General features: G+C 40.8%; 3 protein-coding genes across 4 annotated transcripts in view; 2 read left to right on the top strand and 1 right to left on the bottom strand.

Annotated features, from left to right (window-relative positions):
* Positions 1-3,770, top strand: part of E2F6 (E2F transcription factor 6) — a 10,661-nt gene extending 6,891 nt beyond the window's left edge. The window contains exon 7 of the mRNA XM_063125167.1: positions 2,891-3,770. The gene's annotated coding sequence lies outside the window, so the exon portion shown is untranslated. The remainder of the gene's footprint in view (positions 1-2,890) is intronic.
* Positions 3,771-29,569: 25,799 nt separating this feature from the next.
* ROCK2 (Rho associated coiled-coil containing protein kinase 2) lies at positions 29,570-123,641 on the top strand. Of its 2 annotated transcripts, XM_063125165.1 has the most exons (34): positions 29,570-30,036; positions 63,932-64,013; positions 64,942-65,042; positions 71,378-71,515; positions 73,239-73,499; positions 80,275-80,419; positions 82,009-82,147; positions 84,998-85,089; positions 87,295-87,454; positions 87,929-88,016; positions 89,942-90,030; positions 91,146-91,194; positions 92,000-92,135; positions 92,287-92,378; positions 92,562-92,808; positions 93,076-93,182; positions 94,507-94,666; positions 97,450-97,610; positions 98,605-98,789; positions 100,569-100,638; positions 101,149-101,252; positions 103,699-103,885; positions 105,061-105,154; positions 105,248-105,342; positions 106,036-106,215; positions 106,745-106,913; positions 107,249-107,425; positions 110,022-110,092; positions 111,089-111,177; positions 113,322-113,400; positions 114,973-115,234; positions 116,132-116,360; positions 121,213-121,353; positions 123,493-123,641. In XM_063125165.1, exons 1-34 carry the CDS (start codon positions 29,893-29,895, stop codon positions 123,494-123,496), a joined length of 4,527 nt encoding a protein of 1,508 aa, XP_062981235.1. In that variant the 5' UTR covers positions 29,570-29,892; the 3' UTR covers positions 123,497-123,641. The 2 variants fall into 2 exon arrangements, with proteins under 2 accessions (XP_062981235.1, XP_062981236.1); XM_063125166.1 differs by lacking the exon at positions 121,213-121,353 and having other exon boundaries at positions 29,571-30,036.
* Positions 123,642-130,840: 7,199 nt separating this feature from the next.
* The window catches only part of SLC66A3 (solute carrier family 66 member 3), a 16,106-nt gene continuing 2,767 nt past the window's right edge, over positions 130,841-144,179 (bottom strand). The window contains exons 2-7 of the mRNA XM_063125836.1: positions 142,040-142,122; positions 141,877-141,946; positions 140,014-140,071; positions 138,771-138,891; positions 134,457-134,498; positions 130,841-132,155 (exon numbers count right to left, since the gene is read on the bottom strand). Of these exons, the coding sequence (XP_062981906.1) occupies positions 132,064-132,155; positions 134,457-134,498; positions 138,771-138,891; positions 140,014-140,071; positions 141,877-141,946; positions 142,040-142,122 (466 nt within the window). The 3' untranslated portion in view covers positions 130,841-132,063. The remainder of the gene's footprint in view (positions 132,156-134,456; positions 134,499-138,770; positions 138,892-140,013; positions 140,072-141,876; positions 141,947-142,039; positions 142,123-144,179) is intronic.

Below are 144,179 nucleotides of genomic sequence, written 5' to 3'. Positions count from 1 at the left end.
GTTTGCAAATAGTCTACACCTGGGCTATTGGGTGACTTCATGGGATGTGACATTGAACTTTAATGATTAAAGTGTTCAGGATGGATCTGTCATCAGATGATTCAGCATTTGCTAATAAAAGTTGAAGTCTATATTGGCTGGAAAAATCTCTGCATTGGGCAAGAAGAAAGGCTGGGCTAAAGTTAAGTGGAAAGAAGGCACACACTAAGGAGAAGTAGAAGGTGGTATAAGTGGGGCAGTAGAGGGAGAGACAGGGTGACTGAGCGTTGAACTGAGGAGAAAGGGCTAAAAAGAGCATTTGAAGGGAAATAGGCCAGACTCAAGTGGGCCCTGAGCAGAACCGTCCAGAGAGTTTAGGGCAGAGGTTGGTCAACTTGCGGCCCTCCAGGTGTTTGAACCAACCACTCCCATCAACCCTAGCCTGCATAGTCAATGGTAAGGCTTCATGGGTATTGAAGGCCAAAGCATCTGGAGGCCACAAGTTGTCCAGAAAGGGGCTCTGTGCTGTTCAAAGTGAGTCATTGTGCCAGGGAGCTTTGTTGGTTGGAGGACAAGGGCAGGTAATCCAGAAGAGGGGTCTGGAGATTTAATTTTATGTTGGCTGATTTGTTCAAATCACTGTTTGACTGAACATCATGACATCTTATGAACGTTTACATATAGTCTATTCTTTTACTGTGGTGCTCTAAAGTTTGTACTACAACTTGCGCCAATCTTCTGTGCATAAAATGACACTAACAACACTGATCAGAAATACAAATGTAGCTTATGAGTTAAATCCAGCTTCACACTATCAAAAGTCCATTAGCGCGATGGGAGTTTTCTCCTTCTCTCCTCCGCTACAGTCTTCCATGCTACCCAAAAATCCACTCTGAGGGGGTTCTGAGCCCCCTGGAGCATATTTTAATGGCATGCAATGGTTGCGGGGGTGGGGGTGTTGCCCCTTCCAGTTGCGCTGATGGAACTACTTCCATCCTCAAAAGAGCATTGGATCCAACCCTAAGTATGTTTTTACTGTTCAAGTACTCTCCATGAATTTCATTAGAACACAAAGCAAGAGTTAGTCTGTGGGATGTACCCCATACTTAAACTTATACAGCCTACAGCAGTAAGAAAAAGTTTGTGTCCCTTAAGATTGCCACATATTTCCAGCCTGAAGTGTTAATAGATCTTAATTCAACCCCATAATCCTAAATAAAGAGCAATAGATAACCAAATGAAACAAATGACACATAAACATGATGCTTTTTCAAGATTAATTTACCCACAACTGATTCAACATTCAATATCCATGTGTGATCAAATATGTGAATGTTTCAATTTAGTATCTGGTGGCAATCCCTTGAGCAGCAATGACTTCAAGTAAGCGTTTCCTGTAACTGTTGGTCACTCACATCGGTTTTGAGGAATTTTAGCCCATTTCTCCTTCTGGAACTGCTTCAGCTCCATGACATTTGATAGCCTCCTTGCACGAACTGCTCACTTCAGGTCCTGCCACAACATTTTAATGGGGTTTAGGTCCAGACTTTGACTAGGCCATTCTAAAACACAGATTTTCTTCCGTAGCCATTCTTGTGTAGATCTGCTTGTATGTTTATGATCATTGTCTTGTTGCATGGCCCACTTTCTGTTCAGCTTCAGCTTGTGGATGGATTGCCTGACATTCTCTAGAAACTTCTGATACACACGCAGAATTTATGGTTGTGTCAATGATGGCAAACCTTTCAGGTCCTGAGGCAGCAAAGCAGGCCCTAAACATGCTTGATGGTTGGGATGAGGTTCTTCTATTTGAACTCAGTGTTTGCTTTTCACCAAACATAATGTTCTCAGAGTTCTCATAATGTTCCAGAGGTCTTGGGGATCATCTATGTGACCTTTAGTGAACTTCAGACGGGCAGAAATGTTCTCCCTAGAGAGCAGTGGTTTCCTCCTCGCTATCCTCCCATGAACACCATTCTTGTTCAGTCTTTTTCTGATAGTTGAGTCATGAACAGTTACATTAGCCAAGGTGAGAGTGGTCTGCAGATCTTTGGATGTTACTCTGGGGTTCTTTTTGACTTTCTGAATCATGTACCAGTTTGTTCTTGGAGAGATTTTGATAGGATGACCAAAAGTGAATGTGGACTTGAACCTTCTCCATTTGTAGACTATCTGTCTGACAGTGAATTGGTAGAGCCCCAAATCCTTAGAAGGTGGTTTGATCCCTTTTTAGATTGTTGAGCACCAACCTTTGTTTTTCTGAGATCCTCAGATGCCTTTTGATCATGGCATGACATGATTCCACACAAAGTTTCTGATCCTTTTATAGGGTCGGGCCTCCCAAACTCACCCCTGAAGACCTACCTAATTATTTAAGCACTTGATTCTAATTATTCCTTTTAATTGAGCTGATGCAACCAGGGTTTCATTTACTTTTGCACATACCCTGACTCATAAGTACTCATTGGCTTTGTTCACACAACACACTAAGCCATGATGGTTAAGCTTTTTGAGCTGACCATAACAGCTTTAACGTGTCTTGTGAACAGCGTTTTTCCTAACCATGGTGGCCACATAATCAAGGTTTAACCGTGCTCACGAACCAGTTGCTGCAAAAGGGCTAGCGGTCCTACCATGGCTTAGTGTATTGTCTGAACAGCCCTGTTGTTTCCCTAATTTGTATATCATTTTATTTCACAAGACATGGAATTAGTTAATATAAACTATTGGCTATTTAGTAAAGGACTTGGTTTTGATTCACAAAGGCTATTGTGGTAAAACAATAGAATTTCTGTAATTATCATTAGGGCTCACAAACTTTTCCTCACCACTGTATTGCTTTAACATGGTTTGCTTCTTCAGTATATGATGTTCCTCTAAAATGTCCTTTCTTCTCTTTCCCCTTTTACAGTGAGCAACATGAGGATTGTTGGATTACTAAAGCATTTGATTTCTGAACTTCAGCTTCATGGACTTGCTAGGGTTTTACTTCACTATGGGCCAGTGCAAATGTAAAAAGTTTTTCTCTTTACTGCATTTAAAAGATGAAGAGCAGACTGGAATTGTGGTATCTCTCTCCCCAGATCTAATATCCGGCTTCCAACTTTTCCATTGGTATAAAAGTTAAGGATAAACAATCATCTTTCCCTCACTGTCACCCCTTAAAGTAGCATTTGTGCTCTGGAATAATGTGTTCTGAATTAAATTACAAAATAAAAGTGCTATCATGTAAGACAGCCTTAAGTTAGATTTTGAAAATGTGGCTTAGGTTTCTCTCTTTATAAAGAGCATGTATGTATATAAGTAGCTGCCCTAATCTGTTTCATGTGTCTATAGATGGCCTCTCTTGCAGCTTAATGAATGGAAGTGGTAATGAACACGAAGTATTTATAATTAGCGCTTTAAAAAAAATGCAGCTCTTTAAAATTGAATCTGGAGCCAAATATATTCAGTAAGGGACAATTTTTGAAGAAATGCACTTTAGTTGCGAAGCTGCACTGTTGCCAAGGGGACCTATTGAGGCTATATTAAAATGTAAAAATCTGGAATGGGAGATACTTTGCGCAAGACGAAGAGTACAACAGGTTATAAAAAACACTCTGCACTATATTATGTGGATGTCCTGTAAAGTCCATATGGAACAATGGCTATAGGCTTTGAAGAAACGGAAAACCCTTGGATCGTGTGTATTGTGTATCATGTTTAAATGGTCACTAATGCAAATTAATGGCAGGCTGAGCAGCTCTTCTGCCTCTGTACAGCAAAACAAAAATAAACATGTAAATATTAAATACTGAGACTTACGGCCTTTCCGTTGGACTTTAAGAGCTCTGTTAACTTAAGTGAATTGTGTGAAACTAATGTACAATGGTTATACTTTCTGAACTACAACATGCAAAACAACAGGAAAATATGTCATGTTCAGCAGTATCTTATGTCTGTTTACTTGGAAGGTAGGCTCAGTAGAGGTAAAGTGAGTAACTCACTTCAAGAACCCATGTTAGAGCAGTACCTCTCTTAGGCCAACTCAGGGTCACAAAATAGTGTGCAAGCCTTTGAATTCCCCAGAACTCTTCATCAGACAACATAGTAAACAAAGCAAAAAGGGCAAGGTGGGGAGTAGCTAATGTTCAAACCATAGAGTCTGCATTTGGTTACAATCTAAAAATGGAATGTGGAAGGGAGGGTACAGATGTTAAAATAAGGCTCTATTAGCCGCCATGATAGCTTCAAGTAGGACTCCTGGAGTTAAAAAAAAATGGTTGCTGCCATTTTTGAAACTATAAAATCCAGCTCTTAGTCTAACATTGTTTATCCTACAAGTTCTAGGTGCAACCTGAAACTATCTCATCAGCTGACAGAGCCTAATTTGACTGTCCTGTATCCTCTAGCATTCCATGTTAAGACACTAAACATGCAGACTTCATGATTTCAACATCAAATCAGCCTCCCCCTCTGCTTTTCAGTAACATCTTGCTTAATAAAGAGATTTTGAGATTTCAAATTCTTATACACTAGTTTGTGACATTTGAATTGGCCTCATAATGTGGATTTTGAGAAGGTATTCACAGTTTTCAGACACAATTTTTTGAGACACATGGTACACCCCAGGGAACAACTTTTTTGCTGCTGCATATATGTGGTGAAGAAGCCTTTGTGACCAGTGGAATGGTGGTGCCTCTCATTTCTGTGTAGCATCTGACAATTATATTAACCTTAAAAAAGCTGTTCTTGTATTTATGTAATCATTGTTCTTATCTGGCTCATGATTTTCTGGTGGCTCAAGGTAATTGCAAAAGTTCCCAATAAATTTGGTGGGGCTGATCATGTCAACTTAGTTTTTGTTAACTGGCTACTTCTACAGCTGTCAGTGTTATTTTCAGTACTTCCTTTTGGGACACAGAGAAGGCAGTTTACTGATCGTACAATGGTCAGATGAAACAAACATGAAATTAAGAGAATCTGCTGTACTCCCCTTCATGTGCAATGCATAATTAAAAAGTATATGAAACAGGCTATCCTAAGGTATACTTAATAAAACATGCAGAGATAGATGATTTCTCTGGAACTCCATAAGTTGTATTACATGATTCAGTACATACACGCTAGTAGCTAAATGTGTGGGTTTTTTAGCCTATTTGCTCTTGATTGCAGTCAAGTTGAGTACCACCTTTTAATTTGGCTTAACAGAATCTGTGTCCTACTCTTAATGCAGGAGTAGCAAGTATAGATGAGTTACAGGCAAACATGGTTACAAGGGATTGTAACAACCCCTGTAATCACAATAATGTTTTCTAGTATAAATAAACTGAGAATAAACTGGAGATGTGCACATATACTTATTTTATCTATTTACAACATTTATATAACGTTCCACATCTAAACAGATCCTGGAGCAGCAAACAAATGATAAAGGAATAAAACACCATATTTAAAATTTTTGAAAATAGAATACCAATAAAAACTGGCTGGTCAATTGAGGAAATCATCTTGAAATAAAGATGTCTTCAGCAGGCACCCAAAACAACACAATAGCTGGGTTCGCACAATACACTTAACTTGCCCAGTGGGAGTGGTTGTTGAACTGTGGGTTAACATGTTGTCGGAACACAGTTTGTGTTATGTCTGAATGCAGCACATTGTCCACAGGGTTGTTTGTTAACCATGCAGTGTGACTTGTTAACCAACCTGAACAATGCAACAAGCCATGGGTTCTCAAGGTGGCTTGTTTGGGAAAAATAAACGTTCCCAGGGTGGTTAACAGGCCACCCTGCAGAAAGTGTGCTATGTTCAGACAACAAAATAACCCAGTCTGCAGAAAACATACTCTGTTCAGACAACACATTAATTCATGGTAGGTTAGTGTGTTCTGTGAACCCAGCCATTGTTGGTGCCTGCCTGACCTCTAGAGGCAGAGAGTTCCACAGAAAGGGCGCCACTCCACTAAATGCTCTACTCTGGGTGTACTCCAGTTGGGCCATAAGTCCATGAGGAACCCAACAGGAGCATCCCATCAGATGACCTCAGTGACTGGGAAGATTGATAAAGAAGAAGTCTCTCTCAAATATGCTTTGTTCACTAGTAGTTGTAAAAAGTTGTTTAGGGCTTTATACACTTGTGGCAAAACCTTAAATCTGGCCTGGTAGTAAATGTAAGCTCTGTGGGGCAGATGCCTGTCACTTTTTGACTTAGGTTACTTTGAAAACCATGATGTCCATTGATTGTATTATATGAATTATTATACAAAGTCACAGTTGTGTCTTATAACAAGCTTTACTTTCTCCTCCAGATGGCAGCCTTGTGCTTTTGAGGGAAATAACACTATATATATATATATATATATATATGCAATGATTCAAGTGCTGCTTCTATGATACAGTTTTTGTTGAGATATCCAAATATTTTTGTTTTGAGCACAAGTGAATAATTTGTGTTATCTAATGTGTAGACAAAACATTGATCAATGTAGAACTTTGTTAAAAATGGTAATTACCCCTGGTTTTAAAAACCTGCTTTGGCAACCATTTTCACAGGAGTAGGTGGGTTATTTAGTGATCATCAGTAGTTAAGCATGTCTAACTTTTATTTTCCAGACATGCTATTTGCACTAGTTATTAAATACAGAATATGCTGTATTTTGCTGTGAGCTCATATGCTAACAAAGTCCTCATGGGATTGATAGGCTGTATTTTACTTTCTTCTATAAAAGCAAATAGTTACAACTACTAGGGAAAACAGTAAAAAGGTTGTGCTTAAGCACACACTTGTTCTTCATCGTGGTCACTATGCATCACACATATGGGCTTTGCGCCTGCGCACAGACCTGGATCAGAACCTTCTATAGCTAAGTGAAAGGTTTTTGGCGGGAACCCCTCCCCCGCGCTACTGCGCATGTCTCCGGGGTTCCCGCCCTTACCTCAGTTCTTCGTCGTCCGCCATTGTGTCTAGACCTGCAGAACGAACCTCTTAGCGTTTTTCAAGATTTTTTTCTTCAAAATCCTTCTTCTTCAAACTTTTTCTTCAGATTCTTAATCTTTCTATTTCTCCTTCTATTAAAAAAAAAATTATTGTTGTTAGTCAAATTCTCCTCAGCGACTCTTCGTCGCACTTGCCCGAGCCGTATGGCAGTGAAGGCCCCATTTCGCAAATGTGTTAAATGCGGAGCTAAGCTCCCTCCCATGGACGGGCATTCGTTGTGTGTTCTTTGTTTGGGCGAGTGTCACAACGTTCAAGCCTGTCACCACTGCATGGCATTTACCAAGCAGACTAGGAAAAACAGAGCTGACCGCTTACGCGCCATTTTGTGGGAGAAAGCCCTCAAGGCCACAGACGCAGCAAAAATGGACAAAACGGCATCAAATAAGACCGTTGGAGACCGCAGCACCGAAGTGTGCGATGAAACCAGGGCGAACAGTAGGGCACTGATACCCCTCACGCCTGAGCGGTCATTGGCAAGTTCCGCAGCCAAGAAAATTACTAAAAAGGCTTGGACGCCAAAGTCTTCCTCTGATCTGGAAAAGAGGAAGAAGAAGAAAAGGAGGGACACGGAAAAGTCCTCCTCGACATCTGCCAAACCGGCTCATAGCCACTCAACTGCTGTGGCTGTATCGACGGTTTCCACAACTGCCTCGGTACCGAGAACTCACTCGTTACCGACAATAGAAGTAACAGCGACGGTACCGACTCGACCTCCAAGTTTATCCGAGGGGGAAATTCAAGACTCGGTCTCTGCAGCCTCGATAAGGGACCAAACAGCGCCCTTAGAAACTGAGGAAGTTACCGCTGTACCTCAACCATCGCCGAGGCCAACAATCATGGACAGACGTACGCCAAGGCATGACTGGGACAGGGCATCCCAGTATTCCGAATCCCAGTCCAGGCATGAGTACTATGACTGGGACTACTATCGGCCACAACGATATTACCCACAGGACCGAACCTACCAGTACCCGCCCGAGGCTTACTTCGCCCAGCTCCTCCCACATCGAGGGTTCTTCAAATTCCCTTAGCTCCACCTCCGTCTCATCAAGCCTCTCCAATACCGAGCCATCGACGGCATAGCCACACCTCTTCGGTACTGACGACCGCTATCGCCACGGTACAGGCTCATCAGGAGCAGTCAGAGCCAGCACAGCAACAACTCCAGCTTCTCAGATCATCTTCACCTGAAGACGATTATCCATCTGACTCGGGATCAGTAGTATCAGTCACACCGTCGGTACCATCACCGGAAGATGCGGTTCACTCACAAGACCTTTCTTCACCATCTGAAGACATGGGCAGGTTTTCAGAACACATGCTGAGAATGGCCCAAGCACTCGGGTTGGATATCCAACAACCCGATGACCCAGTAGATGATCCAATCTATGATGTGTTTCACACTGCAACTAATGCAGCAGTTGCCATTCCCCTACCTCCTGCCTTAAAACAGACCGCACAGCTTTCTTGGAAGACTCCAACTTCCACACAAGCTACTTCGAGGAGACTGGAAACCCTCTACCGCACACAGGAGAAGGATGCAGGGTTTCTATCACAACACCCTAAACCCAACTTTATTGTGGTGGAATCAGCCCAAGGCCACTCACAGAGGAACCACTCTGCCCCCGTAGATAAAGAAGGCAGAAAATTAGACCTCACAGGCAGAAGGATTTACTCCTCTGCCTCTCTTGGTATCAGAGCCTCCACGTACCAAGCAACCATGGCTCGATACCAACTCTTCCTCTGGGAGAAAATAGGATCGTTATGTGACTATCTCCCAGAGGACGAGAGAGTTGGCTAGAGTTTTTCAGGCGGAAGCCTCAGCGATAGCTAAACAGCAACTGTCAACCGCGAGGCATCAAGTCGACTGTCACTCCAAAAGCATGATGGGTGCCGTCTCTTTAAGGAGGCATTCCTGGTTAAGATCTGCCAACTTAACTCAAGAAACTAAAACTAGGATCAAGAATATGCCCTTCGATGGAAAAGGCTTGTTCAACACCAAAACCGATGACATGTTGGACTTGATTTATAAAGCCCATACTACGGCAAAGAAAATGGGCTTTACTGCCCCTCCTCCACAGTATAGACCCAGACGTTGGACGAGACCACCTATACAACAACAACAACAACAGCGCCCTCAATATCAGGGACAGCCGAGGCAACAACATCAGCTTCAAAGGAAACGACCTTACCAAGGCCATTACCACCAAGACAAGCGCCAACCCGACTTTAACAAAAAACAGCAGGTTTGACTCCTTCATCCCAGATCCACCATTCTTCGCGAACCGTCTAGCACCCTTTTACCATCAATGGGAGTTAATAACATCCGACTCCTGGGTGCTCACCATCATCAACACGGGATATGCCATCGAGTTCGATGCCTTCCCTCCTTCTTTGGGAGTGAAAGTAACAGCGCCATCCCCTCCTCTGCTGCTCGAAGTGCAAGCCCTACTAGCGAAGGGAGCCATTTCTCCCGTACCAGCAGACCAAGCCAACCAGGGCTTCTTTTCTCGTTACTTCACGGTCCCGAAGAAGGATGGGGGTCTTCGACCGATTATGGACTTAAGACAATTAAACAAATACATCACCCCCAAAAAGTTCCATATGACAACGGTAACTTCCATTCTCCAGCTGTTACACAAGGGGGTTTGGTTCGCAGTGGTGGATCTGAAGGATGCGTATTTCCATATTTCCATCAGGAAGTCGCACCAAGCTTACCTACGATTTGCTATCGGCATGCAGCAATTCCAGTTTACGGTTCTTCCCTTCGGACTTGCCATGGCACCGAGGGTCTTCAAAAAGGTGATGGCGGTAGTGTGTGCCCACCTGCGACAAAAGGGAATTTACATATACCCGAATATAGACGATTGGCTCCTGGTGGCGGAAAACTACACGCTCCAGGAGGACGTCCTAACGACTCTCAACCTGTTGCACTCCTTAGGACTCTGGGTCAACGAGGAAAAGTCCATCTTGACCCCACAGAGGAGGATACACTTTATAGGGGTTACTCTTTCTCCCCTAGACGGAAGAGCATATCTTCCCGTATCGAGAGCAAAGACTCTTCGCGACCTGATACTTGATACCGAAAGCCAAACAAGGCTTTCAGCATGGACAATCCAAAGACTCTTAGGTTTGATGGCAGCAACCACCGCAGTGATCAAATTCGCCAGACTGCGAATGAGAATTTTACAGAGTTGGTTTTTGAGGACATTCGACCTTCGACGCAACACCCGTCGAACTTACCTGTCGATCCCGGGACAAGTACGAGCATCCCTGAAGTGGTGGCTGTCGATGGGGAATCTCCTAGAAGGAGTTCCTTTCCAACAAGAAACACCCTCGGTAACGATCACGACAGATGCCTCTATGATCGGATGGGGAGCCCACTGCAACTCCCTTACCGCCCAGGGCCGGTGGCCTCCTCACCAAAAGGAAGAGCACATAAATCACCTGGAGCTACTGGCCGTGGAGAACGCAATAAAAACTTTCGTTCAGCTTATCGAGGGCTGAAATGTTCTCATCGCAACGGACAACACCACCGTGGTTGCCTACGTCAACAGGCAGGGTGGAACAAGATCACACCCTCTGACCCAATCGGCACTCAGAATTTGGAACTGGTGCATAAAGAGAAATACTTACCTGACTGCGATCCACGTAGCGGGAAAGGACAACATCATCGCGGACTCCCTCAGCAGGTCCTTCCACGTCGACCACGAGTGGGAGCTCGATACCGAGATAAGGGAAGACCTCTTTCGGTACTGGGGACAACCTGCTGTCGATGTCTTCGCTACCGAAGGAAACGCAGCCTGTTCCGGATTCTGCAGCAGAGCAGGAAGAGGAAAGAACTCTCTAGGAGACGCGTTCACCAGAACGTGGAAGGGGGAGCTCCTCTACATTTTCCCCCCGTTTCCGCTTTTGACGAAAGTCATAGCCAAGATCCAAGCAGACAGAACGGATTGGATTCTGATCACACCTTGGTGGCCTCGATAGCCTTGGTTTCCCCACGTCCTTCGTCTATCGAAAGAGAACTACATCAGGCTCCCGTCGGTACCGACCTTGTTGTCTCGACACCAGGGCAAGGTTCGACACGCAAACCTGTCAACACTCAAAATGACGGCGTGGAGGATAACACCCAGGCCTCTTTCCGTACCGGAGATTTAACTATAGACCACATTCTGTTGGCATCGCTAAAGCCCTCAACAAGGAAATCTTATGAAGCGAAGTGGCAAAGATTCCTAAAGTTTGCCTCAGAGAATAATCAAGTAGCAGACTCTTGCTCTATTCAAATAATTCTCAAGTACCTATTGACACTTTACCAGCAAGGACTCAAACTCACATCAATTAGAGTCCACCTAGCCGCGATCACAGCTTCTCATAAAGGTGTGGATGGGTTCTCACCCTTCACGCACCCGACATCGAAGAAATTTCTGAAAGGGCTCAAGAACACGATACTGACAGTCAAGGACATCATTCCATTGTGGAGCCTGTCAGTTGTGCTACAATCACTGACAAGGAAACCTTTTGAGCCCATGGCCACGGCAGATCTCAGACTTTTGACATTTAAGACTGTCTTCCTAGTGGCCATAACATCTGCAAGGCATGCGAGTGAGCTTAGAGCTCTCAGAATAGACGCACCCTATACAATTTTTCATAAAGACAAGGTTGTACTGCTCCCAGACCCAACTTTCCTACCTAAAGTAGTGTCAACCTTTCATCTGTCTCAGCACATCATCCTACCAGCTTTCTTCCCGAATCCAGCAACACCGCTGGATGTGTCATTACACATGCTTGACGTAAGAAGGGCTCTCGCTTTTTACAAGGCGAGGACTGAGATTTTTAGAAAAACAAAGCAATTATTTCTTGTTATGGAGAGCCATCCAAGGGTCTACCTGTGTCATGCCAGCGGCTGTCACGCTGGATTGTAGAAACAATTGAACTCGCTTATGCTCTCTCAAAGCTAAAGCTGCAACAACCTGTGACAGCTCATTCTACCTGTAGCAACATCTGTTGCCTTCAACAGGGGTGTCCCGTTGACAGACATTTGTAAAGCTGCAACCTGGTCCACACCATCCACGTTTGTCAAACACTACAGTTTGGACACTCGTGCTCGACAGGACTGCTCCTTCGGGAGGACAGTGCTCTCTGAGGTCCTAGCGTGATGCACCAACCCACCTCCAAGGTATGTCAGCTTGCTACTCGCCCATATGTGTGATGCATAGAGACCACGATGAAAAAATGCAGGTTGCTTACCTGTAACTGTAGTTCTTCGAGTGGTCATCTATGCATTCACACAACCCACCCACCATCCCCTCTTGGTGGTATACAAGGTGTATATATGATATTTTTATTATCTGTAGTATAATATACAGTTGAGATATTTATGTTTACACTCATGTTTATGGGGGCACAATGTCGGACTCCTGTAAACTGAGGTAAGGGCGGGAACCCCGGAGACATGTGCAGTAGCGCGGGGGAGGGGTTCCCACCAAAAACGTTTCACTTAGCTATAGAAGGTTCTGATCCAGGTCTCTGCGCAGGCGCAAAGCCCATATGTGTGAATGCATAGATGACTACTCGAAGAACTACAGTTACAGGTAAGCAACCTGCATTTTCTCAGGCTAGATGTTGATCCCAACCATCTTCCCCATTGCAGCCCTCTATTTGTTATAGACATTAATAGGTTGTGTATGTATGTGTGTGAGAGAGGGAGGGAGGGAGGGAGGGAAGGCAGGCAGAAGACCCAACCTGCATTAGTGAGGCGAGGGAGGGAGACCAGGCCTGCATGTGAGGGGTAGGGAGGGAGACCAGGCCTGCATGTGAGGGAGAGGGAGGGAGACCAGGCCTGCATGTGCTGGTAATGGGTGGTATCCAATGATGTCATTCCACTAACGTGAATTACATAGCCTGCCAGTCCAGGTCTGGGCCCGATTCAAAGTGCTGGTATTGACATTTAAAGCCCTAAATGGTTTGGGGCCAGGTTATTTGAACGAACGCCTCCTCCCATATGTACCTACCCGGACCTTAAGATCATCTACAGGGGCCCTTCTCCGTGAGCCCCTGCCAAAGGAAGTGAGGCAGGTGATTACTAGGAGGAGGGCTTTCTCTGCTGTGGCACCCCGGTTGTGGAATGAGCTCCCCAGAGAGGTCTGCCTGGCGCCTACACTGTACTCCTTTCGTCGCCAGCTGAAGACCTTTTCATTCACTCAGTATTTTAACACTTAATTTTTAACTTAAATTATACTGTTTTAACTCTGTATTTTAACCTTATATCAATTTTGCTGCGTGGTTTTATCCTGGTTGTGCTTTTTATATTGTATTTTGTATTTGTGTTTTTTTAACTTGTTGGTTGTTTTATGATGGTTTTAATTTTTGTGAACCGCCCAGAGAGCTTCGGCTATTGGACGGTATAAAAATGTAATAAATAAATAAATAAATAAATAAATAAATAAATAGCACTAGCAAGTGTAACGTCAATAACGTAAGCTTGCACGATGGGACTTCCAGGAAAACCAGTTGTCCCTTTCGGCAGCACAATATAATTTGCTTTAGCAGAATGACATTGTTGGCTACTGCCCATAGTGTCTCTCTGAACTGGGTGCACACAGAATTATTGCCTCTGCCTGCATTGGATCCTTGTTACGTTGGATAACCAGTGTATATGCACTGCCTACAAGAGTGTTGCCATGCCCCACAAGCAGTCCAGGGTGGCTAAGGGACAGTGAACTTGCATTTGAATATATAATACTGGGGTGAACTCACGTTGTCTAGCATATGTAGTGTCATCGTGTCTTCAAGATTGGGAATGTTTACCAGTGTATGTGTACAATATAGGAGCAAGGGCACTATTTCAAGTTTCAGTTTAAGGTGGGTATGGAGGTGGGTTAGGTGGGGGGAAGAGATGGCTTCTCATTAATAGCAAATAACAAGCAGGACCCGCAACTCAATGTTGCTGTGATCCCAGGGCTTAAGAGAAGTGCTCCAGCCAGTCTAGATTAAAAGCCTTGTAGTGTATAGGGCTGTACAGGCCCTGCAGGGAGAGGAAGGGGATTCCTAAAGCCTCTACATATAGCATGGGGAGGGGACTTCTAGACCTCATGGTGCACACCCCACCCAACCTTACCCTTCCTGAGTGCACTTCATAGACCCTGTTTGGACTTAAGGGCGGCTTTTGACAGCAATTTGTGAATTCACTCCAAAATTGCAGGGATGTGAACTGTGTGAGCCACTTCTAGTTTCCAGCAACAGCCTACGAATGTGGCCTTTGTAGGTTTTTCCATGATGTACGGACCCGGGGTTATTCATGGATTAAACAACCCCAAGTTAACCCATGCCCCCCCCCCAAAAGGGAGGGACCCTATTGCCACTACCTAGTAAGGGGGGGGAGGGTTGAGGGTGGCAGCAGGACAACCAAAAGAGGGCTGGACATGACCTGGGTGAAAAATAGCTTAAATTGACACACCGTTTTTAAAACTTAACCATATATTTAATAGAATGTTTAGTCTCACAACAGATTGTATTGTATTTAGATGGACACACCTTTGTTTAACAGGTGAAGAAAAGAAAATAGTTAAACCAATAACTGCAGCAGGAAAAAGAAGGGAGGGCAATTGAGAGTTTGCTACTTGTATTTTATTTATTTATTTGCAGCATTTATATACTGCAGATCCTAACCCCTTTTAGCGTTTTTTTTTTGGGGGGGGGGGGAACATTGAACTGCTACAAAACAAATCCTTTGCAATAAATTTCCCCATTTTCTTAACTGTCCTTTAGAATGCAGCCTAGACATCAGGAATTTGATATACTGAACCTCTCTTCAAATTAAGACTCCTGTCCTGCTTCACTGTCCTGGAAAACCCATTGGGCACAAGCCAGCAAATTTAGTTGCAGTTAAGTTACACTGAAATGTGTGGGTCTTGTTAGTCATGAGCGCAGTATAGTCTAGACAAACAACTCATTGTGTGATACGTTGCTGGACGCAGTACCAGATTGCAGGTGAAAGGATCACATGAATGGCTGCCCCACCCATATAAAAACTTGCTGCACATAGAAAACTAGGTGCCAGAGAGCCAGAACGGCAATAGTCTGGCCTTTTTCTCGACGTGCTAGTTTTCTGGGGAGGGGGGGAGGTTCCCCTGCTCCCCACCACAGTGTTCCTCATCTGTAGCCTAAATAGGTACATTCACAGAATGACAGAGTCAGAATGGACTCTGGAGGTCATCTACTCCAACCCTATGCTCAATGCAGGATTAGCCTCTGCTTAAATGCCCCCAGTGATGGAGAACCCATGGCTTCCCAGGGATGTCTGTTCCACTGTTCAACAGATTTTACTGTTAGGAAGTTTCTCCTAATATTTAGCCAAGATCTGCTTCTTTGCACATTTCCACTCATTGGAACACTGAGAACAAGTGCACTTCACCTTCTGCATAACGGCCTGTTGGATATTTAAACACAGCTATCATGTCTCCCCTTAATCGTCCCTTCTCCGGGCTAAACAAGTCCAGCTCTTTCAACTGTTCCTCATAGGACTTGGTTTCCAGGAACAGTTTTACTATGCAACAAGCTTTTGCTTGGACTGGGGCCATGTCCAGTTGCAAGTAATGTTTGCTGGATTGCGTCCTGCAAACATGGCACTGATTTCAGTGAACTGCTCAGGATTATAGCTATGCCACTTTGTAAGACATGAAGCTAACTATATAAATCCATTATCTGTAATACAAGTAGGATACTGTGTTGTAGTTCTGAGTTTTCTGCACTTTGTACTATCATTTTTAGTTTGCACAGTCTTTATGCTCAAGGTTTCTATTGCAAAGTATAATATATGTCAATTCCCTGTCTAAGTAAAATGATAATATTTTTAGTTCGGGCAAAGCACAGTGAATTTAGATTTTTGGCTGCAATCCTGTACACAGTTGGCAGGCAGATTATGTGTGGGACGCAGATCAAGTCCTATTCAAGAAAATGAGAAGCAACAACTATTTAGCTGCTGTTTCCTCTATTTTTAATAGCATAAAAAACAAAAACAAAAATCTGAAGCCTCCAAAATGGTCATTTGCTGGGAATGGACATTTTAAATGCATAACATGGGTGTTATAATGTGATACATTTTTCTATGGAGAGTTGGTTTTAGATTTCAGCTATGGAATCTCAAATGTGTAAGAATGCAGCTGGAAGGAGGCATGGTGATGTCCAAATGTTCTCTGAATTCTAAATATATCTAGATTTCTGGATATTTTGTTGCTTGGAAATGAAAACAGAATAACAAAAACGGTTTGCAGATCTGGATTAAAGTTTCCCCCTGCTCTTCTTCTTTTTTTTTTGTTCATTCTACTGTTTCTGCGGCAGCAATGAATAGATTATATAAATCAGGCCAAAGTGATATGAACTAAAATGAGTTTTGCTTGTCTTTCGTTGATGTGTGTAGGGGTGAGAGGCAGGGAAGACTAGCACCTGAGATTTCACATGCGACACAATTTTGCCACAATGCAGCCAGGTACAAAACCAATGGTATGGAATTTCCAGCCATTCACACACAGGATCACAGTACAAAGTAATCCTAGTTCTCTTACTGAAATCTTTCTTTTGGGAACATGAGTCAGTTTAGAGTGCAGAGTGGTAGTAGTAACATTTTAAGGCCCCAGGTGTCCTGGGATTTGGCTGTCTGAGAAGCTGGTCTTTTTTTTTTTTTTAACCTCCCCTTTCCAAAAGTTCAAAATTGTTTACTATTCACTTCTTACACAGCATGTTTGATAGGATAAAATGCTTCAAGTCTGAGCTCCAAGGGAGATATCCTGTTGCACTCATATGAGCACATGCAAGCCATATGTGCCCTGAATTGAACTCATTACAATGCCTCATCTATCTACATGGCAGATAAGGATAAAATGAGGGCTGGTACAGCTATTTAACTGACCAACGTGTATGGCGGGGTTGTATAAGCTCTGCACTAAGACTCCCAAAAAAACATACACCTAAGGGTGTTTGCAGACAAGGCTTTTGCGGCACCATCACCCTGCTTAATTCATAGAATTTTACAGAGGATCCAGATGACATCTTCTACTCGTAGCCCTTGTGTTTTCCCATCACTTCTTCCATCTCTTTCTAAACCACACAGCCCAGTGTTTGAAGTTGTTAAGCTTCAGCCGGAGTTACCATGAAGAGCCTTGCTGCTGTTTTAAATATACTACTAATATGCCATGATGCTAGAAACTTTGGACTGGTTCACATGACATGGCTAGCTCATCATGGGTTATTTAACTCACAATGATCTGCAGAATATGCAGCTGCCATTTTGAATATGCAACCCCTGATCAGGGTTGCACTGTGTTGTACAAACCTGGCCATTATACATTATTCAAGGGTTAAACAAACCTCGCATAACATTACTACTAACTGAGGGTTGTGGGAGGATTGTTTAATCCTCAAGTAACCCACAGCGGCTGGGTTCACATGATATAGAGCAAGCCACAATGAGCAGGCCATGTCATGCCAACCAGCTCAATGCCTGAGGAAGATATGTAAAGTAATAAGGGTATACAGAGCAATCAAGAAGATGCATATAGTCAGTCCTCTTCTGGTGTGCACAACAGGTAGGGTGGTCATTTATGAATCGCCAAAAAAAGAAAAGGGCAGTGATTTGCATAATTTTTCATATGCTAATTTATATGCATATGTAGTCAGAGATGCCAGTCTAGCTTGTTCCTGAACCCTCTGTTCTTCAGGCGCTCTCTCTTCAACAAGGAGTCTGGCCTCTTGGGATGCATCTGGGCCCCAAGAAAAACTCCTTTAATTTGAGTTAAAGCTAAGTGGCTGGTGGCTCCCTGCAGACTGAAGAGGTAGTTCAGGAGCTGTGTTTGGACACAGGGCTCCTTCGCATGAAGCTTATGTATTGCAATCAAGATTGGTTACTCACTTAAGTTTGTGGGTTCTTTTCCTGACCTCTTTTGCACCTCCCCCCCTTTTTGGGGTGTGCGTGTGATTTTTGTTTGGCCTAATAAAAGAATTACACTAATATGGTTGGGGTGTTTTTTTTATTATTACTGTTTTATATCTTTGGGTCTAGTTTTCTTTTTGATATGGTTCAAACCAATATTCAAACCCGGGAGAAAAATACATTTATTTGCTGACGTAACATAAAACAAACAAAGGAACAGTTCCCTTCAGGGGGTAGCAGGAGAGCATGCTTAACAGAGACTGTGGTCTGGGGATATTTTTGTCCCTGCAAGTGTGATGCACGTAGCTTAATGCTGGCAGCTTTCAAGGCACAATTATTTGGCTTGGGTACTAGTTTGATTGCTTTTTCTAACTTTACTGCCAAGGCTTGTTTTTTAAATGTTTATCTGGAATGGAATTATAGGCTGGCTGTTCTGGGTGACCTTGAGCAAATCAGGTGGTAACTGATTCCCTGCACGGAACATGTAAATTAGGGACAATTGCATGACTCTTTTCATTAGAGCCATTGTGAGGCCTACTAATTAAATTTCAAACTATTTTCCCCCAGTTCTGTAGTTTTACTCATTAGAAGGGTGGCAAATTAATTAATCTCTAATTGTGGTAGAACAGTCCATTCACAAACCAAACACATGGATAATGTGTATGCCAGGCTCCCAAACTGATACAGATTGGAGCAAACAATGGTGAACTACTGCATTTGTGTCCCAGTCTTCTATTCTCTGGGGCTTAAGTAGGGTGACCATATGAAAAGGAGGATAGGGCTCTTGTATTTTTAACTGTTGTATTGAAAGGGGAATTTCAGCAGGTGTCATTTGTATGCATGCAGCACCTGGTGAAATTCCCTCTTCAACACAACAGTTAAAGCTGTAGGAGTCCAGCTCCTGGAGCTTTAACTGTTGTGATGAGGGAATTTCACCAGGTGCTGCATGCATACAAATGACACCTGCTGAAATTCCCTTTTCTGTGCAACTGTTAAAGATACAGGAGCCCAGTCCTCCTTTTCGTATGGTCACCCTAGTGGCTTAGGGAAGCAACACAAGGATTGTTCTATTTTATTCTTGCAACGGCCCTGTCTGGCAGAATGTTTTCTTGGGATTGCCCAGTGAGTGCCCTAGCTAAGAATGGGTTTGAACTCAGGGCTTCCCAGTCCACATAAGCTACATCAGGTGGGCATGTGGGATATACTTTGTCTACTAGAACCCCATTTCCCCCCAACCAGAGCCACACACTTAGAATTATAGGATTCTGAGACCAAGAATGTATTTTGAGTCAAAGAACAGAACACAACTCACAGTCCTTCTACACAAAAATCCACATCTGGTTTCTTCACTGGAGCAGTATAATTTAGGGTGGAATTAAACAATTGGGAGCTAGAAATCTTGACCAATCTGTTGCAAAGCATCCAGAGATCTGCCCGTACATTCAGATCTACCTTCTGCCCACACCTATGCTACATCACTCTATTCACTGGCTTTCAACTGATATTAACACGTCAATTAGTAATTAGTTATTCCGTACATCCAGAAATAGTAACTATTGGTTGCAAAATCTCCATTACACAATTATTATCTCTGTTAGAGGAAACCGCTACATTCCAGTTTGAAATTTTTGTGCATTGCAACAGAGGAATAACACCGATTGTTACTAAACATAACTAAAGTACATGACCATTTGAATAGAAGATCTATGTGAAGCCAGGTGCTGAAATAGTGGTTTGGGGATCCTGGGAGAAAGGGGAATAATGGTTCCTCCTAGAATATAGTCAGTAGCTGGCTGGCTGGCTGGCTGGGTGGAATTCTCTCTCCAACACCTCTGTGGCAAGAAGAAAGTGCTCAGTTTCTGTCCTTCATAATTATCAATACCTTTAGGGCTCAATCTTATGCACGTTTAGACTGCAGCCAGCTGGAAGTTGTAGGACTTTTGTTCCTGTCTGAACACGCACAAGATTGTGCCCTTGATTTTCTAATTACCAGATTCTTGTGTAAGCAGTAGGGTGTACTGAATCTCCATGAACTGGCATGTGACCTGAGTGTACACACTCAGATGTCCACATGTTTGAACAATTTCCACCATTTTTCTCCTCCCTAAAATGGGTGGATTGAAAGCAACAAATGAGTAAAACTAATATTTGTGCATGCTTATACCAAGGTCAAGAGTGGCTTTATCTGTGCAGGGCTGGGGAGAATTGGGCTGCTTGAGTCCTCACAGTATACATCAGGGATATCCAGTCTTTTTGGTTCAGTGGGCACATTTCAAATATTGAGAAAGTGTAACGGGCGCCAACTAAAAAAGTGAAAGTTGCCATGTCTTAAACGCTATATAAATACTAGCAGTGAGAAGGAAGAAGTATCTGAGGTCCCATGAGTTCAATGTTGATTTCCTTAATCCAAACTAGGATTGTTATGTTGCTCTTAAATTATCAACTGATATACAGTGGCGAGCAAAAGTTTGTGAACCTATTTCCAACCGAAAATGTTATTAGATCTTAATCTAACCTCATAATTCTAGATAAAGAATAATAGATGACCCAATTAAACAAATGACACACAGACATGATGCTTTTCCAACAATGATTTATCCACAACATTTATTTATCCACAACTGTTGTGGCAGGGCTAGTTTTAATTCAGTAAGGCTGTCATGGTAAAACTATGGAATTTCTGCTATTATCGTAGGGTTCACAAAGTTTTTCTCACTACTGTAATGTCAGGTATGCTTTAATGTGGATTCCTGCATTGAACAAAGGTTTCGACCGGATAGCCTTTACAGAGATAAACCTCTTACTTCTTGTGACCAGATACCCCCATCTTCTTCCTTTCCTAGGAATTCCTCTTGGCATATAGGCATTCTGTGGAGAGGAAAGGAATAGGGCAGAACAGTTATTCAAAGAGTCTTTCTACATGGAATATTTATTGTGCAGCCATGATTTCTCACTCATGGTAGTTTACCGGTGCTTTACACAATGTTGTCATCCTCCATGGATTCTTCTGTGCTTTGCAACCGTTATAGTGGGGTGTTCATTTTTCCTAAAGAGGAAAGTCTGGTATTTCTGTGAATGGCAGTATGAAACCCTGGTGTATTTGCACATTTCCCCTATTCCACAGCACCATCTAGTGGTTGTGTAATAGAGCATACGGAAAGGCAGAGAAAGAAAAACTCTGGTGGGGGAGGAGTGTGTAAAAGAGCCAATTTTAATCCCACAAAGAATCTGGAAAGAGAAGCCTCTGTAAAGTAGTGGGTTAAAAGCCTCATGCAGAAAAGCCCTCCTGGTTAGAGGGGGGGGAACCCCACCAACTACCATGAGTGAGGAACTGCAAGCGCACAGTAAACGTTTCATGTAGAAAAGCCCGTACGCAACCAAACGTTTCATTAAAGAAAAGCCCGTACGCAACCAAACCATCTCTTCCAATCTGAGATTCTTGTGATATAGGGCAGGATATAAATGTTTTAATAAATAGAAAAATAAATAAATTTTATCTCATTTTTTAGGTGTAAAAAATATCTACATTTAGAACAGAGCAACAGTGCCCCCCAAGAGCACCTACATCTCAGGATTCTTTGTGGAGTTATTCAATAGGCAGAATCTCTGGCACCTTAAGGACTGAGAATAATATTGTAGCACAACCTTTCATGTTCTGGAGCAATTTGTCAGATTCATGGTCTGGTAAAGTAAGCTTCGGTCCATGAAAGCAGAGTTCTGCTTATTCATTTGCTCGCTTATTGCATTTATATCCCACCTTTCCTCTAAGGAACTCAAGGCAGTATTATGTGGTTCATCCCCTCCCATTTACCCTCTCAACAACCTCATGAGGTAAGTTAGGCTGAGAATGAATGATTGCCCCAAGGTTACTCAGTGAGCTTTTTGACTGACTGGGAATCTGAACCCAGAACTCCCTGGGCTTAGTGAGACACTCTAACCACTACACCACACTGCCTATTTTTTCTGTTCATTTCCACCCTCTCTGCCACACAACCAAACCAGCTCTTCCATACCATTCGTTTGTAAGCAAATTTGTTTTGCCCAGCAATTTGATCTGCTTTAGAGGGTAGGGCTCAGACTTCAGCCTGGGAAGATCTGACTAGATCTACTTCCTGGGGTGGCAGGCAGGGCTCCTGTACCTTTAATTATTGCATGGAGACAGACATTCAACAATTGTAACTTCTGACATTACCTGATGCTGGACAAAAGCATTCCTATTGCATGTCTGCCATATAAATGCTACACACTAGGCACAGGAACCTAGAAAAAATTAAAGGTGACAGCCCCCTGGCCACCACAGTACAGTTCAGTGATTGTAACATGAAACCTTTATTAGGGCCAATCCAAATTCTCAGTGTGGTATGCAACCTTTCCAGTTGCAGAGAACTCTTCCCAGGGTGTCATCTTTCGAATTGGTGGCCATGTAGCTTTGCCTTTAGCAGCCGTTTGATTGGCAGGAATTATCATATTTAATACATGCCAAGAACAAGTTTCACTGGCAGATTTGTGCAGAAAGGCATAAAAACAGGTCCGGGTGGAATTTACCATGTTTGTTGGCACCCCAACACTCATTCAGGCTAAAATTTCTGCTGACACCTCCAAGAAGCAGATGTTGAGATATATGCTCATAGTGTGTACAAAGCCCCTGTGAGCAGCAGCATCTACTCAGCCAATCACCTTTCCTTTCTGTTTCTCCTCTGTGAGGTCACGCTTGCTCAACAATGCAGGCAGGTAAATGAGTTGCTGCTTCAGTGTACTCATTTCTAACTATGAGTGCAGTTGGAAACTGATTTGACAGCATGAAGAATTTGCCTATTTACTTTCCTTTGTTCCATCTCTCTCTCTCTGCCTCTCTCTCTCTCTCTCTATATATATATATACATATATGATAGATTTTTTTTGTTTCATTTTAATTAAATACTATTATGTTAAGTTAGCATGATAATTTTATGAATTATAGTGTTTATGTAGGCAAAGCCTTCTCTGAGGTAACAGACCAAATGTTATTAGATTTTAAAGTATATTTTCTCTGTATTAATCTCTACATATAAAGCGGAAAGTATGTGCGTGTCATCTATGTCCAGAAATGTTTACCCACTTCCAGATGAGTCAGAAACTTGAAATTTGACACAGCTGTACAATGTACCAGAAAAATCTAAAAACATGAATTTTGGGGGTTTAAGTATTTTTAAAGAATTTAATAAAAACCAAGGCATATGCCTACAACTCCCAGCATGCCTTGGGCGGAACACCCAGCATGCCTTGTGTGGGAGGCCAGACTCACCAGCCTTTGGTGGCCATTGTGAGTGAATGGGCGGGTTGCCACTGTGTGTCTTTCACAACCCCGATTCCTAAGGTTGGTCTTGAGCAGTCAATCCGATTTCACAGAAAATGAAACAACCCACATAAATAGGCTGCATCCATTTGCACTGTCTTCTCCCACCCTCTGCATGGTTTTAAAATTGTAACTAGATACAACAGCGTGACGTTGAGGGGCCAAACATGCTCAAAGGCACTCTGTCCTGATATCGCTGTTTTCTCAGAATATGGGGGACGCAAGAGCACAACCTTCACCCTTAGGAGGGAGAGAGGAAGGGGAGGCACTCTGTGCATGCCCAGAAACAGACCCAACAAAGAGGGGGGAAGCGCCTCGCCCAGCCCCGGCCATTCAGTACAGGCTCCTGATGGAGCACTTGGTGCATGAGAAGCGCAGGCTGAGGCGGCCGCAGCAAGATTGGCTGGAGCTGGGCACAACCACTGACCTCGCGTACCTCCCCTCCTTGGCAATGCTACTCCTCAACGCTCTATCAAGGAGCAGCATCGGCAATGGGAGGTTGTCTCAGAGGACGTGGACACCTGTGGGCTGTCAAAGGCATGCTGGGAGGTGTAGTACTGGCATGTAGAGTGGCTGATTTTAAATGTATAGGTGAGCAAACCAGGTCACTATCTCTCAATCCTAACTCAGCTCCCACTTGCCTGACCTCTCACTATCTGTCTTAGTTCTCCTACAACCTGACTTTCTCCAACTGCCACTAACCCCACCCACCATTTCATTCTAGCCTCAGCTATCAGTCATTCCTCCATTCACTCTTCTGTTTCAATGATAGAGTCAGGCTTTAACATAAAAATCATAAACTTTATTCAGTAATTCCTGTATCTGCCTTGGAATGTTGTGGTTTAGTTATAATGGGGGAAAGCAGCATAAAAATTTAATCAAGTTAAATTGCCTTGGGACACCCCCCCCCCAAAAAAAACCCCACCAATTACTTGGCACTGGGAAGCCATTACTACAGTCACTAGGCAAGCCTGCCTGGGAAAAAGAAATCCATAAGCAGGTGCTACAACTATGATGGCCGCTCTCCAGTTGTCTCCCACCACACCTCAGACGGTGTTCAAAGATTAATACGTTATTCAGGGAGCTAGGCTTGCGCCTACAACTCCCAGTATAACTTGGGTGGGAGGGAAGATTTATCGGACTTTGGTGGCCATCATCAGGAAGTGGCTTGCCATCCTGGACCTGCAGGGAGAGTGCCTTGGTCGCTAGACACTATCAGGAGCAGGGGGGGGAGGTGCAGCTCTGGCCCCATCACTGTCTGCAGTGACTGAGCTAACAGTCAGTCAGTCAGCTGGCTGGCTCCTTCATGGCCTACCAACGAGCACCAATTGCGCAGTGCAGCATGGACCTGCTTGGTCAGACTTCCTGGCCCCGACACTTTAGTACAGTCTCCTTCTGGAGCACTTGGTGTGCGAGAGGCGCATGCTGAGGCAATCACAGGGCTTCAACCCAATTGCCCTCAGAGGCTTCCCGAGCAGAAGATGGTCAAGCGGGCCATGGAGAGCTGCGGCTTTAAGGCAGCCCTGGCCTGCATCAGGGGTGTGTGAGAGAGAAAGAAACTAATTTAATCTGTTTTAAATTTACCTCACAGGCTTAGGACCGGCATACCTTGTGGGGTTGTTGTGAGGGTGAGAGAGGGAAAAAGAAATGAATGTTATTTGTTTAAAGGTTAACTCACCGGCCTACTACTTTAAGATGATTACCTAGCAAACATATATCTTAGGGGGCCCGAGCAACAGCAGGTATATCAGCTAGTAGTATATAAATGCTAGTGTGGGGTAGGGAGGTGCACACTTAAAAATGTTTGGCAGCTTGACAAACTTGTAGAGAGCCACCCGCCTGGTTTTAATAAGTTAAATACATCAGAAGCAGGAAGCTGGCTATAAAGGCGGTTGGACTGTTGGATGACAAGGGAGGTCAAGGAGTACTAAAGGAGGATAAGGAGATTGCAGAAAAGCTGAAAGAATTATTTGCATCTGTCTTCACTGAAGATGTAGGGCAGATACCCATGCCTGAACTCATATTTTCAGGAAGGGGTTCTGAGGAACTGAGGCAATAGCGGTGATAAGAGATGGTTTTAGACCATATTGACAAATTGAAAACAAATCATCAGGTTCAGATGGTATCCATCCAAGAGTTCTTAAAGAACTCAGATATGAAATTGCTGATCTTCTAATGTCCCTAAGATCAGCCTCTGTGCCAGAGGACCGGAAACTAGCCAATGTAACACCAATTTTTAAAAATGGGGGGAGGGGAATCCAGGATGGAACCAGGAAATTACAAGCCAGTTAGCATCTATTCTAGAAAAATTGGTGTGTAGCGTTATTGAAGATAAAATTATCAAGCATATAGAATGACAAGTCTTACTGAAGAAACAGCAACATGGTTTCTGCAAAGTTAACTCCTGTTTCACTAACCTTTTGGAGTTCTTTGAGAGTGTCAACAAGCATGTGGACACAAGTGACCCAATAAATATAGTTTATTTGGATTTCAAAAAAACTTTTGACAAAGTCCCTCACCAAAGTTTCCTGAGAAAGTATAATGGTAATGGGATAAGAGGAGAGGTTCTCTGGTTAAAGGGCAGAAAGCAAAGGCCAGGAATAAATGGTCAGTTCTTGTAATAGAGGGATATGAACAGTGTGGTCTCTCTGGGATCTGTATTGGGACTGGTGTTGGTTTGTGTTTTTAACTTGTTCATAAATGATCTGCAGGAGTTTCAAAGGTATATTTCAAAACTTTTGGGCTCTGGGAATAAAAATTGCAAATACAGGTTCTTTATAAGCAAGTGTAAAATAAGCACACACACCCCTAATTTCACATATATACTGATGGGATCTAGCAGTGACTGACCAAGCAAGGGATCTTGAGGTCATGATGGATAGTTTGATAAAAAATGTTGATCTACTATGTGGCTGCTGTAAAAGGGATAAAATTTTTTTTGCCTACATCATAATGCTTTAATACCAACCTATGTTGCACTGCTCAACCATGCTTGGAATACTATGTACAGCTGTAGTCTCTCAACCTCAAAAACTATATTGTAGAGCTGGAAAAGGTGCAGAAAAGGGCATCCAAAATGACAACTCCCCTATGAAGAAAGGTTATAATGTCTGGGGTTCTTTAGCTTAGACAAAAGGGAAGTGGCAGGGGCGGAGGCACACATGACAGAGGTGTATAAAATTACACAAGGTGTGGAGAAAGTGGATAGGGAGAATCTCTAGATTTTAGAACCTGGGGTCATCAAATGAAGCTGAATGGTGGAAGATTCAGGGGAGCAAAAAGGAAGTACTTCTTCACACAGCACATAGTTAAACTATGGAATGCATTACCTCAGGATATAGTGATGGCCACCAACTTGAATAGCTTTGTAAAAGGGGATTAGACAAATTTATAGAGGATAAGGCTATCAATGCCTACTAGTTATTATGGTTATATATTACATCAAGTTTCAGACTCAATATCCCACTGAATATCAATTACAGGGGTACACAAGTGGAAGAGTGCCTGTGGGTTTCCTAGAAGGATCTGGTTGGCCACTGTGGAAACAGAATGGCTGTTCTTACATTATGATCTAGAATTGCCATTAATGTAAATAAGCACAGATTTCTGAAGTTTTAAAGCCGTGTTCACATATGTCTTGGCTCCTGGCAGTCAGACATTTCCCTTTCCCAGATAAACAGACAGATGGTGCAATTGGAATTCAAGGGGGTGATGCTATTGGCAATTCACTGACCAAAGGGTAAGGGTTTTTCCAGTGATGGGCTAAAAACAATGTTATGAGCAGTTCTGAGGGCCTTTAAATGGATGCATGCTGCTAAAGTGGATTTTGTTAGTATTTATTTAGGATACGGTTAGTTGACCTGAGAATCCTTGTGATCTATCAATCTACTATAGACTTTCACCTGACATAGGAAAAGATGCTTCCATGTAGACTCGTTTCAGCGTTAGCCCGTTCTTCAAAATTAAGCATTGCCTGTATAAATCAGAGATCAGTTATGCTAGTCTTTGTGTTGCATCATCTCCAATACAGAACGAGAAAAAAATAATCCACAAGTCCCTATCGATAATAGATATTCTTAATTCCAGGCCTTGATCATTTTTAAAGCAGTAATAGGTTTTGTAAGATATGATTTGACAAATGTAGAGCTGTAACCTGCTGTAGCTAATCACTGTAAATTGAATGGTAGAGTACAGTCCTCAAGCTACTTAAGAGCGCTCCTATGCATATTTAGATAGAAAAAAGTTCCATGGCTGGCTGGGGGCATGCTGGGAGTTGTAGGATTTTTTTCTGTCTAAATATGCATAGGGTCACGCCTTAAATCGGCCAGGCCAAGAGATGCATAGGACTGCGCCTTAAATTAGGGCCAGGGAAAAGAGCAAATGGTTCTCCTATCCCTCCAAGTCAAGGTGCATAGTACCAACAGCTGCCTCCGGACAAGGCTTGGATGGCACCATCATCCTGCCTTGTTCACAGAATTTTACAGGGGAGTCCGTATGTCATCTTTCACTTGTTACCCTCTTGTGTTTCCCCACTTCTGCCTTTTTTCATACCACACAAAGGGCACAATCTGTTGCATGTTTAGACAGAAAAAGCCCTACAACCACCAGCATTTCCAAGGCAGAATGGATGAGTGAGGAATGCTGGGAGTTGTATGACTTTTCTGTCTAAATGTGCATAGGATTGTGCCCTAAATGCATTGAGGGGGAAAATGGAATAGTTGAGAATGCCTTGTAATCAGTAGTGCTGGGAGCTCTCCATATGGCAACACCCCAAAGCCGATCAAATTATTTTAACACCTGAGGCAGGAAATTTCACGAGCGCTTCTTGCTAGGAATAAATTCATCCTTATCTTTGTTATGTTTGTTTATTTATTTATTTATTTATTGCATTTATATACCGCTCCCATAGCCAGGGCTCTCTGAGAGATTTACAGAAATTCTAAAATTGAGATAAAAACAAGTATACAAAATTTTAAATTCTAAAACACAGAACACACACACATAGAGCATTAAAAACTGTTAAAAAACTAAACATGTGGGTGATTAAGATGTTGTTTTAACATCTTAACAACTTTCTACCTTTTCATGACTCCCAAAACCAGCCGCCTGAAGTGCTGCCTCACTTTACCTAACCGTAGGGCTGGCCCTGAGAAGTTTACATGTAGTTTGTGAGGCTGCTCCCCAGAGTAGGTGGCTTGTGCTTGCTGATGCACCAAAATCAAACGTGAGTATGCGTTTCCGTGGTCGAGAAAAAGTGGTGCAACTGACTCAAGCGAAGCAAAAGGGAGTTTTTACAAAGTCTCGCCCTCAACGCTTTATATGGTCTGCGTGCCATCATGCAAGCATCACCGGAGGGGCCGCCTCTGAGAGGCTAATCGCCCTACGTCGCTCGCTATCGCGTTGTTTTTGCCTCCCTTGTCTTCACACCATTCAGGCGGAGGGTGGTTGACTGAGAGGCAGGCAGGGAGTCAGCCTGTTATTTCGGATGGCCTGAGGGCACCTTAAAAATATACGTACGCACGCTCATGTATATAGGGTAACTTTTGCCTTGCTATTCGTGCAGCTCCGTCAGCAACCCGCTTTGGGGGTTTGACTGGAGCAAGACGCGCGCCTGTGTCAGCAGCAACCTTGTGGCACAAATATCAGCCCTTCCTGAGCTAAGGGGTATAGTTAGTCCCGGTGACTGGCTGCATAACTATGCGAGGGAGAGAAATCCTCTCCTGTCCGTTTCCTCATCTCTCTCTCTCTCGCTGCCCGCCTGCCTGTTAGCAGGGCTCGGACAAGAAGCGAAGGCTTGTGGGTAACGAGGAGGCCATAGCAGCAGCAGCAGCAATCATAGCAATAGTTCGCTAAGGCGGGAGGAAGGGGTATGGGGTCGGGGGGGAGATGGGGAGGCAGCTTCAGTCACCGGCATCATTGAAAGGACAGCAGCGTGCAGCGGCCGGTGTGGGGCAGCCCTCTTGAAACGCCCCAGAGCAGGAGCCCAGTGAGGCGGGCCTAGCCCTCCCCCTCCTCCCTGCAAGCGAGAGGAAGAGGAGGAGGAGGAGGAGAAGGGAGGAAAGCCAGCCGGGCTCCTCCGCCGCTGGCTTCCCTCCCTCTTGTATTCTCCCCGTCGGGTATTGACCTAGCGTTGCAAGATGGCCGAGGTAGCGTGGGGGCCCCGGCCGTGACTTGTTTTCCCGCCTAGTCGCTGGAGAGGAGTGAGGAAGGCGGCGGGAGCTTCCCGCGGGAATCTGCCCTTCCTCCCCTCCCCACAGCCGCCCACGTTCCCCCTCTCTGGGCTTTTCATGCCTGGGAAGGGGGGGCTCCAAGCGGGCGGAGCAGCGGCGGCGGCAGTGCCCGCCCCAAGCGGGAGAGGAGGAGGCGGCGGCGGCGGAGGGCGGCCGCTTGCGCCCCTCTTTCTGTTCCTCCTGAGGCAGGCCTGGCCGGGCCAGGCCGGGACTGAGTGAGCCCCCTTTCCCCGGCCGGCGGGCTGCTCTGCTTTCCTCCAGCCAAAACTCAATAGGCCCCGAAGCGGATACCGACCGACTGCGCTGGCGGCGGAAAGCTGCCCTCGCTTGCTGCTGCTGCCGCCCTCTCCTCCTACCAGACGGCTATCGCAGGGCTTGCCTCGGCGTCCGAGAAGGGAGGAGGAAAAGGAGCAGAAGGTGGGAGACCCGCCGGGAGCGGGAGAATGAACCATCAGCAGCAGCAGGCGGGGAAAATGTCTGCGTGTCCGCCGCCGGAATCCGGGGAAGGGTTCAGCACGGGGCGCCAAAGGAAGCTGGAGTCGATGATCCGGGACCCCCGGTCTCCGGTCAATGTGGAAAGTTTGTTGGTGAGTTCAGCTGATGATGGTGGTGGAGGTGGTTGTGGGGGTGGGTGGGGGAGAAAGAGAGGGAGTGGGGTGCGGTGGGGTGGGGAGACATGCGGGAAAGGGAGGACTGAGATTTGATGGGGAGGAAAGAGTTGCCTGATTTAGGGGGTGGTGTGAAGAGTTCAGCTCCCGCGTTTTAAGTCCTTGGGAAAAGAGGAGGGAACCGCTGGACGCTTTGGATGGGGGCTGGGGAGATGGGCATCCTGCTCCGACTTTTGCTTCGGAAGAGTTGGGCGGGGAGAGGATGTAGCCAGTACAGTTTCTCAATATGGATGGGGTTGGAGAATTTTCTGTCTGGATCGCTGAGAAAGGGCGTGCGCGCGTTTAAAATATAATTCCCACTCTGTTCTCCCCTCTCCACCCCAACCAGAAAAGTCTCGACCAAGGGATTTGCGACTGAAATATTTGATTGGATGGGCGATGCAGTAATAATGAACGCTCCTTTTCCCCCTTTAGGAAGTGTGTTTAGAGAAGTAAAGAGGGAAGGGTGCTGGCAGTTGGGTTCAGCTGAACCTGCTGAAACGCCCCCCTCCTCCCACCACAAAATTACTAAGGGGATAGGTGGGAAGTAAAGTGTGTCACAGAAGGTGCAAATACGGGTTCTGGGGTGGTAAGAAGAGAATAATGTATATGCTGCACAACTGATGCTGTTTATAGTGAAAATATGGTCTTACCTAAAAATATTTATTTTGGGGTGAAGTCCTGGCAAAACATGCTTCTGAGTTTTCCTAGGATTGCAGCTTTTAGTTTGATCCTAAACACATTCATCTTGGAAGTGTCACTGAATTATTTAGAAATAGCTCCATGTAAATCTGTTTATATTGAGATGTCAGTCCATGTCAGTAACTTTTCAGTGTCATCTTTGATCCTTTGTCTTTGGTTCCCCAGTGAACTTGGTTTCTGTTAATGGGAAACTAGTGTTGACTTTCTGCTTGCAAGCATTCAGTAGAGATGTTTAAAAATGACAGACATGCTTAGGGAAGAACTGTATCTTGGGGGGAGGTAGTGGTTTAGTAGGAATGATTAACTTTATTAGCTACAGAACCTTTTCTTTTTAAGTATATGTGTATACAAAGGATCCTTCATTTCCATTAGAAAGCTTGTTAAGGAAAGTTAAGACTAAGATTTTTTTCCAGTTCTAAATATGAGACCATGAAGAGTACAACCAGCATACTGCTTGTATAGGAAAATAGCTTTTGGGATAGCAGAGACCTCATGCCTACTCTTGGAGAAAGAGGAATGGGATTTTTGTTTCTGTTCCAAGAGTTTCTCCCTGCAGGCATTTGGAAGTGGGGGGAGAGAAGCAGCTGGAGTCATTTGCAAAAATGACTCAGTCCTGCTTGGCCAAAGTACAGGAACTGACTAAACAGTGTGCCTGTCTGTGTGTATGCTGGAGGCTAGGGATCTATGCTTGTTACAGACACTCCAGGGTGTAATGATGACATTCATGACACTTGATAGAAGTATTGCAGAACATCTCAGTGGGTTTTGCTTGTATTCAGCAAAATACTGTCCATTCCCAGTATTATGAAGTTTCTCTTCATCTAGTGAACCCTATGGCTATACAGCTATACAGTAAATATGAGGTGGAATGTGTGTCCCTCCAGATGTTGGACTCTCAATTTCCATCATCACTGACCATTGGCCATGCTGGCTTGGGCTGATGGGAGTTGAAGTCCAATAACGCCTGGAGGTCCGCATGCTCCTCACCTCTGCACATACAATAAATACTTAATTCGGATAAATACTTAATTCAGATAAATACTTAATTCGGATAAATACTTAATTTTGGCCTAAGTCCCGGCACCCCCGGCCAACAATTCCATCTGTTATAATTGCAATGCGGTTGGGTTATTATATTAACAGGACCTATACATCAGTTTGAAGTAAAATCACTTCAGTAAGAGAAAAGTTAACTGTTATTTATGTTTAACTTGAGACAACTTGTTTGTATGTATAATTGCTTTCAGCAAGTTCATTAAGTAAAACATAGGGAAGTAGTGGTTATGCGGCCTTCCATGGTATGGTGAATCTTCTTTACTCAGTAAAATGTTTCTTTCTTTGTTATAACTTAGATCTTCGGATAGGCATAAGGCTGATTTCCTGAATTTAAACATCCATTACTTGAGGTTGAATCCAACACTGTCTTTCAGCTGATGGAAGCAGATCTGTCAGCAGAACTGGGTGGGCACCCTCCTACACATCATCAAAATCTGCTCTGGAGGGCTGGGAAAACCCCTTGAGCAGATATATGGGTGTTGTAGAGGGCTGCAAAGTGGAGAAGAGAGGGAGAAATCCCTGTCATACTAGCAAAATGTTGGATCTGACTCCTGGATATCTGACTCCATTGATATCATGGATCTGACTCCATTGATATCATGGAAATTTCAGAGAGGTTCATTAGGATTGCAGTCTTGTACACAAATTGTGCACTTCAAGGGAACCTCTTGGTGTTCAGTATTTATTTATTATTACATTTCTATACCACTCAATAGCCGGACCTCTCTGGGCGGTTCAGAAAAATTAAAAACATTCAAAGTATAAAACAACAGTATAAAACCATACTATAAAATACAATATAAAAGCTCAACCAGATAAAAACAGCAGCAGTGCAAAATTACAAATTTAAAACACCCAAGTTAAAATTTATTTATAGACTGTTAAAATACTGGGAGAATAAAAAGGTCTTCACCTGGCGTCTAAAAGCATATAATGTAGGTGCCAAGTGAACTTCCTTAGGGAGCTCATTCCACAGCCGGGGTGCCACAGCAGAGAAGGCCCTCCTACTGGTAGCCACCTGCCTCACTTCCTTTGGCAAGGGCTTGCGAAGAAGGACCCCTGAGGATGACCTTAGGGTACATACGGGAGGAGGCGTTCCTTCAGATAGCCTGGCCCCAAGCCGACGTTTATACCTGGCCCCAAGCCGTTTATACCTACTAAAGTATGGAACAGATTAGCTATACTATTTTAAAAGGTTGCAACTGCATCAGTAGAGAGAGAAAGCCTGTTTCTGTTAAAATAAAATAGGAACTGTTTGTCAAGTTATATTTGGAGTAGGAGTTATAGCAGTTTTAACAAATCTTGCATCTGCATTTTGTATTTGTGTGTATTAGTAGGATGCAGAGAAGGAAGAGGAATAGTTAAGCTGTATGATACTTGAAGACAGGTGCAAAAGATTGCATTGCTTAATAAAGGCCATTATTACTATTCAGTGAACTCTTTTTATGCAGATGAGCTGCTGCTTTGCTGTAAAATCTGGATAGATTTCACTTAAGTAACTGGGGTTGTATAATTAATTTCAGACTTGGATTCTAAATTTTATCTTGGTTGGTCACTTCTGAAATCTTATAGTAGATTACAGGTATTTAATTTCCATTGAACTCAATGGAACTTCTCTGTGCATAGTTTGATGAGGAATGCAAACATGCTGTTAGATTTATTAATTGGTATTCTGAGTAGTGTTTAAAATATCAGTATAGAGAGAATCAGGGTTGTTTGTCTGATAAAGGAAAGAAAAATGTCAGTTGTCTGGTCCAATAGAATTCAATTATGTAAAGCATAAATGTATGAGAATTGTCATAATAGTTTATTAATTGCAGAAAAGTTTACAACTGTTGTAATGAAACAATGAAATGTCTACAGTTGTATTTACTTGTGCCTAATAAAGTCCGAATACATATATGGACAAGCCCATAGGGTTATTACTTAAATGTCTACAGTTGTATTTACTTGTGCCTAATAAAGTCCGAATACATATATGGACAAGCCCATGGGGTTATTACTTAAATTCTGTCATACTTTTCAACTGTTGTACTTGAAGTAGTTCTTGGCTTTTATTCGAAATAGCCCAGAGAATGACAGAACTTGTTTCAAGTGACATTGAACAATGCACCCAAAGAAGTGGTTGCCAGTTAAAAGTGGTTATGACTACAGTAGTGCAGCCTTCCCCAGCCTGCAGCCTTCCAGGTGCTTTGGACTGCAACTCCTATCAGCCCCAGCCAACATGGCCAATGGTCAGGAATGCTGGGAGTTGTAGTCTAAAACATCTGGAAGAGCCCAGGTTGGAGAAGGTTGGTACTGTGTATGTTGACTCTGACTCCTGAAAGAGTGTAAGCAGCCTTCACTCCTGTCTTTGCTATAATTCTGTGATTTTTAAGAAGATAGACTATTACTTAACCAGTGATATTCTTGGCTTGAGGTCTATTTGACTGCAGTAAGTTTGCAGTTTAACAGTTTACAGTTTGACAGTTTACAGTGTCTGTGTAAATGCTGAAGTGGACAAGCTAAAGTTCACATTTCACTTTGGGTTACAAGTTTGCACAACTACGAATGTGCGTGATGGCAGCAGTAATAGTAGCAGTGTGAGCCACAAACGGCTTGGCAGATTAATGACACATCTTTCGTTTGCAATTAAATATAACCCAGTTTAGTTCTTATTAATATGAAACAGCACTGAGTCAATAAGAAGTTGTTTTGGGGGACGCATTGGCCTTTGGCTTAACCTACACATAATTGAAGATGTGCTATATATTGGGAATTATGAGGAATGAGCTCTGTCTATAGCAATATCCTTAACAGAAGGAGTGTTATCAGCTTTCTCCAGATGTTCTATCAGGTTCCAGTTCACAAAAGCTGGGTGTTTTTTTCTATTAAGCAGTATTAATAGTGCTATGAAATAAAGGATTGTTATGTCAGCACATTAACTTGATTGCACTTTTAAGAAAAGTTGAAGTTAAGTCATTGATGTGACTTTAGTAGGATTATTAAATGACTGCATTTCTACAGCTCTACACTTGATCTTAACCAAAATGCTGAGGAGTGATAAAACCTTTCCTACTACAAATATAATAGAATATTTGAGCTGTGACCCTTCAAAATATCTTTGTATTTTTAAAAGATAAAATACTTTGAACAGTTTTTTGCAGTCTGTACTGTAATGTCTTCACTGAACCTATCATAATGCTTGCCCTTACCTAAGATTAAGAGATCAGGAGAGCACTGTGGGACTGTTCCCCTCCTCCTCTCTTGTATATAACCTGCCCTTTTCTTTACTGTGGTATGTCTGAACATCATTAACTATGGTTAAACAGAAGCTTGGGGAAGGGGGTATGCTCAAATTCTAGCATTTTAAACTGCCACGGTCTACCCTTAATTAATGCTTGTCAGATGACAGGGAAAGAGTAATTGTGCCAAAGACAGGTAGGGCTGGAGGAAGTGAATGATCCTACAGCCCATTTCCAATCCCTTAATTCTAGATAAGAACGCTCAAGCTCTTCTGTCCCACCCCTTTCTTAACTGATTTTTGTGTACCTGTGCTAAGAATAAGAAGCTCAACTCTTAAGGTCTTGTGATAGATGCCAGGGACAGTCTTACACACTTTCCCAACCCTATCTTTCCCTTCTTCTAAAGAATATTGTTTTACAAGCTCTTGAGCACTGGTGCTAGAGATTGATGCTGCCCTATGCAGTGGGACAAATCCTCTACTCTGTGCTCTTTGTTCATGAGATTGGTTTTAATGTTGATTTGTTTTGATAATGCTTGTAAAGAGTAAACTTTTTCGTTCATTTATTTAGCTCAAATCTATCAATGCGATGCTTTAGTTCAACCTTCTCCAATCTCATGCCCTCCATAGGTTTTGGACTAAAAATCCAGTCAGCTACAGCCAGCGTGCCTAATCGGAATGACAGGAGCTGTAGTCCCAAAACTGTGGAGAGCACCAGGCTCAGGAGGATTGCGTTAGTTATATATGTTGGTGACTTAATCTCTACAGGAGGATCATTCAGAATTTCCCATCATGGTTAAGATGTTCATCTTCCTTATTGCTGGAAGTTCAGTTTTCAACCATACAGCTAACAGGACCACAGTCATGTGATAGCAGTAAAAATGCAAGGTCTGACTTCACTCAATGGGCAGAATCCAATGCGGTGTTTACACCCCCGCCGATTCACTTGTGCCCTGCCAATTTCCATCCGCAAGTGGTGCTCACGGTTTATGGTACAAAGATTTAGTGCTTCCGGGGGCAACTGGAAATGAGCAGAAAACATTTGTTTCTTGAATGGGCGGGTTGACAAAGCTCGCATAAAGAAACTTTGTCAACCTCTCCTGATGAAGGAATGAGCATTTTCACTTGTCTTGGGGCTCCGTCTGGGAAGTGCTAAATTTTTGTTGCACAAGTGGTGAGTCCTGTGGGATGCAAGAGAATCGGGGGCATAAGCAGTCCTTTGAAATCCGCCCAATCCTTCTATTAAAGTTTAATTTAAAGGAGTTATTTATTGTGCTATTTGGGGAAAATCCACTCCCAAGTTGAAGGTGGATATGCTAGTCTGGATCTGACTTTTAAAACAGCTTTGTATCAAAGCCCTCCTCTGGTAGCCATAGGTGGCAAGGAATTCCATTGGTGGCAAGTAAGCAGGTTGGTGGAGGGTGGAGGGTGAATCTGCTATTGCACTTGGTTTCTGTGCTGGCTGCAGAGGAAGTGAAATCTGTCCCTCAGCTCTGCTACCTGGTTTTGTGGAAGGGAATTTTTTAAACTAGCCTGCTAAGCATCTAGTTCCCATCTGCCATGGTTAGTATGGAAATGCAGGATATTAGTCCCTTAGCGGGCTAGTAAAAAACCACACACTTAAAACAGCAGCAGCAACAAAAAACAGTCTTAGGCTGAAATCCTGTATTCACTTAACAGTGGTAAGTCCCGTTAAATTCAATGGGAGGTTTGTTTCTGAATAGGCTTATGGAGGATTGTGTTGTTAGTAACTTTTGTGGGTTCATTTACAATGTTGTTTTAAAATATACTTTGATATTTGTAAAAGATAATGGGAATTGAAATGGAAAAAATGAATTATCTCTAGAAAACTAGAATAGAATGTGGAGAGTCATCAGATTTCCATTCAAAACTCTCCGGAGATTTTAATCGTTAAAGGAAATGGAAATACGCACAAGATGTATATTAAAACTTGGTTGTAAACTTGTTGACATCACGTTATGAAATCATACTGTAAATTGACCAAAAGCGACTGTTTGTGAGATAGAAGTTCAAAATGCATGTATTCATCTGCTGTGCCAAATATTACTATGGCTAGTGTGTTTTTTTTAAACTCACAAAGTACTTTATGGTTTTCATTGCATTTTGACTTCACAACAGAATTGTAAAGTATGTCACTTCCTGTCTTGAAGACAAACCTGAGAGTGTGAAATTTGTGTCCATGATTTCCCTCTGCAAATTTTCATACAAGTTCTACGTACTTCCTGTTGAGAATTGTGGAGGACCTGGTATGCAAAATGGTGAGCACTTTAGGAAATTGTGATTGGTGACTTGCTAACATACTCTTCTTTTTAAATTACTTTGGAATCTACAAATATTTACATTTAATATCACTGGTATGCAAGGCCTTAGTTGGGGTTCAGGAACCCTCCTGATGCTTGTGAGAATGAAATGCAGCTGCTTTAACAGGTAGGAATTCTACTTCTCTCTTTGCCATGGCTTGGGCCCCTTCATGATTGCAGCAGAACCAAACTTACTAACCCTTGATCTTAGAACAAATATTAAAGAAGGAGAAAATAGCAATATATATAAGAAATTTCTAGTAAAAGTTTCAGTGTGATAAATCTAGGTTGCAAATGGTTAAAAACCAACAGGACATTATTGACTCAGAAATTAGGTCAGGCTTAGTAATACAAAGTATTTGCATATTTAAATGGGGATTAATAAGTGCATTTTGCTATTTGTTTGTCCTTGCTTCATTGTAGCGCTGATAACCGTATCACTGCTCATGGTTCCATGGTATCCAAGCTGCAGCCAGGAGAGGCAGCAGCAGTAGGCGAAACAGTTGCTGACTTGGTTCCCTCAATGCTTCTGCCACCTTTTGAAGCAAGATATACTGCCAGCATTAAAGAGCTAGCAGGTATTTAATGTTACTGGGGTGGGGGCAGGGAAAGGGAGAAAGCGAAAGGGCTGTATGTACAACCCTCATGGGTCTGTCCTAAGTGGCAAATTGTGATATGGTGTCTGCATGTGTTGCAATTTGTCGTGTGGAGTCTACATGTGTTGCAATTTGTCATGTGGAAAAAAGTTGCCAAGTAGTAGGGTGACCATACAAAAGGAGGACAGGACTCCTGTATCTTTAACAGTTGTATTGAAAAGGGAGTTTCAGCAGGTGTCATTTGTATATATGGAGAACCTGGTGAAATTCCCTCTTCATCACAACAGTTAAAGCTGCAGGTGTCCTGCCCTCTTTTAAATCTGGTCACTCCAGTATAGCTCCTGCAGCTTTAACTGTTGTGATGAAGAGGGAATTTCACCAGGTTCTCCATATACACAAATGACACCTGCTGAAATCCCCTTTTCAATGCAACTGTTAAAGATACAGGAGCCCTGTCCACCTTTTCATATGGTCACCGTACCAAGTAGTTAATTGGCTGTAGCAAGACTGGGTTAGACAGTTCTGTAGTTCCAACGTTGTGTTGCCCAGAAGTCTCTACCTCCTAGTATCAGGCTTGACACTGACAGAATGGAAGGTGTTTCTCTCACTTGGTTATTTCAGTCATCTTAGTTTCATTCATGTATTTCATGCACACACGAATTTGTGTCTTCTGCAGTTACGTTCATTTTGGCAATTTAATAATGGTGCAGCAGTGGTAGCTTTGTGCAAACTCACGTGTCAAAAAGTAACAGCAACATTTAAACATAATAAATAACACACTTGGAAGAAGGCTAGGCTGGATGCTTCTCTCTGATATGTATTTTCTACATGTGGGGAGTTTTCAAAATGTTGTTTTCTTTCTTGTGGGGAAGTATTTAATGATTACTTCCCCCACCTGCAGTCTGAAGTGGTACAATTAGGGAAAGCTTTACCACTTGATTCTCATGAAGGTATAAGTTGGGATTACATTACTTTCCATCCTGCCAAAGGATAATTATCTTGCCTTGATCCAGGAATACAGCATGATAATGACCTCTGCTAATTCATCTATCTCCTTCAGTCAAGTAGTCTGTAACCAAAGAAGTATATTCTCCAGTGATTCAGTAATGTACAAATAAATGCTTCCCACCAATAGCTTTGCATGGTGCAACCCCTGCCTCCAAAGAAAACATTTGTGAAGCAATCAAGGAGATATATGCAGATAAAATGCTGTAATTATCTGGTTGCAGGTAGTCTGTTTTAATTTGATTTCCTAGTGATGTGCTTTTTTTGAGCTCTGAGTGAAAGACTATTTGGTCATGATTTAATTGATTAAGGAAAAGCATTGTTGGGCACTGATTTCAAAGCAACACTTGTAACTTGATAATGATGGCCTTTTGGGATTTGTTAACTGGCCATTTAATACCTCAGTAAACCAAGACTGTTTTTGCATGGCTGTTTACTTGCACATCAACGGGACTTGTAGATTATTGACTCTTCTCTGCTTATCCTACTGTTTGTGCAATGGCTGAGTGAAAATGACTCCATGACTTCTCTGTGAAAGCAGAAAGGTGCTGACAGTTTGTTCTCATATAATTTTGATGTGGGTATTTAAATAACTCACCCTATTCCTTTCTCCTGGGAACTATGGTGGATTATTATGAAACATAATTTTTGAGCTACATCCTCACCAGTGTCCTGTATGCGAAAACAAACTGTACTAGTAAGGAGGTCATAAGGAACAGTGTTACATACATTCTATAATGCTTGCACTAGGACAACTTGTACATTAGAAGTGTGTGTAGTCAAGTGTCACAAAAGTCACCTTGTAGTATGAACTCCTTCTCATGGGTTCAGTAGGAAGTGCTAGTGTGAATGGCCTGAATTTTGAGTTGACTTGTCACTAATTTTCACTATTAATTGATATTACTAGTTTCATTTTAGATACAGCTTTTATTGTGTTTGACTGCTTTTATTATGAAAGCTCTGCCACAGAAACTGTAGGAGGTCTTGCTATAACATTTTTGAATTAGCTTCTTCTGAGAGCAGCCAAGGATTAATGGGTGTTCCTTATGTGAAGGGAATATTCCTTATTCTAATGGAAGGCGTTGCCTTACATCGTAACAAATCTCTCTCTTCTCAGAATACAACAGAGTTGATCACTCACCTCAGAAGCTCCCCCTATTTTTGTTTGGCCGTCTTAGTTTTGCCAGTTCTCAGCCAAGCTATTTATTGCATTTTTGTCTTATGAGTTTTACTGTCAAGCAGGATTGGTTAACCCAATTCTCAATGTTTTCTTCCACACACAAGTGATCTTGACCTCGACTGTCCCAGGGACTCATTTTGTGGTCAGTGTAACCAACCAATCATGTATATGGACAGCAACCATTTCCATAATGTTGGTGACTTTAAAAAGTGCTGCTGTGATTGCAGAAATCGCAGCCAGCTGTTATCTGCGATTGGCCGATTCACATGTTTGCACATGCCAAATGGTTTTCACGTTCAGCAAAACTTCTTGTGTGAAGCAGCTTTTAGGCAAATCAGTGATCTTCCTTTTAAGTTAAATACATCGATTCTTTGCCAATAACTAATATATATGTTTAATCCATCCAACTTTGTTTTTGGATGGGAAGTATATTGACTTTTAAGATTATGTGTAAACTATGGGACTATTTCCAGGGGATGTGAGGAAGTCTGAGAAGACCAGAAAGCCTTATTTGTTCATTCTACTTCAGGATGTGACACTCTCTCTCTCTCTCTCTCTCTCTCTCTCTCTCTCTCTCTCTTATGCTTGTTCCTGATTCTTATGGCAGGAAAATACAAAAATAAACTTCTTGTAGTCTGTTTTCCGCTGGAAAATAATTGTCCCTTGAATTTAAATAAACCTAAATATCGATCTGTAATGCTGCCTTTTTGCAGGACATAAAAAAGCAACTGAGCAGATGATACCACTTTTTATAAGCAATAAAAAATAGCAATGCTGATAGTATTTAATTGTTGTAAGAAGTATGTGGCAATTCCAGTGAAGATAGTTTTCAGTTTGGGGCTTTTAAAAATATACATTTCATTTAAAAGGAATATAAAGTTTAAAAAATCTATTTGGTTTTTTTTAGTTGAAAGACTTAGAGCGCAGTTCTATGCATGTTTATACAGAAAAGACACAACTCCTAGCATTCCCCAACCAGCCATGCTGGCTAGGGAATGCTGGGAGTTGTAGGACTTCCTTTTGTTTAAACAAGCATAGAATTGCGCCCTTGTGCTATGAGTTTCCAAGCTAGGTGTACTTTCTCACCTAAAGGTCAGATCTCACAGTCATTTTTATTTTTTTCTATGTTTTTTTGTGGCTTTTTTCTTTTCCACGCTGACTTCCCCATCTGTATGCAATTACGCAGAGAGGGGTATTGTGTGATCTGGCAGAATGTGGATAAGTCGGCTGTCATGACCACACTGCTGCGTTATCTCTCTGTGCTATGCTGCATTCTTTTGTGTGCCTCAAGGATGGTCATTTGGAGAAAGAGCTGCCCACACAACTGTATATGAACTGGCTTTAAACCTAGTTAGTATGTCAGTTTCTACTATGGGTTAGAAATAAGTGTTCAGACGGATAGGAATCAGGCGTGTTCATACATTAATTTCCTCTTAATTGTAGTTACTCTGGTCCCATTATCACTGTAGGCCAGTGGTTCTCAACCTGGGGCGCTCCAGATGTGTTGGACTGCATCTCCCAGAATGCCCCAGCCAGCAGAGCTGGCTGGGGCATTCTGGGAGTTGTAGTCCAACACATCTGGAGCGCCCCAGGTTGAGAACCACTGCTGTAGGCTATGATCGATTGTAGATTGGACTATGTGAAACTGAGGTATGTTTTAGCTAGTGATCACTCTTACTACACTTGCAGGGTCTCTCCCTCTCAAGTGACTATAGTTGCCTAAAAGTCAGATCTCACAGTCATTTGGGGGGCTTTTTTTCTTTTCTGGCTCCATTCACCTGCACACAGACCCTTTGCTCCTCCATTTAAGTGTGAGTGATGAAATAAATCAGGAAGTCGCAGTTAACCATAGTTTTCTGTAAGGTGTGAACTGGGAATTGTGGCTGCTAAATTTAAAGTTAGCTTCTGAATTCTGGCTTGTTTGGAAACTATTAACCATAGATCCCAGTTTACACATAATAGAAAGCTGTTAACTGTGGTTTCCTGGCTTCTTCATTCACACAGAGAGAAGAGCAAAGCAGCAGGTGCATGAAACATACTCTGGCTTATTGAATACTAGCTGATATACTCAGGCCCCTAAGATATATATCTGCGAGGTAATCATCTTAAAGAAATAGTCCAGTGCTAGGCCTGTGAGTTAACTTTTAAACGATTTTTTAAAAAAAATCCTCTCACCCTCACGACAACCCCACAATGTAGGCTGGTGCTAGGCCTGTGAGGTAACTTTAAAACGAATTAAATTATTTTCTTTTTCTCTCTCTCTCATCCCCAATGCAGGCCAAGGCTGCCTTAAAGCTGTAGCTCTCCATGGCCTGCTCGACCATCATCTGCTTGGGGCTCTTAGCAGGTGCCGGGAAGCCTCTGAGGGTGGCTGGGTTGAAGGCCTGCACCTCGTTTGGCCTGCGCCTACCTTAGCGTGTGCTTCTCACCCACCAAGTACTCCAGCAGGAGGCTGTACTGAAGTGCCAGAGCCGGCAAGTCTGGCCGAGCTGGTCCATGCTGCACTGTGCTATTGGTGTCCGTAGGTAGGCCATGAGGGAGCCAGCAGGCTGACTGACGGTTAGCTCAGTGGTTGCTATCAATGACGGGGCCAGAACTGCACCCTCCTGCTCCTGATAGTGCCTAGCGACCGAGGTAGCTGGCCCCAGGCACTGTCCCATTAGGCTCAGGATGGCAAGCCACTTCCAGATGATGGTGGCCAAAGCCCAGTAAATCTTTCCTCCCACCCAAAGCATGCTGGGAGTTGTAGGCGCAAGCCTAACTCCCTGAATAACATGTTAATAACATGTGCATTGAAATTCATCATGCCAAATTTCAAGTTTCCAACTCATCTGGAGGGGGGTAAACATTTCCGGACATACATTGCACACATATACTTTCTGCTTTATGGGTAGAGATAATGTCGGGAATATCATGCCTGGCTTAGTGAATGTGAATAATATTACCCGATGGACTTTTGTATTTGGTACAGGTTTTGTCCAGTGATGAAGAAGGATGTTTTTGTGGAGCATAAAGTATAGGTGATTGGAGTCAGTTTTCTAGATTTGATGTCGTTTAACTTCTGCTTTCATGATAATATTGAAGGTCCGGATAGTAAAAGGGCTGACTTAACTTATCAGAGCAGTTTTGAACTCTTGCAGTTCTATGTTCAGTCCATATTTCTGGCTTCCCATGTCTGAAGATAGTTCCCTGACCAGCTTTCTTGAAACTGTTCAATGTTTTTAACACAGTCTTGTTGGCTGATTACCCTGTTTAATTACTCTATTTAATCTAGAAATGATACAAAAGCCTGCTTAAATACTTGCATTTAATAACAGAATCATAATTAAGTTAACAACGGCCACACAACACAACATCAGTTAATATTCTTTGGCTTGGAAATATGAGCTAGTAAGAGTATTGATATTGTCAGCATCCCTCAGTGAAACTACTAGCATTTAGTTGGCATACACAGGCTACAAGACTGGAATAAAAACGCTTGTGTTGTAGAATTTCAAGAGTGCTTTGGATGTTCTGTTAATTGGTAGCAAAAGAGGTTCCTGGGCTTCATGTAGGTTTTTGCTGAGTGGATGACACAGACGGCAAGTCAGTTGAAAAATAAGACAGTGTTTATGTAACCCTTTTCAGTTTAAGCCTTGTCAGGAAATGCAATATCATGCTGTGAAGGACTTTTCTGCAAATCAATTACACTGTTCAGCACTGTACAATATTAGAGCAATGGCTTCTGTACATAATCTGTCATAAGGAATTTTATTTCAGGTTGGTGTGGGAAAAATCACTTTGGAGCTGCCGTTGACCCTGTTCAGATGACACACTAAGGTGGTTAAGCACTTTGAGTGCAATATTATGGCTTCTTGTGTTGTGTGAACCATTCCTAACCATGGTGGCTTCATAACCATGGTTCAAACATGCTCGCTAAATATTTGCTGCAAATAGGTTAGTGGCCTAACCATGGCTTAGCATGTTGTCTAAACAGGCCCTTTAAAATTTTAAAAACACACACACACACAGAAAACCTAAGCTTTTAAGTTGCACAAAGAGTTGATTCATATGTTATGAGCCCGTCCTGATCTGTGCAAATAATTGCTCAGGTGAGTGGCCCACTTGCATGAGCTGTGTGAGATGAGAAGATGCATTGATCAGGGATGTCCTCATCCTGAGAGGTCTTTGCTTACAGCAGTGGAAGCTGCCACTTCTGTGGATACTTGTACTCTACCTTGCATTGTTCACATTGGGAAAACTACTACTATGAGCAATTACTAAAAAGAATTGGGGCTAATTTAAAGGCTTTCCAGTTTCATGTTGTCATATAATGTAGAGGAATCCACTTTTTGCCAGTGTTTTTTTTAAATTCCTTTGACCTAAACAAGAGACTTCTAAATGACTAACTAGATGAAATATGCTACATGTGGACAAATTGTTCAGCATGGTGGGTACCAGTACTGTCTGTCTGTCTGTCTGTCTGTCTGTCTGTCTCTCTCTCTCTCTCTCTCTCTCTCTCTCTCTCTCTCTCTCACACACACACACACACACACACACACACACACACACGCTCAGGAAGAGTACTGTATTTTTGGTTGAACAATTTAACACATCAGTTCACTTCGTTGCATCAGTTCTGTGCATGTAGCAGATGATTTTTTTAATCCAATTGTTCTTCTGTTTTCTTTATCTTTGTTGTCCTCATTATTTGATCCTTGAAAAAATTACAGGCATGGATCAGAAAAACTGCAAGTTTTCTTTTATTTATTTATTTATTTATTTCTGATCATGAATGGAACTTGCCTGCTGCCACTTTCACATTGAAGTCCACATCCTGAAAAGCTGCTCCTGAGTGTTGAGGGATCTTTCAAAATGTCCCCAGTGCAACATGTGGACTGTTGTGGAAATCTGAGCATGTGTCTTCTGGTTGAGCTAGAGCTTCACAGGATCCAAGCCTGGATCCAAACCATAACTAAAGTTTGAATCCACAAATTTGGAAAGATTTTTTTTCATTCCTTCTGAGAGCTTCTTTCCTTGTGTTACATGTGTTTGCATTTCCATCTATCATACATGAAAGCTAAAACCTTCTAAAAACTCTTAGAGTGGTCCTCACCATAGCGCTAACAGGATGGCACGTATAGGCACTATCCACACCTAGCACAGAGGTTAGGACAAGAGAGTCAGCCACTGTTCTCTTCTCCCTTCTTCTTACTTGAGGGTCTCCACTGATTCACTGCAATCTCAGGTCTTGAGTGTTGGAGAAATTGAAACTTATTTATTTTATTTTTATTTTATTTATTACATTTTTATACCGCCCAATAGCCGAAGCTCTCTGGGCGGTTCACAAAAATTAAAACCATAATAAAACAACCAACAGGTTAAAAGCACAAATACAAAATACAGTATAAAAAGCACAACCAGGATAAAAGACTTAGTCCTCCAAAGCCATGTTTTCCAGATTGGTTGCCTTCTGCTGATAACTTGATTCAAAAATTGTAACTGTGATCCAGAAAACCACACTTGGATCTCGAGAATTGCCAAAAGAGCCAGACTTAGACCTGGTTTGCACAATTAAAACAAGCCACCATGGCTTAAATAAACAGGGGTAGATTGTTTCATTTCCTGCTGTGTGCCAAGCACCATTTCCTTAATTATCTGCCTGAGTGTGGCTTGTCATATCATCTAAAACCGGGTGGCTTGGCTTGTTTGAGTGGGAAACAACTGTCAAATAACCCACAGGCTGTTGTACATTTATTTGAAAGTTGTTTCCTCAAACGGCTGCCTACAGGAGGCAAAGAACTGCAATCACGCGGCTTCACAGTTGATTGCAGTGTTCATGGTATAAAGTCTTAGAATTATAGCCATTATGGGTAAGGAATTGTGCTTGGATATACTTCTTATCAAGGCACTTCAGGTTGCACACTGTTACCCTGGAGAAAGAAGAAGGTAGGGTTTTAGCTCCACTGAAATAACTGAGGCTTAATTTTAAGAATACTGGTTAGGATTTGAGTGTAGGTTTTTGAAGACTTAGCATGAAAACTAAATAGTTTATCTTTACAACCACAAATGTTTCTGTAAAAATATGATGGCAGAGGATTAGATTGAACTTTCTTCCTTTTTAAAAAAAAACAAAATGTATTAGCTTGTGTTAAAAGTGTTGGTATGACAAACTTCCTTTGTGGAATTCGGAGCATGAGTTAATTTTGTTCAGTGTCTAATTCAAAAAATATTTTCCATTACATCTATTATTGAAAGGCTGAGAACTTCAAACTTCTTTCCCACTATGTTGAAGCTTTGCGGGAGAAATCTTGCATGATTCTCAGAGTTTGAAAACTGTTGGCAGTTTAGCAGGACTTTAGCTCTTTTAAAGTATTCAGGATATCAAATTCCATTCCTGAAATGTTGGATATCTAAAGATTTATTAAGGAGAATATTTATTCAGAAGATTATAAAAATGTTCCATCTGGTGTCAAATTACTGATGGAAGCTATATTTTATCCCAAGAATCTGCTGTAAGGCTCCAGAGTGAGTTCTAATTTTTGTTTCCTTGCTAATAAATTTGGAGCAAAGGGCCTTTCTTAAGAGATGGACAAACAGCCTTACTGAATAAAGTTTCCTACCCTTCTGACATCACCACCAATCAGCCTTTACATTTCTGCAGCTTTCCAGACTCAATGACATTTAATTCAAAGGATCTCTCTCTCTCTCTCTCTGTAACACCATATTTCTGTTATTCTCAAGCCTCTCAGCATTTCTGGGACTTTATTTCAAGTGCTCTCTCTAGCTAGAGGTGATTGTCTAGACTTCAAAATGGTCTAGTAAGCGTCTCCTTAAAAAGCTCACTCCAGGGGTTACATTTTTGCCCAAGGCAAACAGAAGTATGTTAAGTCTGGCTGCAGCCATTTAAATGAGGGTTCAGCATTTAATTCACTCAGCCGCAGCTCAGCCAATATCAGCACATGCTAAGCTAGCCACACCCTCTTCTATTATGTGGAAGGTGGTGTGTTTTTATTGTTTCTGTTCATTGCTGATTGTCCTTGGACTTTATTTTTGTTGTATCATTTAGTTTTATTTTATTAATTTTGCATGCTGTCTTAAATTTACAGAAAGGTGGGACATAAATGAGAAATAAATAAGGGCACAAACCTATTGATTGTGTCCTCAATGATCAGAAGCTCCCCAGCTTGGCCGCTTACTATCATCCTATCCATGGCAGGATGACCAGCAGATGTGATCTTCACCTCCCCATCCTCCTGCCTTGCATTTTTTGTTAGGCAGGCTTTTTTGCCTGTCAAGCTGGGGCACTTTGAAGGGGGAGGGAAGGAGGCCGGAGAGGCCTCAGGATAACTCTAGAGTTAGCCAGAGAGTTGGTGCTTATATCCCCTCCCCTTAAGAAGAAATTTAGAGTGACCTGATTTGCACATAATACTAACCCATGGTTTATTTAACTTACGGATTGTTGAATTCTGGGTTGCCATGAATTGTGAATGTGGCTGTGCTAACAAGCAATGGTTTGTTAACCACAATCAACCCAGAAAGAGAACTTATGGTTTGTGAACTCTGGGCTCGTTGGTTCATGGATTGTTTTGCAAGGCTACAGAGGAGGCGGGCAAGTGTGTTTTAAAAAACAAACAAAAAACCAGCCGCTCTACATGCCTATACAACAGCACCAAAAGGCATTTGGGATATAGGGCAGTAGCAGGTGAAGGAGGAGGATAATATACAACCCAAAGGTTGAGAAAGCGAACCTGGTTTCTTCCATCGTCTGTCAGACAAATCCTGGATAGGGCATTAAGCCATGAAAAAACATGGGTTAGCATGTGCAAACTAGGTCAGTGCTTGTGCATGCCTTGAAGGGTGTGTTAAGTTCTGTCTTGCTCAGTCCTTCTCTCTTTACCCTTTTGTAAAGTCTCCCATCCCATCATGCAGCTTTTCTGTGGTGCTTTAATGTGCAAGTTGTTTGAGCCCATGGCATCATGTAACTTGTTAATAATTCAAAACAGTCTTCCAGGCATAATGTCTGAGGGGCATGCAGTTGAGTTATGTTTTTAATAATAATAATAATAATAATAATAATAATAATAATAATAATAATATAATTTCTTTCTTTCATACCCGCCTCTTCACTTGGATCGAGGTGGGGAACAACATCAGGGCGGGGAATGATTTACTCTTTCTTTATGCGCACAAAGACAAATTTGGTCTTTTCCTAAGATGGGTTCTGATTCTTACCTAGGATGTCCTTCCTGGCCCCAAATCCCCAGGAAGATTGGGTGCATGATGACCTCCATACTTTTGATGTGTGAGGGGGCAACAGCCTTCTATCTACAAAGGACAGTAGTATTCAGAAAGAATAACATCATCTTTGTGTGCTATGGTACATCCAGGAGAAGTTGTGTATCTTCCTTCAAAATGTTCCTGTCGGCTAATTTTTGTGAAGCGCTGGTGTAGAATGACATTGCGTAAGAAACATTGTTACTTCCTCTGGATTCTTTAGAGGCATTTTTGTTGTAGACTTGTGTGAAGCTGCCACATGGTTGATGCTTTTCATCATAGTGAAGCATTACCCTTGATATCTGTGCAAGAGCAGCTGCAGGTTTTGACAGAGCATTCCTAATGTGGTCATCAGCACCTTCTTCAAGGCGCACTGGTTGACCAAATATGGGAATGTCCATATAACACGAAGAAGAAAACCAGGTTGTTTACCTGTAACTAATGCTCTTCAAATTGACCTGTGCAATCATACAACTCTTATTTCCTTCCTTGCTCCAGGTAACTTTTTGTACCTTCCACATGGGTGCAGGGGAACTGAACCAGAAGGAACTTTTGATCTCTTTTAAGAAGAGTGGGTATAAGTACCCCTTATCTGGCTACAGTTGTAGAATGTTCCAAGAACTGGCTTTGCACAAGCCTGTGTGAGGGACTGTAGAAGTGAGCACTTTATGTGAGAGTAAAAACAGATTGAATAAACCCAGCAGACCTACCCTATTTCTAGAGTGATAGGTGCACACTTCCTCATGCTCAGTTATTTCTGTATTATGTCTTTTACCTATAATAAAATGATAAATAATGTATTGTGCTCTGATAAGTTTTTGTGTATTAAAATAGGTATATGTAATAGGTATATATAAAGGTAAGAGGGATGCATTATTACAGCACTTCAGTTAAATAGTTTAAACATCTAGTTGCCTTATACTCTCTTTATTATGAATTTGACGCAATTGTTCAGAATAACTCCATAATGTTAATCTAGAATGCAGCAATTTGCATTTATTGGAATGATTTCTTAATTACATGGAATTGAATGGAAATAAATGGAGTGTCGCTTGTTGCCAAATTCTTTGGTGGAATTTCATCAGAAGTTATAATTGCCTTACAAATTTTGATAGTTGGAGATATAAGGTAGATATTTTTTAAAAAAGATGTTCAGCTTAGTTACAATTTGTAAGAATCAATGTCTTGCTAGAACCATGCGCAACTAATAGAGATGAATATGTGCTTCCAAAGTTGTGTGGGTTGTATTTTCAGATCATGAGTCACTTCAAAGAAAGATTAATATTTCTAGAAATCCTATTTAAGGATGCAGTGAAAAGATTTCCAGTGGGTATATGAGGTCAAAAATACAGGATTGCATATGTACGTTCAAAATAATGCAGCTAATATATGCTGTGACCTCTTCAACGCTAGGGAATGCAGCAGGGTACTACCTTTTATAGTTTTAGCTAATGATGAGTACATTAATTTTATATATAGTAGCAAACTTGGCTTTAATTCTGCAAGGATAGACATGTTCCTGGCTGCTAGTGGAAATAACTTCCTCCCCAGTCCCAGGATGGTTAAAGTGTGTGAGGGTGCTACTTCCATAGCCTTCCAAATGAACTGCAGTCATGCTCTCATTTGCAAGGCCTCCCTGTTTTTCCGCTTTCTGTGTTCTTTACTTTCATTAAAGAAGGTAACAGTTCGGGGAGAGAAGCATTATGGGAATAAGTTGCATAAGAAACTCTTCCCTGCTTGTGTCAGCATTATTATACACAGTACTTTTTATAACATACACACTTTAAGTCTACAGCCAAAGAATTGGCTGATTAGTAGAATATTTGACAAGCAGCCTCCACCACCCTGCTTCTTGCCCTTTTAGGGTTGCCAGGTCACTATACTGCAGTGACAACATTACAACTGGCAGAATTGCTCTTCTATGTAACTCCTACAGGTACAGGAGTGCTACAAGGGACTAGATTCTGGACCTAACAATCCTATGTCCACCTGTCTTCCAAGCCCACAATCCCCATCCTTCCAAGGCTTCCTTTCCTACTGTCATTCCCCATTTTATTCCTCAGCATTAAGTTAGGGTGACCATATGAAAAGGAGGACAGGGCTCCTGTATCTTTAACAGTTGCACAGAAAAGGGAATTTCAGCAGGTGTCATTTGTATATATGGAGAACCTGGTGAAATCCCCTCTTCATCACAACAGTTAAAGCTGCAGGAGCTTTAGAGTGACCAGATTTAAAAGAGGGCAGGGCACCTGCAGCTTTAACTGTTGTGATGAGGAGGAAATTTCACCAGGTTCCCCATATATACAAATGACACCTGCCGAAATTTCCTTTTCTATACAACTGTTAAAGATACAGGAACCCTGTCCTCCTTTTCATATGGTCACCCTAATTATTATTATTATTTATATAGCACCATCAATGTACATGGTGCTGTACAGAGTAAGTAAGGTTTGGTCCTAGTCCTGCTTTCTCCACCACCCATTGTTTTCTCAATTTTCTTTTTTTCAGCCCACTGCCTGTTTCTTCTGATTTGGTGTCTCTTCACCTAATAAATGAGAAACTTGCGAGGGACAGAAGGAGTAGAACAATCTCCCCCCTCACACACACTAATGGCTGATCACTTGTAATATTTTAAAATTAGGACTGAGTTGTACCATTTATAAAATTGGCAATTAGTCATATCATTTAAGACTGCAGCATTATCTTACCAATTCTCTTTGGGTATGAGAATTAGTTTTTGGTTTTTTTTAGTATTTATTATATAACTCATTTTCCACCTCCAAACTATCCTGTGTAGAGAGTGGCCCATTTCAGGTAATCATATCTCGACTTAATAAGACTTCTACTTGTGCATGCAGTTGTGGCGTTACACCCCACAAGTCAGTTCCCAAAAGGTATGCCTGCAGTTTGTAAGTCTGTGGTTTTTAGAATGTTGGCCTGAGTGGGCGGAGTTAGAATGTCTTGGGAGGGGGGAGGAGTGATATATAAGGGAAGGACTGAGGGGATTGTTCTGTTCTTGTTCAGTTCTGTTCTGTTCTTTCCAGGGAGACTTCTAAGGGACTCTTAGAGTCTGTAGTGCTCTCTGTATTTATGATACTTAAGTTTTGGGAAATTTGAGAGTCAGTGTAGTGAGTGGTGTCTTTAGAGTGTGGTGTGCACGTAGTGGAAGTATATAATTCAATACTGATAATAAAGAAAGTTCAAGAGTGATTGTGTGAGTGAAAGGAAAGCGCGAATGTGAGAGTGACAGGATTGTATGGAAGGTTTCAAAAAGGTTTTTAAATCTTATTTGAAACAAAGCTTATGAACTTTTAAAAATAAATTTTGATTGGTTTATTTTAAAAACTATCACAAAAATCCCACGTGTCTGTTTGGCATTTATCATCTTAAGTTTACACATTCAGCACCCACTCTGACAATAATTCACCTCAACAGATATAACTCACAGCGCATTATTATATATATATATTAAATCCTTCTCCATTTTAAACCCCTTTCTCCACATAGTTTGGAGGAAGGTGGGCTTTATCCCTTGCCTCAGGCATATCAAGTGGTGGTGCTTGGCTTGAGCAGGGAGTAGCCGCGGCCGGGTCCGTTGTTCAGAGCCTGTGTTGCCCCATAATAAGTGGTGGCAGACGTGAGGTCTGGTGTTCAGAGCCTGTGTCGTGGCAGCAGTCCCTTCACTCTTCACTGTGTTCACCTGAATGCAATGCAGAAGTCTCTAAACTGGAAACAATGAGTTTCAGAACAACCTACGATCATAAACCAATTTCAAACTTTAGTTTAAGATCCTGGCTTGTTCCATAGTTTTCTGTTTTGTCCAAAGTCTGGTGCTGCCATTTCTAAGTACCCTTGCCTTCCTGGCCCACAATCCTTATTTCATTAAGCCTTGCTTTCCTACCCCTTCCTCTGTCAATTAGTTAATTAGAGACTTCCTGGTTTAATTGCAGCTCGTGCAAAGATGTGAGGGGGGGGAATGGGGCTGCCTGCACAGGCAAAAGGCTGAAATAAGGTCAATAAGGAATATAGCCAGTGACATTTATTTTTGATTGCATTTATATCCCATCTTTTTTCCTCCAATGAATCCAAGGCAGCATACATAATCCTCCTCTTCATTTTATCTTCACAACAACTCTGTGAGGGAGGTTGGGCTGAGTGTGTGTGACTGGCCCAAAGTCACCCAGTGGGTTTCCATGGCCGAGTGGGGACTAGGACCCGGATCTCCCGACTCCCAGTCCGACATTTTAGCCACTACACCACACTGGCTCTTGACTTTTGCAAGTTTATCTAAGCTTCATGATTGAGCAGGGTTTTGAATTTTGATTTCTCATGTTCAGTTACTTAATTATTTAGCTCAACTCATAAGGAAGGACACTTACTAGACTTAGTTTTCTGTATTGGTGTGGGGGAAGGTGATCTGTGGGTGAGAAAGCTGAGTACTGTGGCATTGTCATGGACAGATTATTATCTAATCAGATTTGGACTGAATGTTGCCTCAAATCTTTGCAGGAGTGGTGGACTAGTTTTGATTGTCTATCCCCAAAGATCTATGGATCCAAATGGAATCCTGATTCCCACAGGTTTGGTTAATGGTTCTGGTGAGGCCCTAGCCAACAACCTGGAACTAGGAAACTGCTCAAGCTGTAGATGTAATCATTCGCAGACATCCCTAGCTAAGCTGTAGAGTTATTTTTACTCCATGGTATTTCATAAAGCTGAGGTTGAGAAAGCATCAAGGTCAGCAATTAGAGTGCAGTGGCAGAAAACTCAGGAGAAATATGATTGAACAGAGGTTAGAGCCCATCCGGGCCTATTCTGTGGCCAAAACATATTTCTGTGCCCTCATTGCATCTGTTCATTGTCTACCAATGGAGCATTCTCAGGTGGTTAGGGCTCTACTTAATGGAATCATCAGGTTCAACTACTGAAGGTGTGTTGAGATCACTTTGGCTTGCATTTTACTTATAAAATAATTTATATCTGTTCTGACTTAGAACAGAATCAGAGATAGATGGAGCCAAAGCTCTCTTTGGTTATGATGTTATGGATATTTTACCGTTTGTGCCACCTGAGAACGTTGACAAGGTACTTGGAAGGATGAGACCAACCACTTGCTCTTTGGGACCTTGCCCAGTGCCTATCCTGGCTTTTGAAGTTGGCCTGGGCTTGGCTTTCTGAGTGTTGCTAAAGGATGGTTTTGAAAGAGGCAATGTTAAAACCACTTTTGAAAAACCCAAATTTAGATCCCATGGCTTTGGAAAACTATCATCCAGTTTCTAATCTGCCTTTTCTAAGCAAGGTCTTAGAGCTAGTGGTGGCTTATCCACTCCAGGCAGTCTTGGTGGACATTGATGATTTTAATCCATTTCAATCTGGCTTTTGACTTGGGTTTGGGATGGGTGCCACCTTGGTGGATGACTTATCCTGGGGAAGAAGAGACAGCGGTTCTCCTGAACCCCTCCACAGTTTTCAGTACCATCAACCATGGTATCTTTCTGGATAATATCTCCAGGTTAGTACTTGGGGTACTGTATTGCAGTGGCTTTCATTCTCCTTGGGGGCTATAATCCATACATTGGTGCTGGGGGACTTCTTTTCCATGCCTTCGCCTTTGGGGTGTCTTGGGGTTGTTGATGCTTTTTAACATCTGGTTGAAACTGCTGGGCAAAGTCATGCAGAATTTTGAGCTGAGGTGCCATCATTATGCAGATGACATACAGCCCTACCTTATTTTTCCACCTTCTAATCTCAAGAAGGTGATGAAAACCCTGAACAGGAGTTTTGGGGCAGTTCTGGGATTGGTGAGGGCAAACAAAGTGAAGCTTAATCCAGACAAAACTAAAGTATTGTGGGACAGGAAATCTCTTGATCTGGATATTGATAGTCAATTTGTCCTGGATGGGATCGCAGTTCTCTTGAGGCATTTGAGAATATGTATGGCCTCATTGCTCTCTGTAGAAATGAAGGTATCATGAGTGGTCTGGGAATGCTTTTTACCATCTTCAGCTGGCTTGCTAACTGTGGCCTCATCTAGAGAAGGTGGATGTTGCCTCACTTACACATGTGTTGGTTACATCTTGGTTGGATTACTGCAATGTGCTCTAAGTGGTTTGGAAATTTCAGTTGGTGCAGAATGTGGCAGCGAGAATTCTTGTAGGAGCCAGGCTTTCTGATCATGGCGTATCCATTCTACACTAGTTAAATTGGCTGAGTATTCATTTCTATGACCGATTTAAGGTGCTGGTATTAACTTTTACAGCTCTAAATGGTTTGGAACCAGGCTATCTGAAGGACCGACTGCACCCATGTACCTGCCCAAGCCTTAAGATCAGCCATCTGTGGTCCTATTCTCTGGTCTATCAGCAAGAGCTGATGAACTGGTGAATGCCATGAACAGGGCCTTTTCTGTGGTGACCCCACATCTCTAGAATATCCTCCTCTGAGAAATACGCTTGGCTCACTCCTTGTTGACCTTTCGGCAGGCTCTAAAGACATTTTTATTGCAGTCAACTTTTGAATAATTGCGGTACTATAATGCTTTATCTGCTGCTGCTATTTCCATGTTTTTACTTGTTGCTATTTTTTCTGATATATTAATTTAGTGCTGCTGTCATAGTTCTTCGGCGAGATCTAATGTTTTAGTATTTTAATGTTATTTTATATAAACTTATTATTTTATTTATTATTAATATGTATGTGTGTAGAGATGTACACATGCACACAAGCAAGCCTGATTGTATTGTATGAGGAAAATGACACACTGTCTTGTTAAAAGGGGTATGGGAGAGACCATCAGCTCTGCGATTCCTCTTCAAATGTTTGAGCATATAACCTCTTCAAAGCATATACAGTCTTGATGAATATTATGTATTCCTCGTTTATAGTAATGACATTAGCAGTCACATGTTAAGAAGCATCATTTCTTTTAACCTATAATAAGCGTTGGGACCGAGAAGCTGTTTATTTCTTTCCCAGAATCTCCCTGCTGTTAAGCAAATGGGAATGAGCTTCGGTTGATGCTGGAAACCTTGAAGACAAATTTAGAAAGAAAGTGCTCTTAAAGGTGTTTCTCAGAAAAAGGCAAAGCCTGTGGGATTTAGTTCAACTCAGAAGCTAATAGCATAAATCACTTCAGCACAATCTCCAATGGAGAAGATACAATAACGTAGAGTTGGATTTTCTGCTAAACGTTCCCACCCCTTTCTCTCAGAGTAGGCAGAAGACCCTAAATCCTGCTTTGGAGAGTAGACTCATTCTCCCTTTGCTCCAGTATGGGGGGACCTAACCACTGCACATAATAAAATAGTTTATTCACCAGTGGTTTATTGAAGGAGTGGGTGCAGATGTGTCTACAAGGCCTTCTTCTCTGCCTAATAAGATAGAGCTCCAGGCCACTATGCCTGGGAACTCACACTTTGTGAGACTGTGCATTAAGAGTACGAGAAAAGAGTGTTGCCTCTTGAGAGCCAGGAAATAACTGGAAGACCCATAAACAGCATAATACATTCCTCTTAGGCATCTATTATGCAGCTGTATGTAAAAGACTTTTAAGCTTAGGATAGTTCTAGTGGTGGTTTTCTTTTGGGATTTATTTTGCTCCTCATTTTCTGCCAGTAAGCTAACAAACTAAAACCAGCTATGGAATCCATAAATGAACAGATTACATTAGATAATTGAGTCTTCGTGACTACAGTAGAAATAGAAGATTTGTGATATGCTTCTTGACTGTGAGAAGGGGGAAAGTAGGAGATGAACTGTGGGAAGTGACACATAAAGACACTTTAAAAAGCTGAAAATTATTTCTGCTCACATACATAGTTATGTGAGAGTCTTAGTAGTAACTTAGTCCTATGTAAAAAGCCTTAGTCCTTTTCCAAATTAATTTTATTCCTCATCCAGTACCACTTAAACACACACACATATTTTTGGGGATAGTTTACTAACCCAAGCCAAATCCCAATGTATTTCAGGGTAGTAAAATGTCCAAAATCAAATCCATGTGTGTGGTGTCAGAAGGAGGATACTTACGTCTGCTTTCCTGTATTGATTTTCATTTGAAAAACTATGCATTTTGAAAACTCCCCCCGCCACGCACACACACAATGGCTGGGATGAGCAGGTATGGGAAGGAGAACAGTCCAATTGGAAACCACTAGATTTCTTGGATATTTTATGTCCCAGGTGGGTTTTTTGTTGTTGTTTACAGACAGAAAATTTAAAATTTTGTAAATTGTTACATGCATGAAATTTGGTGTCCTTTTTTCTTCTTTTACTACTGTGCAATGTCCTAGAAGACTACGTTCTCCTCTCATGCAAGCACTGAGTCATTACTGATTCTTGGAGGGACGCCAGCTTTCGCTGGCATTTTCTTGGCAGGCCTTATAGCGGGGTGGTTTGCCGTTGCCTTCCCCAGCCCTTATTACCTTTCCCCCAGCTAACTGGGTACTCATTTTACCGACCTCGGGAGGATGGAAGGCTGAGTCGACCCGAACCGGCTGCCTGGGATCCGCTGGGATCGAACTCAGGCCATGGGGAGAGTTTCAGCTGCAGAAACTGCTGCTTTACCGCTCTGCGCCGGATGAGGCTCTGGACTACGTTGTAGGCCTGTGTAAATTCTTCAATGAAAAATGCACCTGGGTTGGGATTTTTACCCCTCGGATTTGATGAGTTAGTTTGCAGTAAACAAAAATACCTAAAATCTGGTTAAATATTTTCCAGCTAGCTTGTCTCAAAATGATTATTCTCTATTTGAACTATTAAGAAATTAAAACTTTTGTTTAGATGACAGTGATTGAGATTTCAGGTATCTCAGTTGCTATTCACATCCTATGCAACTAAAATCACGTCTTTCGTAAACTCTCATATTTATAGCATATTTCTAACATTTAAAACATGTCTGCTTTCAGGTATGCTCCCATGTTAAGTGCAATCCTATAAACACTTCCCTGGGAGTAAGTCCTGTTGAATTTAATGAAGTTTACTTCTAAGTAGTCGTGCATAAGATTGTGCTATTAGTTTTTATTTGTATGCTGTGATTAAAGTCTGAGAGAACATTTATTTTGGAAAGTCACTGAATGCTAGCAAATGAGTATTTTATAGCCAAGGGCTGGAAATTTAATTTATACAGTCATAGCCGTCTCACTGGAACTACCTGTCCTTTTGTGTTTCAGGGGGTTCAGTGTTTGCAATTGCTGCAACATAGAAAAATGAATAAAATAATAAGGACCAATACTGTTTTAGGTTGACATGCTGTGTTGAGATGTGATTCAGGATAGATAAAAGGAACTATTTCACACAGCACCTTGGAATTTGCTACCACAAGATATAGTGATGGCTACTAACTTGGATGGTATGAAAAGGAATTGGACAGATTCATGGAGGATAAGGCTATCAATGGATTCTTGCCATGATGGCTATATATTGGTTCCAGTATTGAAGGAAGTATACTAGGAGTGGGAGGGGAGTGCTGTTGCACTCACGTCCTGCTTGTGAGCTCCCCACAAGCAGCTGGTTGGGCACTGTGTGAACAGAATGCTGGACTAGATAGGCGTTTGGTCTGATTCAGCATGACTCTTAATGATTTTATTGTTAGTGGGTTTGTTTGGATCTCTTTATTGTGTGTGTGTGTGTGTATGTGTGTATGTGTAGGTGAAAATTGGTACAGGAATTTTGGAAAAGAGAATGCCTAAGGGGATATTTTTTCTCTTGTAGAACACTAGATAAAACTCAATTCTCCCACGAATTTTACGTCATTAGTGTTTCAGCCATATTCTGGGTAGTTCAGTGTATCATTTATGATAGCTATTTTTTTTTCTTATCTTGTGAGGTAAGATTGGAGTGAGATACCAAAGGTCTCCCAATGAATTTAATCACCAAATGAGGATTTGAACCCTCATCTCCCCAACTGAGGTCCATCACTTTGTCCACTACACTGCACTAGTTTTATGACAGCATTTGGGTTATTCTATACATTTTACTCTGTTTGATATGATGTGGTGGTGCTCAGTTCATGTTGCAACTTTGGCTTCTGAGCATATAAAATATTTAAATAAAATAAATAAATATAAATATATTCATTTTTCTTTGATTGCAATTACGGTTATAACAGTTGTCATAATGTTGTGAGCCATAATTTTAAATGTGATCAATATGTTCAGTGTGTGTGTGACTTTATTTTTTATCTTTGCTTTAATAGCAGATAACACCTTTCTAATTTGAAATTAATTCTTTCTGATCTTAGGCTATAGTCCTCAACATATTTGTTTCATTGAAAGTCCCATAGAACTTAAAACCCATGCAAGTGCATACAAAATGTTAGTTTTAATGTCCTTTGTATATATTCCAAGCATTGAAACTGAGGCAAATATGTATGGTATTATGAATGATGGGTAGAACCATGGCAGCATGGCTAAGGTTGATTAGGCGATGGGCTACACCCAGAACTACTTTGGAATTTCTTTGAACATATTAGTAGAGTTTGAGATACAGCCAATCTTGCTCTGATCAGTTTTAAGATGAGCAGTCTAAATATTTGGCACTCTTTCTACCACAGCCTTGCTATTATAAGATTAGCTATCTCCCAAACCTAACTGGCTAGGAAACTGAGGCCTTTTAATCTGATCTCTCAGTGACCTGATTGGCTTTTTATGCGAATACCTTGATTGCTGTGCAAAGGGCATCTACCTTTGCTCATGAATATCAAAGCCTATTAAATTGGTGTAAATGTCTTGCATTAATGTATACACTTGGAAAGTCTTCTCTCTAAATCCAGAAGGAATTTCAGCAATACTAAGCAATAGTACCCTGTAGTACAGAAGCTGTGGTAAAACAACAGCAACTTTGCTCACTATTCTAAGCATATACTTGCATATACAGTTGTGCTGTCCTTGCCTTTGCTTTGGATGTGTTTTGTTAGATAATGCTATTTTTAGTTTGGGTTGGCTTTAAACTTTTACAAAAAGGGGAGGGAGGAAGTGAACAGTGAAATCATTTTAATAACATATTTCCTGCTTGAAGTGTTTTTTATCTATGAGGCCTAGACAGAGGATATGTCATTTCCTGGATTACTTATCTTTAGTATGGATGGCCTGTTCTACTATATAATCCCTTGACCCCCATACATTCATCAGGATTCATAACTGTAGTCCAGAAGTAGGCCACAATCCTGAAAACCTTTGCTTATGAATTGCCTGCTAAAATGTACAATTTTAGGCAGTCTCTTAAACATATTTGCTGGGGTAAACACAATTGAAACTGGTGGGGCTTGGTTCTAAATAAATATGATTAGGATTGGGATATTAGTATTTTTAGTTGGGGATCTCTTGCCAGATCTGTTGCCAGCAGTTATATGGCTGAAGCAGTACTTTTCAAATGTGTTTGAAGTAGGATCTACCAGCAAAATAATTTACCTGTCAAGTTGTACTCCGCCTTCACAAAAGAAAACATGAGACTATCGTATCAATAGTTAACACTGAACAAGTTTATTATATTTTTCCATTTTAAATTCAATATAGATATATTAGTGTAAAGCCCAAGTCGCCATGTGTGCTAATAGTCTGAGGGAAAAAACATACTGTTCCTTTGACTCCCACTATGTTAGCCATGCAGAAGCTGTATGGTGGTTACTTTCCTGCAATGTAACCGAGGAATTTTGGCCCTCACTTCCTCACACCCGTCACAACTGAACAACATTTGCTTCTTCTCCTCAGGCCTCAAGCCCACCTTTTCCCCTCTTCGCCCACATTTTAAAACCCGGCTGTCCCTAAGGCCGCTTCTTTTCCTTCCTCGCTGCCTCAGAGCATTCATCGTCGGCTTCACCACCATCTCTGTTGCCAATATGGCTGCTCCAAGAGCAGGCTTAACTCGCAAACCCCACGGCCCTCCCCGCTGTTCCTGCCTTTGCGTTCTTCTTGCGCTGTGCTATGTGGGAGCTGTAGTGCCCCTACTGCCTCAGGCTCTTGGTCAGGGCATGGAAACATACTGTTTGGCTATTAAAGCTAGAGCTCTGAACTTTTTTGAAGTTTCAAAACATCTACACTGCTCAAGCTTCAGTTTAAAACAAAAACGAGCAAAATCAGTTCAGGTAGATTTCGAGTAATAAACCTTACACTGCTGTATTCTTACGTAAGATAAGATAGGTGGTATATCTTTGAATAGAATTTAAACATGACATATAGGGAATCAGTCTCTTTAAAAGTCACACTACAGTAATGATGTGCTGCTGGCCTGGTGAAGGAATGAAAAAAAGTCACAGGAAATGAAAGAAAAAGCCCCTTATCATGTGTTTTCCCCCAAGAATATGTTGCGATTTAGAGTTTGAGAAGCACTCGGCTAAAGTTATCTTTGAAATCCTAAAACGTTGCAAGGTTTTAATGCAAAATTGTGAATATGAGACTCAATGTTGCTGATGCTGCTGATTTCTACAAAGGGCTTTATAATCATTCATTCATCTGCATGACTGTTATTTTTAAAAGGTTTATATCATGCTTCTTTTCAAAAAGAAACTCAAAATAGCTTACAATAAAATATACATAAAATAAAACCACATTAAAAATTCAGTAAACAACTATCAGAAAATATTAACATAAAAATAAACAATAATCCCATAGATGGGGAGGTGGACCCCAAACAGAAGACATATTCATAATGAGAGGAGAGAAGTTTTTCAGCTGAAAGAAGCCTTCCTAGACAACCAGTGTTTGGCCAAACTCCTAAATCCACAAAGTGTATGGGTTTCCAAATCTCAATCGGGCTGGCATTCCACAGGGTGGGTGCCACCATTAGAAGGGTCTTATTCCTTGTTCCTGCCTGCTGAGCCTCAGATGGCTAAGGAATCTGATGCAGCGCCTCAGAGATGAACAGAGCATGTGGGAAAGAAAGTGCTCCTTTAAGATACGCAGGTCCCAAGCCATTCAGGGCTTAAAAGATTAAAAACCACCATATTGAATTAGTCCCAGAAATGAACTGGCAGCCAGATAGAAGAAATAATTACTATAACTTAGAAATGCAGTAGATCTGATGATTGTGGGGAAGACTGATGATTGTGGTGAGCTGCTGCCTGCTCAGTTATTTCCAGGTACTAACAGTTCATGGCCAGCTTCAAGGCCCCTGTCCCTTACGTTTCTTTATCTTTAAAAGGGTTTTGGACTGGATAGCCTTTCAAACGGAGGACTGTCCTCTATAAAGTACAACACAAGACCACTGTAAGATCAAATGAAACGGTTTAATGTTTTCTGATTGCCTCATTCTAGTCAATGCCCTGGCAGCATTTTTTTGTCTTAGTTGCAGTTTCCAAACGCTTTTCAAGGTCATTACCATATAGAGTGCATTACAGTAGTCCAACTTAGGTATAACTGGGGCATGAGTGATTGGTAAGGTCGTACCTGACATACTAGTCAAAGCTGGAAAAACTATTAGTTGTGGGAAGAATCCCCCTTCTCCCTCAAATTTTGGTTTGTAATGGGCTTGTTTAATACTGTTTCCCCTTCTCAATTGGAAGAGGAACTTGTATTGTTTCTGAGCCTGTTTCAAAGGTCAGACCACAGATTACATCACCGGGGTGGAGGTGAGAGAGAGACAGAGAGAGAGAGAGAGGGCCCAAACTCTTCTACTATGTCAACCTCAAGTCTTAGAGACATATGGAAAGGCCAGCAGGAGTAAAAACAACACCAGAATGTGTTTCCAGCCACATGGATTGAAGTATATATTCTGGAAATCTATATGTTTTTACAGACTTCCCTTCCCTCAAGTAATAGTTCATTTACAGGAAGGGTTGCCACTGCATGGTAAAAACATGTGGGAAGAAAGTTTGCAGGGTTCCCAACTGGACTGGCTGCTCACTCTTTCATAAAGCTTTATTAAAATGAACTCTCTAACTTCTGTGCAGAACCATTTATTTGACTGGTAGAAAAATGGACTCCATTTGTGTTATACTGGAATATGTAATGTAAGGCTTTCTCTCTTTTTTGGGTAAATTTTGATGTCAACATAAGAGTCGTTATGAAAGACTTGTTTTTACAAAATTTGTGCACCCCTTACTAATCTGTATTCTGAGCTATGCGAAATCTGTTTGATGCTTGTATAAAACTGTATCAGAACTTTGTAGTGGAAAGGTGGTTTCTTCCCCAGCTTCAAGGACTTTTGATGAGCTTCTTGTTGATTGGGACGGAGTGTGGTACCCAATAACAATTCTAGAAGAGGATATTTGTACATAGGGACTCTTTGGGAAAGGGAGAAAGGGAGATAATGAGTAGACAGGGTTGGGTCTCTACTCCAGTGAATTTGTGATCATGTTGGAATGTCTGCATTATAAGAATACTATGAACTGAAGGCCATCAAGTATCTTGCATTTAGCATAATAGCCTTTAACTGAGCTGTCCTCTATGAATTTATCATTATCTTCTTCATTCAAAGAAGATGGCCTGCCCAATCTCTCGCTCTTGTAGCATCCCCCAAGCAAGGCATTGAGTGGGCGAGTGAATTATCTGGAGAGCTGCATCAGCCACACAAAGTAGTCAACACACTTCTCTAGAAAGGCTGCTTGCCCGATGTTTTGTTCAGAGGACTGTCCTAGAGTGAGAGATTGGGTGGACAGGCAACCTCAAGAACCACCTTACAATGCTGCACTTTGAGGAGGAAGAACCCCTCAAAGTGCAGCATTTGAGCCCGGGCACCTCTCCAGAGAGGCCACCCATCTGAACACTTATCGTGGGGCCGGAGGCGATGGTGGTGATGTGTGTCCTCAAGCAGCAGGACACCTTGCGCTGGTGCTATTTTGCGAAGATATTTTTCCCATTCATAAGTTGATTCAGAGTAACCATATAAAGTCTTGGTCTATTTTAGCAATTAGACACAAACATAGCTGCATTTTTAAAGGTTGCTTAATCTGAAATAGTCTCGTTGACTATACATGTGTTGTTGGAAGATTGCAGTACAAACTGACCCAAAGATCCTTAACGGCTGCAAAGCTATACTTACCTAGGTGTAAGTTCCATTGAATTCAATCCATTGTTGCCCACAGAATAACATCCATCAGTGAAATGGATTTCCCCTCCCTCCATAACCCCCCAATATGCTCCAGAGGGTTGGGTAACCTCCAGAGTAGATTTAGGATTGCAGTGGGGGAGGAGTAGAAGGGTAAATTCTGTTGTGAGCAGACGTTCATTTCCATATCATTGGATATTGCCCATGCATAGGATTATACTGTTGATTGTATTTTTTCCCTATCCATCCTGCATGCCTTATTTTGCTGTTCTGTTTTTAAATGGCTTGCAGCTAGTCATGATGATGATGATGATGTATATTATTTTTATAAGGTATGAAAGGATTGGTTTTGGCCCTGAGGGGCTTATATTTGGAATGTTGATTGAGTGTTAATTTGTGTATAGTTTGCACTTGGCATTACATCTTATCTGTTCAAGTCATTGCGGAGTGTAAAAAGATGATTTGTGTAAAGTATTTAAAATTAATCTTTTTTTATTAAAACATTTTTTTCTAGGATAGTTTGAACTCCTTAGTTCTTGATCTGGATTATCCAGCACTGAGGAAGAACAAGAACATAGACAACTTCTTAAACAGATGTAAGTTTTCCTTATAGCTCTCTATAGATGCTATTACTCATTTTTTATTTGCTCATCTGAACAGGCATGACCCTGTCACCATATTTGACAGCAAAAACTCTCAAGAGCAATTCAGTACTTTAATAATAAGTTCTGTATATAATACTAGCAGTAACTTCAAAATTCAAATGAATTATTTTGCTACTGGATATATAACATTTGGAGCATTGCAGATTATCTCTTACAGCTAGAAGGTCTGATGATTCAAAATGCCAAAATATATTTGTAAGTCTAAGCACCATTCTATTAAGAGACCTGGTCTTCAAATCTAAACATGTTTACTTATTTGAAAGGATCAGCAAGAACTTGAGAACTGCTGGCATTTTCAGAGAAGCTTGATGTAGGATTTATTTTGTAAGTTGTTCTTTACTAGGGAATGCTCAGCCTTGATTTTGTTTCCTTTTAGGGATGTATTTTGTTTTATTGTAATCTTTTTCTTTGTAAACAGTAACGGAAACATTACATTAAAGTTACATGTGTTAAGGGTTGTAATTTACAACGTTGGTTGTGTTGCCAATTTTGAGTGAATTTGTGCCTTACAGATAGCACACTAATAATGCATACTTAATACATACAGTATAAGTGGGCTGTGCTGTTTGGAAGTATAGAGCAGTATCCGTTTACACAATTAAAGCGCTAACATAAGTGACCTCTAGTGCTATGCCAATAGCATAAACTAGTGTGACAGATTTTCCGCTTATGCTAGTGTTATGACAACAGCAGCATGGGATACTGCCCATAGCTTGTTATTTCTGTACGGATACATTAAAATGGACGGTACCTTTTGTGGAAATGTTACTTGTTTTGAAAGCATAGACAATAAATGACTAGTGGTATTTATATTCCCCTGTTCTTGTGCATTGTAATGACTTTTTAAAAAACTGTTTAGATGAGAAAGTTGTGGAAAAAATTCGTGGTCTACAAATGAAAGCAGAAGACTATGATGTCGTTAAAGTGATTGGAAGAGGTGCATTCGGTGAAGTACAGCTGGTAAGACTTTACTATCATCATAAGACCACTGAATTTGCATTCAGAATGTTACAGAATAATCATAGGTATAACTTATCTTGAATGGTTCTTGTATAGCTAGAGTCAAACTAGTACACATTGAACATACAATGTAGAAATATACTTTGTTCAGATGCAGGTGCCATATAGCATGGAATATGATTTTGTGTGAAGGTTTTGGATTCTGGAGTTTCTCTTGTCCTTTTTCAGGGGCTTCCACTTGTCAAATGGCTGGGCTTTTATATTCTATTTAGATTCATTGGTAGTTGTGCCCCAAAAGTCATGGTGCTCAAAACTGTATCCTCACTTGTCTAAGCATTATTATTATTATTATTATTTTATTATTTATTTCAATTCTGTACTGCCTAATAGCCAAAGCTCTCTGGGCAGTTTACAACAATAAGCATACATCCCTAATCTTGAAAATACTTTATTTCTTGTACATTGAGAAAATAGTCTATGGATGTCTTATTTGTCTTTACCAATATATAAAGCACTTAAGCTGAACTTGATTAGAACTTGTTTGTTGCCATCTGTTTAGAATATTGATTCTGGATGTTTTTGCAGTTTAGCAATGATTCACAATACTTAGAAATTAGTGTCTAATCTAATTTGGCTATATTACTACAACCAAATCTAATTTGGTTGAACTACAGTCTGAGTCAAAATTTGCACTGAGAAATATTAAAGGACTATTATCCTCCATAAGGATGATTACATTCGTATCCTGCCCTTCTTCCAAGTGTTTCAGAGTGCAATAACCCTGTTGATAAGTTAGGCTTAGAAATGGTGACCCGGTTTGCATGACATGACAGCCAACTGTGGCTTAATTTATCCATGGGGCTATTTAATTGTACTGGGTGACCGCAGGCACCTGTCTTTTCATGTTGTGTGAACCTAGGTGGCAAGACTTGTTTGAGGGTTAGGCAACCCCAAAACAAGCCATGGGTTATTTGAGGGTTGTCTATGCAAAAATGGTACCCACAAGTCTACAGCATGATGTGTCAGTCCCTGCGGGTTAATTAATCCACCATGGGCTGTTGTGATGCGTGCAAACACTGTCAATGGCTTGCCTAATGCCTCCCAGTTAGCTTTATGACACAGTTCAGTATATTGAACAATATATTGAAATGCATAATACCAGTGCAATGGTGAATCTTCAAGAAGTGTTCCTTGCTAGCTAGCTGTGGAGATGCTCTGGACTCTTCTAACATCATCAGAACAGTAGACGAATATACAATTCTATTTATTTCATTGTGTTTGTGTGAAATCAATGACCCTCAAGCTATTTTTTTTCTGCAACAGCAAATGACCAGTCAATTTATGGAACTTTTTTTTAAATTAATTTTTATTGTTACATTTTAACAATGAGAAGAAGAAAAATAAAAACAAAGAAAAGAGGGGGGGAAAGGTTTCTTTTAATGAAACCTGTATTACAAAAATGTTTCCAGTATGGGTAGGTTTGTGATTAATAGGTTATACGAGCCACCAGCTTTGGTCTTACGGTTCCCAGAGACCTAATTGCAGTATATTGTAGTGCTGTTCTGTCCCAGCGCATATAATCCTTTTTTATAAAATGACTGAAGCCTGGTACAGGCTCTTGCAATAAAATTGACAATAAAGGTGAATGCTCCCCTGGTACCAAGAGCAGTCAGGCTGAAGGGAAAGAGAGTGGGCTGATTGGTGGAGGGCTAACACTCACACTGACATCATTAACATCTCCCTTGATCTGCATTAACACATACCTTGATTATTGTGCATAGCGACTGCTTTTAAAATTCTCTACACGAACCAAAAGAAAATGGCCCGTAGCTTGGCAAGGGAAGGGTTGTGCAAGAATGGAGAATGAGTGTAAAAAGGGAGGGCCAAGTTTGAGGAATGCTGGTTCATTCCATTTTCCCCCCACATGTGTGCTTGTCACCGACTTCCTGTTTTTCTGTATTCTCAAACTATGATTACAAAATATTAGAACTGCAAATTTAGTAGTTCACTGGTTAGATTGAGTAAACAAGTGCCCCAATAAACAAGGCAGCAGATTCTATTTTTTAAATACTAGACCAATAAAACAGGTATTTCAAAACCACTTAATTTCTCAGATATGCCTTTAAAAAAAACTTTTCACACTGAAGCTCCAGTTTTTAAAAAAAGTTTGGGGTGGCATACTGCAATATTTGGCATCTTCATTACAGTGACAAAAGTAGTTATGAGGGATTTGCAGTGCTCTCCCGTTGTTTTCAGTGGAGCTTACAGTGTATACTCCAAGTATACCAGTTCAGCCTAAGAGTTTAATAAATAACATCATCATCATCATCATATGTGGCATTTCAAACGATTAAAGCCCTTCACATCTACCGTGTCAGTAATCCTTAAAATAGCTTCCCTCAACCTGGTGCCCTCCAAATGTTTTGAACTACAACTCCTAGCATTCCTGGTCATTGATCATGTTAGCTGGTACTGATGGGAATTGAAGTCCAAAACATCTGGAGGGCACCAGGTTGGGAAAATCTGCCTTACAACATCTATATTAAGATCACAATTTTTCTTACCCTGCTGCAGATGTGGGGTAAGGGTGAGAATATAGTGGCTTAGCAGATGAATTTGTGGGTGAAGTAACATTTTGAACAGGGGACTACCTAGCTCATCCACTTAGCCACTAGCTCTCCAGTGTCTTAACACAACATTATCATAGCCAACTAGGCTGCTTTAGTGAAATGAATTAAAGTTGTTTCCTTTCTGATTCATCAGTACTCTAATCAATGAACCACTTAATCAAGTGCCTGAATATTTGATGATGCTTGTGTATTGAAGCTACCTCCGAGATTTAATTTAATCCGTTCTCCTCAAGTGAATTGATTTGGTTTTCCAAAGGAGCTTAATTCTAACTATGCAGAAAAGTTTCCCTAGTGTAAAGATGATGTCGTTATCTATGTTGCTTCTACATGATTAGATCACCAACAGCTTACAATTGTCACACATTTCTGTGTTTCTAATGTTATAATATATAACATGTTAGAAAATGCATGAACAAATCCAAAACAATCATATATTCAAGGAGACTATAAAAGCAAAAAGGTTCCCTTTTAAAAAGAGGATTTTTGGGTGGACTGGAATTAATGAAAGAGTGAAACTCTTAACAAGCTAAGCTACAGCAAGCAAAGCTAAGAGGAGTATGAAGATATTATTTATGAAGTAATAATTCTTTCTTCAGTTTCCACTGCAGAAAAGGCTTGGAAAAGATCTATGCCTGAACCCATTGATTTTGGGCAGTACATCTGAAGTCATTTTCAAAACTTCTTGTTACTTGCCTTTGTCAAAACGAGGTGACAAGGCACCCAGTCCAGATAGCATTCACTTAGGCATCTTAACTTAAATAGCATCTTACCATGTCCATGTCCTTATCAAAGGGCAGTATCCATGCTGCCTGACAGTACAAAGGGCCCACCGCTGCTTTTGTTCAGTCCGACTGATTCCATTCTGCAAGCGGCACCCACTGCTTGTACCGTGGAATTCGAACTCAGGGGCAAGCCTTGAAATGAGCAGAAATGTTCATTTCTGGAGAGGGGCAGGTTGGCAGAACTCTCTTAGATGAGTGCTTCCAGTCTACCTCCATCAATAATAACAGAGTCCAAAACCCACGGTTAAGCAATACGTTTATTAGGACCAAACAAAATGACACAAAAGATTGTGTTTCCACTTGTTTCTGGTTGCCCATGAAAGCTCTAAATCTCCGATCCACAAGTGGTGGGTATTGCTTGGCGAAATAAAATCTGTGGGGCTGGTTGTGCACTGGCAGTCACAATTGGATTCTTCCCGTTGGATTGGAAGATAGCCAATAAAACACTTTTTAAAAAAGTAGCCGTGGTGATCCAGAAAATGACAATCCCATCAGCCTATAAACCCTGTTAGCTACGATAGTTACAATGTAGAAAGATGAGTTATAACATTTTAAAATAAATGACCTAGGGGGGGATCTACACTACTGCTTTTAAAGCACTTTAAAGCACTTTGAAAACTGTATATGCAGTGTGTCCTGGGCCCCAACCGTTGTCAAAACTGTTATAAAGCACTTTAAAGTGCTTTAAAGCAGTAGTGTAGATCCTGCCTAGGTCAATTGGTAGGAAGCATTACAGTTGTTCTAGTGTAACTAATTTCATTGTAGCTTATTCCAGAACAGCAATCGGCCACTCAGTTGGAAACATGCACAGGTTCCACTAATCACATTTAAGCTTTAGGTATGTACATTGGTTAATATCATATTTTTTAGTGTTGGACAAGGCCTTGGAGGGCATGGTTTATTGTTGGAAAGGGACAACAAGTCATAATTATGTGGGGATCCTTATCACGTATTGACATTTTTTCTGCAATAAACAGTTATATTTCACTGGAGTTGATGTTTGTCAGTGGCAACAAATGAAAAGAACTCCACTGACTTGTCCTGATTTGGAAATGAGCCTTTCCACTTGTTGCCAGAGTTATTCTTAGTCGTACCAAAGTGCTGTTGTGCAGGCAGGGGATCCTGCAAATGCAGTGGAACCAGCTGAGGTGGAGCAGCCCTGTTGGATACTGCCCAGTATCTAGATTTCCGAGCTGTTCTTGACACTGTAGGCCAGAGGTAAGCAACACAGTGCCCTCCCGAGGTTTGGGACTACAACTCCCATATGTCCAGGCCAATATGGCCAATAGTCAGTAACTATGGGAATTGTAGTCAAGTGCATCTGGGGGGCATCAAGTTGTTTGTCCTCGCTGAAGACCATAACTTTTGCTGGGCCATATGGAGCATTTGGTAGGTATTAAGGGAGTGGATTCTGATTGGTTCTGTAAGAGGCGTGCTTAGCTGTCATGAGTTCAGTGACATTGTGTCTGTTGCTTAACATTATATGAAGCAGCTGGATTAATATCTGAACTTTCAAAGGGAGGTGTCATTGATACCCGTACGACAATCTGGTTCTAGGTTTTGTTAAGTAAGACTTCAAGAGCAGTTTCTGTCTCTGTCCTCCTGACACAGTGCTTGGAGGTTCTTGTTGAGTGGATGAGGTTCAACAGGCTGATGCTGGTCTGGGGGCGGTATGTTATTGATAGGAGTCCCTCCATGACCCTGATGGATCCAAGTTACGGCTGCAAATGCCTGTTACACATTTGATATGCCAGCTCCCTTTTGTGAAAAAGGAATCTTTCCATTCTGCTGTTTTAAGCTTTTGTAACATCGAGGATTGACAACTGTAAATGTTGTAAACAGTGTTGTCAATGGAGTTGGAAGGCAAGAATACTTGCAACCAGTTTTGGAGCAGCTGTATTAGCTTTCAATTAGTTTCCAAACCCAGGTGCTGGTTTAGTATGCAGGTGAGTGGTTGTTTGTAATGTTTTACTGCTGTCTTATTTTTGACAACTTATTAGTATAGTTTATACATACTAATATTTTATGGTTTGAACTGGTGTGGAAATTGTTGGAGGAGACGTGTTACAAATAAATAATTTATAAATAAAAATTGGTGAAGTAAGGGGCAAGGAACATTTTGAATTATCTGATCAGGCAAAAACTGATTAGATTACATTTGTTTGCTGATTGGTAAAAAGTTATTATTGAGAGATCTTTCCTTGACCAGTTGGTATCTGCACTTGAATTTGAGTTTCTCAGTCCCTGATCCTATTTCTTGAAGATGTGGTTCTTTCAATAGTTTGATCAATTCAGGAAAAAATCTTACATGAAATTAATTATTAGGATTGGCTAATTTGACTTTAGTAGCCTTTCCCCCCCTCACCACTGAAAATAAATGGCTTCTTTTGATAATATAAATACTGTCATGTTTCTCTTTACCCAAGAACCTGTGTGTTTTGCCTAGAGTCAAAGGCTGATCTGAATTACAGCTGCCCTTATGTTTTCATAAATGGGGTCAACCATTGCTTCTTTGTCCCAGAAAATGAAATAGTTACAACATCTAACAGTGATTAATTCATTCAGGCTGCATTTTCCATTGTAAGACTGGGTCCAAAGTGCACACCTCATGGCCACAGCATCTGGCCTAATTTTTGGAGTTTTCTGTTCTTAGCCCATCCTTTGCTCATTTATTTTTTACCATCTAGCCTGATGAAGCGTTCTGGGGAACTTAAAAGCTTGCACAATCTTTTGTGTCGTTTTGTTTGGTTCTAATAAACGTGTTGCCTAACCATGAGTTTTGGACTCTGTTATTATTGATTGATGTAGATTCTAACTTCTGTATTACTCTTACCAAGTCACAAAGGCCAAAATACAAAGGTCAACATTTAAATTGTTTTGTGATATATTGATAAAGTAACTTTTAAAAACTTTTCATCAACAGGTTCGACATAAAATAACACAGAAGGCTTATGCCATGAAACTTCTTAGTAAATTTGAAATGCTCAAAAGGTCAGACTCAGCCTTTTTCTGGGAGGAGAGAGATATAATGGCCTTTGCAAACAGTCCATGGGTAGTTCAGGTAAGACAATTTCCATGAATAAATTCCTTTAAGGTGAATTTTGAATACATGTTGGAACGTCCTAAGTTGGTAGAATAGTATCCCTTGTGGCGACTTTAGTTTATGGATTTCAGTTTATTTTAGAATGATGAGAACTTATTTGTTTTGTCTCCTTTGGCTTTCTTCTTTGAACTTACAATGTTTGGCTCTTTCAGATGTAATTGATTGATTTTTAATGTGTAACTGTTAAATGTTCTTGTATGCTGTAGGAGCAAAGGGTGGGAAAGTTGTTTTCACCTCTTCCCTCATATGTGGAGTATTGGCATGTGTGTTAACACAGTGTACACTGGCTATGTGTTTTCATTGAGTAGAAGTGAATAAAAGTGTGTCGAATGGGCTTGTAATCATAGATTTAAATTTGTTAGTTGGAATATATTTTATTCTTCAAGGGCAATGTTTGTTATAATCACATATAGAGCAGCCTTCCCCAACCTAGTGACCTTTAGGTGTTGGATTACAATTCTATTGGCATACTGGCTGGGGCTGATGGGAAATGGAGTCCCAACAATATCTGGAGAGCCACAGGTTCCCCACTCCTGTTTAGACACCTGTTCAGCATTCAGTTAGTGTGTGTGTTTTTACTATAACATTGAGATACTGGAATGAAACTTCTGGAGGGCAGCAGGTTGGGAGAAGGCTGACAAAGGGCATTGATCTTTGGTGGAAATGTGCAGCAAGTGTTGTACCATTATTGAGTGTGTGTTTTCATTACGGTTTTCACTTGGAAAGCACAGTGCAGTATTTGATTCAGTGCTATTGATAGGATATTAAAACAAAGTTGTGGTTTCAGGATTCTAGACCTGTTACTTTAGAGCAGCCTTCCCCAAACTGGTGTCCTCCATGTGGGTGGACCACAATTCCCATAGGGATGGCGGGAGCTCTAGTCAAACACATTTGTAGAATACCAGTTTGGGTAAGGCTGATTTAGAGTGGCATTGACCCTCTTGCTGGGGAATAGGTAACTAGCACTTTTCAAAAAGAAGACTAGGTCCTTCAACCACAGTGCCACGGCTGCTGTAGAAATCGGCCCCCCTTGCCAGTCACATTGAAAATTGAGCCTTAACTTAAGTATATGCTGTTATGTCTCAGGAAGTGATATGATGAAATTAATGCCTTTGAAATGGGTTTCAAACAGCAGACTATCATATGAACATTTTTTGGTTTCTTTTCTAAATGAAGCATGTATATTACAATTAAGGTTCAATGGTGTGTACAGTTCTGGTTGTTATAAGTTTTCATCCTGTGACTGAATTAACCCTATGACTGCAATCGGTCATAGGGTTAGTGGTGAATTTGTTAGCTTTCCTATACCCTCCCAGTAGTATTTTCATTTTGGTCCTGGCAACAACTTTTTGCAATTTTCCTCCTGTCTAGCTGGCTGATGTTGCTGCTTCAGCAATAGGGAGGAGACTTATTTGTTTCTTGACTATCCTTGACTTTCTACTGAAATGTTTAGTGACACATAAGGGATTTACTTCATTGGTGGAATGATGAATAAACTGCACTGTTCTGGAGCTCATAAAGGTCTCTAACAATTACTGCACCACACTAAAACTGATCTTAAAAAGCATATGGGGAAAAGGCTTTAATGCCTCAAATCTGCTGTGATACAACAGATTTTTTAAAACTGAAAATCGATCGGTTTTGTGATATCTCTAATAACTGTCCATCCTTCTGGGTGCAGCTTTTTAGTGCCTTTCAAGATGACCGATACCTATACATGGTAATGGAATACATGCCAGGTGGAGATCTTGTCAACCTCATGAGCAATTATGATGTGCCTGAGAAGTGGGCCAAATTTTACACAGCTGAAGTTGTCCTTGCCCTTGACGCAATTCATTCCTTGGGCTTGATACATAGAGATGTGAAACCTGACAACATGCTTTTGGATAAATATGGACACCTGAAGCTTGCAGATTTTGGTACTTGTATGAAAATGGATGAAGTAAGTATCTGATTTCGCTGTGTGTGCTTCTAAAATAATGTGTACAATATAAAAGAAAAACTCAGAGAACTTTGTTAACTGGGTGGCATATAAATATTGGTAATCAATAAAGGTTATTTTAACCATGCCATAGTTGTAATGAGCATAATATAGAGCATCCTTCCCTAACCTGGTGTTCTCCAGATGTTTTAGACTACAACTCTCAGGATTCCTGACTGTTGGCCATGCCCTTCTGCCTGGGGCTGATGGGTGTTGGAGTCCAAAACATCTGGAGTGCATCCAATTGGCAAAGGGGAAGGCTGGTGTAGGGACTCGGAGAATTTGTTGTGAAAGTTTCTGATTCAATTCTTACCTTTACCATAAACTTACTAGTTCATTTCAGCCAAGCTACTATATCTCAGCTTCACACACACCCATCTACAATATGCTACTTTGACCTACCCTATAGGATTGTTGTAAGGCATGTCAGAATATATGTTAGGCACACTCAAGCATCATATAAATATTGAGTATTCTTCGTTAAGCAATGTGAGGTCTTTAGTTTAAGACAAACTTGTGGCCTTCCATATTTTTGACTACAACTCCTATGATCCCTGACAATTGGCCATGCTTGCTGGGGCTGATGGACTCCAACAATATCTGGAAGGCCACAAGTTCCCCTCTCTTGCTTTAAGACAACTGTTCAGTATTCAACTGTTAGTTTTGTTTGCAACATTGAGATACTGGAATGAAATTGGATCTCGACAGTTCTGCACTGCAAGTTGGGTCAACCTCACCCCGGTGTTTAAAAGAGGTGGAAAAATGCAAAAATATATTCTTAAAGAACATCTGCTTGGAGAGAGAATGACACGGTTTGCATGATTACTGTGGCTTAAACAAACCACGGTGGCTTGTTTATACCCCAGGGTGTGCTAGTGCATGCTGGGCACCATTTGCCTAATTACCTGCCTGGGTGCAGCTTATCGTGTCATCCAATCCCAGGCGACGTGGCTTTTTGGAAAGGGGAGCAATCCTCAAATAACCTATTGCCTCCTGATGAGTTGTTTAATGGTTGTTTTCCCCCTCAAGCAAGCCATTCCACCCGTGTTTGGGTGACATGACAAGCGGGTAATTAGGCAAATGGGTAATTTGACAAGTGGGTAATTAGGCAAATGACGCCCAACATGCACTGGAGCTTAAACAAGCCACCGTTGCTTCCTTAAGCCAGAATGTTGGTTGCATATTCAGGACACAGTTCTGTGTTTCAAGTTTAAATACCCAGTGTAACTCTACATCTGTTTTCAAGGAAGGCAGGAACGATGTAAAACATGCTGTAAAATACCAGCTCAATCCCTGCAGCTATTATCAGTAATATATTTGAAGATCCCACTGTGCAGTCCTTTGAATTATAGCCAATATTATTGCTGGATCTGGAGCTGTTTCTGTTCAGGGCTGTCAACAAAAGGAAGAAAACCTTTACTTGACTAATCATTGGGATTGTAATTAAATTACATCCAGATAAATCTGTTTCTTAGAAACCCTCAGCATTTGCAGCTTTTCCCTGTCTCAGCTGTTGCACAAATTGCATGTGGGAAATTCTACGTGTGAGTTGTACAGAAGGGAGAATGGCCTGCTTTTCCCTAAAAAGGGACTCCTCCCGTATTCTTAGTGGCAGCAGCAACATCTTTTTTTCCTTGCTTGCTCTCATTGGTTCATCTTTTCCACTTCTCTTCTCACCTTTCATTGGCTGCTTTACCAATCTTAGCCGATGAGCAGCTTTTAAAAGTAGGAATGCATATCCTGAAAAGTACACAGTTTGGGGTAACAACCTAGAGGGTCTGAAAGGAAATTTAAGATTGGCACTTAAAATGAAGCAGGAAGTACGGATCCTGTACCTCTTTGAAATCTGCACTACATTAATTCCAAGTTCAGGAGCACATGAGAAATCCCTGTCAGTAAATTGGAAAGGAATTTTCATGCAATTGAATATTAGCTTTTTAATTGCAGTGATGGGTTGATTAAAACTGCTAAAACTGGTAGGGAAAGAAAATCAAACTTTTAAATAGAGTAAACTAGCAGAACAGCAAAATGCTTGTTTTATGTTGCTGTTTGAAGCCTGGTTATGCTTGAATGTTGACTGCTTTTACTTGGAAATGAGCCTTTTATAGTGGAATCTAACTTCCAAGTAAGTCCCTAAGTATACTTAGGGTGGGGAAGAACTCTGCCTATAATAGTAAACACATACAAAATTGAGCAATCAAGGAACCACCCAATTTCATTGTCTATAATCTCTTGTGTTAATGTTTACTTATTAATGAAAACAATAATGGCATTTATTTAATACTTATAAACACACCCATAGCATCCCCTAGTGGTCTTCAGAAATTCTACTCAATTTATACAATAATATGTTCATTCCCATTTTGAATTTTTTGATGTTACAGAAATACTCGACATTTGCTTGATTAATATTTTATTCAAAAGGTCAGGGTAAAATTATGCCAAATTTACTACATTTATAAAGCTGTTTCTGTTTATCATCCTGATTACCTGTAGGATAAAAATAGGCATGTAGCGCACCATAAAGTATATTTTGTATACATTTTTCTGATGTACTAGACTTTGTCTCTAGTAAAACCTTTAAACGATCAAATATATTTCATGTTGTCTACTGTTGTTGCATTTCAAGGAAGTTGTGGCCCACATGTCAGTTGTAGGATTGGTGTGTTTCCTATATTTAATCTCAGAGAACAGCATGCATCCACAAAAGGCTAGTGGGGAAGAAAATCTGATGAAGCATTTGCAGAAGTTCAACCAGTTCTAAGAAGAAAATATGGATGTGGAATATGGCAGTGCTTTGTGACTAATGCTCCTACTGCTGTGCTAAAAATGATTTTAAAGCTAACTGGTGTAATAGAAATTCTTTTACCACTGTGCAAGATGTGTTTTGTTTACACTTGCACTCGAATACCCCCCTCCCTTTTCAGATAGACAAATTGTGTGTGAAACTCGTTGTCTAAAACATGGTTGACATTTTGGTGTGTGTGTATATTGCTTGAGTGCAGATGGAAATGCAAGGAGTCACTTGGATCTGTGGGTTGTGCCAGTGTGGATACCTTCAGTATATTTGTGATATAGTGTGAATTATGCAGCTTTTAAATTTAATATTGGTTATTGTTTCCGTTGTGAAAAAATGATAATTACTATTTAAGGCTGCAAATACAGTATTTTTAATAGCTAATTTAAACCTATTCTCTGTTCCTCCGGGGGGGGGGGGCGAAAACTAGCAGTATTTTGCATGGTTTTTAGACGGCCTTCCAACCAGTCAGGTTTTTTTTTTGCTCAGCTTCTGCAATAGAACTCTGTCATATGCTATTTGTTGGACCTTTCTTGGAACCATAACTGCATGGTTCTTTTATTCCATTGTTGTTGGGAGTGATCATTCAAGCCTCAAGTCTTATCAAACAACTTTATATAGAAGTATTTGCATAAAAGGTTGCTGTGATAAATCTTGAATATACTCAAAATGGTATTTCTTTTAAAGAAAAGCAAATATAGAGCTATAGGTTTTTCACTGAACAACTCTAACTGCACCAGTAAAATTAAGCTAAATGTTAGGTGACCTATGTCCCTAGGCATTACTTCTCTTCATTCCACAAAGTCTGGCTTTCTCTGTTATGTGGGACCTCTCAGCTGTGTAGATTCACAGCCCTAATGGAAACACACCAAGCTCTTTCTCTGCAGCATAACTGGGCAACTCTCCCCCCTCCCAAATTTCCTGCCTCTGTCATCAGTTTTGCTGCTGATTTGCACCATAAAAAAATATCCTTCCCCTGCTGCATTGTCAGGGATGCTTCTTCTAGGGTCATTCCTTCCCCACCATCCAGCCACCAATACCTCTGCTGCTAGGAGGCATTGGTGGTTAGAAACCTAGTAAGATATTGATACATGAAAGGTGGGGTGGTGAAATGTTTTTAAAATTCAGGCAAATTTGATAATTATTAATTAATTAATTAATTGATTGCCCGCCTCTCCCTCTTGATCGAGTCGGGGAACAACACTGAATACAAAAATACATAATACATATTAGGTTATTATGCCTTGTGTCAGTGTTGGGAACTGAATGCAGGCAGGATGTCTCCTGCATTGTTTGTTGTGGAACACCTTGCTTTACAGTTCTTAATTTTTTTATGATATGGTGGGGAATCTCTGGCCCATGAAGGTTCTTCCCTTTCCCAGAAAATCCTTTGCATGTTCATGGAACTAGCTCCCTTGGAAGCCACTGCTTTAAGACGCCTGGAGTACGTTAAGAACATAGGAAGAGCCTAGCTGGATCAGAGCAAGGGTCCATCTAATCCAGCATTATGTTCACAAAGTAGCCAACCCATAATCACCCTCCTGTCCATGTTCCCCAGCATTGAGGTAGCATATAGCCATCATTGATAGTCTTCTCCAGGAATTTATCTAACCCCCTATTAAAGCCATCCAAACTAGTGGCCATCACTACGTCTTGTGGTAGCGAATTCCATAGTTTAACTATGCACCGTGTGAAGAAGTACTTCCTTTTATCTGTGCTGAATCTCCCTGCAATTAGGTTCATGGGATGCCCCCTGGCTTCCAGTACTATGAGAGAGGGAGAAAAATGAAGTGGTTGCTTCCAAGAAAGCCAAGTTTGCATACCCCTCAGCTTTGGGAAATGGTGTGTGTGTGAGCCATGTTTCCTTTGGGCTCTGCTCACAACCACTACTGGCATGCAGCCTCTGGGAGGTTTCCCAGGTGATGTTTGGATAGTAAAAGGTTCCCGTATTTTATAACGACCAGTGGGAGCTTGCTCTGTATATGGTTTTCTAAATTGTTGGCTTAGGCCTTAGTTTTAAACACGCTTATGTAGGGCCTGCTTCATATGTGCAGCCCGATGAGTGAATGGAAAGTGACTGTTAATACGGCCATATTGGCGTATCCCCACATGGTAAGCCATTTGTGGGACCAGCTCCTTGCATGATTTATGCTATGCTAGCATAGTACCCTGTACTGAGGGACTGTGTTGCTATGGGGAAATCTGACAGAACCACATGGGGAGTTGTTCATACTAGCTATTAGGAACATGAAACTACTTGCACACTGATGGGGTTGCATTATAAGCATACAAACCAGTGTAGCTCCTTAAACTATGTTGTAAAGTTAGACTTCAGAATAATATAACATGCAGACTCTAGTAAGAACTATAAATCCAGGTGATGCCTGCCTTTTCAGGCTTAGGTGTAGTGAGCCTGGATTGAATGAGGAACAGAGGGGGAAATTAAGTAGAGAAATGGAACTTTAATTTTGAACACTTTACTCCCTAAAAACATAATGTTTCCTTAAAAAAGGAACACTCACAAAAAGTTAGATATTTCTTCTTTCCTTTTACTTAAGGTAACAGTATTTTGATTATAATCTCTAACCCATCTTGTCACAATCTGATGCTCTCCAGATGTTTGCACTGCAATTCCCAACATCCCCATCCTGCATAGCCAAAAGCTAGTCCAACATATCTGGAGTTCTGGTCGACCATATCTGGAAGCCACCAGGAGAAGACTGGTTATGCTAACCACAATTTCAACTTTGGACATCACAAGAAATTGTGGTTAGTTTAAACTAGGGCATGAGTCCTTCCGGTCTCCCTCCTCCTCGTGTGTGCCAGTGGGGAGCACTGGAGTAGGCTTGTTTGCCTAAAGTGAAACTATGTATTAATGTTGCATCTTTACAATGCCAGTGTAGAAGAAAGAAACTTATTTAACACTGGGGTAGTCAATGTGGCACCCACAGGTACCAGCACACCCTTGGACACTTTTCTTGGCGTTTTTTGAAGGTGCCCTAACCCACCCAATTTTATTTTAATTTTTTTTAAATGACGAAGTTTCTTATTGAGCAGCTGGGATCGCTTCAATGCAAAGAAAAGATCTCTAGCTGCTCTCATTTTCTTTTCCCATGAATACCTCTTGGCCGCACACATAGGGTTCAGAGTCATACTTAGGAAATGAAGATGGCAGGTGGCTGCACACCCGTTTTGTGATGGTGGCCAGGACAGTTTCTCAAATTGCCAAATGTGCCCACTTCCTAACTTAACATTTCTATCTCACTTTAGTATCCAGTTATCAGTAATGAGACCATTATTACTGTAAACACATTGCAGATTCAGGGTTGAATTTGAGAGATCTTGAGTTAATGGTACAGGTAAGAATTGAACCCAGGACTTTTGATTCACAGCTTAAACCCTTAGCTACTATAATGCATTTAATAGAAATATCATTGAAAAAGCATTTAGAAAGACATACTTGCTTTCAAGTTATGTATTTCCTGCATGGATCTTCCCTGTGTACTTACAGTATCTGTTTTACTGAAGCACAGAAAAAGCTACCACAACTCAGTTTTTCAGTCTAAACAGAGGTGTGCCTATATATTTTCTGCTGTTTTAGGACCAATTCCAAATCTCTCTTGCAATTTATAGCAGAGACTTCCAGTAGGTTCTGTGGCCCATGAATTGGACATAGCATACATTCTCAGCTTTTGCTTACTTTGTCTGGCTCCAAGATTAACTCATTCAGTTCTCTTAACAAGATTGCTTTTATACTTGTGGCATGAGCTTTATGAAAGAAATTGTAAAGGGTAATGATACAGTTACAGAATAGATGCAGTTAGCAGCCTTAAATTCATAACTACTTTTTTAAAAATAAATAAATTAGCATACTAGTATTAATTAATTTGCCCACATCTCATGGTGATGCTGTTTAATTGTTTTCATGTGGTTTTGTAGACAGGGATGGTGCGTTGTGATACAGCTGTTGGAACACCAGATTACATATCACCTGAAGTATTAAAGTCACAAGGTGGCGATGGTTATTATGGACGGGAATGTGACTGGTGGTCTGTAGGAGTTTTTCTGTTTGAGATGCTAGTTGGTAAGTAGTTGAATTTCTCTTGTTCTCTCCCATCGTAGTACTTAGACCTCAGTTTTTTGTGCATTGCTACAAATGTACCATGTGGGTTATTAATGCAATAAGAACATGATGATTATATTAGTTCCTAAATTAATCTACTTTTAGTAGATTACTACTTTTAGTAAAGCGCTTTGTACTGGGTGCCCGGGTTCACACGGTATGAAGAGACCTCCTGAGTAAGCATGGAGAGTTGTTACACAAAATTTGAGCTATCCTGCCCCCACCTCTCCTGCCCTGTAACCATTGATTGGGTTGTTGTGGTGCTGGGATGACATGCAATTCCACTCATCAGCTGCAGTCATTGGCTCAGTCATTCATATTCCAGGTTGTTATATTTCTTGAGGGATGCTGGATGATTATGGGGAAACTGCCTTGGAAATTTTCATTCTTAAATAACACATTGGATCCATATCTCTATAGATATAGATATTCCCTTGAGTTGAGATCTATCAGTTATACCCAAATGTCTGGTCTAAAGTTTCCTTCCCTATATCGGAGACCCACTTCTATGTATGTTGTAATATTTCTACTTTTATATAAAAAAATAATGTGTAGAAGTAGTGATACTTTAGTTGAATAATTACGGTAGTATCCTAATACGTCCACGTGCTCAGAGGAACCACCGTTTGTGCAACGAGCCTTTGGTGCTTCTAAAACTAACCTGAAACAAGTGGAAATGCTCATTTCCAGAATGGAACAGGTCAGTGGAGTTCACAGAAGGGAGCTCCTCTGACCTGTCCCAACGCTCGTTTTTGCTTGTTTCCAAGGTTATTTTAGAAGGGCCAAAACCCCGTTGCGCAAGCAGTGGATCCCACAAGCGCAACAGAGCTATTGGAGGCAGAGCAGCTTAGTTCGATACTGCCCATTATCAGGTTTTATAGAGAACAAAAAAGGATTTCCTACAGTAATTGAAGACGTATACATTGAATGCTTGAAATGATCATGTAGGTGTTGCATATGTGGAGTTTTTTATTTAACTAGATGTCACTATATACAGAAAACTGGATAAACAAAGGATGTATTGTTTTGTTTATTGGATATATGTTATTGTGCCAATTTGGACATAACATTAAATTTTGATTTAGCATTATGTTCAGAAGCCTTGCATGAGCTTTGGGCTTGATTTTTAACTAAGCAGAGGTGTCTCCGTTATCCAAACTCAAAGAAGCTATGGTTTGTTTGAACTAACCACAGTGTAAACTAACCAGAGTTTCTTGAGTACAGACATAATGGGGAATACGGCTTAGTTTAAAAGCAGAAGCCAACGCTTCTCTTCTCTGTAGCTGTACCAGAGGAGGAGCAAGAAGGAAAATGATGTAAGCCAGGTCACTAGCACCATCCTGCATGAACCTGAGCCTTGTGCAAGATAGTGGTGGTAACCTGGCCTAAATCACAGATTAGTCTTTAGTTTAAAAAGTCCCAGTATGTGTTTGTTTTGACCTTTTGCACATAGGTTGCTTGGTTCATCATCTGAAGTTATTTTTATTTATCTGCTTTCCCCTTTTGTATTCAGCTTACAGCAGTTCACATTTTTGCATTCTTAATTTTAGGAGATACTCCATTTTATGCTGATTCATTGGTGGGAACTTACAGTAAAATAATGGATCACAAAAACTCATTACATTTCCCAGAAGATGTGGAAATCTCGAAGCATGCAAAGGATCTTATTTGTGCCTTTTTAACAGACAGGTATGAAAGCATTGATTGTTCTTTCTCAGTAAAAGGGAGTTGTGCCCTAAACTATCCTATCAAAATATGTTTTCAGGAGAAGTCTCTGCATACCATCCAGTGAGTTCAATTGAAGAGATTCCATGTCTAGCCAAAATCAAACTAAAATTACATATTTCTCAAGCAGTATTTGACATCGACCTCTGCCATAGCAAAATGTTCAGTGGGGAAATAATCCACCTCCTCATTTCAGCGAATTGAATCCAGAGTTGTGATGGAGCTTATTTGCCTTGAAGGGAGGAACTTTTGGCATTTTGTGTAGAGGGGTGTGTGTGTGTATCCTTTGACACTAGTTCTTGTTTTTGTGGGCTGCTGCATTTAAAGTGACCTGTGATTGCATGATCCAACTACATACACAGCCTCTGAGGGATTGAACCTGGGTGACTGGGTAGAGTAGAGAGAGAGGCAGTGGGAGAACCCTCCATTGACCCAGAGTACAGGTCAGAACGGTGGAAGGAAGTCTCAACTGGGAATCCATCTCTCTCCCCTGACAATATTTCCCCAAGGGGTGGAGCAATGGGAGGAAAAAAAACTCCTATACATGTGCGCTCGCACACACACACACATTTGCTTATTTACAGTTAGATGGGATCATGTTGCAGAGGAAAGCCTCTGGATAAAGCTGGTTCACCTGACCGTCACTTCCAGATTCAGCCACTCTCTACCTCCCAAGCCATTACATGGGCTGCTGCTGGTGAGCCTGTGGAATGGAGGTCAGAAGTACACACAACCTGCCTCTGTTTTCTGAAGCTGATGTGAGTGCTTGGCCTTGGCTTAGGAGAAGAGCAGGCAAGTTGAAGCCCTCACTAGGGGAGGGGCCATCTTTCCCTAGGCATCATTTCCTGAACGCTGATCAGATCCACCAAACTGTAACTAGCCCATGAGTCCCCATGAATTAGGAGGCGGGGTAGAGGGGAGATCAGGAAAAATCTCCCCTGTGATTTTTCAGCAAGCATTGTATCTCTATGATTAGTAGAGGCTCTCTCCTGCTCTTCCGGACGAGCCATTTTGCATTTTTGGGTGTCCATGCAGAAGTGGATCAAGCTTACAAATATAGACATCCTAAACAAACCCATTTCCTGTTGCCCTTGTATTTTATTATGGATATTCAGGTCTGTTAACTGATCCTTTAGAATAGCTACATTATTTACTTAATTTGTATGAAATCTGACAATACAGAAATGAAGTAAACATCTTTCTACAGAATTAAGCATTAAGCTCCAAAAAGTGATTGTCAACCATTGAGCAGAGAGTAAAACTCTGGTGTTTGATGAAGTAAATAAATGGTTTTAATAGTTTTCTTTCAAAAATAATCCAATGATTAAAATAATAGTAAAAATCATGTATTGGGAGCTCAATGTTTCGGACCCGAAGTGGTCTTTCCTCAGGAGCTAGAAGTCAATACATCGCGGTATTAGAGAGCTGCACAGTGTTCTAGTGTTTTTCCCCTCTTTGTACTCCAACCACTGAGCAACCACACAAGCAACTCAAGGCGTTTAGAGGTGCGTGTTTTTTTAGCATTGCATTAGCTTCTGCCCATGTTCAAGGGCAAGGAGTGGCAGAAGCATGGGGAAAGAGATGCATGAGAAGAGCTTTTGAACCATTTAATTCCAAAATTCATATTAGTGTAATATTTTTATTAGTGGTAACTCAAGAGGCACAAAAATGTGCAAGGTTTTGAGATCTCCACAGCTCCTCAAGAGGCAAAATGTTACAAAAACCAGATTGGGAGCGATGGGGCGGGGGGGGGAAGAAGACTGTTGAAGTCATGATCTCTGCATAGTCAGAGTCTTAAGATGATATGGAGGAGGAGGGATGATATGCAGGCATTCAAACAAGGCTGTACCAGGTGATGTGATGGTTTAAGTGCCCCTAGAACCACTAGTAGTTGGGTGGGGATGAACTCTCAGATAATGAAGTGGTATAAAATCCTCTTCCTCTATTGAATGCTCCTGTGGCTGAATGGCTAAATTCTGTCATAACAAAAAAGCAAAGGTAGCCATGTTGGCCATATGAAGAATTGCAAAGCCCATCCACATTAGCATTTAAAAATGCTTTGACTCCCCACTTCCCCACCCGCCCAATTGTGTATGCTTTCCTGTTTACATTAGATGTGGTGTTCAATGGATGTGTTTAAACCGACTAGCTTTTAATATATACAATTGCCACTGAAGCACTTGAAAGTGACAAGAGGAGAGTATCTGTCATGTGAGTTATTCTCCTAAGCAAAGTCTGTTCCTATGTGAGCTTTTAGCAACACAAATAAAGGCTGTTTTGAAAAGAAACGGGTTTGCCACTTGCATAGTGGTTTCATTATACGTTTTCAGGGGAAAGTGTGCATATGTGTATGGGTGTTTTTAAATTAGAAGCAAAGGATACAAACTCTTATTTCAGTAGAGTTTGAATAAGTGTTCTGTGTTTGGAAGCCAGGTCTTCCATCATTTACGTCCAAATGTTTGTACTGTGGTTTGGCAAGCTTGGTATGCATTTATTTTATTTTATTTTTTTGGAAAAAAACTTTTTCCAGCATTCCTTTTCTACACCGTCCAGTTGGAAATATGTTTTACTCCACACGTGGCAGGCTGAGATTTTCAGCCATTTCATTCTGCCTATGTGAGAGTGCTGAAGAGCATACAGAGTGGGAGGATTCAGATTACAATTGATTTTGATGAAAAAGCTGCTGTGAATGAAAGCTAGTGTATCTTCAGCATTTAGTAACCTCTGGCACTGAAGCAGAATCTAAGAATGCGTTGTTGGAAAATGGACGGCTTTCGATCTTAATATACAATTTGTTTTAATTGCTATGTTTAGGGAGGTGCGTCTTGGCAGAAATGGAGTCGAAGAAATTAAATCTCATCCGTTCTTTAAGAATGATCAGTGGGATTGGGGTAACATTCGAGACAGTAAGTATTTTTTTAATATGAAAAAAAATGTGTTTTTTCTTTATCAAAAACTAGTTTAAGTTAGCATGGATTTATAATGCAAGAGTTTTAAATGGTCTCAATAGAACCTGCAATTAGTAAATTACACTTTTCTGCAAATGTTGAGGATTTACAATCGTCTACATTTTTCTTATTAAACTTCTGTAGAGAGTGAAACCAGGTCAATATACTTGTATGTAAAAATATAACTTGTTGTAGTAAATACTTCCTTCAATGCGGAGCTCACTTACGAATAGTCTTAAGTTCTCTGACATGTCATGTGTTCTTCTTCCATTGTCTTCTGAGGTCAAATCAGCTGTGTTTGTATTCTGTCCCCCTCTCCCAAGTTCTCTGGGTGTGCAAGAGGACTTGGGGGTGGGGGGAAGGGTTAGTGACAATGGTGGTGACTACAAAGATGGCTGGCTGCTTACCAAAGGCAAAATACGTAGATCTTCAAATGTGCTAAGGCTTAGCTCAAAAATCGGCAAGTTTCAACAACAATGGTCCATTTTGCACATCTTGATCAGCCGCTTTGGGTTAATTCACCCGCAGAACTTTGAGATGTGTGCTGGCCATTATTTTGAATATGCAAGCAGTAGCAAAGGCACACCACGGCTTGTCGTGTCGTGTGAACTGGGGTGTCATGGGTTATTTGAGGGCTAAAAAACACTTGGATAACTCTAGAAGAACTCATGGGTGGCTTATTGTGATATGTGAACCGGATTACTGGTAACAACTACAAAGTGACTGATTACTGTAACATGGGGGAAGTGGAGACACTACAGTATCCAGAGAGGTTGCCCGCTATCCCCAACGTCCACAGAGTTAATCTTCACAGCTTCTGTGTGGGGTTGCAGCCTCAAAACATCTGACTCCCAAGCTGCTTCTTGTTGAAAAGGACAGAGTAGAGACCCTAGATCAACCTCAAATCTCCCATGTGCATGATGAATTCCCGTTGGACTAAGCACCCACTATGTTAGGTTTGTTTAGTAAAACACTTAATATGCAAGCTGGATGCTGCATTGGTTCAAAAGAGATTTTTTAAATGATGTTTCAGGTCCCACTGTCACTTGGGGAAAATGTGTGTGCTAACTGGCTGTTATAAAGTAAAATAGTTTTGAGTCAGCCATTGGTTTGAAAACAGAATTTATCTTGATTTCTTATTTTGCAACTGTTTCAGTCCTGCAAAACATGTAGCACCACAACTATGTATTGTGGCCCACCTTTGAATTATTTATTTATTGTGTTTTATACAGCCTAATAGCCGAAGCTCTCTGGACGGTTTACAAAAATTAAAACCACAAAAAAACATTCAAAATATAAAACAACCAGTATAAAAGCATAATATAAAATACAATATAAAAACCCAACCAGGATAAAATCAAGCAGCAATGCCGAAATTAATACAGATTTAAAATACAAATTTAAAACAGCAAAGTTAAATTTAAGTTACTAGGCTGTTAAATGCTGAGAAAATAAAAAGGTGGCATCTAAAGGAGTTTAGTGTAGGTGCCAGGCGAACCTCTTTAGGGAGCTCATTCCACTGCTGGGGTGCCACAGCAGAGAAGGCCCTCCTTCTGGTAGCCACCTGCCTCACTTCCTTTGGCAGGGGCTCATGGAGAAGGGCCCCTGAGGATGACCTGAGGGGGCAGGTACATATGGGAGGAGGCGTTCCTTCAGATAGCCCGGCCCCAAGCCGTTTAGGGCCTAGAATGTTAATACCAACACTTTGAATCTGGCCCGGATCTGGCTCGCATCATAAGAATGGCAAACACAAGGTAGCTCCCAGATAGACACTCCCCAGCCTGCAACCCACCCACCCCATCCTACCTGAAAATCCTCTCCTGAGCTTCATTTGTGCAAGTTGCCTGCTGCTAGTTCTGGATTATTCCCTCAGACACGCATCCCAAGCCAATCCCATGCTCTTCAGGAGCATCCCCTGGCCCTCTGGAGATGGGGGGGGGGGGCACTCCCCATTCACTTACGATTTTCAAGAATCTGAGTTTGCATTCTTCAGTCTTTCAAGGCATGTAAAACAGGGATCGTATCAAGATCTGCAGAACATATAAGGCACATTATATAGAGCAAATGTCTTTCATGGCAGAATAAATATTAGCTTTTATGTTTATGGACAGTGAATTTTGTTCTAATATAGCTATTTACCCCTCCCCCCTTTTTTATTTTTAGCTGCTGCGCCGGTTGTACCTGAGCTGAGTAGTGATATAGATAGCAGCAATTTTGATGACATTGAAGATGATAAAGGAGATGTCGAAACCTTTCCAGTCCCCAAAGCCTTTGTTGGAAACCAGTTGCCTTTCATAGGATTTACGTACTTTAGAGAGAATCTGTATGTGATATACATTTGAACAATTACATTTGCCTCTACAGTCAGGATTAGTGTTCATAGTTGTACTGTGTATTTCCAAAATTACCATAAATACTGTATTCAGTACAGGTCCTGGGGTGGGGTGGGGTGAGGAGTATAAGTGAAAATATGCAGATTGTTAAGAACGTTTTTTCATACCTACATATAGTGAATCTACGTGTTAATATATTACCCCACATGAATAAATGCAACTTGCATAGGTAGTTTTAAAGTTCTGGAAATTTGTATGGGTTTGAGAAAAACTCCCAATCTCTTCCTCCTTTAACTAAAAGGTCTTTGGGTCAATTAAAATGAAAAGGAGGAGAACTAGTACTGAATAAAAGTGCCTTCATTCTGAGAGTAGTCTGGTGGGGATTAAGCCCTGAAAGAATTGATTAAAATGAGTTGATTGGCATAGTTGCTGGAGTTTTTAAAAACCTGAGTTGTTTTCAACAGGTTGCTAAGTGACTTTTCTGAGCTCTGTAGGGAAGTTGAACCCTGCAAGAACAATGGGGCAAGGAAAAATGAACCAAGGAAAAACGAGGCAAGTACTCTCTTTTTTAATAAGTGCTAAACACATGTAAAGTATTTGTGATGCATGATAAATACTTGCACTGTAGACTTATGGGTTAGCTTTTCAATAGGTAGCATTAATTGCACAACTCTGGAACTACTGGTGAGTAGTCCCATTTTAATGAAAGTAGCTGTTGGGCATAAATATAGCTTATGTTTTAGTTCTTTGAAGAACTTAAAGCAACACTGTTAAATCTGGCATTACCAAGAGTGTGAGGCTACATATACGATTAGAAAATAGGGTTAGGAAGACTTGTTAGGAAGAAAGAAAAGAAGCTGCAGCATTGATCTGATTTTTTTTTAATCTGTTTTTACAGGAGACCGAAGAGGTAAGCACATTATTTTAAACTGTCAATGAAATTATTTCTTCCCTTTCAGTATGCAGTGATCTTCCAAAAATATGTTCCAGTAGGGATTTTTAAAACTAGAATTAATTGCTAAAATATTTTAAACAAACAGTACCCAGTAGTTGGTTATACATGAGAATAATTGCATTTTGTACATTGGTGGTGATGTACTTGAGGGCGTCCACTTGATAAGAAATATTTACCTAATTCTTGTGAGTTTCCAGTTTATTTTCATGTATTCACATTTTAAAGTCCATTTGTTTGTAGACTTAAGATACCAGAAAAGATTTATATAATATTTAGCAAATTTTAAGCAGTGTATTTGTTCATTTTTTTTCAATAAGTGCAGAACTTGAAATATAGAGGAAGATCATATTCTGTGAAATATAGTGATATCATTGGAACTTTCAACATTTACCTATGGCCCCAATACACCCATTAAAGTTTTCATAATTTGCTAAAGGAGCTTTACATCTAGAATTTGTAACTTCTCATATTGTAATTTTTTAGGGGAATTAATATATTTGGAAAACTTTGCAACTTTTAAAAAAGTTGGATTTTGAAATATGCAATGTTAACATTAATTTTAAAATCATTTTCTCTGGTGCTTCAGGATTATGCAAATAAGGATTTTTTAAATTATGGTTATTTTCCCATTCCTGTGCACTTTCACCTGTTGGATAGGTGTAGCTTTGCCTTGTCAGTTTCCTTGTATCATTCAGCTGTCAAAGGGAACACCAAAGTAAGAGAAGTAGGTGCACCATAAAGGGTGGGAGGGAAATATCTCCCACTTGGCGATGTAATCCTCTTGCTTTTAATTCCTGAACTGACACTTGTCAGTGTCCTTCTCTCATTTAATACTTCCCCAAGTCTCCAGCAAGTCCAAATAGGGGAGATGTTAGCTCCCTACCCTCTTTTTTGTGGCTCCTTTTCAGAGCAGTTAACGCTCCCTTTGACAGCTGAAGCATACAAGGAAATAAACAAGGCAAGTCTACACATAATGGACAGGCAGAAGTGCACAGCTGTGCACTTGTGAAGGAACGGGGGATTTTTTTTAAAAGGCTCCATTTATATACTCCTGAAGGCCCAGAAAGAAAAACACAGGTGGCAAACAAGTGACAGTCCCTCCAAAGTGCTGTTTGGGCTTAGGGGGAAGGGAAGTCACTAGCAAAGGAGGTTGGAGATTACAGAGAGTGGCACGGGCTCTTGCCAATCTGCTCTGTAGCCCATCCCAGTAGCCCACGATAAAATAGCTCTCCTGGGTCCGGATGATACAACAACCCACCATGGTTAAGAACAACCCTACAACAAGCCACCCTATGGAGAATGCACCAGGTTCGGATGAAAAGATAAGGCAGGCTTCCCATGATGGGTTGTCTTGTGTGAACCCCAGTCAGTGTCTTACAAAAAGATACTTTCAGCTGTAGCTATAACAAGTAGAGAAATGATATTTAGTCAAATGATTGGTGGTAATCATTTATGTGAGCTAACGTTCCACATTGCAGTCATTTGATAAACATTTTTAAAAAACATGTTTTTCTTCTGTCAGTTTGCACAATTTCAGGAAAAAGTAAGCAAATTAGAAGATCAGCTTCGTAATGAAGTACAAGCCAAAGATGAGCTCGAGCAAAAATGCAGGTAGAATTTTAGTTCCCCTGTGCATGGAGAAGCTCTTTGAGAAATGTGTAATCGAACACCATCTGAAGAATAAGAGCCGTAATACCAAGACATAGTCTATAATCTGACACATTTAATTTATATTGCTGCCATTTGATTTCTAGTATTTCTTGGGCTCAGTTCACTTGGTGATTGAAGGACTTTCATTGGGCTCAATGGAGTCCCAGTTTTGCCCACCTTGGCCTTCACTCAGGTAGTACAACTGGCTGAGGTAAATGTGAAGCCTTTGTCAGCCTTCGATATCTTCATCCAGCCACCCCTCTTTTCCCTGCCAACCACCCCAATTCTTTCAATTTAACAAAAAAACATTAATAGAACATTAATTGTCCCAAGACTACTTTTTTCCACTTTCTGGTTTTCTTTTCTTTTCTTCTTTTTTTCTATTTTAACAACTTCCATTTGCATTTATATGTTTCTGGTCTAATGACTAGATGCAAATATATTAGAAATAGGTGTCTTGCTGCCTGGCCTTGCTCAGCGTTTGCATACTGCTATGTTACGTAACTTACAGATATAATGTGAAATTTCAGAGACATTTGGAGAATGTTCGGTTCTGTTTGTGTTGTATGTAACTAGGGATGTCACAGGTGTCCATTTGGGTCTGGGAATCCAGTGGGTAGCCCCCTGCCCGGATCCCCAGACCTGGCTCACTGAGTGCTAGTCAACGTCTGCGCGGTCCGTGAACATCTGCAACCGCCCACTTCTCCCTGCAAGTCTCCATTTTCCATAAAACATGGAGTCCTGAAAGTGCACAGATCTGATCTTGTGCACAATGGCGGCTGTAATGGCCATTTCCGCAAGACTAGAGACATAAAAGGGTCCCTTTACTCCTCTAATCTGGGGGCTTATGCAGCCCAGCTCGCACAGGCGAATGGCAGTGATGAGGCCATGAATGCCTGCCACTCCGGACTCAGGTGAGTCCGTCCAGCCCTGTATCTATGTAACTTAGTATCTGCTAGTAAACTCGTAGGGAATGTTATTCCTATATAGGTTGAAAAACAGAGATTTTGAATTTACCCTGTTTTGCATAAATATTCTGTGCCTTTCCCCTAATGTTTGTTTTAATGCTTCCCCAGAACCATTAATAATCGCCTAGAGAAGATAATAAAGGAACTGGACGAGGAGGTAAAGTAGTGTCCTCTATTTTTCATTATTTGTGTATTCCATAGTTTTTAATCAATCCTTTTAGTTTACGAGACAACGAGAGTATACCCCAGAGGCACTACTGGAACTGCAGCATAGCAGTGCCAAGAGCTGCCTTAATAATAGTAAACTAAAAATGGAGTTTACAGCATAATGGTGAGAGAAATGTAAGCTGTTTTAGATGTTCTTATCTGCTCAGGTGTATAAGTGATTGAATATAAATTCAGTGGTATACTCCTTCATGTTTTGTTATTGGTTTCAGTGTGATAAAAATTATATTCTAAATGTGGACACTGGGCCAAATGGTATAGTACAATTTGTACTCTATTTGGCCTAGACTTCTGAAACATTCCATAGGGGTTGGATCCAGAGAATAAGGTTTTCCTGGTCCCTTCTCCACACTTATTGCCCCGTGAACCCCCCTAAAAGCGGTCAGGGCCCTCTAGGATGGCATGGGGGGGGGGGGCGCAGTGGTGGAGAGAATTTTCTGGGAAAGGCTGCCCTGCTTGCAAAAAAGCACATTTGGATCCGAACCATAGATTTTTAATAAATAGAATTCTGTGACTGCTTTGTTATTTGGAAAATTTGTGGCTGTCTGCAATTTTGCATGGACACATCTGTGAAGCATTATATAGTCTATTTACTGTAGCCAAATGAGAAACATTTTAGTTAATTTAGTGTGTTATTTAAAAGGCTCCTTGTTGTAACGTTATTAAAATGCCCTTATGCTTCAGCCATCTTCTTTAAAAAAGAAATATGCCTTCTGTTTTTCAATACATATTTCTAGGCAACCTCAAGAAAAAATCTAGAATCTGCCTACAGGCAGTTGGAAAGGGAGAAAGCTCTTCTCCAACATAAGAATGCAGAATACCAAAGGAAAGCGGAACATGAGGCAGATAAAAAACGCAATCTGGAAAATGATGGTATGTGGACAAAGAAGCATTGCCTTATTGGGGGTGGAAGGTGGGAAGAGGATGACCAAAATTGTTTTCTTATTACTTGGAATTTGTAAAAGGATACTGTGAATATGTGTGGTGGAATTATTATTTGTTGCTGTTGTTTCTGTTTTATTAGTTAACAGTTTGAAGGATCAGCTTGAAGATTTGAAAAAAAGGAACCAGAACTCTCAAATATCAAATGAAAAAATCATTCAGCTACAAAGACAGGCAAGCTATATTTCTGTTTGCAAGTTCGACTGAAAGTCTGTGGGATAAGTTTGAGTCTTCATAGTATTAAAGAAAAGCAGGGGTTGGTAATATGCTTTGCTGCAGAGATGACATCTTGGACACATTTTAATGCCTTTTGGTTGATAGGTAACTCTCTGAAATTTTTTTTTCGTGGCCCAATAGCTGGATGAAGCTAATGCTTTACTGCGCACAGAGTCTGATACAGCAGCCAGGTTGAGAAAGAACCAGACGGAAAGTACAAAGCAGATTCAGCAGCTGGAAGCTAATAACAGAGACCTGCAAGATAAAAACTGTGCGCTGGAGAATACGAAGCTCAGGCTTGAGAAGGACTTCCTCAATCTGCAGTCAGCTCTAGAATCTGAAAGAAGAGATCGGACTCATGGGTCGGAGATTATCAGTGATCTACAGGGTATGGAAACCACTGTGCTGAAAACTGGCTTGAATATTGGAAATAGGCAGTGTTGCAGGACTGCCCTGATTTGAATTGGGATTTATATGCTTTACTAAGATGCCTACATTTAAATGGTCAAGACGTGGTGGCTGATATTCTTGCTAATTATTCCATGACCTTCAAAATATGTGGGAAAGAGATTTAAATCAGAGTTCATAAAATGATATTTTAATGCCAAGTGTAGCCAACACTTTTCCTGGTTGATCTTTTCGAACGTTTCCTTAGGCCGGATATCTAGTCTGGAAGAAGAAGTAAAGAATGGGAAGACTGCATTAGCTAAAATGGAGACAGAGAAAAGACAATTACAGGACAGGTTCACAGATTTGGAAAAGGTAAACATCAGTGGAAATAAAATACCATGTATTACTTTAATGTAGCCAATATAGTATTTGTAGCATAGGGGTCTTTAGAAACCCTTGAAAGGGATAACATCATATAAGTTTGTAGAAATACAATTATTGAATTAGGGTGATGGCTTTCTCTTCATATATTTTGCCCCGTTTCCTCTGTAATCTGTTTGCTTGTGACCTCTGCACAGCTTTAAGCCTGAAGGAGTGGCTATGACATATGGTTCTGTAGCTGAATGATGAGAATGCTTGTGGAGGAATAGTAGGCCATGCCAGAATCCAAAAAGAAAGAAAAGCATTTCCCTGTATGCTCATATCTGTAATCAAATTTATTCCTCTCCAGAGTTGTCTTCTAGTCTATACTCCCTTCTAAATGCCTCAATGATGAAGAGGATACTTCATTTATATTAAACCCAGTATTTTTGTGTCCCACAACCTGGCAAGGCCATCTCTTTGCAGCGTCTGTGTTGTCTCTTCCTTTCCCCACCCCCCCACCCCCGCCCCTCAGAAATAAGTTTTGATGTCCAGACAATAGAAGAGGGATATAAAGTTCTTAACTGGAAAACTCTAATAGGAACAGAAAATGAGAGTTAATAGGAGCTATTGATAAAGGCAGCTCTGATAAATTGGATGGAAACTGAGAAAGTGGGAGGGTATTATTATTATTATTTATTTATTTATTTATTTATATAGCACCATCAATGTACATGGTGCTGTACAGAGTAAAACAGTAAATAGCAAGACCCTGCCGCATAGGCTTACATTCTAATAAAATCATAATAAAACAATAAGGAGGGGAAGAGAATGCAAACAGGCACAGGGTAGGGTAAACAGGCACTGGGTAGGGGAAAACTAACAGTATAAAGTCAGAACAAAATCAAGTTTTAAAAGCTTTAGGAAAAAGAAAAGTTTTTAGCTGAGCATATGGCATATGGGTATGGGCATATGGAGTGTCACGTGCAAAGGGTTTTGAGATTGTAGTATTTCCCAGTGCTGATATTGCCCAGGTATCAAGAATACTAGCCCGCCTTTGCATCTTGGAGGATTTTCTTTGTGCTGTGACACAGGCTTCAGTTGAAGTTCGTGATGGCAGGCAGATGTATGACAGTTCTTATAAGCATCCCATTTCCAAATTAGTATATTAAATGTATGTCATAATTAGTCCGTTGTTAGACAAAGACCAAACTAGAAATCTGAGTCCATTGTTTAATTCTGATACTGGCCAGGTATTTCAATTAAACTACATATTATTAGGAGCATTAGTGGGATTATGTTAAAGAAATTACATTATTGTGGTTACCCTTAACAGGAGAAGAGCAATATGGAAATAGATATGACTTACAAGCTCAAAGTCATGCAGCAGAACCTGGAGCAAGAAGAAGTTGAACATAAGGCAACAAAAGCCCGGCTAGCAGACAAAAATAAAATCTATAAATCCATTGAGGAAGCCAAATCTGAAGCCATGAAAGGTAAGCATTTAATGGCACGCACTCATAATTTCATTTATTTATTATGTTCATATTTATTTATTATGTTCATCATCACAGCAGTACTTTAGCCTCACAATAATGCTGTGAGGTACATTAGGGCATCGAGGTAATTATTTGACTAATTATCTAGCCAGCTTCATATCTGAGTGGAGATTGGAACTAAGGGCAGTATCCAACAATGACATTCTGCAGATTCAAATAACACTAGCAGAGCTGCCCTGAACCTCTGTAGGGCAAGCAGTCACACATAGCAATGCACAATGGGTGCAAGCAGTTGTGTAACTGGATACACAAGTAGAATGTTCAGCTGGTTGCACAACATGTGCAGAGGTGTTGCACAACCGACTGCACAAATGGAATGTGCAACCTGTTGCACAATAAGTGCAAAGCAGGCGCACAACATTTTGCACAACAAGAGCAAGCAGTTGCGTGATCAGTTGCATAATGGGAATGTCACACTAGAGGCATTCAAGAGGCAGCTGGACAACCATCTGTCAGGTATGCTTTAGGGTGGATTCTTGCACCCTAAAGTACCCAGCTAGCTGGGGGAAAGGTAACTGCGATTGGGGAAGGTAATGGCAAACCGCCCCGCTACAAAGTCTGCCAAGAAAACGTCAGCAAAAGCAGGCGTCCCTCTAGGAGTCAGCAATGACTCAAGGGCTTGCACGAGAGGTTCCTTTCCTTTTTCTGCATTTATTTTTATTTATTTATTTATTTATTACATTTTTATACCGCCCAATAGCCGAAGCTCTCTGGGCAGTTCACAAAAATTAAAACCACAATAAAACAACCAACAGGTTAAAAGCACAATTACAAAATACAGTATAAAAAGCACAACTAGGATAAAACCACGCAGCAAAGTTGATATAAGATTAAAATACAGAGTTAAAACAGTAAAATTTAAATTTAAGTTAAAATTAAGTGTTAAAATACTGAGTGAATAAAAAGGTCTTCAGCTGGCGACGAAAACAGTACAGTGTAGGCGCCAGGCGGACCTCTCTGGGGAGCTCATTCCACAACCGGGGTGCCCCAGCAGAGAAAGCCCCCCTCCTAGTAGCCACCTGCCTCACTTCCTTTGGCAGGGGCTCACGGAGAAGGGCCCCTGTAGATGATCTTAAGGTCCGGGTAGGTACATATGGGAGGAGGCGTTCCTTCAGATAACCTGGCCCCAAACCGTTTAGGGCTTTAAATGTCAATACCAGCACTTTGAATTGGGCCCGGACCTGGACTGGCAGCCAATGAAGCTGGAAAAGGACTGGCATAATGTGATCTCTGCATTGAGTGGGGGTGGGGGCGGGGTTTGGACTCGATGGCCTTATAGGCCCCTTTGAACTCTACTATTCTGTGATGGGAATGTACAACGCATTGTGCAAGAGTTATGCAAAACTGCTTCTGCGACCAGGCTTGCCCAAATGTAACTTTATTATTACATTTATGTCCCACCATTTTTCCTCCAAGGAATCCGTATTCCTCCTCCTCTCCATTTTATCCTCACAACAGCAACCCTGTGAGGTAGGCTGGGCTGAGAGTCTGTGATGGCCCAAAGTCACCCAGTGAGCTTCCATGGCTGAGTGGGATCTCCTGATTCCCAGTCCAGCACTCTAGCCACTTCACCATGCTGGTTCCCCAGTGGATTCTTCTTTTGCACATAGTTTCCACTTCTGCAACATCATTTGTGCTAACAGAAGGACTGAGTTGCACTTCCGCTGCTGAATACTGCAGAGTTGGGTATTGTTTCCCACATCTGAGTCACACTCTCTAGCCATTATGTAACAATGGCTAATTTTAATTTAAAACTTTGTTAATGCAAATTAGTTGTGCAAAACTGGTATAAACTATGCCTGTTTAGCTTCAGTGCTCAGCATCTAGATTTGGGTCAGGAGTGGCCAGACTTAGGTAAGGCTTGGACCCACTAGTAGTTATTATGCTTCTGTATGGTAAAAGTTCTAGAGATCTTGGAGTACAATCCAATATGCCCATACCTGGGAGTACGTCCTATTGAACTCAATAGGGCTTGCGAGTCTTACAAATTGCCTAATGCTATCTTTCAATCCGCCTTACCTTTTGTCAAAAAAGAAAATGAGTGAAGACAGTATTTGAAGTGTTTTCAACAGAATTGTGATCTATTGTGTCAAAGACAGTTTCAAGGTTGACAGAATAATATATTACTTAATAAAGTATAATACATTAAATCACTTGAGTGAAAGGTAACTTTTTTTTGCATGTAATTCTTCACTCAGAATAAACTTCATGGACTGTTAGCTAACGTTTGACCTTGCACTGAAGCTTCTAGAAGTTTCGGGATCTGCCTAGTTGAATACAATGGATATATAAAAATTGGAGGCACCCATGCATCAAAAAGTCAAACTCACTTTCACACAATATTAAGAAGTGTAGGCAGTAAATGAAACCTGTCTTGGAGTAGAAAGCTGACAGTGAGTTTGAAGCTGAGGAGGCTTGCTTACATAACATGCCTTAAATAATTGTTCCCTTCAAGCTGACTGGGCAATATCTAAAAGCATTTCATAAATTGGATTTTCGAAGACTTTCTGTCCAATTTGGGAGGATTCCAGTTATGCAGGTCCTTCATTAATAGCTGCATCTTCAGTTTAAACCATGTATGACATCACTTTCCTTCCTAGAGGTACTTCATATTTGGTGGTGGGCCTGAATGCATTCACGGAAGTGCCAAGATTCTTTTTTTAAAATGATAAACCTTAATTGTGCTTATATTAAATGGCTGGCTTTTTTCCTCTTCACAGAAATGGAAAAGAAACTTTCAGAGGAGAGAGTTTCAAAGCAAAAAGTAGAAAACTGCTTGTTGGAAGTTGAAAAACGTTGTTCTATGTTGGACTGTGATCTAAAGCAATCACAGCAGAAAATAAATGAGCTGCTTAAGCAGAAAGATAAACTAAATGAGGATGTAAGTATGAATAGGAAACTTGCGCCTGGTTACATCTAGTTAGGGCAAGGATGGGAAGCCTGCAGCTTGCAAGCCTTATCCGGCCCACAGAGGCTATCAGGCTTGTGGAGCCTCCTTGGATTCCTCCAAGGGCAGGGCTTGGACTAGAGGAATCCCCGCTGTTATCTCCTGCATGACGCTGCCATCCCTTGTTATCTCCCCCGTGCTGCTGCTGTGTTGTTGCACGAAGCCGGAGATCCGCACTGTGTCTTCCCCATCGGGGAGGAGACAGCATGGGCAAAGCTTCCCTGGCCTAAGATGGCAGCTGGAACCTCCACTTCAGTCTGGGCAGCTTCACCCATAGGGTGCCTTCACACATTAATGAGGGTGTGGCATGAGGAAAGCATCCCTGGCCTTAGGTGGCTGGAACGCCAACCATGCACTGGATGAAGTAAGAAATCTGGCCACGCCCCCCTGATGACATCTGACCTGCAAAGAGGAATTCTATCCTATAGTGAGTTATAAGTAACAAGTTCTAGGCAATCATTTCAAAGATTCACATGAAATAAAGGACTTCCCTTGATAAAGGGCCCATTCAGAAGACACCTTAAACCATGGCTTTAACCATGGTGAATAAGGCTTATTGCTTTATTCACCATGGTTAAAGCCATGGCTTAAGGTGTCTTCTGAACACAGCCTTGCTGTTTTAACCACCGCGGTTAAAACCATGGTTTAAGGCGTCTTCTGAACGGGGCCAAAGAGATGTTCTCAAAAATGTGTCAGGAACTACAAAATCTTAGTGCGGTTGTTTGGCGTTGTATTATTTTATGGGTGGTTTTTTTGATCCCTGTTGTGGTTGATAAAACGTTCTCCCCACTTCCCCTCCAAATAAATACCCTTAGAGTACTTGCCATTCTTAGTAAAAACATTTGTTAAACTGAGCTTGGTATTCTTTGTTCTTTCAATGTCTGCTTGTAAAATGTTTATGTACCAAATGAATTAATTTATTTTATAGGTTGAAAACTTGACATTGAAAATAGAACAGGAAACACAAAAGCGCAGCCTCACACAAAACGACCTCAAGATGCAAACACAGCATGTTAATGCATTGAAAATGACAGAGAAGCAACTAAAACAGGAGAATAACCATCTTATTGAAATCAAGCTAAGTTTGGAAAAGCAAAACAATGAACTCCGCAAGTAAGTCGGTTCAGCAACAGGTTGTTTTTATCTTCCATTGCAGCTTATATTGGCTCGCGAATTATATATGCTGTGCTAAATTAGACAGTGTGGTGTCACATAAGGAACAATAGATTTCACAACAGAGTATTGTTTCTTGATTCTAAACAAAGGACAGATAAAAAATTTGGTGGCATAGTAAGGTAGTTATTTTGTTGTACTTTGAATCATTCCCAAAATTTGAGGAACAACAGAACATGCATTAAAATCCGGTTCTTCACCATTTCATTTCTGGTCCAGTTTGAATGTAGTTGTGTCAGCTAGTGTTGGGACCTCACCATGTGCAAGTGGTTTTCAGCAGCTATCACGATGTTTTGGGTGCACATGAATTAGGCTTTTTTTTTCCTAGTAAATTGCTTATAAAGAAGAGCTGTGCCATATTTTGTCCTTTTTGGTTGTCCGTAGTCTCCTAGCTGACACTATATGAAAAAAAATGGCAGATTGGGGAGTAGATCGTCTATAACCTACTCATTTATTAAAGTAGAGTTTATTGAAACAACTGCATTTTAAAATTACGTACGTATTAGGAGTGTACTTTGAATTTGGTTCAATTCCAAACTGAATCAGACTGATTTGGACAGATTCAAGAGATGTCCAAATCAAAGTGGGGCTCCTCTGTAGCAGATCAAATCCAAATCTTGAATACCCCTGAAGATTCAGAGATACATACACTGTGTCTCCCAAAATTGATCCCCTCAAGCTCTCCACGTAAGGAAAACACGAGGAAGGGTGTGGATAGGAAGAGGAGATGTGTAGTTCTGTGACTGACAGCCCTAGCTTTTAATCACAGTCAGTGGTTTTACTAGAGCTCTCAAAATCACAGTGAAAATGCTGGATGTTCAACTCCTTCTGACTCTGCCAGTGTATGTTCCACATCCATCATCCACTCCTGTCCTATTGCACTTTTCTGTGGACTTGGTGCTAATTGAATAGAAAACAAAAAAAGTCTTGCACAGTTTTTCATTCATCGTAACACACTAGACCTTGTGCCTAATCTTCTGAAATTTGTTAGGTTCCGTGCTTAGTGATACTTCTGTGAAAAATGCCATTTTCATACAAATTACCCAAAATCCATGGAGGAGGGGAAGTGGAAGTGAATAATTTACCCCATTCCCAAATTTGAACACTTTGGTTTCACAAAAGCTGCTGCATCTATTCTTCTGAAACTTTGCATACACCTTAAATAGGGCCACATCTATGCTGCATGGGTGGTTTTTTTATAACAATTGCCCACAAAAAATATAGCTGTACAAGCACATCCCTTTTTTGGGGAAACCTCCATTCTAAAAGTTGCTCTTGCAAAAGGCTTCCTGCATCTATCTATCTGAAACTTGGCAGACCAGATACCCCTAAAAGAGACAAAGATCCCTGCAAATTTCATCCAGTTCTGGGAAGAAAAAGGGTTACCTGTATTTCCAGTTAAAGTCTAAATTTAGAGGCATGTAGCACAAAAACCCTGTAGCTGTTTGGCTGAAATTGGGCAGGTATAGTTCCCTCATAAGCAACTACTATGCCTGAAGATTTCACTTAGTTCTGACACATGTTATAGCCATTTATTGATTTCTAATGTTAGTCAACGGGAGGCATGAAGATTTGGATTTCTGAATTGTAATTTGGATCTGAGTCAAAGCTGGTGCCTCTGAACTAGTCTGAGCCAAATTGGGCTGTTTTTCCGAATTAGGGTCCGAACTGAATCTTGTGGTCTGTGCACCCTCATAATACATATTATTCTCCTAACAGGGAACGACAAGATGCTGATGGACAGATGAAAGAACTTCAAGATCAACTTGAAGCAGAGCAGTATTTTTCAGTATGTATTGCACTGGCATCTTTATTATTCTGTTCCTGAAGGGGTAGATATCACTTTCCCCATGAGAATTGGCAGATGTATAGTCTTGTGTGTAGTTCTCCAATATTTTAACATAGCTCTACTACTTCCTGCAGTTTTAAATATGCTTCATAATAAGAGCATTAACACAACATGACTTCTGTGGAGTCAAAGTGAATGGTCCCATCTTTGAACTCTGAGTGATTAGGAAAGGCTAATTATGTCAGATATTTACTAACTAGAATATTGTATGTTGGTTAATTTTAAAGCTCTAGTTGACCAGGGTATTTACTTCCATTCTTGATAATACCAGAAACAGATCACTATATGTGTTCAGTTTGAATGCTTGTCAGTGGTTAATGCGATACCAGAAACAAAAAGCTTCCACTTGAACAAAAGTGAAGTCCTTTCTAATGGGACTTTGTTCTGTTCAAGTTAACTGCCCCAATGCTGCAATATGTACCTCAATTTTCCTTTGTTTTTTAAATTCAGACGCTGTATAAAACACAAGTTCGGGAACTTAAAGAAGAATGTGAAGAAAAAACCAAACTTTGTAAAGAAATGCAACAAAAGATACAAGAGTTGCAAGATGAGAGGTAAGAATCTGGCAGTTTGATTCTCAGTCATACATAACAGAATGTTTATATCTGAAATTCAGAAACGAAAGGGAATATTTTGTTCAACCACATAATAATAATGATGATGATGATGATGATAATAATAATCTATTTATTACCTACCTCTCCCTCTGGATCGAGGCAAGGTACAACACAAATGCAAAACACCATAAAATACATATAATTAATTAAAACATATAAAACTAATATTAAAAAGCAGCACATTATTAAAAGGCATCTTAAAATTCAACTGGATAGGATGGCGCCTTGTGGTACACCATACAACAGCTCCTTTGAGGAGCAGCTGTCCCCAAGCATCACCATCTGGAACCTGCCCGAGAGATAGGACCTGAACCACTGAAGCACAGTACCCCCGATTCCCAATCCCCTCCGGCGTTCCAGAAGGATACCATGGTCAATGGTATCGAAAGCCGTTGAGAGGTCCAGAAGCACCAACAGGGACACTCTCTCTCTCTGTCAATACTCAGGCGTAGATCGTCCACTAAGGCAACCATAGCAGCCTCAACTCCATATCCTGCTCAGAAGCCAGTTTGAAATGGGTCTAGAAAATCTGTATCATCCAAAATTGCTTGGAGTTGGAAGGCAACTGCCCTCTCGATCACCTTGCCCAAAAATGGAAGGTCTGTAGTTATTAAGGTCCAGGGAGGGCTTTTTTAGAAGCGGCTGTACTACTGCTTCTTTTAAACATGTTGGGAGACTCCCCTCCCTGAGAGATGCATTAATAATATGTTGTAGATGTAATCTAACTGCATCTCCTCCCTGGTTGACCAGCCAAGAAGGACAGGGATTGAGAGGGCAAGTTGTCCTCACTCGTCCAAGCAGCTTGTCCATGTCCTTGGTACTCACCAACTGAAACTGATACAGTGTAATCCTACTCGCGGAGTTGCTGGACACTCCATTGTCAGCTTCTGGTGTAATGCCGGCATCAAAGTCAGATCTTATCCTAGAGATTTTATCTGTGAAATGATCATTAAAGGCATCACAGCAAACTACCAAAGGCTCTAAAATCAGGTTCAGGGGGGAAGGTGACTGAGTTAGAACCCCTAACCACCCTGAAAAGTTCTGCTGGACGCGAATTCGCAGACGCAATGTGTGCAGAGAAAAAAGCTTTCTTTGCTGCATGTATTGCCACCCCATAGGAACGAAGATGTTCTCTATGTCGTATCTTGTTGGGTATAAGTCATGTTTTCCACCATCGGCACTCCAGTCATCGTCCTTCCCGCTTCATCTCCCTGAGATCTTCTCTATACCAGGGTGCCCGGTTAGAAGCGGGTCAGAGAGTACTTTTGGGGGCAATCGTGTCGGTAGCCCTAGTTTGATCTTGATTCCACCTATTAACCAGGGATTCTACAGGATCATCAACGATACCAGCCATAGAACCCTCAAAGGCTTTCTGGAATCCAAAAGGATCCATCAGCCTTAGAGGGCGGACCATCTTAATAGGTCCGCCAACCCTGCAGGGGCGGATAGTAGCCATGATACTAACCCTGACCAGAAAATGATCTGCCCATGACAACGCAGAGGTGTTTATCACCTCCGCCCACAGATCCTGCTGTTCGGAACTGAAAGCAGCATCGAGGATGTGACCTGCTGAATGTGTGGGTCCAGAGACCAATTGGGATAGGCCCACGTTTGTCATGGATGCCATGAACTCCTGAGTTGCACCTGACAAACTGGTCTCGAATGGGATGTTGAAGTCGCCCAGGAACAAAAGCCCGGACAACTACAACACCAACTCCGAGACCAGTTCCGTGAGCTCAGCCAGGGAGCCTGATAGGCAGTGGGGTTGCCGGTACACTAACAGAATCCCTAGTCTATCCCTGGCCTTCAGACTCAGGTACACACACTTGATGTGATTCAATTCCCGGACAGGAAGTCTGGTCAGATTAAGATTGTCTTTGTAAACCACAGCTACCAGGTCAGCCTCCTCATCTGTGAGGAGATCATAGGTGATATTTGTTCTATTTTTCACTGACCTGGCATTGCATAGGAGCAAGGAGAGGTTCTCTGGGTGGCCTGGTTCGTTCTCCAAGTTCCCCGGGGTAGCAGGGTGACCAGAAGGTAAGATGGGTGTTAAATATCTATCTCTCCTTCCCGTATAATGGCACGTCACCCTGCTATCGCCATATCTCCCTCTGCCCTGTACAACACATATTGCCGCTCTCTTTCCTTTGCACATTATGCTCAACTGGGCTCCCAGCTGCCCTTGAACCTCTCAGAGGGGCACAGTGGAGGTGGCACTCTGGACAAGCCGCTGTCATCCTCCTTCCAGGCACCTTCCCCCACATTTCCTGGCAGCCCCGCCTTAAGTAGCTGCTCTTGCTGGCGGGCGTGGACAGAAACAGTTCAGACTCAGGTGCAGAGTCCACTGATGCAGTTGGACTGATTTCCCTTTGCCTTGCAGGGATTCCTTGGCAGCACAACTTGAAATTACATTAACCAAAGCAGATTCTGAACAATTGGCTCGTTCTATCGCTGAGGAACAATACTCAGATTTGGAAAAAGAGAAGATCATGAAAGAGTTGGAAATTAAAGAAATGATGGCTAGGCACAAGCAGGAACTTTCTGAAAAAGATGCCACAATAGGATCGGTAAGTAATTTATATCAAACTTACATTGCACATTAGTTGAGTCTCCAAAATTTCTTTAAGTACACAGTTTTTTAGCATTTAGTCCCTGCAGTCTGAAACAGTATTGAGCTGTTTTCCATAGTGAAAAAAAGAAAAGTTAAATGCTCAGAGAAAATGTTTCACAGGGTTCAGTGTTGATATATTTTCACACTTGGCTGGGGTGGGGGGCAATGCAGTTACAGAAATTGTTCAATCCTTTTGGGAAGTAAATCAATTCAGTCAGTACACTGAATACTACCGTATTTCTTCGATTCTAAGATGCTATCAATTGTAAGACGCACACTAATTTCAGTACCACCAACAGAAAAAAAGCTTTGATTCTAAGAAATAATAAAAGCACCTGCGATTCTAAGACGCACCCCGTTTTTAGAGATGTTTATATGGGGGGAAAAGGTGTGTCTTAGAATCAAAGAAATACGGTAAATACACTGTTTACATGAGTATTTCAGCATTGGAGTTGTGTGTTTTTTAGAGGTACATTATTTGGCTATTAAAAAAAAAATCAGCATTAGAAGTATTACGTAACAGACTCCTTGGTTTCTTTATCTAAGGAGTCCTGATTGCTGCAATACAGTGAGCCGCAATTTCCAATGTTGCACCTTGTTACACAAGCATATGTTCCACTGGTCATAGTGCTTTACTTCTGTTACAGAATCGTAGCCAGAGTGTATAGAAATCAAAATGTTGTGCATCCAGTTATTTTAAATAAAAAAGATTTAGGAGATTCTAGTTTAATACTCTCTTTTTTCTGGCTGATGTATGTGGACCACGATTTTTCTGCTGCAAATGAGATTGAGACCTGGATATAGCCTGTGAATTTACTCTTTCTTCACTTCTTCTTAGTCTTGCTCATAAACCTTAGTCCTTGTCTGTTGCTAACTTTCCCTGAAACCTGTCAACCTTTTTTCCTGCAGTATTAAACTGCCTTTGTTACATTCCTCCCCCTCCCCTTTAAAATTCTGTCCTTAACCTTGGCACTCTCATTTTTGTCTGCTTCCCACACAACTTCTTCCATATATTATTTTAGTGACAACACCCACCCACCTCACTCCTGTCTCAGCTCCTACTTGAGCAGGTGGCTGGCTTGTTTTTTAAGCCCATGAGTAACACGTTCCTCCTTTAATTTTATATTTTAGCTGGAAGAAGCAAATAGGACACTAACTAGTGATGTAGCTAATCTTGCAAATGAAAAAGAAGAGCTGAATAATAAACTTAAAGAAGTTCAAGAAAGTGAGTGTTCCTTTTTAAAATGTGACTTTTATTAGATCAGCTGTTTATTTTTCAATATTTACTTTACCAGTAATACTTTCAATCATTTCACAGGAATTGTCCATCTTAATGAGGAAGAAGCTGATATGGATCAACTTAAGACTCAGTATGAGAAGCAGTTGGCTTATGAAAGAACTATGAAGACACAGGTAAAGTAAAAAAGAGAAATGTGATTAGGAGGAGAATTGGTTATCATGGATATTGGGAGGGGAAGATATAGTGGCATTTCCTGGTGATGCACTGTAAATGTCCACAACTTTAGACTTCAATATAATACCATGAAACCTGAATAGTGACTTACAAAGCATCCTCAGTGTTGTCACTTTTCAAACAACAGTTTTAAGAGAAACATTGTCATTGTTCGACCCAGGCTCCTATAGCCAGTGGCCAACTTTATCGGATGTACAAAGTGAACAACAGAGCTGCGCTGAAAACTACATAGCTATTCATTAAAGGATAAACACATGCTTTACATTAGGGTAGTGGATGATAAAATTTAAGAAATCTGTGCCCTTTATCACACACATGATTATAAAATTACACTTTGCTAATTAAACCCCTAACTGATTTTTATTGGGAAGTGTGTGTATGTTTGTTGTTTCTCCCCACTCTCAAAGTATTCAAAACTTCATGAGCAACTAAATTCCATTTGACTTTCCAGTCCGAACGTAGGGCATGCAAATCATTCTGCATTCACATACATTTTTAAATTCTTCTTTGACACATTTATATATTCAATTTTGATCAAGTAGAAAAACCTGGAAGAAATTGTCTTAATTATGGGTTGAAAAGTCTCTAACAGCAGTTGCTTCTTCTTGTATACTCCTCTACCTCACCCCTAGGCTGTGAACAAACTGGCTGAAGTAATGAACCGCAAGAATCCGATCCAAAGAGGGGCTGACACTGATGTGAGAAGGAAAGAAAAGGAGAACAGGAAATTGCACATGGAATTGAAATCTGAACGTGAAAAATTAACTTCAATGATGCTCAAGTATCAGAGGGAAATCAACGAGATGCAAGCTGTAAGAATCAGTATGGCGGTTTAGAAAATTGCTTCATAGCTTACTTGAAAGAGAAGTTACTTCCTAATAATGTTTCAGGTGTTCACAAACCTTGTAGGCCTTACGATATTCCAAATAGTTGAATCCGTCTTTTACTCCTAAAACCATTAGAGCAATGTTTTTCAGCTATGTTGGACTATAACTCCCACCATCCCAGCCATCATGCCCATCGCACATGGTTGCAGATGATGGGAGTTGTAATCCATGACATCTGGAAGGCGCCAGGTGAGGGGGCCTGCATTACGGTAATCCTCCTTCCCCCAAGTCTCCTGCTGTTCTCGTTGCTTGGATTTGTGCAACCCAACTGTGCTAAAATAGGCTGCTTCATAGATTGGTTTATTTTCCCCTTCCACCTTCTAGCGATTGCAAGTTTGAAGAATGTTCTTAGAGTAAGCGTGCGAAGGCAGTTCTGTAAGCAAAGAGTTTGAAAGTGGTAAATATTTAGGACTAAGATGAGGCTTAATTGTGCTTCTGAAATCTCCTTTTATAGCAAATAGCAGATGAGAGCCAGATACGAATCGAACTGCAGATGGCTCTCGACAGCAAAGACAGTGACATCGAGCAGCTTCGCTCACAGCTCCAATCAATACATATCGGTCTAGACAGCAGCAGTATATGCGGTGGTCCTGGGGAAGCAGATGCGGATGATGGCTTCCCTGGTAAGATTCGTCCTTCGCTAGCATACTTCTGTTTTGTTACAGAAACAGAAATGTTTAAACTGATTGCTCTAGTTTTGGAATTTACAGAAAGGAATGTAATCTCCTTATCTCTCCCTCCCCAATCTTTTAGCAGAATCTTTTAGCAGAAGCATTAATCTTTTAGCAGAAATCCATCTTTTAATATGTGAAGAAATAGAGTATAGTTCTTATTCATATTTTCTCTTAAAGCATCTGTTTTATTGTTCTATAACTGAAGAAGCAAATATTGTAATTTTGTAAAGTTACTTTTCATTCATTCTTTCTGGACTTTCCTTTCCTTTACGCTGGGTGTTCAGTTCGTATCACTCAGTCCCACACTTCGGAGTCTATGTCTTTTACCTACCAACGCTCTTCTACCTCTGTCAGTATTGCTACTAAGCCTTCCAGTTCTCATGTGTTTGCCAACTCTGATTCTGACTCAGAGGAAGAACCATTGACTTCTGAACAGGTCCCTTCAGAACCTGACAGTCCAGGTGACAATCTCTATAAACACTTAGTGATGGAATGCTGTTGCTTGAAGGTCATTCCTCTAATTTTTCATTACTAACATTGAAAGCTGCTGAAATCAAAGAGAAATTTGCTGCATGAGGAAAGGAGGGGGGGCTCTTGTTATCTAAAATAGTCACTGCTTGTAATTTTAATTTTAGACGTTGTGGCTGCTATATAAAGCAGGGGTGCACAAGCTGCAGTCACATGCGGCCCTTGGCTGCTTTCTGCAGCCCTTAAAGCTGTCAGGACCCCACCCACTTTCCTGCTGGTCAGCTGAGCTACAATGGAAAAATGCTGTTCCCTGGCTTCTAGCATCATTGTTTTCCACTGCTAGTAGTGCTAGAAAATCAGCAATCTCGGTTGTGATTGCTGGGGGATGGAAGAGGCTTTTACACACACACACACACACACACACACACACACACACGCACGCACAGTGGGCAGGGAAGCGATATGTGTGTGTTTGGGGAAGAGTGTGTGCAGATACTGGAAAAAGTTTGTCCACCTCTTATACAGAGTTAGATGTATCTTTTCCCTTCGTGTACCACCCTGAGTTGCTGATAATAAAGTTAAGTCTTCGATCCTTAATTGATTCAGCTGAACCATTCCCTAATTATTCAATGAGGGAATGTTTTAATTAGTAGTGGAGATTGAATGGCACACCTTGGAATTTATCAAATTGTACCTTATTTCACACTTCTAGTTTCCCCTAAACTGTCTACGCTATTGAAGTGTAGTTCAGTTAAAAGCAAAATGATGAATTCACTTAGCTCTAGAGAAAATGAAATGCCTCTCTGGGAAGAGCTGCTGATAGGGAAATACTTGTTACAGATTGTGTCCTGTGTCAGAGCCAGAAAGTCTGGCTGAGTTCTTTAGTGTTTAGTGTTGTGAAGAGCCTTTAGTGTGGTGGCTCCCTTTCTGTGGAATTTAGACAACATGATAACCCACCCTGCAGAAAACAACGTTCAGACAACATGATGACCCGTGGTGGGTGAACTTGTTGTGTGAACCCAGCCACTAAGTTGTACATTCAAAATGGCTCTTCAGCCAGTGAATGAAAATTACTCCTAATCTAGGGGACTGCCCCCACTTTAGAGATCAGCCCCTCGCCACACACACACATTTCATCATACTTTTGCTCTAATTTATCTCCTAGCTATGCAGATATGTGAGCTCACGTACAAATTTTCATTGACCAACTCTCCACACAGGATATTAAGTTGAGTGTTACTTACTGCCTTGTCACTGCTTCGGTTACTCAGGTAGCCTTTTTGCTCCTGTGGTGTGTGAGGGGAGCGCATGCCCTGATTACCTCTCATGCATCCCACATTGCTGAAACAAAGCAGAAAAGTGATCAACTTGAGTTCATGGAGCAACGCATTGCCTAAAATTGTGGGGGTATAGACACATTTGTGTTCGTTCCCTGTTGTTGTCACAACTGCCTAATACATCTGAAAGCTATGTTGTGAAACATTGAACCTTTAGTGGAAAAGTCTCTTCAGACAGACCGTTGCTTTTGTGGAATGAGAGGAGAATACAAGTAACATGCTGCTGGGAAATCAGATTTAAATATATTATAATGGCATTCACAGGTAGTATCCATCTGTGTCCCAGCACTAATGATGTTGCACTAATGAAAGCTGCCTCTCGCGCAACAGAACTAGTAGTTCTTTAGGCAGTAGGGAAAAGGAATTTTCTTACTTCTCTTTTCTCCATTGCCCTAGCAAGTGCTAGGTAAGTTGTGCAAGTATTGGGTAATGCTGCATCATTAACGCTGGTGCTGGGACAATTGGATGCTACTCGGTAGAATTTTGAATCAACAGCTGACCACGCTGAAGAATGAGGTTGTTGTTTTTTTAACGAAATGCTTGGGCTGGAATTGCTGTGCAGCAGTGAAAAGGAAATAAAAAAATAATCTCTATAATATATAAATACGTTTTTAACAAAACAGCCTTCAGTATAATTTTGGGTCCATTGAAGAGAGTAGAACTTGATTTTATCAGCTCTGTGATAGGGAAACGGACAATTACCAATTGTATTTTAACTATGGGGCTTTCCGTGATCGTAAGACCTAAATTAAGAGCTCAAAAGAGAGATGCTTTTTGGTTGCTACACTCTATAGAACTAAAAACCAGGAGACACAATTGTAGCTTTGAAGCTAAAGGGGAAGTCTGATTATACACTGAGAGCAGGAACCCCACAGTATATTTTGCAATAAAATTGCATTACTGCAGCCGTGTGTGTGTTTGTGTATGTTGTTCAATAAACAGCAAAACTTTGATGTGTGTGCTCTTTTAAAGTTTTTAGTTAAAAGGTGGCAACAAATGCTTTGTATGTTTGAGCTATGGGGCATAAAGCTTTTACTAATAGGAATGTGTGGTGGCGCTACTTTATGAGAAGAGCCTTGCTCATTTTGCCTTTAAATTTCAGCTATTTGTGATGCAATATTTGCTTATAGAAGGATCGAAGATGAACTTTGCTTTGGTAAAAAAAAGAGGTTTTCTTAACTTGATATGAGTTTAACAACTAGCATACCTAAACAATAATTGTTTAAATGTTTATTTGCTGTAATATTTTCAGAGTCAAGACTAGAGGGTTGGCTATCTTTGCCTGCCCGAAACAACACAAAGAAATTTGGATGGGTTAAAAAGGTAAGAAATGCAGTTTTTTAAGATTTTATGTCACTGGTGCTAAACTAAGCATAAAACGTCTCAGTTCGGTTTTTTATGCGTTGCTGCTTTTCTTGAAATTAACTGAGGGCCTTCTTGAGATTAACAACACAATTCAGGAAGGCCTCCTGCCAGCAGGCAGAGAAAGGCTGTTTTGGGTAGGAATCACATACAACAGTGAAAGTATCGCTGGCTGGCTGTTTTCCCATATCACCCTTCTCAGTGGGTAGTTTCCCCCAAAGAGCTGTCAGTAAGAGGAGCAGGGAAAATCAGAATTCTCAGCAGGGATCTATTCTAGAGGTTGGGTATTCTGTTTAAAGATACAAATTAAGGTTTGACTGTTTTGCAGGAGAGAGGAGTTATATTTGCATGTATTGACTAACGAGCAGCAAGAAATCCAATTGTAATCCCAAAAGTACAGAAGCACTTAATCCAAGGGGTAGATCCTTTTCTTTTTTTTAGAAGGGAGTGGGGGGGACAACTTCCTTTACAGCTTTTATTCATGCCATATAATAACTTGCTAATTTAGTTCTCATGCTGTTCTACCACTTGTTTCTTTTGATATATGACAGTTGCAACATACACTGTGACTTAATGGGCTGAATCCAATATTATGTGAATGGACTTCTGCTTGTATAATAGGAGTTTCCCTTTCGCTCCTGCAGCCTACTAAATCTGCTGTGGAGGGTCGTCCTCCATCCCTCTGGAGGCGTTTTGGGGCACCTGTGGGGGTCTGCCTGGGGAAGGGGAAAATGGATTCGCCAGGGAAGGATCCAATACATTTACTGAGATACCTTTTAAGAAAACCACTTTAACTAGTAGCCAAAGCTACTTATTCAAAGACCATTTTATGTAAGTGCATTTTGTGATGCGGCCGTTACCTTCTAAAATATTGTCATGCCAGTGAGATGACTTGTACGAGCCAAAATGAAAATGTGTGACTTGTGCTTATACTTGTATCTTTTTTTCAAAAAATAGTATGTCGTAGTAAGCAGCAAGAAGATACTGTTCTACCACAATGAGCAAGATAAAGAACTATCAAATCCTTACATGGTGTTAGACATTGAGTAAGTATTGTTATGTGCCTTTTATTCATTCTGTTAATATACATTTTAGATTAACAGATTCAAGGACTCGGGAGAGAAAAATATGTTGAAGTAGTAGAAAAAATAAATGTGCCAATTAGTGCTGTGTGAGAGTTAACAACTAATTATAATTTATTCTAGAGTGCATAGTAGCACTGTAGGGCTTATACATCCGCAGTGCTCTCAGTCATGATAGCTGTAAGAAAACAGACTTATGGGATCACATACCCCCAACCCTCTGACCCCTCTCCTTTCTGCATTTGCACCACTGGTCTTAGGTATGGTTGAGTCTTATATTGGCACTAGCTAAGATTTCCCAGAGTTAAGTTATTTACCAGGATTTTAAGATCCACTTCAAAACCATGGTTAGAGTAAACTGTGATTAAGGCTGTTGGGCAGAATTTGCTTAGGAAGGAGGAGGAGCTGGGGGAAAGTGTAAGCAGTGCTGTGGCCCAGCCACTACCATGGTTAACGAATCAGGCATGTTGTGTATGCACCAGCCCATAAATGCTAAGTCTTGTTATTAAGGAAGTATCTTATTCCTAGATGTATAATTCCTCATTTTTATTTGCAAACATTCATTTCACCATTGATCATGCTACTTATTGTGCGACTACTATGTTTTATTTACACCTACACACACCTTCCAGCAGTTGTAAAGAGGGTACTTTACATAAAAGAGCAATAAAACCAAATTGGAGCAATGTTTTAAAAGGGAAATATAGGGAAAAACAACAGTGGGTCTTCTTATAAAGTCAAGAGAGGAAAAAACTTCAGCTGTCTTTAACAGAGTATGGGAGTGAATGGTGTACATAGTGATGTTTCAGGCTTGCATTAGTTTTATACCACACATCTAAAGAGGAATGAACAGAGATGTTTATAGCCATGGGTCAAATTATCTCCTGGTGTCAGATTAAACTTTTAAAAGCTTAAAAATCTTCAGCTTTCAGCAGGTTATCAGAAAGAAACCAATCATTTATTGACGTGAGTTTAACAGCCTGATGAGATATATTAGGAACTCTTATACCTCCTTTTTCTAACTACCGTACTTATATAAACGCTTAGCTGCTACCCTCATTGGTTTTCTAGCCAAATAAACTGCAAGATGAACATTTGCCATGTATTAAAAAATAAATGTTTGAACTTGCAGCAGAATGTTAATGAATAAAACCAACATTTTGGGGAGGATGTTAATTTTAATTGTTGAGATCCTTCCTACCCATGAAATTTAGCCATACTCCAAGCTTTTTTTACAGGGTTCAACCTCCAAGATAAAACTCTCATAGGAATGGGTTCCTCTTTAGCTATGTTCTGGCTATTAAGGCCTACCTACTCCAATTTATTATAGTTGATTTCAGATTCTGATATGCTTCCATATATTTCCAATAATAGTTCTTTGTAGGATTTATATAGTTGAGATAAAACACAATACCAACAATATACAAAGATAAATTTCATGTTAAAATTGCTGACTGTATTCCACAAGTATTAAGATTCTTTGTGACTGCCATAGGTAAAGGTCCTGTTGATAAAGCAAGCAGAGTGGACAACCCTATGTAGTTTATCAACTAGGCAGTGGGCTTGGCATTTAGCATAACACCCACTGAATGGGTTCAGAGGATCGCAGTGGAAAAAGCCGTCATTGTGGCTGCTCCCTGCACCGCTATGCATGCTGTGTACATGGCCGCTATTTGCTTTATCCCCCCTGGGTAGGTGTTCATGGCACCCTCTCTACAACCCACGACGTACGTTAGAGGTTGTAAGATGGATATTATGGCACCACATTACTCTGTGCTGCACTCCAGGTTTCGGCAACTGGAACAGATGTTGAGGGTGCACTAGAGGCTGCCGGAATTGGGGGGGGGGGGATTACCTCCGTCCTTGATTTGCAGATGGCAACTACTTCCATCATAGTAATGATGCAATTTGATACAGTCCTACATTAGCGAAGCTATAAAATGCTAGTTAGTTATTAACCATACACTTTAAGTTATTATTTAGGGTCTGAACTAAACTCTGCTGAAATAAATGTGTATGCTTCTGTAGGTTTTGCTACATTAGGATTGTGTACTCTAGTATTTCATATCATTATTTTTTTTTATCTTTCTGCATTTCTGCTGCCACAGCAAACTGTTCCATGTTCGGCCTGTCACACAGACTGATGTATACAGGGCAGATTCTAAAGATATTCCCAGGATTTTCCAGGTATGCCCTCTTAAAAAAACACACACCCTTTTATCTAAAAATGATGGGAGAAGAGAAGATGAGGTGCCATGTCTTCTGTAAATAGTCAGAATATGCTGTGCTTCTAAATAAGTTTACATTTATTTTTAAGAACTGACATTTCTTCTATTAGTATGGTTCTTCTTAAAATACATTCTGAATTGTTGCTCAACTATTTGTCCTGATCAGCTTCTCTAAATCAAGATGGAAACTTGGAGCTACTCTGTAACTAAAATAAATCAAAATGATGTCATTTATGTTATAAAAAATATTGACTAGGGAGAATGATTGAAGATATCTAAAAATGATGATGCAATGGGAGAAAACTGCTTTCCCTCTTTGGAGAAAAAAAAAGGACATTTGAAGAGAAGTTGATACGCAAATGATGCTGGTCACAGACCGTAACAGTAAAGAATGATTGATATATATGCACTACTTACTTTTTATCACACCTAACTACATAAAATGCATAATTTATAGCTTAGTATATAAAATCGTAGTTTTTGGCATATTTATGAAGTTTTACAGAGCAGTCATACACAGAAGTAAAGCCCCCTCAGTAGAGGCTGGTTGGTCCGATTTCATTGGGGCTATGAATTCATTTTGTGTTTCAGCCAGAACTCTAATTCATTTATTTATTTTATTTATTAATTACATTTCTATACCGCCCAATAGCCGAAGCTCTCTGGGCGGTTCACAAAAATTAAAATCATAGTAAGACAATCAACAGGTTAAAAGCACAAATACACAATACAATATAAAAAGCACAACCAGAATAAAAACCACGCAGCAAAATTGATATAAAATTAAAATACAGAGTTAAAACAGTAAAATTTAAATTTAAGTTAAAATTAAGTGTTAAAATACTGGGAGAATAAAAAGGTCTTCAGCTGGCGACGAAAGGAGTACAGTGTAGGCGCCAGGCGTGAAAGACCTCTCTGGGAAGCTCATTCCACAACTATTGAAGGTACCGAACCCATTTTGGGGGTGCTCAGCACTTCAGATAGCTCCTTTAGATGTTGTGTGTGTCTATAGAATACACATGAATTATTCTCTAATGCTGAAGATGATCTTGTGCCACACTTTGCGTAAGTAAAACTTTATCTTAAGCATGTTACTCTTCCAAAGCAGGGAATATTTCAAAGGAGTTTCTCCCACCTCCCCAGGACAGCTGCCGACACTTTTGTTTTAATTGTTTTTATTATTTTATACTTACTTTTTCGGAGGATCGGGGCTGTGCAATTGCGCGACCAGCTCCTCTTTCCAAAAACACACACGCTGTGCTGGAAGTCTGTCTTTCCTTCTGGGGGGTTGCACTGGTGTTTGGACGCTGGAGGAGGATCCCGGAAGCCAGGAAACCCGAGATCCTCCCCCTCCCCCAATCCCGGAAGGCTCATAGATGTAAATGAGCCCTCTGTTATTTTTCTTTGTTCCTCCTTTTGCTGTCTTTGCTGATTTACTTGCACTTCAGCACAATCACATTTAGTTCCTTTGGGAAATACGCCTTGAGTTTTCAAGAATTATTGGCATGGTTCTTTCTGTCTTTGATTCCAGATCCTATATGATAATGAAGGAGAAAGCAAGAAGGAACAGGAATTTCCTGCAGAATCATCGGGGGAGAAATCGAATTATATTTGCCACAAGGGACATGAATTCATACCTACACTATATCACTTCCCAACCAATTGTGAGGCTTGCATGAAGCCCTTGTGGCACATGTTCAAACCCCCTCCTGCATTGGAATGCCGCCGCTGCCACATCAAATGTCATAAAGATCATATGGATAGAAAAGAAGAGATCATAGCACCTTGCAAAGGTATCTAGCAAATAACGGAGCAGTATGACTGGCATTGGTGTTAGAAACAGTCAGATGAAACTTCTGTTTCTTTTGAAGTAACAACAGGCTCTGTTCCAGTGGTGCAAAAGTAATTATGTCCAGATTGTGTCTTTGTAACTCAAGCTTTTTTGCTTCTGAAATACAATTTGGAGAAAAGGATGTGATGTTCAGAATAAAAGGATTTTTGTATTTGTGGGCTCATCTACACCAAGCAGGATATTGCACTATGAAAGCGGTATATAAAAGGCAGGAGCCACACTACTGCTTTATAGTGATAAAGTGATAATGAAGTGCGCTGACAACTGTTGGGGCCCATGACACATCTACACTAAGAAGGATATAGCGCTATGAAAGTGGTATGAAAGCGGTATATGGTATGTGTCATGGGTCCCAACAGTTGTCAGTGTACTTCAATACCACTATAAAGCAGTAGTGTGGCTCCTGCCTTTTATATACTGCTTTCATACCACTTTCATAGTGGAATATCTGCTTGGTGTAGATGAAGCCTGTAGTTTTCAAACTTTCTGTTTTTAGGCAATCCTTTCCACACACTTGACAAGGAAACCCCTGATGTTGTAGTAGGATCCTGGGCTTGTTCTGGTGTGCAGAGCCAGTGGCTTGATAAGGAATGCCCTGTAATTTGACTTCAGTTTAGTTGGATTGCGCTTAGTGCTAATAGGATGAGAGGACTTGGCAAAGTTATACCTGCTGATTTTCAGCAGGGAAGTTAAGCACATGCTTAAAATTGCCCAACTTTGGCTGGATGCAGCCACTCCTTAAAGGAACCAGATAAAACTGCTTATTTTTCGCCTAAGTACAGTGAGTTGTGTGCATGTATGCATTCCTTCTGAGTTGTTGTTCTTTAATGTATTTCAGTAAATTACGATATTTCAACTGCAAAGAATCTACTACTGTTAGCAACTTCTACAGAGGATCAGCAGAAATGGGTGAGCCGTTTGGGGAAAAAAATTCCCAAAAAGCCTCCAGCACCAGACCCTTTTGCACGGTCTTCACCAAGAACTTCCATGAAGGTACAGCCAAACCAGTCTATCAGACGGCCAAGCAAACAGCTTCCTCCAAATAAAAAGGAAGGCTTTCCTCCAAGGTAAAAAGCTGCATGCAGGAAATGGTTATTATTGCCGGTATATAGTTATCTTTTTATCTGCTCTGGACATTTCACATAGACTATTTTAGATATTTCTTTGAATGTCTCTGAAATATTGGATCCACCCTTACATTATTTTATTCTAATACAGTGTATGTAGCCAGTCTGCTTGTAAGAGACCTTCACTCTGCCTATTCAATTCCTTCTTTTTGGATCTACTTTGCAAGTGTTTGAGAAAGGGGAAGAAATGGTCAGGTGCACCTTGTAGGAGCTGACATTAGAAGTTGAAGGCCAATATATACGTCAAATCCACTTACTTGGCTAAGCAGTAAAATGATTATTTTGGGCACTGCATTAGTGGACGAACTGAAGCAATGGAATGCTTTGCTTTTAATGGTTTATTTCTATTCTGCGCCAATTAGCAATGCGTTTTCTGCTGATGTCTTCCATTTTAAAGTAAGGTTACCTGATCTTGAAGGTGAGGTTTTGGTATGCTTCAAAGTTCAAGAAATCAAATCGGCTGTATTTATACCATGTTTGATTTAGAACTCACATTGTACTAGAACAGGCAGTTAGTATCAGGCAATTTCCTGCACCCTACTCTGGTTTGTTTATGTGGTTGGGAGGAAAGAAAGCACCACCTTTAACATTTTGTGCTGTGCTGAAAGGATGTGAAAGTTAAATTTATACACAGTAGCAGAATCTTTGCCTTTTAAGTCTTCCTAGCAGCTTTTCGCTGTTTTTGTCAAGTGCTTTTCTAATTTTTAATGTCAAGACAGTGGCCCGGTTTGGACATGATAAACCCTGGGGAGCCCCGGGGGTTATTGTTTGCGAGCAGGGCACTGGTGTGGTACATGCTGCCCTCTTGCTCCCACTTGGCAAATCAGAGATCTTTTGTCCGTGATTGCTTAATTTGTTACATGCACTCTGGGAACTCTGGCTTGTCTCTCCCCAGACAAACCAGAATCATAAGCTAACAACAAACCATGAATTATTGTTTCATCCAAACCGGGCCAACGTGGTGGCTATTTTGTTTGCATCCTTTGTGTTCTAGCTACCTAGCTATGTAAGTCAGACACAAATATTCTCTAGTCTGTTTTTCACTTTTTCACAATGCACCAGTATTTGCTTAAATTTAGAAACCTTTGAAGAGTGCCAGAATTGCGCATGACATTTTAAAATTTTCTTCATTTAAAAATATAGATTCCCTGTATTTACTAAGTCTGCTATCCCAAGGCTTTTATAGGCCAAACCTATTATACTTAATTAGACATGAAAGATTATATCAACTTGTGTAGTTTCCTTATAATTTGCTTTGGGTTGCCTACTCTTATTGGGTGACCAATAACATTCTGGACCAACTACCACCTCTGAAAAATCTTCTAGAGTACATCATATAGTTGGAACTACAGTTGCTCAGCCTTGAAGTTATGAAGGCATGAATAACTTTCTAGGTCTGAATCAGAGAAAAATTGAACCCTCTCTACTTGTTAAATATGTTTTGTGAATTAACATGGCATACACCATATCTTTTGGCTCTGACCATTTTATCACATGCATTTCATTTCATTTCATTTCATTTTTTAGTTCTGGACCTGTCTTTCGAATTATTCTTCACTGAGTTGTGTTTTTCTATACTGTGTTATTTTTGACATTTCAACAGTAAGTAATAGGGACCAGTAGTTGAAGCACAAATGCATGTTAACTGTGAGAACTAACCATGGGAACTCTGCTATTAAGCTCAAATGACAATATTTTTAAAAAACATCTGTATAATAAGTAGTTCAATACGTGGGGCTCTGGGGAATAAATTCATGTGAGCTATAATAGGCACGTGTATTTAAACGTATTGATTTTGTATTTGCTTATTATGCTGATACATTTTATAATCTGCTCCATTATATATATGTTTTAATAGAAAAATAAGAAAATATTGTCATTTAATGACCAATCAGTTTTTAGTATGTTCAGAATGGTATGAAAGGCAATTTTTGTGCATTTCATGCGTTGGCCTGTTTACTGTTGCATATAAAATAACATTGCGGATGGTTGTGTAATGGTGATGTCAAAAAGACCATTGAAAGACCAATTAAAAACAGGTATGAAAGACATTCTGACCCAACCCAGAGAAAGTTAGCTGCACTTGTAAATCCCATTGAAATCAGTGTATTACACAAAGTGCACACCACTGCTTTCTTCTTTTTCAGGACCCATACTTTTTACTAAAATATACTTGCAATTTTAAGTTTAATATAATTCACCTAATTGTTATAATACATCAGAGTATTTCTGTTACATTCCTTGGATGTAAAAGCACTAATGGTATGACTTTGTGGCTGAGATTGGAATTAGTGGTGAATCCCAGTTCCTAAACAATTTTAACCTACAAACAAAACCTCCTGCTATATCAGGAAATGTTTCACTGGGTGGACGAAGATATAACTATGATGCCACACTTAATGGATTTTATATTTCGGACAGGGTTGTAGAAAAGCAGTATTAACATGATCTATTAAGGTTTTTTCTTTTAAAGCAAGTGTAACTGTGGACAAAAAATAACACTAATTACTTCTAATTTTTATACGTGTGTGCCCAGGGAAGGGAAAATAGATAGATCGTATGTGTGTGCATGTGTGCTAGAAGTAACTAGGATTACTTTTGTCTGCAATGTATTTTTATTTATTTAAAATGTTTGCATCAGCCTTCTACTCAGAAACAGAGTGTCCAGATGTGCAAATTGAAAATAAGATTCCAAAACAATTAAAAACCATATACAGTAGCACAATTGTAGAATGATGCAAGTAAAAATTAGTGTAGGTGGAGCTGAGCAAATAGGCAGGAAGGGAAAAAAGCCACAGGTAAAGCTGGGTGGAGAAATTTAGTAAAATCCCTAACTTCAGGGAGGAATAGAATATTTACTAGCTTTAGAAAGGTAGTGTGGTATTCGTAATGTATGAGAAATATTACCATAATATAATTTTAGAATTTCATAAGTGCTTATGTTGCCTACATCTTCCAGGAGTTCTTATTTGTTTTAAAGTACAATTTTAAACATGGCCACGTAAAGGCATAGGAACTTTTACAAATCTCTCCTGTGCCTGAAGATCAATGCATTATCTACTCCTGTGCAGTTGCATGCATTCACCTAATGCGACAGTACTTATTTTAGAGTCCTGTCTTTTAAAAACTGTAATAGTAATAGACTAAATCTGCCCTGACAATCCTGTATGCATCACTTATCTCTAAATAATTGCTCAGTTAGTTTTGAGTGTTGGTTCAACCCACCTCTACCTTGCTACCCTGGAGGCTTAAAGCAGGTCCTGTCTGCAATGGCAAACTGGTTATCCTAGTTGTGGCGTTGGTTTTTCTAAGGGTGTGTGTAGGCCAATGTAAAGAATACTTTACATATAGAATATTGTACATATATTATTAACATATGCTGTGTGAAAACACATGTCCATTGATATCAGCTGCCAGTGGAGCAAGCCAAAGATCAGCTAGACTTTTTTTGCCGAAGTTTTCCCTATTGAACTTAGCACTAAAAATTTACTTTGCTCCTTCATAAATTAAATAACTACCATTTTAAATAAGGAAACACGATATGTTCCATTTGGGGGCAAAATAATATTTTTGTCTTGGTCTTTTGCTTACAGTTCCATATACTTGTTAGAACAAAGCTTAGAAAGTTAACTGATTATAGTTTCTATTTCTCCAGTTGTTGAAGAGTCATATTTTTTTTTACAAGCTGTACTTGTAACATGTATTTTTTCTCTTTTAATATTGTGAGCTTTGTACACAAACATGTTACTGTTCTGCTGATTCTATTTAATGTTTTCACTTTTTCATCTGTTAGCATGACTCTTAAAGTTGAACACCTATCAAATAAATGTATAATTTAGCTTGATGCTTTTTTTAAAAAACAACATATTTTTAGTAACTCTGAAACATTTTTATAAATCATAATTTTCAATGGTTGGTGAGTTACTGTGACCTTGTTTTCTATCACGTATTTGCTGGAAAGTATTAATAGTAGAGCTGCAACATTTTAATTGATTAATAATTTAATTAAAATCTTTTGATTAATTAAAAAAGATGGTTCTAGCAGATTTTATTTTTAACACCATGTACTCTAACTATTTACAAAAGCTAAGGATGGGCAAATGTCATCTTACAAGAGGTATCCCCCTTTGGCATGTGACTCCTGTGATTTGTGTGGGAATTATTTAGAGTCCGTCGCAAATGAGCTCATCAGGGACAAGTGCCCTTGGGTAAGCGTTTGCTAGGATGTCACCCGCACACAGAGATCCCATCCCCTGAGATCTCTGCAAATTGCTGAAAACTTAGGGATGGTCTCCCAGAGCTGTGGAGCAGATAGGCAGAAGCATCAAGTACAACTCCTACTGCCTGACCACCATGGTCCAGCATAGTTTGGGATGCCACTGCCTCATTTGTCTGTGGAGCAGGCAAAAGCACTGCACGTTGCTTCAGGTCAGAAGTGTGCAACCTAATTCCCATCATCCTTGGCCATACTGGTGAGGATGATGAGAGTTGGCCAAAACATCTGGAAGGTACCAGGTTGCCTGTGCTTTCATGGTGACAACCCATAGATAGAGAAAAAATAATTAAAAAACCTCTCCTATGTCATTTAAGGTGGGAAACAACCTGTGTGTACACTGGCATGTTTTATTAGTTACACAGTTTTTACTCTGATAGGTAGAGCATATGGGTTCTAGACTGCAGACAATATGTCCAAAATATTAATGTACAAGGAAAAATGTCTTATAGTAATTGTCATACTAAGAATCTCTTTTTGTGGAATGTGGCTCATAAATTTTAAAACCTCATTTTGCAGATTGATTGATATGGCATGTAGAGACTGGGATTGGTCATTTGATGATATTGATTTTGATATTGATTTTCATATTGATGATGCTGAGAACGATAATTATCTTGATGATAGCGATGATGATAACGATGTGTTTGTTCTGAAGAGGTAAATGGGTGAATATCTATAGGAGAATGGATTGGCTTTCTTGAAATAAAGCATGCTGTTTGGATTTTTCCCAATAGATGAAGTGTGTGAGCTTAAACCCCCTCCCCCCAAGCAATTTTATGACTTCAAAAAGAAGTATTAAAAACATTTTAATGATGCATGCACATGCACCTGACTTTTGACTTATCTTAAAAATGTACTTCTCAAAATCCATATGTCTATCTGTGTTTGTCGTAACATGCTTTTCAAAGACGTACAGCTAACTTTGCAAATCAGTTTTTTAAACAGTCGAACCTGTACTTTGTTCAGTCTTTTATATGTTACTGCGGGCTCAGATATGGGCAGCAACATATATCTGTTTTGAAGTGTGATGCAACTTTTGTTTTAGCTGGCAGCTTGCATATTGCATTCTTTGATAGTGCAGTGACTTGTATTTCTTTGCATTCTTGTGCCTTTTAATATTTTTAACAATTCATTTGTAATGTAAGTTGCTTTGCATATGCATTGAAGTGCAAATGTTAGCAATTTTGTAATTTGCTTTGTAAACACCTGTCACATTTGAATGGAAGAGAAGGATGGAGAGTCCCACCAAAAATCATTAAGGCCATTGCCTCAGTCAGGACCATGCTTCCTAATTTTCCAAAACAAACATGGCTTCTACGTCCCGAGGAGGATGTAAGGAAATTCCACTCCTCCTGCCAGTCCACCAAGAAGATCTGGTGACATTTTATATATATTTTTTCTTTTAATAATTATTATTTTTTTGAAAGAGGACACACACACACATACACACCCCTCGCAAACACACACAAAACCTTCTCAGCCACTGTGTTTAGAACTGGGCTACAGAAAGAGGTAACATGCAAAGTTTCCTTCCCTCCTGTTCTTGGAAAGGACGCTGCTCCATCCTATGGGGAGCCTTCCTTTTGATGGCAACACTACCTATTTTTCAGGGGCAAGGGCAGATTGACCCATACTTCTCCTTTTCCAAGCATACATAGTTTAAGCCTTGGTTGCAACAGCTTTATCATATCACCCCCTGTAATAGAGTGGGTGGAGCGATGTTAATCAGTTTGCAGGCAAAATGGGTGGCCACCCACAAATAAAACAGAAGGCTTCTGCATACCTGGAGAAAACTAAGGAATGCAGAAGTATGATTCTTCAAAGCCCGAAACCCCTAAAAGAGGGCAAGTTGCTAAAATCCCACTAAAATCAGATAGAAGAGGACTGTGTATGCCTGCTTCCCTCATGCTATTATGGGAATATGGAAGCATGAGGGCAAAGCAGAGGCAGGGAAGGGCTGTAGTTCAGTGGTAGCACATATGTTTCCCATGCAGAATATCCCAGATTTGATCCCGAGAATCTGTAAGTAGGGCTAAGAAAGAATCCTGCTTGAAACCCTGGAGAGCCTCTGCCATTCAGTGGTTAGATGGGCTATGGGTTGGACTCAGTGTCCCAGTGAATTTCCCCAAGAGGTTTCTTGTTGCGGGGGCTGCTGCCATTTTGATTATTTTTGCTGCAGAAGGAGGTATGCCGTAGCTTATCGATACATGTGAACCCGGCAAGGGTGGGTTGTTAAGATAGTTGACAAACAATCCAGAATCCATGGGCTCTTTTAGGGTTGCAGGTGGTTTGTTAAATATCCCAACAATCCACACTCGCTGGGTTTGCTCATAACAACATACGGTGCCTCCCCCCCTCCCCGGCTGCTCAAATATTCAAAATGGTGGTTGCCGCTGCCACAAAGAGCCATGATGGCTTCTTGTTATGTGAAAACCAGGTCAACATAAGGCAGCTTCCTATGTTGAGGCACAAGCCCTCATTCTGCCTGGTGATGGATCAAACTGAAGGGAAGTAGGTGGACTGGTGTTTGCTTAAACGGGGGAAGGAAAATAAGATCCTCTACCCTTCTTCCAAGACTGGTATGCAAAGCAGGGAGAGCAGATCCCCCTGCCTGGCTATACTGTCCCAGGCCGGAGGGGCGGGTGTATTGTGGGGGGAGGCATCCAGATATTTCCCCCATATTGCTTCTGGCTTGATATTTGCTTTGAGGCCTGCAGGCCATGGAATGAATTCCACTGCTTTTAAACAAACTACATAGCATTTACTGATCAAATCTTTTTCTTCTTTTTTTCCTAGCTAACTGCCTTCTGTGAATGCAGTCACTGTTGAAGGTGATTTTCTTCTCATTGAAATAAGACTGAAACATCGTATCCCAAAATTTATGAAAAATATATATATATGTTCCTGAAAGACAGTTATATATAAATATATATATCAGAAGTTTACAGGGAGGTGTGTGTTTTTTGCTGCAATACAATTTACTAATAATTTCCTGTGTGTGTGTTTTTTAATGTAATCTCTCTGGATGACTGGTCAAATTAGGAATGGTTGATAAACTGTACAAGGATACTCTTAAATTCAGTTCCATGAAATCTCTCTTGGAAAGACTCACACTACACTTCACAAAGGAATCAAGGCACGGGGAAATGTGAAGAATCTATCCCTTGTTCAGCTTTTGTAGAGAAATGCCACCAGCAAGTTTTCCAGAAGAAAGGGTGTGGGGGACTAGGGTGGGTCAGAAGGGTTTACCACACGGATGAAGACTGCATCTTTAAAAAAGTGACCATTATACTGTGTGTGTATGTGTTTTGGTGTGTAAATATGTATATTGTACTGTACTGCTGCAAGAGGGTTTTTTTTTTTAAAAAAAAACTTTCCACTTTATTTTTTATACATTTTATTCATATACCATTATCTGCAGTTGCAACTATGCACTTGTATAAAGCCAAACTGTTGAAGTTTATATCATTCATACCTGTATATCAAAAGCCGCATGTCTGCACTCAGCAGCTAAGTATAATGAAAAGGTCAAAGTATATACTCATTTCTCTTACCTACTTACTGGGCAGTCCTGTTTTACCAGTCTTGAATGCCTTAAATTAATTTTATTCCCTTAAAGTCTATGCCCATTCTAGATATTTAAGAGAGAGGAAAAAAGGATACAGAGGTTTACCAGCTCTTAGGATGCAATTTTGCTTTGTGGCAGAACAATATAGTGCACTATGTTTACATATAATAGTTTATATCAATGTCAGTCTATTCTGAATGTATATCTAATGGGTTTGGAAAAGGAGGGAGGGAGGGATCGGTTGAGTATTGATTTCAGAGACATGAATTGGTAGTATTAGAAACTAATATATAGCTTTTATGCATAGGCATAATTTTCCATCCATCCCTTTGTACAAACCTCAATATTAGTCATCGATTTTATATTACCCTTACTAAGTGCTACAAAACTTCATTCTGCCTTTCTTTTTTGCATACTATCCTAGGTGTGTGGGGTTTTTTTTATTTCTGAAAAAATACCTATAACTATTTCTACATTTTCACTGCACAATATCTAAGGACTGTCACAAACCCTTAATGACTGAAACATACTGTAGATGTATTTTAAACTTTTTTGAATCCTGTTCTCTTAGCACATAGCTTTAGGAAGAGGAACATAATTTTGGTTGTGTGTGTTGAGAACATATAGGAGGAAAAGGCCTTGGAGGCACTTAATCTGATTTTTAAATTTTTAAATTTTGTACAAAATATAATTTATGTGAGCTCATTCATGCCATGTCCATAATTTATCCCAGAAAATGCATGTTTTATACAACTACAGTATGCTATAATGTTAAACATGACGGCAGTAAAGAAAAGAAAAGAAATATTGTAGCCTCCTCCTTGGTCTCTTTTTGTTTCCTATTTATACATATATATGCATATATATGTTGTGTGATAGTGTGCTAATGAAATACAGAATCTAACATTTAAGTGAAGGAAATGAGACATTTCACTCGGTTATCTTTAGTTACAGGAACTAGGTATTTGGAAGGAAAGGACCAGGAATTATTTTAAAGTCACATCCATGAAAATTGGACTTTCACCCACTAGACTTGCATGTTATAGTTCACGAAGCATTACTCTGTGCAATTCTGATTTGCTTCAGCAGGGCTTGTGGCACGGGTAGGTTTTAGTAATAGCTCAGCACACACTAGGATCTCCTCTTATTCAAGCCCCATTGAAATGAATAGGAATTCAGTGATGCATGGACGAAAATTTCAGTGGACCCGGGCCTATAAGCACCTCTTTTCACTAATACACGATGACTTGCCCACTATATATTCAGTTATATTGTTTAAACACACTTGGTCTAAAACAAAAAAAGGAAAAGCTGTGCATCCCATAACTTAAAATTGTGCCCCAATAGCACAGCAAGAGTATTTATCATTTTGCCTGCTTGCTTTGGACAGTTAAGAGTACAGCATATTTTAAGAAATGCATATTTTGCATACGAAACTTATTGTTGAAACATGTATACAATAAAAGCTGTTTCCATTCACAGAAGGCATACATATTTTATATAAAATTGTTATTTGTGGGAAGATATGAATTGGAAGAAATATATATTTTTAAATAAACTATTTGAGTAAGATAACATAATTCCTGATGTTGGAAAGTTGATTTTTTTAAAAATTAAAAGTATGCCAATTGAACATTTTACATACATTTATCTAGGATTCAGAATGACAAAGGTGGCTGCTATGTGGTTACGGAGAAATGCATATTTTTTAAAAAAATATATTATTGGAATGTAACCCAATATGGGGGAAAGGCTCCCTGTGTTTAATACTGCAGTTTTATGTAGCACCATGTGAGACATGAAGAAATATCGGTCGATCTTTGCCTGCAGATTGTATCTTAAGCATTAATTCAGCTCACTTTCAGAGAATAAATCAAGCTTGGGATAATTAAAAATTACCGATATGTGCAAGACTGGTATAGTCTGTGAGAAAAGCTCCCTCTTGTCAGAAGACTCTGCTGTAGTGTTCAGAGCAATCGGAGATTCTGAAGCATCCGATTCAGTAATTCAATCTCTAATTGCACTCTCAGCCTACAGCATTGGAGATCCCTGGACAGAAGAACTTAAGCACAAAGGCGGCTGCTATGACGTCACTGGATTTTCAGAGATTTTAAAAAGACTGCATTAAGATGAGTTCAGGCCTGCATCTGCACCACAATTTATCAATCTGATGCCATGATTTTCCTTTCTAATAGGAATTTACTAAGTTGCATGCAACAGTGCCTCTATTCATGGATGTCATAATTTAGGGCTTGCAACTCTTTGGGTTAGATTCTGTACCTATCCTGTAGTTCTCAGTGGGGGACTACTGCCATGAAACTGGAACTCTCCTAAATTTGGCAGAAAGACAGCTTGATATTTCAGCAGGAAGGTATAGTTGATGATATAATTTGTACACGGACATCCTTCCGTCTAGCTTTTTAACTGTATATCCCATTCTTCATGAGTTCAGGCTGCTACTTAAGTTCAGAAACAAGACCATTTGTGAAACTCCCAGAGAGCTTTGCCTATAAGAGATATAGAAATTAAACAAATTTGTGTATTACTGGCCAATGCCAAGTTTTTAGAGTGCTAACTCTCACACCGTTGGATTTTATGCTTGACCTACCTGGCAATGTGGTAAGAGCGATAATGGCTTTGGGATAAGAATATCGTCCATGAGGACCCTGCCTAGGTAGTGGGGTAATCTGTGAATATGTCAGATTTGAATGTGTGCATTTCAGGTTGGATTTAAGGTATGCACATTTCAGTTCTAGAATTGCTATCTTCAGTTCTTGTGTGCCAACTTACTAACACAAGGACTTGTAGCAACTCCGAAATGTTGTGAAAAATAGATCAAGTCCTACTCTCTGCTCATGACACTCTGAGACCACACTAACAATGTATAGATATGTCCAGATACACACAGAATGGGAATAACTTGGTAGAGCCTACACACTACAGAAAAGTACTGTGAACACGCTCCATCCTGAAAGATTTGGCTTCTAACAAGGAATTTGGAATGTTTTAGTAAGTTGTACCAATTTCTGTGGGAAATTAATAAGTAGGAACCATTAATGTAGCTCTTAGTTTATTTTATATTTAGATATAGAAAATTCAGAGCAGAAATTGGGGTGGGTGGGGTCTACAGGATTATCATTCCGTTGTTGGATTCTAGTCTGTAAAGCTGAAAATATATCATGAATTCATGAACTTACATGAGCCTGAAAGTGTATAGTGGCAGCAGTATTTTTATGCTGTTTTGTCATTTACAGTTGTGTGAAAAAGAAAGTACACCCTCTTGGAATTGTATGATTTTACATATCACGACATAATAACAACCATCTGTTCCTTAGCAGATCTAAAAATTAGGTAAATACAACCTCAGATGAACAACACCTGACATATTACACCGTGTCATGATTTAACAGAAATAAAGCCAAAATGGAGAAGCCATGTGTAAAAAAGTAAGTACACCCTTACTGCTTCAATAGGAATTAAGATGCTAAGTAGCAGACAGGTGCTACTAATCAAATGCCCGTGATTAATTGCTCATCAGCAAGTATGACCACCTCTATAAAAGCCAAAGTTTTTTTCAGTTTGCTGGTCTGGAGCACTCAGGTGTGTGTTAACACAATGCCAAGGAGGAAGGGCATCAGCAATGATCTTAGAGAAGTAATTGCTGCTGCCCATCAATCTGGAAAGGGTTATAAGGCCATTTCCAAACAATTTAAAGTCCATCATTCTACAGTGACAAAGATGATTCAAAAATGGAAAACATTCAAGACAGTTGCCAATCTTCCCAGGAGAGGACGTCCCAGCAAAATCACCCCAAGGTCAGACCATGCAATACTCGGAGAAATTCCAAAAAAACCCAGAGTTACATCTCAGACTCTACAGGCCTCAGTGAGCATGTTAAATGTTAAAGTTCATGACAGTACAATTCGAAAAAGACTGAACAAGTATGGTTTGTTTGGAAGGGTTGCCAGGAGAAAGCCTCTTCTCTCTAAAAAGAACGTGGCAGCATGGCTTAGGTTGCAAAGTTGCATCTGAACAAACCACAAGACTTCTGGAACAATGTCCTTTGGACAGACGAGACCAAAGTGGAGATGTTTGGCCATAATGCACAGCGCCACGTTTGGCGAAAACCAAACACAGCATATCAACACAAGCACCTCATACCAACTGTCAAGCACGGTGGTGGAGGGGTGATGACTTGGGCTTGTTTTGCAGCCACAGGACCTGGGAACCTTGCAGTCATTGAGTCGACCATGAACTCCTCTGTATACCAAAGTATTCTAGAGTCAAATGTGAGGCCATCTGTCCGACAGCTAAAGCTTGGACGAAATTGGGTCATGCAACAGGACAATGATCCCAAGCACACCAGCAAATCTACAACAGAATGGCTGAAAAAGAAAAGAATCAAGGTGCTGCAGTGGCCCAGTCAAAGTCCAGACCTCAACCCAATAGAAATGCTGTGGCGGGACCTTAAGAGAGCTGTGCATAAACAAATGCCCTCAAACCTCAATGAACTGAAGCAACGTTGTAGAAAAGAGCGGGCCAAAATTCCTCCACGATGATGTGAAAGACTGATTAAGTCATACAGAAAACGATTACTTCAACGTATTGCTGCTAAAGGTGGTTCTACAAGCTATTGAATCATAGAATAGCAGAGTTGGAAGGGGCCTACAAGGCCATCGAGTCCAACCCCGTGCTCAATGCAGGAATCCACCCTAAAGCATCCCCAACAGATGCTTGTCCAGCTGCCTCTTGAAGGCCTCTAGTGTGGGAGAGCCCACAACCTCCCTAGGTAACGTATTCCATTGTTGCACTGCTCTAACAGTCAGGAAGCTTTTCCTGATGTCCAGCTGGAATCTGGCTTCCTTTAACTTGAGTCCGTTATTCCGTGTCCTGCACTCTGGGAGGATCGAGAAGAGATCCTGGCCCTCCTCTGTGTGACAACCTTTTAAGTATTTGAAGACTGCTATCATGTCTCCCCTCAATCTCCTCTTCTCCAGGCTAAACATGCCCAGTTCTTTCAGTCTCTCTTCATAGGGCTTTGTTTCCAGACCCCTGGTCATCCAGGTTGCCCTCCTCTGAACACACTCCAGCTTATCTGCGTCCTTCTTGAATTGTGGAGCCCAGAACTGGACACAATACTCTAGATGAGGCCTAACCAGGGCCAAATAGAGAGGAACCAGTACCTCACGTGATTTGGAAGCTATACTTCTATTAATGCAGCCCAAAATAGCATTTGCCTTTCTTGCAGCCATATCGCACTGTTGGCTCATATTCAGCTTGCAATCTACAATTCCAAGATCCTTCTCGTTTGTAGTACTGCTGAGCCAAGTATCCCCCATCTTGTAACTGTGCCTTTGGTTTCTATTTCCTAAATGTAGAACTTGGCATTTATCCCTATTAAATTTCATCCTGTTGTTTTCAGCCCAGCACTCCAGCCTATCAAGATCACTTTGAAGTTTGTTTCTGTCTTCCAGAGTATTAGCTATCCCACCCAATTTTGTGTCATCTGCAAATTTGATCAGCGTTCCCTGCACCTCCTCGTCTAAATCATTAATAAAAGTGTTGAAGAGCACTGGGCCCAGGACTGAGCCCTGCGGTACCCCACTCATTGCCTCTCCCCAGTTTGAGACGGTTCCATTGATAAGTACTCTTTGAGTCCAATTCTGTAGCCAACTGTGAATCCACCTAATAGTTGTTCCATCTAGCCCACTTTTTGCTAGTTTGTTAATCAGAATGTCATGTGGTACTTTGTCAAAAGCTTTGCTGAAGTCAAGATATATGACGTCCACGGCGTTCCCATGGTCCGCAACGGAGGTTACCTTATCAAAAAAAGCTTGTAAGGTGTACTTAATCATAAGGTACTTAATCATAAGGTGTAGTTTTTCACACATGGCTTCTCCATTTTGGCTTTATTTCTGTTAAATAAATCATGACACGGTGTAGTATGTCATGTGTTGTTCATCTGAGGTTGCATTTACCTAATTTTTAGACCTGCTAAGGAACAGATGATTGTTATTATGTCCTGATATGTAAAATCATACAATTCCAAGAGGGTGTACTTTCTTTTTCACACGACTGTATGTGGTAGTTGCCTGCTAGGGCCCCTATGGTAGACTAATTGGTGGTAGTTGTTCATCCTAATCACAAGCATGTTTTCTTAAAAGTACCTGAATTCAACAGGGCCTACAACTCTGCAAGTATGTTTAGGGTTATAGCCCTTGGTTAATTGGAATCTAGACCGATTAACCAAGACACTCAACACCAGCTTCAATTGGAGTAAATGTTATGTCTGATTGAAAATCTGAACTTGGTTCTCTCCGAGTATCAATATTTTAGCTCCTACAGCACTCTGGCTCTCAGCAACTATGAAGAGCAAGATTGCAAAGCATCTGCATTCTTGCCAAAGGTAGGTCTATGCTGTAGTTCTAGATGACAATAATAGGACGCTAGAAAAGTCCACCTCTGTATTTGGAATGAATGATGCACAACTGCTATACCAAAAGAAGTCACAGAATATTTGCACAAATAAGAGTTAAACACAATGCCTGACACATTGTTTAATATAAAGTAATCCTTTTACTTGCCCAATAGAGTTCTAAATATACAAAGTTTCATGGCTTGCTCCAAAAGGTATATGCATTGTAATAACAGTTCAAGGGAACATTCTTGCTCCACTGGAAGCAAGAAATAGCTGCTGGTTTATTTGGAAACACCATCATTCCTCATTTCTGAAATACCTTACAAAATAAAGTTCTGACTATACATTTCTGCTTTCCAAAGGCTGGGCCTCTTGCTTGTCTGCATCAAATTATGAGGAAACATTGGTCATCTTTTTCAAACCCCCGGCTTTCCATTCACAGCCTTTAACAGCTACACAAATTTTAGGTGGAGATGCAAACCCTATGAATCCGGCTTAGGTGGGTTTCCAGCACACCCAGTTTGACCAAAGCTTACAATAGGGCAATTGTTCATAAGAGTATATGCAGATACAGAAGTCTAAATTGAGAACAAAGCCTACTATTCTTTAAGGTTTCAAGGACTATCCCATTAAATACTATTGTAAGTTGTTTTGAAAGAGTCTTAACTAAAGCGTGTATACAGGCTCCCTCTCTTTGACAGATGCCAACAGAAGAGATGGAGAGAGCCAGCTAACATTGGATATTCAACAAAGTAAGGCTGAAATCCAAAGGACGTTAGCCCCACTTACACGTATTGCAGTCAATGGGACTAGAGCACAACTAACTTTCTCTGGGGCAGGGAAAATAGGTTTATCAAGCCGATGCCAGTCTTTAGTAAGAGTGGTTGTTGTGTATGTGTGTGTGTGCAAACGCATCTAAAATGCTTACTAAGAATGCTGCAGCCTCTACAATAGTCATACATGGTAGAGGGATAGAGTTAGGAATAAGACAAACTGGAATTTTACAGATGTGCTGACAACTAAAGGAAGAACAGTTATTTCACAGGAACGTTCAGAAATGGAGTTCTGAAAAGTTGATAAAACATTTCAGAGGTAAAAGCATACACATATATACACACTAAGCAGAACAGTCCTAAAATACTGCCCATCCATTAGCATTTCTTACAAAACAACATGCCCACCAGGTGTGAGCAGCACAACGGACTTTGGAGCTTTGCTACTGAATTCATATTGACCCATCTATCTTCAGTGTATAAACGCCAGCAGCTTCCCCATTAAATGGAGTGTTCTTCTACTGAAACTTGATGATACTTTGGTCTTAGATTGCTTCCATTCTTCCTTTAGGTCCTGGCTATTTAAAACAGGCAGAAGAGCTCCCATCTTAGTCATGCTTCTTGGCTGGCTTCCTGTAGTGCAGTATAGTTGCTATGACCCATACATTAAGGGCCAACATGACGATGAAACGAACCAGAACTGGGGGGGGGACAAAAAGCGTATAGTTAAATACTTATTTTTCCATTTTACTCTACAATCTGTTCAGATGACACGTTGAGCATTTTGAGATAAACATGGCTTAGCGTGTCGTGTGAACCATTCCTCATCGTGATGGCTTCCATGATTTAAACATAGCTTAGCGTGTTGTCTGAACAGGCCCATAGTTAAGCTAAGAGTTTATGTCAACCTAACAACACAATTCCTACTCAAGACCATGACAACTCAAATGTCCTATTTTCTTTTGACTTTGTCCAGCAAGGTGAAGTCCACACTAACAGGCATATTTTTGCGCACAACCCCCCTTCCCGGACTGGGAACCACATGATGTCCACCTTATTATGCAAATAGGTTCAGATAGGTGTTTTGATGCACAATTTGATGCTGGATACTGAACATCTAGTACAATCCCCTGTGGGAGTGGGATGGCAGTGTATTGATTGGGATGTGCATCCCTATCCATTTTGCCACTATTCATTAATAATAATAAAGTGACTGCTTAAGGAGTAATTCCATGTATGTTTAGACAGAAAAAAGTCTTACAGCTCCAAACATTCTCCACCCAGTCTTGCTGGGGACTGTAGGACGCTTTTTTGTCTAAACATGCATAGGTTTGCATCCTAAATCACTTTTATAGCTCTATTTGTATTCAGAGTAAAGTCAGATTCCCACAACAGCTATACTAATCCCTCATTTTAAAACAAGTTCAAAAGGCAGATGCGTCCAAAACAATTCAAGATTTTTTTCTCTCGGTGATACAGTCTTAAAGAAATACAGACACTTGCAAAATCCCATTTTTTCCCTTCCAAACAGAAGTAGTTGGCTGTACTGAACTAAATGCCATGTCATTCCTAGCGAGTAACTGATACAAAAATGTGCAAATTCATTAGTCTCAATAGGCAAGATGGATTAGAGAGGGGCTATATAGCTCAGTGGTAGTGCACATGTTTTGCATGTTGAAGATCCCAAGTTCCAAGCATTTCTAGGCAGGGCTGGAAAAATCCCTGCCTGAAACCCTGGAGAAGTATTGACGATACTTGCTAGATGGACCAAGGGTCTGACTTGGTGGTCCAGTTTGCACGTGGTGAGAACCCACTGCGAGTGAATTTCCCCATGGGTTTTTCATCATGGTGATGGCTGCCATTTTGAATACTCAGGGTGAACCATATCTTCTTGTTATATTCCAGCCCAGCAAGGGTGGGTTGTTGGGGGAGTTGACAAGCTACCCACAACCCTAAAACAGCCCATGGGTTCTTGGCGGCTTGCCAACCACCCAACAACCCACAGTCGCTGGGTTCATAAGTAACAAGAAACTTCAGCGGTGGGAGGGGTTTAGGTTGGCAACCTACCATTGCTAATAAGCCACAGTGGGCTGCAGTAATCAAGTGAACCAGGGTCAGTAAAAGGCAGCTCCCTATGATCCTGGGGGCTGATTACAGAGGCAGCTAGGAATGAATCAATAGCCTTATTCAAACATTCCAAGCCTCATGCAACGAAGATCACGTGAGGGAGATGTGTGCCCAGGCCTACCACCCTCCATGTGTTGGGAGGGTGAAGAGCAAAGGTTCGCAGTGAGGTGCCTGCTACATGCATGGTGGCTCCTCAGACCTCACATGGTTGAAAGCCCTGCACAAGTCCAGTAAGGCTCCCCACTAGAGACTTTCATCCTCCAATGCGTGAAGAATCTGCCTGATGCCAACCCAGCCATATTTCCGGTGTCAGGTTAAGATGTTCCTCTATTCCCAGGCATTTGAAGGGGTTTTAATGTCAGCTGTTTTATCAGGACTTGGTAACTTACTGTAACTGGGGTGGGGTGGGGGCTGTTTTTCTGTTCTTAAATTTTGTGTGCTAAAGATTTGATTATATTTTTGTTACATTGTATTTTTCAGCTGTATTTTTCGTGAACTGCCCAGACAGCTTTGGCTATTGGGCGGTATAGAAATGAAATGGTGTGTGTGTGTGTGTGTGTGTGTGTGTGTGTGTGTGTGTGTGTGTGTGTGATGGGGCTGTGAGGCATGGGGCAAGACCAACGAGCATGTCTCCGCTTTCCCCTCATTGCGCCTGGGCTAAAACTCCTGAAAAAGGGCTAATGCTTTTAAGCATTTTGCTTCCTTTCTGTTCTGAATGATGTAGAGCTCTGTTAACAGAAAAGCCTGCCTCTCTCACCCCATCAAAACCTGGGCCCAAAAAGCGCCTCTTTACCCACCAGGCAAGAATCTCCTGTCTGCAGAACAAACTGCAATTGACAGACACGCATGTATGCACAAAATATCACAATATTACCTGTAACATCCTTTGTCGTCATTAAAGTTGTAAATATTCTTGCTGTAATTGAGACAGAACATGTTAGCATACTTTAAATATCTAAAAGCTGAAAGTTGTCAAGCAAATACTCTGGTTGACCCTTTGAAATTAATTCATGGATCCCCCAAGATAGTCAAGCGGTTGATTATTTGTATGCCTGCTTTACTTCAAGTGACATGGTTTAATCTAGGGACAGGCAGACCCAACCCCAGACACAAGATATTTTGCTAATCTTATCCAAGTTTTCTCTTTCAGTTTTTCAGATGTTTCTTCTTCTGTATTAGATTCAAAACCCTGCTCTGGGTAATGTTTGCCAAAGACTCCAGCCCCAGCTTGAATCTACTTTGCCTATAATGGGTGTGTTCAGATGTCACTTGGCTTAATAAGCTACGCACAGCAGCTTGTTTTCTAAATAGTCCACGATGCCCCCATAAATGAATACATCAATAAACCACTGTTCATAGTTTATTACGCTATTGTGTGTAATTTGCATTATCCCCCCGCCCCATGTCCTGCAGTGGTCTTCCCACCCGAGCAAACTAGTACCCCACCTTCCCTTCTGGTGTTTAAGCCTCATACGCAAGTGCATAGTAGCCCATTTAAGCTGTTCAAAATGCCGCAGTAGTGCTCTTTCGCTCATTTGCTAAAGCATAGTTGCGCATGTAACCTACAGTTCCTACCACAGTAGCCAGCTTCAGCTGTTCCCAAAATTGCAGTAGCACTATTCCCCTACAAACAGAACACCCATGAAAAACAAAATAGTGGCACAATCTGAACCGCTCTTGCCGTGTGACTATAGACAAGCAAATTAACCTACAGCACCCAGCAAATGGCACAATAACCCACAATAGGTTAAATAACCCTTATTATAGACTGTGGGTTTTCTGTGTGGGTTATTTAGGGGAAATAAGCCATTGTGGATTAAAAAAAAACCCAACAGACGACACGATAACCCACAATAGGTTAAATAAACCATTGCCATTTATTTAACCCATCTTGAGTTAACATGTCATCTGAAACCACTCCCAACAAAATATCCGGTGTTAGTGAAAGGCAAATGGTGCCCACAGCACAGCTGAGAAATCACCATCCATGTTTTGTCTAGGTAGGAATGTGAGTAGCCCTCTGAGAATGCCATTAGGCTGACAAACTCTTTTAGCTTCCCTTAACATTCCTCAGAGGTCTATTCTGAACAGAAACTTCCAAATTTGACTCAGGTTTTTTTTTTTTTTTTTTGCTTTTGGGGCAGTTCTTTGAAGATTCTCTGTTTGTAAGGACTGAAGTAGAAGATTGCTGCTTTAAGCTACTAATGCTACTATTTCCCAACTACTAACTTAAAGAATTGGCCACACTCTAAAGCTAGCTTTCATTAGTAGATGAAACAATCAATTAAGCATTTGCTGATTAAGGGAGGAGGGTCAATTTTCACCAGTCATTGGCAAGGCTGCAAGTTAAGCACATACTGGGTGTTTTAAAGGCAATTTTGTCTTTGATATGATACTGCAGTAGTAACTGAAAATACTAAAAATGGTCTTTACTGCTCACAATGAGTGGTAGCTTGTGTTTTATTATGTTACTTTATACATTCTTCACAGTGTAATCCTACATGTTTCTACACAGGCATAAGTCACACTGACTTCAATGGGACTTACTCACAGGTAAGTGTGTATAGGATTGTAGCTTCAAATCCTCAGAAGGCCAAGGCTGAGGTTTTGGTAATATGCAAATATATTTAAAGTTTTAACATCTGCCTTTAACTCATTGATCAACTAAATTTAATTTCCTAACAGCCTTAATCAGCAGCATTTCAAAGACACTGGTTGAGAGATGAGATATTTCATAGCATATCTATGCTTCTTAAAGTCTGATATCAATACTCTCACTAGTCACTGGGGGGAAATACCAAACTTATTTTGCATATCCAGTTCAATGTAGCTTACACAAGGCCCCTAGGCAATCTCCCATCCAGATGCTGATCAGGCCAAGGGCCTGTTCAGCTTAACGAAGTCAACACATCCTGCCCTCACATCATTCTCCAGGACTACATAGTTCTGCCCATAAACCTTTCTGCGCACTCACCAATAACCCATAAATAACTACTGACCCTTTGTATGCTAATTAGCATGGTAGAAAAGGTAGTGGTTGGCTTGCTTAAATAGGGTGACCATATGAAAAGAAGGACATGGCTCCTGTATCTTTAACAGTTGCATAGAAAAGGGAATTTCAGCAGGTATCATTTGTATATATATGGAGAACCTGGTGAAATTTCCCTCTTCAACACCACAGTTAAAGCTGCAGGAGCTATACTAGAGTGACCAGATTTAAAAGAGGGTGGGGCACCTGCAGCTTTAACTGTGGTGATGAAGAGGGAATTTCACCAGGTTCTCCATATATAAAAATGACACCTGCTGAAATTCCCTTTCCAATACAACTGTTAAAGATACAGGAGCTCTGTCCTCCTTTTCATATGGTCACCCCAGCTTAAATTATATGGTCTCTCTTCCCTTCAGTAGGGTTATAAAAAGGTGAAGACAAATAATTGTCAAATCAGGCATACTTTTCCTTATTTTCCGAAAAGCATTACCACCACCCCACCAATCTCTTCAGCAACTTTCCTCCAACACCCAACCTGCACTTCCTGTTATCCCCCTGCCCTACCCTAAAACCATAAACTAGGGTGACCATACGGAAAGGAGAACAGGGCTCCTGTATCTTTAACAGTTGCACAGAAAAGGGAATTTCAGCAGGTGTCATTTGTATGCATGCAGCACCTGGTGAATTTCCTTCTTTATCATAAGAGTTAAAGCTGCAGGAGCCCTGCCCTCTTTTGTATCTGGTCAGTCTAGTATAGTTCCTGCAGAGCAACACAGAGAAAAGGAAAAGAGAGGGCCGGAAAAAAATATCAGCAAATTCTTCATCCTTTAATTCTTATCTTCACACGCTCAAGAGACTTTCTAAGTTTTTGAGGCCTTTTGGAAATTCATGTCTCTGGTACGTGCTGAACCAAGTTGAGCATGCCCTGCATATATACTTGTTATCTTCAACAACTGGTATCAATGGTTGCTTGCTTTCCACTTTCCTCTCCATTCCTTCTCCTATCATGTCTCTTAGATTGTGAGCCTGTAGGCAGAGACTGTTTTTTTCTCTTTTAATTTCTGAACCATGCTTAGTAAATTTTAACTGCTTTTCCCTTGCTTCCCCCTTATGCCTGGAACCGAAAATAGCCTCTGTCTATTTTAGACTATAAGCCCTTCTGTCCTACCAGTTCTTTGTGAAACAGCCATATACTGTACGTAGATGGTGAGATAGCTTCTGGCTTGGGATGGTTAGCTGAACTGCCCCTTCAGGATAGGCAGCCTGTACAGCAAAATATTCCCAGATTCCTTGAATTCTGGAGGGGGAAGATGCTTCCCTTATTAAACACGGTCCTGCAGACTATGCAAAAAGCAACATTTAAAAGCAACTATTACATAAACGCAAAGTTTTCATTTATTTTTTCCCCTTTAGATTTCATACAGAAAAGAAAATGAAATAAACTTAAACATAGTATCCTTCCCTTTCCCTCCCTCTGCCTCATAGGAAATCAATGATCATATTATATCTATTACAAAATATATCATTCTTCAGATCTTGAGCATTTCTTTCCTTTCTTTATAGGTCAGAAAAATTAAATTAATCAACCCCAAGAGAGGTACCTTTCATTATGACAACCAAACAGATTTAAATGCTTTTGGAATTTCATTCTCCCATTCTCATTCTACAAAGCCAAAGAGGATTTCCTTCCTCTTATGTCACATTCTTATTTTGTTCTCACATATAAGAACATAAGAAGTGCCCTGATGCTGGATCAGACCAAGGGTCCATCTAGTCCAGCACTCTGTTCACACAGTGGCCAACCAGCCATTGGCCAGGGATGAACGAGCAGGACATGGTGCAACAGCACCCTCCCTCCCATGTTCCCCAGCAACTGGTGCACACAGGCTTATTTGCTTCGAATACTGGAGATAGGACACAACCATCAGGGCTAGTAGCCATTGATAGCCTTTGCCTCTAGGAATTTATCCAACCCCTTTTAAAGCCATCCAAATTGTTGGCCATCACTACATCTTATGGTAGTGAGTTCCTTAATTTAACTATGTGGTGTGTGAAGAAGTACTTCCTTTTATTTGTCCTGGATCTCCCACCAACCAGCTTCATGGGATGACCCCGGGTTGGGAGACACCAGAAATCAAGTTAACCATTTTCTTTAAACTGAAGGAGTGGAGAAGAGAAGAAGCTCGAGATTCTACTTACTTGCACAGGTAAATGAAGCTAAGCCCCAAGTGGTAGCACTCACTTGTCCGGAATCTTTCGTCTGCCAAAGACAACGGAGCTGAGCCAGCTTACTTGCTGCACTGACCAGAGTGCTCATGTTCTGCAGAGGAGCAAGAGGTGAAGCACAACTGTCATAACAAAGAGCAGAACTGGTACATGGGGAAGTGCCACGGCTCAGTGACAGAGCAGTTCTTCTGCATGTAGAAGGTCCCAAGTCGAAGCTCTGGCATCGCCAGTTCAAAAAGATTTCAAACACCAGGACTCAGAATAACATCGACTTGTGACTTTGGAGAGCTGCTGCCAGGCAGGATATGTGGCACTGGGTGCAATGGACAACCGGTCTGACTCAAGTTAAGGCAACTCCTTAAGAGAAAGTAACTCTTAGGTAGGTTGACCATATGGCAAGGAGGACAGGGCTCCTTACCTTTAACAGTTGTATAGAAAAGGGAATGTCAGCCGGTGTCATTTGTATGCATGCAGCACCTGGTGACATTCCCTCTTCATCACAATGGTGAAAGCTGCAGGAGCCCTGCCCTCTTGTGTATCTGGTCACTCTAGTATAGCTAGAGTCTATACAACTGTTAAAGATACAGGAGCCCTGTCCACCTTTTCCTATCGTCACCCTATCTTAGATGAGTTGATCTACTCTGAACCTTTGGAGATTAGGGCAACAATCCTATACACCAGCGTCCCCCAACCCAGTGCCCTCTGGATGTGTTAGATACAACTCCCAGTATCCTCCAGCCAGCCCTGGAGGGCGCCTGGTTGGGGAAGTTTACTACACATACTTATCTGCAAATAAATCCCACTGAATTCAGTGGGCTTGCCGTCTAAGAATGCATATGTAGGATTGGGCAGTAAGGGTGCTTTTAGACTTAAAAACAAATAGAATGTCAAATGCTAACATGGTTAAACAGAGCCTACCCAACCCCTGATCAAATGAAGTCTACCGGTAACTTACAATAACACTCTTGCACTCTAAGGAAGTCAAATGGAACCTGAAGAGCTCCTTCAACCCACGCTCACATACAAGGTACAGAATAAAGAAATTGTTAAAATGGATTGGCTGACCAAATGTTTGCCGATCACAGGCAGATGGATTTCCCCCCGTGTGTGTGTGTGTGTGTTTTTTCATTAGCATTAAGAGCTAGAACTAATGTGTGATTGCCAGGAACAATAGATAGATAGATAGATAGATAGGCACATTCCTTCAACTACTTACCATACTCAGGTCAATTATCCATTTCTGCAGAGTTAGCATGTACCATCCTGCCACAAATCTAAACTTGCAGGTTAAGTTACATACAGGTGATGGCAATTAGAGGGTCATGTGATATATTCTGGTTTTATAGCAGGGGTGCAGAAGCTCAGGCACCAAATCAACCCCTCCTGGGATCATAATCCAGCCCTCAGGACCCACCCCTTTCTTCCAACCACCGATTGTTTGGTGGTTACCCTGCTTTTGTGCACTTTTACCCCTATTCTGAAAGACTGAAATGCCCCTCCTAAGCCTTGCTTATTAGCAATAAGTAGAACGCTAAGCTTAAATATGCTGCTATTTTGGGGTATTCTTTGCCCTATCCCCTTTGGCTTCGCCCACCACTGGAGAACGTCTCTGAAATGGAATCTGACCCTCAGGCTGAAAGGTTCAACTCCCCCTTTTATAGTATAATCTGGTTTTTAATTATTAAAATGTATTTATATCTCGTTTTCTAGTTTTAAAACCGGGCCACTTGAAAATATATATATTAAGGAATCTATTAAAAACCAGTAAGAAATCACTAAAAGATCATCCAATCTGCAGATAAAGACCTACCTAAATACAAACATCTTCTGCACACAGCAATATAGGGTGAAGCAAAAACATTCCACCCCCAGTTTACTAGGATCTACCTGTCAGGAAAGTCCAGAACCACATGGTGTCCACAAGTTTCATTCCAGCCAGACAATCCCAAAAGATAGTATGGTTTATGGTATCAAAACCGCTGACCAACAAAATTAGCAGAGATGCTTCCTGTATCCGGTTCCCAGTACAGATCATGCATAAGGATGACCCTCTCATTCAAGATCCAAACTGAAATGGGTCTAAATAACCAGCATCATCTAGAAATGCCTCAAGTTAGGTGGCCACCATTTGCTCAAATATGGTGCCCAAGAATGGAATGTTAGAGACCAGCAAGTGACACTCCAACACAGTAGGATCATTGACAGGTTTCTTTAGTATCAGTCTTACCATTCCCACTTTCAAGCAGGCTAGCTTCTCACCTTCTCCCAGAGAATCATTTGCCACCCTCTTAACCAACTCAGCCATATCCCCTCTTTCAAAATAATAAGATGACTCTAGAAGACTTTAGAACCTGAAACCAACAAGCGGCCTAGAAATATTATTTAACAACAACACATTTGCTTCTACCAGTAAAACAGTACATTTTTTCTCCTGATTCTGATTTGTTGAGTCAAATAATTTCAATGCATTGCAGAAGAAAAAAAAAACAGCACCAACATCCCTCATTGGCCTCATTCGGACAATCAGCAGAGGAAACAGCAAAGCATGGGTTGTTTTTTCCATGCATGCTGAACATCTGACCAGCATTTCCATAATTATCCATGCTTCTCACCCACCCCACAACCCACACTGCAAGCCATGGGTTGTAGGGTGTGCAAGAAGCCACCCCTGCCATGCACCGGTTTCAGACAATGCAGCACAGTTATTAGGGAAATGCTTTTTATGCAATTGGCCGATGTGTGTGTGTGTGTGTGGAAACAACCCATAGTGTGTTGTTTTCCCCACTGATCGTTGTTGTTGTTCAGGAATAGCCCAGGTGGGTCTTGCTATGGACTATTTCTGCCATGATGTGGGCTGTCTGGGCTCCTCTAAAGTCCTTAAACACTAGCTCAGAGAAAGCACTTGCAAATGCGACAGCTTAATTCCCTGAAAAACTTTGGGATGAGATCCGGAAAATATGCACATCAAATCCGAAATGTGCACTTTGGGTTGGGGTTTCATTCCTGAAGAGAGAATGCCAATGGAACTGCCAGAAATGCTGTAAAAATAGAAATGAATAAACAGATAATTAAAGGATACATGACTGTGTAAGGCAAAGCATGCTTCATTTTGCCACTGTAATGCAGAACAAACAGCAAAAGAATGACATCTGAAATGAAAAATTGGATCATTATGGCATGATTGAGAAAAACAAAGGATGATACAACAATGGAAGGAGAGGGGATACAATGACATGTACTACCTTGCACAATGATGATGGGATATTCTACATATGTTGGCAGAGGATAATTGTAATAACTCATGTATCGCAGGCATACAAGGAAGCTGAAAGGGAAAGGAATAACTTCAATCACTGTCTTAAGCACACTTAAATGAATATCAAGTTCCATTTTTTATATTAAACAGCCAGTTCTTACATAGCAATCCTGGTTTATCAGACTGAAAATGGGTTGTGTCCTTGCCTGCTTCCTCGTCACCCCTCCCATGCACACCCAATTTCAATGAAGATGTCCTAATTTTTTTAACTACAGTTTACCATGACACCCAAACTGGGAAACTGTAGGTAAAAGGCTGCCTCGAAATCAGGACATAAAACTAGGAGCTGATCTCCTCCTCTGGTGGGTCAGAAGGACAGTGCACTATAGTGAGGGAGAAGGGGAGTTGGAGGACTGAGGAACAGGAAGTCAAGTGGGCACAGGGATACTAGGCCTGGAATCTACACCTGCTACGCTGCTGAACCCTTAAGTATTGTGTAGAAGGCAAATTCTGCCAGGGGTGATTTTTACTATTACTGCAATATTGTTGTAAGAAATTATAAATGCAATGTGAAAAGGCATATTTTAGGCAACCATTGCATTACGCATGCCAGAGAGAAACGGCTGCTTTCTGAACCAAAGTTTGCTCTTGCCCTATTACTGTCAGACAGCTTATATCAGGTCACGATGAAAATAATTCTGGCGCCGTAAGGTACAAGACCTGCCCCAGACAGGTCTAAACTACTGGGGAAAAATCGCAGAGAACAAGTTGTGAGATTGCTATAGAATTGCTATATTTATTGCTAATAAATATAGAACTGTAAACAAGATTTCACCAACTCTGAAACCAAGAAGGTTTTACTTTGATTGTAAAGAAGGGTCTTTCAAGAGGCTAAACCACCTTATTTAAACCAATCAGGGAGCTTAGAGTGTTATAGTTTCCATTTACAGCAACAGGAGCTGGCAAAATATGACAGTATAAAACAGAGTCTTGCCCAAAATGCCATGTTCTGCCTTCATTACTGATTTCTGGGGTCCCCTGCAGCAACATTTGGAGGGTCTTTGAATGAAGACAGATCTTTCACCAGTAAATACAGTAAGCTAATTCTATTCTCTCACTATTTCCATATTAAGGCTGGCATGTGTGTGAATGGTATTTTATTAATAAAAGAATTATTTCCTGTTTCAAGTTGTTGTCTGTATGACTCAGTACTTCTAAAGCACCAAAGACAGACAACATATCTGAACCTAAGCCAAATAGACAGGAAGTATGGGCCTGTCTCTAGTAAGCAGGGGATCTGTTAATTATATTTATTATCTTTAAATGTTTCCCCCTTACATTGCGCACAGCTAAGACTAAGGCAGTAACAAGGACCAAGAAGCAGGGAAGAAGTTGGATTTCACATGTTTTTGAATGAGCCACTCAATTCTGGCTTTTAGTCAGTGTATGTTTGCCAACAGTTTCAAGTTTCTGGTGAACAAAAAGACACTTGCTGAGCGATACAAAGCTCTTGAGGACTCTGATGCACACATGTGCTCCATTCACAAATAATGGGAAAACTTAGGTTTACTGCTATGAGAACAAGCTGCAATTAGCCTGGGCTAACACAGCTTGATCCTGGTTTGTTCTCACTAGCCATAGTTTAAACAAACCACAGTTTCCCCCAGTTTGGACATCACAGTCAACTGTGTTTAGCTAAAAATTTAAAGTGGAAACGTCTGATCTCCTCCAGCATGCAAAAGAGGAAGCTCAACTTTCCAGAATAATCATTTGTGAATATTGGGCTGCTACTTCATGAACATAATCTATATGTTAATTGTGAGAAGGAGGCTCTAGACAAATAAAATGAAATAGGGCTGCCCCTGCCCCTAATGGCACATAATGTCCTCGTCCCTGATGTCCACATGTTGAGTAAATGTCCACAGAGAGGCAGCTTCCACACATAGGCTTTCCATGTGAGATGGAAATCCAATCACACTGTGTTCCAGCTTGCACTGTCCCAGTGTAGACACTCATACTTAATGCATGGATGTCAGGGGCCGCGAAGTTGCACACTGTTCAGGACAGGGCCAACAATTCAAACACCATGCAAGCAGGGCTACACTCTACCTACAACAGGGGTGCTA

Source organism: Elgaria multicarinata, chromosome 4 (genome assembly GCF_023053635.1).
Source record: "Elgaria multicarinata webbii isolate HBS135686 ecotype San Diego chromosome 4, rElgMul1.1.pri, whole genome shotgun sequence".
NCBI lineage: Eukaryota > Metazoa > Chordata > Lepidosauria > Squamata > Anguidae > Elgaria > Elgaria multicarinata.
Note: the sequence above shows the minus strand (reverse complement) of the source record. Positions and strands in the feature narration are given on the sequence as shown.

What these genes read in the sequence shown, in the direction of transcription:
- ROCK2 (XM_063125165.1), top strand. Translation starts at nt 29,893, where the DNA reads ATGAACCATCAGCAGCAGCAGGCGGGGAAAATGTCTGCGTGTCCGCCG. An exon ending in AGACAACTTCTTAAACAGAT is followed by an intron (nt 64,014 to 64,941) that starts GTAAGTTTTCCT and finishes AAAACTGTTTAG; the next exon opens with ATGAGAAAGTTGTGGAAAAA. An exon ending in ACGTACTTTAGAGAGAATCT is followed by an intron (nt 87,455 to 87,928) that starts GTATGTGATATA and finishes TGTTTTCAACAG; the next exon opens with GTTGCTAAGTGACTTTTCTG.